This window comes from Lynx canadensis, chromosome D1, assembly GCF_007474595.2.
Source record: "Lynx canadensis isolate LIC74 chromosome D1, mLynCan4.pri.v2, whole genome shotgun sequence".
In the NCBI taxonomy this organism is placed as follows: domain Eukaryota; kingdom Metazoa; phylum Chordata; class Mammalia; order Carnivora; family Felidae; genus Lynx; species Lynx canadensis.
Genome location: NC_044312.2, coordinates 38,602,774 through 38,746,952, shown reverse-complemented (window position 1 = coordinate 38,746,952; position 144,179 = coordinate 38,602,774). Strand labels below are relative to the sequence as shown.

The window sequence follows — 144,179 nt, the reverse complement described above, 5'->3', positions numbered from 1 at the left end:
TCTTAATCCCACCCACTGCTTTGCTTGAAAAGTTGGAGGTGCCCCTCTTAGGAACTGAATAAGGAGTCTCCGGAAGCCATGAAGCCCCCCCACCCCGGTGTGTGGGGGGGCTGTTAAGGGGGCTGCATTTCTCTGAGACTCTTTAATGGCACCATCTGGCCCTGGCACCTGAGAAACTGGATGCACCCTCTGCTGTGGTTTCTTCTCCCTGCCCTTTAAAGCACAGAAGCCCCACGACGTGCTGCGGCCCTGGTAATGGCTCCACCTCTCTTGGCGGTCATGCATTTGAAGCGTCACTTGCCACTGGGGCCGCCGTGAACGTTCGATTCAGTTGCAGGTGCTGCAGAAAGCACCTGCAGTTTGCCAGCGTCAGTTGCGGGAGGAGGATGGAGGCTGTGGACCAGGACGTGCGCTCTCTTCACCCCCGAGCAGGAAAGGAGAAAGAGGAAGGTGATGGAGATTTGCTTGTGGGGTGTGGCCCAGTTGGAGGCCTGTGGGACCAATGCCGAATGGAAGAATGAAGGTCTGTCTTGCCACAGGCATTGTTGTTATGACTCCACAGATCCCTCTGTCTTCAGGAGAGGTGTCATGAATTCCCATGTCCTTCTTATCCTAGGAAGGCTCAGCAGAACATCTCAGACTCGCCTCCCCAGAGGAGGGTCCGTCATGCCTCCCTAGACACATCTCAATCCAGGAGGGGCTATCATGATTCCCTGGTTTTGGCTCTGAAGGTCCATCACTTCCTGCCCAGAACCCAAAGCAATGAGCTATCAGAAAGGGCCTCCAGCTAGTCTTTTCCACGTGGGAAGGGCCGAGGACCCCACATTAGTTACTCCCAAAGAACAGCAAATGTAAGTACGTGGGGGGAGGTGGGGAAAGCAAGCGAAAATCCTATTCTGGAAATAAGAAGCAGCGTGACTTCAAAAGACCTTCCCGGCTCTGTAGCCCAGCCAGGGCTGAACGGGGTCAAAGTGGAGATGAAGAAGTTGATGAAAATCGGCGCTCTGGGCTATAAAGTATCAAGCAGAGAAATTAAGCGGTGGGCTGGGGCTGCCTTCTCTTCTAGACTGATTACCCAGAGATTGCCAAGGGCACCATGCCCTCTGCCACTGACTCATTTCTGCTTGGGAACAGAGGGTTGAACTGCCAGGGAGGCACTGGAAGTATGTAGGAAAGTTCTGGTGATTTTGTGAAGGAGACTGCGCTCTCTCCAGAGATGATGAAACAGATTCTGCCCCCACCCCATGGTATGAATACATCATAGCAGCAAAAACTAGGATAAACTGCCAAATAAAAGAGCCCTGTGTTCTGTTGTACATAAACTACCATTACGGCTCTGCAGAGAAACAGTAGTACAAGCCAGGGATGACATTTTCAAATGAGGAGGAAGAGATTGAGCAGAGGGATTGACTGAAGAGTAAGGGACAGTGAAACTGCTCCGTTCCCAACACCTGTGAGGGGGGACAAAGCTCTCAGCAGGTGAGGCAGGGGAGGAGGAAGGCTGGCTTCGGAGGGCTCTGTGCTCTCTGGCTTCGGAGGGCTCTGGTGGGTTACATTCTCTGTGTTTCAAGAGAAGACAAAGGCTTTCTCAGCTGTGGCACAGAACTCACATTTATCGTTTAAAATAAAAATTCTAGCCCTATATTTGTGTGAAGCTCGTGGGGCGTGAAACGTTTTTATAGGTAATTTTAGGAAGCCATAAAACATGGCTGTGTGTGGGTTACAGTGACGGCTCATACACCGTAGCACGTTCTAACTACTCGGCTGTAATGAACTCTTCTGGGTTTTTTTGTTTTTTTTTTTTTAAACTGGTTTCCCCTGTCTCTTAAAACTCCAGCCTATTAAAAACTTAGTGTCATTGTGAAGCTTGAGAAAGCAGCCTATGCTGTCCTTCTTTGAAATGAACATGAAATGTGAACTCCTTTGGTAGCACATATACTGAAACAGACGTGAAGGAAGGGAATCTCTCGTATGTTTCCAGACCCACACATAACTGGCTGCCTTGTCTAGTCGTTCTTGTTTCTTTTCTTCTTTTCGTTTTTCTTGTTTATCGTTTGTTTGGTTTTGGTTGTTCTAGGAGCTGAGGCCCCAGTGACAACAGATCCAGGGACTGTCCTCGAAGAGCCCACGGGCTGGTGTTCCAGGGCCAGGCAGAGCCCGCCTTCCTTGATAAGGGTGAGCATGGGCCCAGGTGGGTAAGTGGACGTGTCAGTAGGCGACTTCAGGATACGGAGCAAGACAGCGAAGAGCCTGAGAACTGCCACTCAAAATACAAGTTGGTACACAAAAAATACATGAGCAGGAGCCTGAGCACAGGGAAGGGAAGGTGTATAACCAGAGCTGGCCAGCAATGAAATGGCCACTCGGTGCTGGGGAAATGCAGATACCACACGGGGCCACCACGGTCCGGTCCGTGGGCTTGCCCCTGGTGCTGGCCTTGGTCTCAGTCACCTTCATTATCCCACTTCCCATCCTCACCAGCGACCACAGAGCAGGGGTTAATAAGTAACAGTTGGATTAAACAAGCATTCATGAAGGAATGTCCTCGCTGGGTGGGAAGTTGAACTAGAAGAATTCCAAGATTCCTTTCTACTCCGCGATTTTATGATTCTATAGAGAGCCTGAATTGTGACAGATGAGTGGATCAGACCATGCCTGCTTGGGGCTGGGTTTATTTGTCCCCATGTTCTATCTCCCCATATAAATCAGCTTACCCGTTTTTTCCAAATGTAGTAATCAGTTACCAATCAATGTGTACGCATTATCTCATCGCCTTTCACAACAGGCCTAGGAGGTAGTGTTTGGGTTTCTGTTGCTGCAGAACAAAGCAGCCCATCACTTCATGGTTTAAAACAACAGTTTATTATTACCTGTCATAGTCCGCGGTTTGGGCTCAGTGGGGCCGTTCTTTGGGGGGCCTCTCGGGGTTGCAGTTATATGTTGGCTGGGGCGCAGGCATCTGAAGGCCCAATGGGGCCTGACATCCAAGGTGGCTCACTCCATCGGCTGGCAGGTGATGCTGGCTGTCAGCTGGGGCTGTTAAGGAGATACCTTTGCCAGAACCTCTCCAAGTGTTTGGGTTTCTGACAGCATGCCGACTGGGCTCCAATAGGGATGCTACAAGAAACCCAGATGAAGTGACTTGGTCTCCTGTAATCCAGCCTCGGAGGTCCCAGAATCTTGTTGCCACAACATTCTATGGTCAAGTAAGTCACTGAGGTCAGCCTGGATGCAAGGGGATGGGAATTAGGCTCCATCTGTTGATGGAGGAGTGTCAAGGTCATTTTAGAAGAGCAGCTGGGATGAGAAATACTACCGGAGGCATTCAAGGAAAATACCATCTGTCATAAGTATGTACTATTAATGTCCCATTCTACAGATGAGGACATTTTGCAATGATTCGCTAGGTCATAAGGTTAGCTTGCTCATTTAAGGGCAACCAAATCCGCACTCCCTCTGATTTCTTAACCACTATTGCTTCATTTAAGACAGAGTTCTAAAACTTTAATAATGAAAGACTTATCCCTTTTGGGGTGCTTGGGTGGCTCAGTGAGTTAAGCATCTGACTTCGGCTCAGGTCATGATCTCAAGGTTCATGGATTCGAGCCCAGCATCGGGCTCTGTGATGACAGCTCAGAGCCTGGACCCTGCTTCAGATTCTGTGTCTCCCTCCCTCTATGCCCCTCCCCAGCTCATACTCTGTCTCTCTGTCTCTCTCAAAAGTAAATAAAAACATTTAAAAAAATTTTTTAAAGAGTTATCCCTTTCAAGGATGCAGTATTATTTTCAAGAATATAAAAACGTAAATTCTAGCAAAATGTATAAACTTGAAAGGCAAGTTCCAGTAGGATCGGGGATGTCATGTTTGACAAGTATTATTAAAGAAAGAAGTCCCATTTGTTTCCCATCCAAATACTAACCAGGCCCGGCCCTGCTTAGCTTCCAAGATCCGGCACATTCGGGGTGGTATGGCCGTAGACAGAAGTCACGTTTGTTAAGCTGCTTCAGTGACCCAGGTACTTACACGCTGCATATAAACTCATTTAATCTTTCCCATCATCTGTTTCCCCCAGATGGAAAAAGAAGTTTCCAGAGGTTAAAGAGCTTGCCCAAAGTCACATAGCCACTGAGTGATAGAGGCAGGATGGAAACACAGGTGTGTCTCAGGCCACTTTCCATGCAGCTCCGTGTTGCAGGTCAGGCCCCCAGGAATTCTGATTCCTGAGATGAGACCAGCATGATGGAAGGTAACTGATGAGTGCTCAGGGAGCACCCCTGAAAGAGGACACAGTGTCCAGCAGAGGAAGAGGTGGGCTGTGGCCGTCATACCAAAGGACTCAGCAGGCCCTTGGAGAGCTTTGAAGCTGGAAGAGCTCTCCAGAGTTGTCCCGAATAGAGGGCAAGGCGTGGGGGCTTTATTACCACCCCTTCCCCCACAGCAGGGATCACAGTAAATGGTTGCCCAATAAACAACTGCATCAAGCGATCAATCCGGATTGAACTGTATAAGGAAGCGGCACCACAGAGGGGAGGACCGGCTGACGGGTAAGGGGCTGAGCCCCGGACCAGGACAGTCTTTCCTGTTGGACACTAGGACATTCAGGCCCTGCCTTCCGGATAATCCTCAAGAGGAGCAGCCAGATCGCTAAGCCCAAACGAAGCACTAAGATGAACACTGCAAGTCCTTTCAACGAAGCTGCCCAAGGAGCCTTCAGCACAGGCTGGTACATTTTTAATGTTGCTGAGTTCAGGCATGGCCCCAAATGGAATCAGCTTACAGTATTGAATTTATTTATTGTAACAGTCCACGTCGTGACCACACACCCAGTGAGAAGTTCCTAAAAGTAAATAATTCAGAGGCTGTTTACTCCTAGAGGCTGCTGCTGGTGGTGGGAGCTCGTTAGGTGACAAGATAGTAAGAGCCACTCACAATGGCGGTCATCCTCAAACGGTAGCGGCCAGACAGGGTGGAATGGTATAAAGGAAGCACACATTTCCCAGACGCACCCTTCGTCTCTGCGGCTGATCTAGCCTCACTTTCCATCTCTTTGGAGAAGGGGAAGAAGGAGAAGGAGGGAAAATTAGAAGTCAACAGGGAAGAGGAAAATATGAGGCGGCTGAAGGGAGATAGGGCTGACTTATTGAATATGTTATCTCTCTTGACCCTTCTTGCGACCCTCTGAACTCATTACTCTGATTGCCAGCTTTCAGATGAGGACATTGAGATTCAAAAGGACTAATTGAGATCCGGTCGGTGTGGGAGAAACAGGGGAGAGAAGAAGGAAAAGGGGGTGAAGGGAGGAGGGAAGGGGGGAGACTAGACTTGGGCCCATTTAGCAAAAAGGGGAGACAATTTTTAAGATGTTGCCAAAACACCGTCATGCTGCTAGAAAACCACGCTTCCTCCCCTTAGCACTCAAACTGAGAATCCAAGAAGGAAATACGGCCCTGAACCCTCCAGTCTTCATTCCAGCTTCTTTTCCTCCTTTCTAAATATCTCCAGCTCCTGCTTGAGGTGCCCAAAGACCTCTGGAGGACTGTCTTTCCAGAGACTGATGACAGAAATCATCTTTGGCCTCATTTTGAATAGAATTTTCAACAATGAAATTAACACTCAACTGAGCATTTGCCGCACATGAGACACTTTCAAATAGGTTATTTCATTTACTCTTCACAAAAACCCCGCCAAGATAAAGGATTGTGGTTTCTATTTTTTGTGGAAGATGAATCTGAAGCTCAGAGAGGTTGAAGAGCCGATCCAAGATGGCACGGCCAGTATCAGAACCAGGATTCTAAGCCAGGTTAGAGCCTGTGTGTTTTTCACTTGTTCCTCCTGCTTCAAGGTTACTGGGGGCTCCTTGAGCCCCACGTGGATGACCCTGGTCTTGCTTTTGGTTGATCCAAACATTCAGCATCCGTCAAGGATCACAAGTGTGCCAGGGATCAGTTACCCAGTCCTGGGCATTTTATTTTTATTTATTTAATTCAACCTTTTTGCGTGTGACTCTTGGTACCCATATAGTATACAGGCCTCCCTCAAATAAGCAAAACTTCCCGACTGTACTGAGTCATCTGGCAAGACGAAGTGAGCCACAGCCAATGCAAACAGAGGAGGAGCACAGGCAGGGAAAGGGTGGGGGTGGGAGGAGAATTCGGTCACATATGGAGCTGTGACTTCAAGCACCTCATTTTCGCCTCCCGCAAAATAACCAACACCCCCATGTGAATATTCTCCCCAAGGAGTCACTCAGTCGGTACTTTTGGTCTGTGGTCCCTTAGTGGCCCCACAGCCAGCACCTACTGCCCTCTGCCTTTGGCAATCATCCTGGGTCTGGGACTGGCTCTAGCTTGCGTGGACGCCTGTGGATGCTGCCAACGGGTCCCCAAGGTGGGGCAGGGGTGTGACCACCCCTGAGGCTCTGCCCTTCTGCAGAGCGGATGGGAGAGACCAGGTCCTTCCAGGTCTTGGCAGGGTGCTGACACTGGCAGGAGCATTGTGGGGGGCTGACAAGCCAGAGCCGGAAGGGAGAGGACCATTCTGGGGGCACAGCCAGCAGAAGGCACCACCTCTCAGATCTAAATGAGGAGGCAGGGGGGGTGGTCTATGAGGGGGGACCTCCAAAGCAGTGACACTGTGACCCTAAGTGCTACTAAGCAACCAAGGAAGCAGGGCAGGTAAAAGGGAGGTGGGTGAAGGAGGGAGTGAGGGTGTTATTTGCTGGGGCACATGGAAGGCCTGGACGCAAGTACACACCAGCCACAGTTCTGGAGACGGAAAGGGGACAACGTCGAAATGGCATTCGTTCTCAGCCCTGGGTGGCGGAAAGGAAAAAAATGCACATGTATAAATTCGTATGTGTACATATTCATGTGTGTGTGCGTGTGTGTACGTAATTTCTCTGAAACAGTGCTGGGTTTGAGACCCTCTGCCATTCACCAACTCTGGGACCTCACACAAGGTGCAGAACCCGAAAGAACTAATTCCTGGGGTCAAGGCTGTCAGGGAGGAGACAAGGGCGCCCACACTCAAAGCGCAGGAAATGTTCTCTTCCCTTGCACTCCCCCGGAGCGATGAGGAAGGCTGCTTTGTTTTCTTCCCAGGCTGGGGACCTGGAAGAACGGTGGTGAGGCTCCTGGCCGGCTTTGGAGTCCTCGAAGGGGAGGGAGCCCCGGGCGTGGCGGGGCAGCCTCGGCCCCGGGAAGGCGGGCGACAAAGGGGCTTTGTTCCTGGGAGGGCAGGCCGGGGCGGGCGCCGACTTCGCCGCTGGCCTGGGAATGGGCGGGTTTGCTCCGCCCGAGGGGAAGTTCTCCATCCCGGGCCCACAGTGGCCAATCTCCAACAATAGTTTGGTTGAAAATCAGGAATGCAGGAAAATGCCAGAGACTGTTTATTTTCCCCTGGGGTAGTTGGGGGAGAAAGCCACTCCTTCTCTTGGGCTGGACCGAGTCTGTCCACCCCCCACCCCCCAACCTCTGCGTGTGGCTGCACCAAGTTCCGAAGTCATCGGGGAGGCGGCCAGGTGACAGCACTGTCCCTTCCTCCGGGCGACCGCGCGCCTTTCCGAGGCCGCTCGGCCTGTTTCCTCCTGGGCAAAAGGACAGGCCGATGCTTAGGACACAAGGCCCAAACCGGGATGAAACCCCCTTCCCTATCCCAATCCAGTACCGGGAGACTGAGCGGAGACTCAGTTCTGAAAGCTGGCGGTCCTGCAGCCGTCACTGGGTAACTGACTTAGACATTTCGTGCCCAGCTGCAGGGAAAGCCGGCGCCGCCTCTGACACCCCCTGGGCCCTCGAGGGCAGCGGCGGAGCGGACTCTCGGGGAGGAGGGCGGCGGGGCGCCCGTCTCCGCTCGGGGCTGTCGGCCGCCTGGGCGGGGGGTCCGGAGGCGCCGCGGCGAGAACCGTTCTCCACCAGGGTCGCCGTGGGCCCCGCGGCCTCCAGCTGGCGCTCCCTGCGACTGCAGCCGGCCCAGTCCGACGGCGGCGGCACAAGGTGGGGTGGGGTCCTGTCGGCGCAGGGCCCTGCGTGTCCGAGGGCGGCGGCCCCACCAATCTCCCGACACCCACCCGCTCCCTGCATCCCTGGTGACGGCCGCCGCCGCGGGGAAGGTGGGCCCAAGGGAAAGGGCTGAGACGAGTCGGACAGCCAGGGGGCTCGCTGGCGGGACCTCCGTCCTTCCTTCCTGCGCGGGGTCTTCCCCGGCCTCCGGCTGCGAAGGAAGGAGGCCTTAGACTCCCAGGAAAGGGCACTCTCATCCACCCAATTCCGCACTGTCGCCTGGGCCTCCCTGTAGCCGCCGAGGGTCCCGCTGGGGCTCGAGCCCATCCCGCGAAGGGCGGAGCACGCGGGAGGCCAGCGCTCGGCTCCGGGGTCTGGGCCCCGGCCCGCCCCAGGGTGACCCTACCCGGCCAGCGTTGGCGGCTCCAGCAGAGCTGGGCGCCCCCGACCGCCAACGGCCTCACCTGGTGACCCGACTGGTAAGGACCGGGAGGCGCTGACCCGGCTGAGGGTCACTCATGACCTTACACCGAGAAGGAGCTGCGGAGGGTCCACACCTGTTAATCCGCCTATGCAGTGTCTCTCCCTGGAGGCGAGCTCCAAGGGAGGCCCGAACAAGCGAAGTTGCTGGAAGACCGTGAACTCAGAGCAGGGGAGTTAGGTGAATCAAAGGTACACTTGCATCAGGCTCGGACAGTCTGTTAACCCACCTCAGTGGGGCCCGTAGGGCCCGCCCTTCCCTAACCCGTGTGCCCTTTGTTGTGTGTATGTGACGCGCCGCATCTGAGAGGTGCTAACAAGTGCATCGGGTTTCAGCTGAGTCCGGCAGGTATTTGCTCCCATTATCCCTGCGCTCTTCCTCTGTGCGCTGATTTCATAGGTTTGCCAGCAGGGGGCAGTCTTATCCCAAGTTCCCTCCCTAACGGGTGAGGCGGGACTAGGTGACTTCCTTCACAGCCATCGCGGTCACCTTGCAGGAAGGCTTCCGGGGAGGGTCTCCTGCGCCTCTTGTCTCTGGCAGAGCCAGTGCGAGTCCGGTTGATTGTACCTGTATTCGTCCTCTTGAGAGCTGTTTGCATTTTAAGGAGCCACAAAGTCTCCACACAGAAAGAAAGCGGGCCAAGGAGGGCAGGGCGTATGGAATCCCTCAGATTCCAAGTCAGGTCGCATGGGAAAGCGCCTACTCTGTGCACACCGTCTGGGCGGAAGAAGCCCTGGCTGGGGAGCTGTTACATCCAGCTGGAGTTCCCCCCTCCCTCCCTGTGAATTTCCTCTTACCAAAGTGCATCTTCTTTCTAGCACTTACCACTGTACGATTCAGTGCTTGAATAGTCACTTTAACCATTCAACACATATTTATAGAGTGCCCACTCTGTGCCAGTTAATGGTTCCTTGCTGAGCTGGCAGTCAGACAATAGACAATACATATAATAGCAAAATCGTTTCTGTTGGAAGGGGGCCGGTTATACGGGGCTTGGCAGTTTATGACTTTGGCCTTCACGTGAAAGAAATGGGGAGCCACTCCTGGGGTTTTGAGCAGCAGGTGGACATTTGCTTTTCACAAGGTTCACCTTGGTTGCTGTGTTGAGAATAGACGGTGGGAGATAATGAAGCAAAATGGAGGCCACAGTAATGAGCCAGGTGAGAAGCGTGTTCTCTCAGGCCAGTGGGGGGTGCTGGAGGTGGAGAGAAGTGGTCGCATGGTGGGTGTGCATTTCAAACTAGAGTAAAAAAGATTCTTGGGGCTCCTGGGGGGCTCAGCCAGTTGAACGTCCAACTCTTGATTTTTCAGCTCCCTTTATGATCCCAGGGTCGTGGGATCGAGCCCCATGACAGGCTCCGCACTGAGTGTGGAGCCTGCTTGGGATTCTCTCTTGAGCTTCCTCTGCCCCTCTCCACCGCTCACTTTCTCTCTCTCTCTCTCTAAAATAAAGTTGTTGTTTTTTTTTTTTAAGTCTTAAAAAAAAAAGAGATTCTTGTCCGATTGTGGACATAGAGCCGCCACCGACCGAGACTGGAAGACTGTGGAGAAAGGCAAAGAAAAGCTTAAGTTTGGGACATTTCAAGTTTGAGGTGTCTACTAGAAGAACTATTGGAGAGGTTGTCTGGAGAGGGCCGGGCTGGAGATAGAAGTGTGGGGCTGTCAGGGGACATAGAGGTGGCACTGAAAGGCATGAGTTTGGAAAGATCCAGAAAGAGTGAGTAGGATGTAGGCGTGTAAGCACTGCGCCTGGGGCTGCCAATAGGCACGCCGCGGCCGTTCCCTTTGCTCGGTTGTAGTTCCCGTGATCCTCTCTTCTTCACGGCTCCATCGGTACCTGCTCACAGAACATCTGATTCTTACATGTAAGATCCACCTAAACGTGCTTCCTACTTTATAAGATTGTTGTCAGGAAGAGTTAGATGAGGTAATGAAAGTGAAAATGCCTTACGAAATAGTAGGCACTTAGTAGACACTTTTTAAATGTCAGCTTGATTATCTCATTCTTATTTACAACTCAGGTTTTTAAAAAAAAATTTTTTTTTTTTTACATTTATTTTTGAGACAGAGAGAGACAGAGCATGAACGGGGGAGGGTCACAGAGAGAGGGAGACACAGAATCTGAAACAGGCTCCAGGCTCTGAGCTGTCAGCCCAGAGCCCGATGTGGGGCTTGAACTCACGGACCGCGAGATCGTGACCTGGGCCGAAGTCGGCCGCTCAACCGACTGAGCCACCCAGGCGCCCCACAACTCAGGTTTTATGAACTTCACGGTCTGTGTTACTTGGTGGTATCTTCGCAGTTCCTAATAGGTGCAGGGAAAACACTGTTATTCTCAGTTTTATAGATGAGGAAAGTTGGCTTGGTGAGGTAAAAGAACTTCCTGAAGGCGGACACATAATAGTAACACCAGTGGCTAATTATGTGGCGGGCACTGTTTAACTCTTTTGCGTATATCTTACAACGGTGCTCTGAGGTGGGTATTATTCCCCTTGTTTACAAATGAGGAACCCGAAGCGTAGAAAGGGTGGTTAACTCAGCCAAGGTCACATGCTGAGTGGGTGGCAGAGCCTGGGTCATGAAGCACACACCTCCTGACCCTGAAGTGAATGTTCTTTTCCCCACCTTGCGGCTCCCTTTCCTCCACATCCTAGCCTCCTGCCAGGGCTGAGCCTCACCACAGGCAAAGTGAGTGGCTACCTCCCGGCTTTGAAGTTAGCAAAATTCTCTCTGCTTACACTTCTCTCCTACCAGGCCCACTGCGGAATCTGAACGTTCAGTCGCTCCTTGGGAACTTTCTAGAGCAAGAGAGGTCGAAGCATTTGGGTTCAGGGCTCCCTCTCTCTGGAATGTCCTTTCCCGGGCTCTCTTCATGGGGAGCATTTCCTGTGTGTTTCTCCAAATTCCGGTGAACCCCTATGTGCTTTTCCAAACCCAACGCATATGTCTCTTCCACTGTGAGGTCTTGCCTGCTTGCTGCCGACAGAGTTAGTCACGACTTAGTTCACGTGACGCTTTGTTCATACCTCTGTTGCAGCAAGTGTCACAACGAACGGACAGTTTCCTGTGGATTTGACTGATGCCACTCTAAGATGATGATTTCCTCTAGGGAAGACCTATTTTTTGTGCGTCTTTGTATTGACGTGGTGTTTACTTCGTGAACACAGAAGGGAATGAATGACCCATCAACAATCACTATCACAAAGCAATTTTACGCATATTACATACTGTTTTAGAGATAAGGAAACAGGCCCAAAGCAGTGACCGGCCCAAAGTCCCTCAGCTAATCAAATGTTGGAGGGTGAGCTCCAGAGGGATGATGATGTTACGTTGTGCCTCACGAAGTCTCCGACAGCGAGGGAAGCCCAAAGACTTCATGCTGCTGTTAACCTGCTTTTTCCACTGCCGTCCAAGGTCACTGAACTCTCCCCCAAATGATCCTGCAGGGGGCAACAGAGGCCAAGGAAAGGTGCGGTGTCCTGGAAGGGGCCCCTGTTTGGGGGTGTGTGTGTGAGGCAGGCAGAGCCCCCCTCCCGCTCCCCAGGGCGAGGTGACCTGAGGAAATCCAGGCAGGGGAGAGCATCTGATGCCCCGATCCTTTGTAACCCAGAGAGAAATTGTTTAGACTCATGAAATTGACATGAAGAAAAAAAAAAAACAATTAAAAGGACATCAAAAGGCGAAATGGAACTTTATCTCTGGATGGAAAAGCCGCATGACCTGTCCCCAGTGACAGAGGTGGAAAGTGGCAGAGAAGAGGGTTGGACTCCGAACCCACCGGCATTTGTCATCTCCAGAGCAAGCTTCTGCCTGATGGCTGAGCACAGAGAAGCCAGGTGTGGGTACAGGCACATTAGATGGGCCCCGCAGGGTGTTTGGTCATGGACGGAGGGCCAGAATTTATAGCCTGTGGGGCTCTGTCCCTAACTCTGCCCTCAGAAACATTTTTACCCAGGCTCACTAAAAAAGCGGAGGAAACCTCATCAAGTTTGCCGAGGGAAAGAACCTCTGAGCACGTGCAAGTGCCCACGTGGGAGAGCAGGGAATTGCACAAGTCCAAGGGGCACGGGCCAGGGGGAAATGGGACAAGGTGACATTTCACCCTTGCGTTCAAAATAACCGGGCACAGGGGCGCCTGGGTGGCTCAGTCGGTTGAGCGTCCGACTGACTTCGGCTCAGGTCACGATCTCTGGGTCTGTGAGTTTGAGCCCCGCGTTGGGCTCTGTGCTGACAGCTCGGAGCCTGCTTCAGATTCCGTGTCTCCCTCTCTCTCTGCCCCTCCCCCCACTCACACTCTGTCTCTCTCTCTGTCAAAAATAAATAAAAAATTAAAAAGAAAAAATAATCGGGCACAGACAGCGTGGAAGACACATGGCTTTAGCAGCCGTGGATGTGGAGAAGAACAGGGCTGGGGCCTTGTGATAACAATTCATGTTTGTGCAGTGCCTGTAAGGCGTTTCCACCGCCTCTTTACTCCTCGTGACACATTTTGAGGTGCTAATGGGGAAACTGAGGCGGGGAGAATCCTGCCTAATTAAGTGGCAGAGCGACAGTGTGAATTGTCCTTGTCTAACTCTCAGGTAACTTCTCTGTCTTTGCTCCGCATCTCTCACCAGACTGTGGGTTCTTTTTTTTTTTTTTTCTTAAGTTTATTTTAAGAGAGAGAGAGTGTGCACACGCACGCAAGTGGGGGAGGGGCAGAGAGAGGGAGAGACTCCCAAGCAGGATCTACACCGTCCGACCCCACAAACTGAGATCGTGACCTGAGCCGAAACCAAGAGTCGGACCCTGAACCCGCTGAGCCACCCAGGTGCCCCTGGATGTTCTGCCTGTTCCTTTTTCAGAACCTCTGTCCCCTCCTGTCCAGCCACCTGCCCAGTAAGGGGGATTATCGATCTCTTTTGGGGGATCCTGTACAGCCTCCACATTTGATCTCATCCTCTTTTCCTCCCAATAATCTGATATACACCACATGAGTACAGTTGCCAGATTCAGCCCAAACCAAAACCACAATGCTCAGTTAAGTTTGAATTTTAGAAAAGCAGTGAACACTTTGTATTGTATGGGACATACTCGCATTAAAAATATTTGTGTTGTTTCCCTGAAATTCAAATTTTTAAAAAATTTTTTTAGTGTTTATTTATTTCTGAGACAGAAACAGAGCATGAGTGGGGGAGGGACAGAGAGAGAAGGAAACACAGAATCAGAAGCAGGCTCCAGGCTCTGTGCTGTCAGCACAGAGCCCGACGCGGGGCTCGAACTCACAAACCGTGAGATCATGACCTGAGCCAAAGTCAGTCGCTCAACTGACTGAGCCATCCAGGCGCCCCCTGAAATTCAAATTTAACTGGGCATCTGTATTTGATCTGCCAACCCTACGTGCGAGTGATAGTTCTGAAACACCATTTCCATCCTTCTGAAAACATCCCATTTTTCCTTTGCCCATCGGGTTAGGATCCACAAACTCAAGTTCCTACAGGACCTGGGGGAGGGTAACAGAAATGTATGAATCCGGTGATCAGCAGGAGGAATGGGGCCTGGCGCGAAATTGAAAATTGGAGAGCAAATTTTCCCCCACCCCAGACATTCAAATTCAGATTTTGAAAATCTATAAGAAATCCCTAGTAAAGCAAAAAGCAAACACACACACACACACACACACACACACACCCACAGCTGTCGGAGTCTGGCACCCCAATCGCGAAGCCAGGATAATCCAAACCAGTTGGCCTGGCGGTGGGGGCCCCTGACTGAACGTTCTGTGCCCCTCTCCCATCTCCCTTCCAGCACCAGCTAGAGCTCACTCATCATGGCCCACCTCACCCCTGGCCGTGTCTCCCGTGCCGATCCTGCTGGCCACTCAGGCCCACCCAGGTCTTTCCCTTTCCATGGTCAAAGTGCACCTCTCTGCCCCAGGACATCTCTAGTGGTCACCTCACTTCCTCTCCAACAGCCCAAAGAGAAGACAGGAAGTGACTTGGAGAGGCCCTGCCACGTGCCATGTCCTTTATACACCGATCTTCGCTTATTTCAGGCCCCGAACTCCGTGGTGAGGTGATGAATCACTCGGAGGGTGGCGCCCTGTGGCTGACACCTTCGGATTCCACACTAAGTTTTAGTTCCAGGACGTGCTCAGTATATACTTGCCAATGGGGCCAAGAGTGTGCAAGCTCATGAACTCAGTCATTGCAGACTGCAAGCCAAACCCTACACCAGTGTTTCCCCCGCCCCCACATTTCCTTACCACCTCCCATGTCCTCTCCCAGTTCTGGTTGTAAACATTTTTCAAATCTGGGGCTTCAGCACATGTTTAAGCTTTGGCTGAAAAATCCATTTTTTTCAGGGCTGACGAGGACCTGAAGTTGAAAGATGTCTGTTCTTTTTCTGGCCTCGGTCCTGCTGGGTAGTTTTGCCTTATTAGAAAAATTAGCCGTAGCACCTTCAAAGGCCTCCTCTTGTGCGCGTTGAACTGAGCCAGACTTGGGAGTTTTGAAAGACAGGCCATTTAATCTTGGCAAAGCCACACCTTTTGTTTCTAAATGTGTGTGTCGGGGGCGAGGGGTCGGGGGCGGGTGGGGCGCAAGAACGTGGAACACTCAGGGCAAAGGACCAGTTGGCCCCAGACCTGATCCATGTCTGATGGGAAAGGAAAGAATCCTGGAGATGTGCAATTTAGACCATAAACTGGGAGGCAAGAAAAGGGACAATCACCAGCCGGGCAGCCTTTCAGTCTTGCTAACTCCAAGGATTTTGCCCAAATCCTCTGTCTCTCAGGACTGCTTATCTCCGTGCTACATTCTGGCTGAGAGGCCAGCACGGGGCTGTGCAGCCTTCACAGTGCTCCCCCTGTAGCTCTCCAGTGGCCTCCAGGAGCTGCCCCGCCAGAGAGCGACCTTTCTGGAAGCCCCATTGCCATTTGAATTCTGCTATTACTCTTTTCTTTAAAAACAGAATCTCTTGGGGCGCCTGGGTGGCTCAGTCGGTTAGGCGGCCGACTTCGGCTCAGGTCAGTCATGATCTCGCGGTCCGTGAGTTCTAGCCCCGCGTTGGGCTCTGTGCTGACAGCTCAGAGCCTGGAGCCTGCTTCATATTCTGTGTCTCCCTCTCTCTGACCCTCCCCTGTTCATGCTCTGTCTCTCCCTGTCTCAAAAATAAATAAACGTTAAAAAAATTAAAAAAACCAAAACAAAACAGAATCCCTCTCTTTCAATGGGAAAAGGTGTCACTACAAATGCTATGTCTCTGTTTATAATTAGGCTCCAGGCTTCTCTCCATGGGGAAAAATAAAAGCTGTTTTAAAAAGCATTGGATGAACTAGAAGTTCTTTATTAGACATCAACTTCAAGAGACTGTACTTGGCCCCTTGCACAGGAGTCAGAGCGGAATTTCCCAATCAGAAATCAGGGACAGAAAGAAAAGGAGAGCAGGACACATGGGTGAGTTTTCTTGGATTAATGGTTTTTCCTTCAATAATCTGTTTATTGTCTTGGGGGAAGGAGGCTGCATGAGCTTGTGTGCCGGGTACTGTGCTGAGATCCTGGGGTGGTGGGGGGGGGGGCAGGAATGATGGAACACAGTCCCCCGGCTCTCCCCACCTGACACGGAAGAGAAGGGCCCCGGCACCCTGCACCAAGAGAAGCAGCATAGTGTGGTGACCACAGTCCTAGCTCTGCAGTTTGTGCCCTGGCCCTGCTGCTTCTGGGCTGTGTGGCACTGGGCAAGTTACTTAGCATCTCCGTGCCTCACGTTTTGTATCTAAAGCAGAGTCAATTATAAAACCTGCATTATAGGGTCCCTGCGGTTATTTGATGGGTTTAGAAAGCTAAGGGACTTCAGCGCATTGCTCAGCGCTTGTGTTTATCAGTCTTAGGTGTGGAGGAAGTGTGTGGGAGCTCTGAGGAAGGTGCAGCTGACTGCGGCCTGCCTGCAGCCCCCGGAGCCTTCAAAGAAAAGGGGACGTTTGATTTGCACCTGAAAAGCGAGTAGGAGTTGGGGAGACAGAGGTGGTGGGAGGGAGCCCAGTTGGAGCCTGGGGTCAGAGGCAGGAGAGAAGGTGGGGGCTGTAAGAAGGAGCGGAGGCCAGTGTGGCTGCAGTCAAGGCCCTGTATTGGGCTTAAGGAGGGGGGAAGGGCCCAAGGAAGAATGTGGAGAGGCGGGACCAGGCAAAAAGGCCTGGAGTTCTGGGAAATAGGTCATTCATTCACTCGTTCATTCATGTAAACCGCTTTGACCACATCAGGTGTACTGGAAGTGTTCAATCAACATTAGCATCATAATTACTCCTATTATCTTCAAGTCCTTTACAGGCATTATCTCACTGAATTCTCAAAACATCCCTGGGAAGGAAGTTCTATTATCCTCATTCTAGAAGACCGAGAAGGAAGATGAGGTTGTGGAATCTGCCCAAGGTCACAGAACCAGTTGGGGCGGAGCCGGTAGGTGGCAGACCTGGGCTTTGAATCTGGGTCTGAGTCCCGGGAGGGCGCCTGGGTGGCTCAGTCAGGTCAGCATCCAACTTGGGCTCAGGTCGAACTTGGAGAGTTCGAGCCCCGCATTGGGCTTGCTGCTGTCGGGCGGGGCGGCTTCGGATCCTCTGTCCCTTCTCTCTCTGCCCCTCCCCCGCGCTCTCTCTCTCAAAAAGAAATAAACATTTAAATCTGGATCTGAGGCCAGAGCCTAAGGACTCCCTTCACAGTGACTTGGTGCTTTCTCACAGTGTTTAAGGCTGCCGCCTTACAAGGGTGCTTCTCATTTGCCTTGGTTAAATGGGATTGTGTATGAATAATACCACACCGTTTACTTTGCAAAGAATTAAATTGAAGGAATCCAATAAAGCAGTCCAACAGGGACCTTGGGTGGAGAAATGCACCTTTAGTCTGGGGTGTATTTCAGGCAGCCTGGGCAGGGAAAGTCTTGGGCTGTATCTCCAAGGCCATCCGAATCCCTGGTGCCCTCGCCACAAAAATCACCATGGCAACCCCAGTTAGCATTTCTTTGCAGACTGCTTGGCAGGGCTGAGTGGTACCTGACACCCTCTCTGTCACTTTACTTTGAACAAGGGCTTGGCTCCCTCACAGGTCAGTGCAGGCCAGGTTGTACATGTCCCTAGGCTGTGGACAAGAGCCCAAACATCTTCCAACTGGACCAGGGCCTGTGGTACCTTCTCTCCACCTATTTATTGATGGCCGGCCAGACATTCGTCCTGGGCCAATCCCACCAATCCTGTCCCCTTCTTTTGGGAGACACTCACTGGTCAAAAATAGTCAGTGGGTCCCCATGGGTCCTCAGCACCTCCTGGCAGTTGTTGGGGAGGGAAGAATGGGCTCCAGTGGAGGGGCAGACAATGGGCGCCAGGAGCACCCCTCCTCCCCAAACACGTCCCTGTTCCCTGTGCACTGGTGTCTTCAATCCAGGAGTTTAAGAAATCAACGTGGATCCTGGGGCGTATTTACCTGGGACCAGCGGCCCCCCATTAGCATCCCAGTGGAGAGGAGCTGATCTGCGGAACGTCCCCTCCTCCAACAACCCTTCCCTGCCCCACAATTCACCCTTATTCCCCCTGTCTTTCCCTTTACAACACTTACTGCGATTTGTAGTTCTATTGTTTTGTGGATTGCAAAGTCCCCGTGGGCGGGAGCATATGTATTTATCCCCTGTTGTGTGGCTCCCACTGAGAACAGGTGGGGCACGAGGCCTTTCTGCCTGCGTCTCTGGGAGTCCCTTTGCTACCTCCTAACCTGGCACAGTGCCTTCTCCTCGTCCTGGCCTCCAGGCTGGCTTTCAGGTCACCTTCATCCCTCACTCTTCATCCTAAGCCATCCCATCCAGGAGCAGAGCTTCGGCTCACCTACGTGACATTTTTGTGTGTCTTAAAGGCACCCCAGATCCCCAGGGACCAAGGCAAAAGGCACATGGTCTCTTCCCTATGACTTGGCCCCCTCCCGTGTTCTCTAAGTGGCTCCAGCAGGTGGCGACTTGGGCCAGGCAAGAACCTGGGAGTCGTCCTGACACCTTCTTACTGTTTTCGCCTGTCCCCCCATCTGTGTGCTTGTGGCTACTCCTCACGTGTCCTGGAATCCATCTACTCTCACCCTCTGTGCAGTGCCCACCCCAGTGGGTGCCACCTGCACCTCTTACTGCTCTGCCTGCCTCCTTAAACCAGCCTTCACACTTCTATTCTGGGCCCCTCCGTTCTCTGTGCCCCCTCCAGAATGTTCTTGAAATGCAAATCCCATCATGTCCCAATCCTTCCTCCCTCCTCCACACACAGTTTTAAACTCTGCTGTAGCTTTTGTTGCTCTTAGAATAAAAGCCAACAGCGCAGGCCACAGTGGATGCACTCGGAAGACGCACTCTGCGGGGGGGGGGGGGGGGTCTCTTGCCGACCCTCTCCCCAGTCTGGCCTTTGTTTGTGTTTGGGGGTGGGGTGGGGCGGGCAACCTTACTCTGCAGATCCTCTTCCTCTTTTATTTTTTTAATGCTTATTTTTTTATTTTTGAGAGAGCACGAGCAGGGGAGGGGAAGGGGGGGACAGAGCATCCAAGGCAGGCTCAGTGCAGACATTTTAATGTTTATTTTTTATTTTTGAGAGAGCACGAGCGGGGGAGGGGAAGGGGGGGAGACAGGAGATCCGAGGCAGGCTCAGTGCTGACAGCAGTGACCCAACACGGGGCTCGAACTCAAGAACCATGAGATCATGACCTGAGCCGGAGTCAGATGCTCAACCGACTGAGCCACCCAGGCGCCCCAAGGGTGCTCTTCCTAAACAGTGTCCCTTCAAATGCTGCAGCCTGGTTACCCCTCCTGGCCTCCGTAAGGGGAGCGGACATCCTTGCCATGGCAGGTGCTGGGCGGGTAGTTGTGTCTGCCCCTTGCCCTCTCTCCCGGGCTGGCCTGCCCACCAGGGAAGCCCAGGCCACAGTTTCGCTGTGTGCTTCCTTTTAGAGTGGAGTTGAATAGCAATCTGTAAGTTTCCCTAAACTCCCCAAGACATGTATAAATTCCTCAGAGTGGTCTCTTGTGAAGGGAGCTGGGACTCGAGCCCAGTTCTTTCTAAAGAAAGAACTCTTCTCTCTCGGCTCTTTCATAGCCAGTAGCGGGGCTGGAGGAAGGGTCACCGAGAGGATTGGGGTCACCTCTGTTGCCAGTCCCGAATACATGGGGCATCATTCCACTTTGGAATACGGGGGCCCTTTACCTTCTCCTGAATCCTTTTGGGGGCCACAGGCAGAATTGGTAGAAAGAGTTACAGAATCCTGTATTATGTAGCAGGGTTCAGTGGAAGGAGTTGGTTAGAATCTACTATTCTGAGATGAGAAGGGGCATATTCCTTTCGGAAAAGTCAGGCCAGTACAGCTCTGAGCAGCTAGAGGCCCCACGAGAGCCCAGGAAGTAGGCTGTACCAGCTATCTCGCCTCCATCACCACCGTGCCTGGTGCCCGCAGTCAGGGTGGAGGGGCTTCTGAAGCCCACAACCTCCCCCTCCCCTGCTCACCTCCCAGCCTCCCAGGCAGCTCCTGGACCCCATCTGGTTTCCTAATCCAATACTGAACACAGAGAGAGTATAGGCAGTCAAGGTGCATTTAAGGGCATGTAACTCTGTGGATAATGTGGTCTAAGGAGACTTGCTCCCAAAAGCTACATGGTTCTCTAAAGCAGGACTTCGAGGGATAGTGCTGAATGCATAAAAATTTGTGTGCAGAGCTCATAGAAAGGGAAACCGTCTGAGCCCTTACCTTCCAGTCTAATCCAGTAAATCTGAGTGTTTCCAGGAATGTTTATTTTTAAGGAACTTTCCTGTAGATTTTGATGCTCCGAGGGAAGGTTTGAGAACCACGATTTAGACTGCAATCTAGCATAGTCCATTTAATTTTTTTTTTTTTTAAATTTCCACCCAAGTTAGTTAGCATATGGTACAACAATGATTTCAGGAGTAGATTCCTTAGTGGCCCTTACCCCTTTAGCCCATCCCCCCTCCCACACCCCCTCCAGTAACCCTCTGTTTATTCTGCATATTTAAGAGTCTCTTATGTTTTGTCGCCCTCCCTGTTTTTATATTATTTTTGCTTCCCTTCCCTTATGTTCATCTGTTGTGTATCTTAAAGTCCTCGTATGAGTGAAGTCATGAGATTCGTCTTCCTCTAATTTCGCTCCAGTTCCATCCACGTGGTTGCAAATGGCAAGATTTCATTCTTTTTGACTGCCGAGTGATACTCCATTGTGCATATATACCACATCTTCTTTATCCATTCATCCACCGAAGCAGAGTCCGTTTAATTTTTAGATTCCCCCTGTGTCTTATTTTCATGGGTGTATTTCATTCTTACCACAAAGTTACAGGGAGCAGAGTGATGACAGAAGACACAATGTAGCTCATGCACCAGCCTGGTAAGTACACATATATAGATATAAAAATGTGTATACAGATATAAAAATGTAGAGAAATCTAGAATGACTTCAATGTGCACTGGTGCTCTGCTCAGAAGCGGGCATGGGCGCTTGTCTTCTTTTCCTAAGGGTCCCGTGAGATGGGTGTGTGTTTCCCTGTTCACCTTCCCAGCAGTTCTGAGATCCCACCGTGAGGACGCCGTCTTAGAAGCGGCTGGGAATTCTTTTTCGTTTCTGCCTAATCTTTCTTCTCTGCATTCTGCCTGCAGGTCAGTGTGGTAAATCAGGGCTGCAATTTTTTCCACTGTTAGAAAGATATCTCTTCAAGTGGGATGTGTTCTAATTCTGCCTGCTGGTTCTCAAAATGGGCCGGGCATTGGAATCACCAGGAGAGATTTCAAAACCAGTTGACCTGGACGCAACTCAAACTAATTCCATCAAAGTCTCAGGGTGGGGGATCGTTTTCAGATATCAGTATTTTTAAAGTCCCCAGGGTTGAGAACTATTAATTTGGCCTACACTCCACCTGAGAGAGCAATAAAAGTATAGCAGGAACCTTCAAAGTTATTTTTTAAATTTTTTAATGTTTTTTATTTTGAAAGTGAGAAAGAGAGAGAGAGCACAAGCAGGGGAGGGAGGGAGGGAGAGAGAGAGAGAGAGAGAGAAGAGAGAGGGAATCCCAAACAGGCTCCATGCTGTCAGCATAGAGCCCGACATGGGGCTCGATCCCGTGACCCTGGGATCATGACCTGAGCCGAGATCAAGAGTCAGATGCTTAACTGACTGAGCCAACCAGGCGCCCCAGAACTGTAAAGTTCTTATAACCCAACCATTTTCCTTCTAGGTCTGACTATGTGGCCCCCGGTTACTTGAGATTTTAAAAATGGAGGCCTGTACTCGCTCAGTCAGAATTGCTGCGGTTGGTTCCCTGAATCTGGATTTTTAAAAAGCTCCTCAGTGATTCTTATCCTCTGAAGTTTGGATACTTCGGCCCTGACCTCACCAGGCCAGGTGTGGGTACAGTCATGCTTAAGGGCCCCAAGTATAGAGGGTGAAGACCTAAGAACAAGCTTAGTAGGAATGTGATATATCAACCTTGTGAAGATGGACATCCTGAGGACAGGGCTGACAAAGGGCTGATTGGTAAGTTCCTAACTGCATTGACTCTGGAGATACAAATGAAAATCCCTAAGACTATTCTCCAGGCTATCCTTCATAAACTGCGATCTGAGCAAGAAATTTCCCAGTGCAGATTCTGTATGGGGTGTAGTACTGACCGCATCCAGCACGTACACGACACCAGCTACCTGTTGCCACGACAATGCTGTCTAACATTCAAGCAGAGAACCTCAGTAGGAATAATGAGGTATGCTCATGTGTCTGGGTCGCCTGGGTGATTATGCTTATCTGCACTGAGCTCGGTGAGCTTTCAGTCAGGTGGAGGTCAGCTAATGACTACTGATCTTGGGTGAGCTTCTCTACCCAAGGCCTTGGCCAGAGTGGATCAACTCAACTCGTTGCAGGTGTCCTATCCTCCGGCAGGCTGGCCCCAGGCACGGCAGGATTCCGAGAGAGGGCAGACGCATGCGAGGTTTCTTAGAACCTAGGTCTGCAACTTATACAATGTCACTTCTGCCATACTGTGGGCCACACCAAGTCACAAGACGAACCAAGAAAAGTAGGCTCTACCCCTTGATGAGAGAAGTTGTTAAAGTCACATTTCAAAGGTTGTGGCTGCTGGAAGGACACTAATTGTTGCATTTATGCAAACAATCTACCTGAACTTTAGGTAATGCACAGCCAGAAGGCACGAAGTTCCCTTCTGACGGCTCTCGGGTTGGTCCCGGGCATCAGAAGGGTCTTGCGTGGGAAGGGAAGGCCTTGCATGTCCGCAGTATGGCTTCCAGGATCTCATTCCGGTACAGTGAGGGTGTGCCATACATCGCCGTCGGGGATGTGCGAAAATATTCAGGAAATTATTCAAGACACTCAGGACACCTCCCAAAGACGGCATCCCAGCTACCTGCTTCCACAAGGCCCTGAAATTCTAGTCAGGCTCTGGTTGTCAAGGAGATGCTGTGGTTTCAAAGCGGGACATGTCCATTCCCGCGCTCAAGACCTATTGAAAATGGCTTTCATCCATTTTCATCCATGAATAAGTACAGGTATTTTAGCCTAACCCTTAAGACCCTGCACAGTCTGAGCAAATTACACTTTCCAAATTCATCTTCTAATGCAAAGTGCCACACCCATGGCCCGAGGATGGCGCTCGGGGGCTTGCTCCCTCTGGCTTCTCTACCTAAATGTGCCCTTCTGCAGTCTGCAAATCCAAATCGTAGCAATTCTACAAGCGCCCGTTAGACCTTCACTCAGACCACCAAGCAGAATGTGATACTTTCCTCTTTATTTGGCGTAGAAGAAACAGAAGAGCAACTCAAGCTAGACAAACCTGAGGGTGGTTCTACCATCCACCTGTTTGACCTTTGACAAGTCACTTCATTTTGCTCAGCCTATTTTTTTTAACTCTTTAAACTGGAGGATGGGGCGCCTGGGTGGCGCAGTCGGTTAAGCGTCCGACTTCAGCCAGGTCACAATCTCGCGGTCCGTGAGTTCGAGCCCCGCGTCAGGCTCTGGGCTGATGGCTCGGAGCCTGGAGCCTGTTTCCGATTCTGTGACTCCCTCTCTCTCTGCCCCTCCCCCGTTCATGCTCTCTCTCTGTCCCAAAAATAAATAAAAAACGTTGAAAAAAAAATTTAAATAAACTGGAGGAAATACCCACTTGCAGATTATAATAAAATGTCTTCAAAGTTCCTAACACTGAGAGAAGGTTCTTGGTAAATGATAGCTATTTTTATGACCCCGGGCTACAAACGATTACTTTATTCTTTTCTATGTTGTCTGATGTCGCTATATTACCTTCTTCCTACCCATACTTCCCCTTTCTTAAGGACAGGGGCTATGTCCTTCTTAATACTGTGATCTGCAGTTTACAGTTGAGGAAACAGAGAAACCACAGCATTAAGTTACTTGTTCAAGGCCAGATAGCTAGCAATGGTGGCACTGAGATTTGAATTTATTCTAGGACGTGTTTTCTAAACTCCTATCTCTCACTGCCTTGTCAATGTGCTGGTCAGTACTGGTTATACACGCCTCGTGCAAAGGCGGTTGGCTCTGGCATCCTGCCACGAGCACTCACTCGGAGCATCCCCAGGGCCAGAAGCCAGAAGCCAGAAGGCAGCTGTCCACGGCCCATCGAACATTCTCCCCCATCGAACCTGGCCAGTGCCTCCAACCTGGCCGGAGGCCTACAACTGGCCTCAGCAGCAAGGCGGGAGGGAGTTAGCAAGAGGCCACCGTGACTGTGCAATGGTATACAAGAGGCGTGCACTAATGCATCTGACCAAGTGAAGGAGAGAATTAATGGGTGGTGGAAAGTTGTGTAACCAGGGCCGTTTTCCGAAATTCCCCCTTGAAACGAAGATGACGGCTTTGTTAATGTTTATTTTAGGAGCAGGCTGATGCCAAACAGGGAGCATGAAGAAGTCTAGCCTCAACTTCCTTTGAAAGAGTTCTATGGAAAGGTTTGGCTCACCTGTGTTTTGACACAGGTCAAGGATGTGAGATTAGGGAGAAGAGACATTTTCTGCCACTGACTTCTCTTCTCCATCCATAGTGAGAAAGTTAGGTGCATTAGAAACTATGACTTTGAATTGGTAACTTCCACCCAATAGTAGAGTGCTCCTAAGAATAAAAATGCAATACATTAAAAAAAATTTTTTTTAATTAATTTATTTAGAGAGAGAGAGCAGGGGAGGGGCAGAGAGAGAGGGGGAGAAAGAACCCCAAGCAGGCTCCACACTGTCAGCGTGAAACCTGATGTGGGGCTTGAACTCATGAACCGTGATATCATGACCTGAGCCGAAACCAAGAGTCTGGACGCTTGACCAGCTGAGCCGCCCAGGCACCCCGGAAATGCAATACATTCTTAAATTTTCCTGAGTCTTCTTTAGGATCAGGCTTGTTCTCTTGGGAAAAATTTTTAGCTTTTAAATCTACAGCTACTGATTTGATATAATTGGTCTGGGAACCTTTCCCCTGGGGACTGTCTTTTAAATAGAAGTGCCCCTACAGGACTGGAAGAAAAAACAAACAAAAAACCCCCTATTTTTTAAAACTCAAAAAAGTTGCAAGTTACCCAGAGAGGAAAATTTTCTAACTTCTTGTTTGGACTAGCCTTTCATTTTTTAGTAAAATATCATGCTGATGGTACTTACATCATCAAGTAAGAAGCATAGGTTGAATAAAGGTGGGGAAGTTTAGTATAAAAAGTGATATTAGAAAGACGACTTCAGGTCCTCAGTGTGACTCTTCTAGGTGCCAACTCTTAGGCAGACAAAGCTCTCTAAGGCTCAACTTCCTCGTCTGCAAAACGGACACAGTGGCTCTTTTCAAAGTTACCATGAGACATAAATGAGATCGTGTATGTGAAACGACCAAGCATACACGTAAACATCGACTTTGATTTCACTTTAAAAAATGGTTCAGGGTTGTTAACAAATTCTCAGGGAACCAGTGTTCAAAAGGGGGATTTTGAGTTGAGGGAGGCCGTGGGGAAGGGCCAGGCTGCTGGCTGAGTTGGCCGGATGTGCCCTCCCCTAATTCTCCCCCCGGACGTTGCATATTATTGAAAGAGACAGACTCTCATCAGCAAGGAGGTGGTTTCTGCCGATCCTCCCTTACAGCTGGACAGGCGGCACAAAGGGAAAGCGCTCGCCTTTGATAGGAATTTTTATGTAATCAGCATAAATCAAAATTAGGACTTGGCTTAGAAAACCCTACATGAAAGACTTTACACATCCTCTGTAGCTTTCCGAAAGCCTATCTTACATTTCTACTTGGGACTTTACCATCACTTCCCATTACACATAACCTCCCTTTCCCCATCTGTTCGTATCTGTTTCAATTAGCCACAACACTGCTTTCAGGCTTTCTCATTTAGCTGCTCAAACTCACCACTGTATGTATATTTCGAATACATGGCTACATTTTACCTAATTCTCAAATACCCACGTCAAGGAGGTATTACTCCCCTCAGACTGTGGTGTGGAAATCATGGACCACAGAGATTAAATTACTTCTAGGGTCACAAAGCTTAACACTGGAATACAAAGAGAAAGTTTCGAAGCCAGGCTCTGACCCCAGGTTCAATGCTCCATTCCCATTCTACATTACTGTTTTGGCTCACAAGAGACAATGGTGAAATTAATTTGCCTCTTGCAGTGATCACAACTGACATTTTATGCTTTTGGGGGGGTGGGCACGGAGGGGGAGGCAGAGGATCTGAAGCAGGCTCCGCACTGACAGCAATGAGCCTGATGTGGGGCTTGAACTCACGAACTGGGAGATCGTGACCTGAGCGGAAATCAGACGCTCAACTGAATGAGCCACCCAGGTGCCCCTCACAAATGACATTTTATTTTTTATTTATTTATTATATTTTTTTTTTTAAATTTTTTTTTTCAACGTTTTTATTTATTTTTGGGACAGACAGAGACAGAGCATGAACGGGGGAGGGGCAGAGAGAGAGGGAGACACAGAATGGGAAACAGGCTCCAGGCTCCGAGCCATCAGCCCAGAGCCTGACGCGGGGCTCGAACTCACGGACCGTGAGATCGTGACCTGGCTGAAGTCGGACGCTTAACCGACTGCGCCACCCAGGCGCCCCACAAATGACATTTAAAAAGGTAACAGGATTTATATATTTTGCACAACTTAACGCTATTGCAATATTCCATTAATACAGTATCAAGTGATAATTTAATAAGAACTGTCACCAGAAATCTTTGGGTCAAGAATTCTGGGAAAAAACGACTTACTGTTGTGATGTCTTTCCGAACGCATGTCTCAATAATTGAGCAGAAACAAACCTACGCAAGAATGCTACTCCGATAAAAATGTAAATACATAAAAGCAAATAATCAGGGATCAGTTTTGCCAATTTTATTGAACCAATAAAATTCCTACTAATAACAATGAAATAAATTTCTGCAAGTATAAATGTGATACAGTTTAACAAAACCCATTGTTCTGTACCTATAAATAGATTTTCAAAATGTCATAAAAAGTGCAGTTATGAATTGTTAACATGTTAATACACAGTTCCTTTATTTCAAATGTGTTTGTCTTGACTCACTAACAGTTCCTTCTGCATCTGTTCAAATAATATTACCCATCCCTCCAAAAAAAAAAAAAAGCCATTAAAGCACTAGAATATTACACATAAACTGATCCATTCAGGTCAGCTTTAGTCAGAATTGTAAAATCAGCAACATAAGAAAAATAAAACCTACTTATACATACAAAAAGCTTTCATGGGTTCTATAATCTCCTTAACTGCTGACTCTGTGGAGGGCATAATAGTTGAAAAGGCTTATATGGTTAACTACCTTAGACTACTACATCTAGAGCAGGGTCTGGTTTGCCAGAACAAGTTTAAAGTGGCTGTTTATCAAGTTTGCTATCTTCAGAATTGAAACTATAAATATAAGACCGCCATTGGACGCTGAAAACTGCGTGAATCCTAAATTGCATCAATGATCTATTTGATAAAAGCTTATTCTAATTGAAAACCTTATATAGTAAGAGACTGATATATATAGCAGTCTTAAAGATCATGTCATCTGCCTCACATTAGTCCAAAGTCACGTGCTTCGTAAAAAAAAAAAAAAATTACAGTAACAAAGCACAGGACTACAAAGGCAAAACATCACAGCTTCTGATTACACTGAATAAAAAGTACCAAGGAACGCAAAAGATAATTCTGTATTAATACTGATGAATTAAAGAACTATAATAGACGTTTCACAGCATGCTACATATATCGCTCACAACTTAAGGATAAAATGATGTCTAAAATTGAAAGTCAAGAAGTTGGCAATCTGATTTCATGTGCAATTCAGCTACAAAGTCTTAATATATACATTCATTATGTAGCTGCCCTGCAGAATCAGGATTTAAAAAAAAAAAAAAAGATTTCAAGTTCAAATCCTATTTCATAAGCTAAAGGATACATCCAGTTCTTCCATGACCAGGAAAGTTATTTTCAGGTTCGAAGGAGCTAATCCAAGAAGCAAGGCCATGTTCCGAGTTGACCTGACAAGGTTCTTTTTTACCTTGCTCAAACTGTGCATGTGGATGGGACTATTCTATTAGCATGGAGATGATGCCGAACTGGCTTGATTTGCTTCCTGTGTCTGTCTTATTTTGAGTTGAAAAGAGTACATATGACGAGAAAGAGGAAGGGAAAAATCGTATTTTCTTTCCAGAAAAGATATGCGGATGCAAAGAAAATATGTGCACGAGATAGAGAGTTTGGATCACTTGCCTTGATGAACAAGGGTACCGGTGAACTCTTACCTTTTATTTTAGAGAACCAGTGAAATTCAGAAAGGAGAAAATAGTCTCTCAATGTTACAAAGGAAACGACTTGGCTACCCAACTGATAGGTTTCCTTCATCCTACCTTTGGGTCCTTCCTTATAAGATTTGGAAGTCAGTGGAAAATCTGTAAAGACTGATTAAGAAAGATATCTGCTAAATGTCATAGTGCATACACTTAGCTAATCAGAATTCATGAACAATACTTTAGCATTACATACCAGAGATTCTCTCTCCCTTTGATAATCTTTCTGTGGAAATTATACATTCATTTCTAAGAGGGTAAGCTGAGGGGTGCAAGAAAATAGACTGTTTTAGCAAAATTTATATACCAAAAATTATATTTATCGTACTTAGACTCACTAATGTTTGATGTTGTCCTAGAAGCTAGAAGTAAAATGGGGTGTTTGTTCTAAAGGCTATTTTATAGTATGCATATCGTTACCTCAAAGATTTCCACAAGCACTGAAAAAAATCAGATATTCCTTCTTCCCCCACCCCGGTATTTTTATTTTGTTAGTTCTGTACTTCATGGTGGTGCAGCCAGAATTAATTTAAACTAGAATGAACCCTTCACGACATACGATTTTGCGAGAACCATCCCTTCGGTCTCCATTATTAAGTGTCACTTCTCAATGAGGCATCGATTCACTCCTGGGAACCTTAAAGGCATTTACGAGACCCTGCCGTCAGGTTGGGTTGTTCACGAATGGAACGTAAGCATTCAAATGCCACCACAGATTGTATTAATCTACACTTCCAAACAGGGTGGTTCATCACCGGGTCAGCCAGCCATCTGTAGATGAACATGCCCCGTGTTAGAAACCGGACAGTCGTCAGCCATGAACAGGGTGCACACTGGCTGGAGAGGAAGAACTGTGTTGTTGCTTCTTCTGTGCACTTGTTCCTTAAGGACAGTCTGGATATACCCGAACTGCAGCCAGGGGAATAAAGACTACAAAGTCAGTGCATTCCCTTTTCACCCCATAGTACTTTTCTCCCCCGTGGAGAACACAAGGTAGGAATGGGGGCTAGAAGCCTAGTCTAATCCAGGAAAGCTTGTTCAAAAACCCTTATGTACCCAATTGTGTGGTATTTTATCTATGTTATATATCAAATGGGCTTCTGCGATCCAATGGGACCACCTCAACACTCTTTATCATACGTCCTTCTCTTAGAAGCGTGTTTCAAGGCCCAAGTAACGACACCCATGGATATGCCAGAAATTGCCTGTTTCCCCGAGGGGTTACACATCAGTCTGGATTGCTAGAGAATTGTTCATTTACATTCAAATAACTTGGACTAACACCAGTATTTATTACCTAATATAGATCCAGGTTAGGGTGGTAACTCAATCAATCACTTTACAGTCCTGCTAAATGCTAAATTCTGCATGGTAGAAATAGTTCCATTTCTGTATCATGTATAAATATAAAGACTTCTACTTTGATAGAAGGCAAAAATCTTCTACGATTTATTAAAATATGGAAGTAGCATTACTGAACAACAGAGAGTGAATCCATGAAAAGGTTGGATACTCTGAATTTATAGGCTCTTTGGGGATGAGGTAGAGGCAGCCGGGAAAGGGTATTCGAGTATGGGATGGACAGGATTACACTCGGTGCTGCATAATATCTGCTAGGGTGTCTATGGAGAAGGTTAGCTGACATGTCGCTGGATGACTGGGGGGATGTAGAGGAGCGGGGACAAAGTCCTATTCTTAACGAGTGGAGAAAAAGGAACTCAGAAAAGTAAATGCTGGTGACTATCAGCAGGTGGCTGGTGATGTTTGGTTTGGATTGTGAAGAGGCCTTCAGACCAAGATGGGCTGAGGGAAGGGGAAGATGGCGAGCATGTAGAGGTTGAGGCACTTGGGGGAAGAAAGCAGGCAGGAAAGGGTGGACTGAATGCAGATAGGAACTCCCACCTGGGAATGTTCCTTAATATCAGGCGCACGATGCTGAGGATGGCCACACTCGAACGTGCCACGCGTTCACTGAAAACCTTCTCCTTCCTCACAGGGCTCTGCCTCCACCTCTAGGATCCGTTTCACCCCAGCGATGTTTGTTCTACTTCTCACCTGAGCAGACACTACTAACTAAGCCAAATCAGCGTGGACGTAGGCTCCACACACAGGGGGGCGTTGCAGTTCTGTGGACTGAGAGGGATACATTCATGTTACAGTACTGCTCTGAGGAAAGACGACGTCATTTGATTCTCTGTCTCCGGAGGGGTACGATAGGGAAACAGATTAAAATGACGGCCACCGAGAATAGGTTCTGATTATACAAATTAGGTGACTTAACACTCGCTCCGAACTGTGGGGCCCCATGTCTTTCAGGGTGCTGTTGCATTATACTACTAAGAAAATTTCATATACTATTTATACAACGTTACTGTTGCATACTTTTTACTCCATGCAAGACCGTCTATTTGCATAAAAGAAGAAAAAGTCCATTAGGTAAAGAGAAGAGTTTAAGGTCTTGCTTTCCAGAGGGATGATTTAGAATTGTCTTCAAAACACAACACAAAACGAAAACCTCATTTTACTATCACAGTGCAAATCATTCTTATAACATGCACTGAAATTAATTTTTGTCCCCGATGAACCGGATTTACGAGTTTAAAAGAATCTTACCTTCACACATGCATGCACTCTGCACTAAAGTGGTGAACTACTTTTAAGTATAGATCTTTGATTGTTTGCTGATCATTTTATTTTGCTGCGGCCTAAGCATCTAGGATTTTGGATTAAAAAAAACAAAACAAAACTCTGTAAGGTGGAAAAGGAAAAAGCTGCTGTAGAATAATGTGATTTAGTTTTTAGAAGAATTTAAAATCCTTAGGGGACTTCCTAACAATTAAAATAGGGGCTCTGGTTCAAATATGATTTTAATATAAAGCTTCCAATGAGTTTTCTGTTTGAAAACAGCCCTGTGTTGCTCTGCCATTGTTTGGGTTTAAAGCCATAACTAAAAGCCAAGGCCATGGCCCAGATTCCACATTAGCCATCTTTTATTGTAAAAGTACCCCGGATGGGACAAAGATTCTTCCTGAGACTGAGACAACCTACTTGGTTCAAAAAGGTAAAGAAGGTAACGAGTGGTCTCATCTCAGCAAGCCTCGTTTCCTCTGATTACCAAGGATCCATCTGAGGAGACCGAAGCTGAAGGATCCAGGGGGCCAGCTGCCTGGCCAACCCCACAGTCAAGGGATCGGTTTACAGATCAGATTGACGTTCAGGCGGGAGAGTCTTTATTTAGGTATTTCCTAAGGTGATCTGAGAAATTAAGAATTACAAGGGAAGCCGGGAAGTAAATAGACATCAACCAGGCAGATTATCAGTGGCTTGTTAGACTAATTTCAACGTAATAAGCAACGAAGTTAGAGAATTCACAGTCACATGTGCTGTTTTTCCAAGTACACTTGCACATTTAAGTTTGGCACAATGTGAGCCCCAAGGTGGAGGTTAGCGTATCGTATAATCATATCGTTACACTAATTGAACCAGATATCTCTTTGAAAAATATCACATTTTAATATAAAAAGCTATACTATAAATTACTACATAGTAAATTCAATACTCTGAAAAAATACCACCCTGGAAAACCGCATCAGAATTTCAAGTCTGCATTAGAGAAAGTTCACAGCAACCTTGCTGTAAAATGGTACTCATGTTGTGCGTGCTGCGTCTCAGTAGGTGCCCCAGCACCTTCGGAAGTCAATTTTTCTAGGCTGGTTCACTGAGGTTCATAAATACATTGTTTTGTTTTTGTTTATAGTTCCAAGTCAATTTACGTTCCTGATTACTGATGAGTAGAGCAATGCTGAGCTAAAAAGAAACTCTGCTAGAAAAGAGATCTAGTAAAGGCACTAATATTTCCAAAACCCAAACTCCAACTACTTCCATTTCTGGGGTAAAAAAAAAAAAAAAAAAAAAAGACAAAAACTAAGTGGCCATTTTCGTTACTTACACCTTGTTTCCCCTTTTGGTCTAAAGCTCATAATGGTTTTTCTGTGAGAATTTCTCCTTCTTTTCCATTTTATAAAGATCCTTTTTTATCCTGTAATACAGGTCACCTGCACAATAATACAGGGTTATTAACTGAAAGGATTGTAGTTAAAAAACAAAACAAAATAAAAAACCGTCAAGAATAAAAGATATCCTCAACTCGAAAGTTCTAAGGTTAGGGAAGTCAAATATGCATTGATGTTATCATCCGTGTTTTATCATTTTCCTAAATACTTTAATTGCAGTTAACAGACGTTTCTACATGATGTGATGCCGAATGAAGTCAACATATGGCATATGCAATAAACAGAAGAGATCTGGCATGAATTCTCTGAATGATACCTTTAAATAAACCACCCTGTCTTAAAAAATATTAGTAATTTTTTCCTCACGTGGAAGATTTCAAATGAGATCCTGGAATCTAAAAATGCAGAACCACCTTGTGTTAGTAGGTTTACAGTCATCTTTCTATTTTCTTATCTGGGACAAACTCTAAAAGAAAGCAACCTAATGTATTGTACCAGAAAAGGATAGTGAACGGAAGGGGAAAATGACTTAACAAAACCCAAGATTCTTTCATGAGAGAAAAAGTCCTATACAACAAATAAGTCAGTCTTCTATGAAATCTTTGTGGGAACTCTAATGGAGAATTTTGACTCTATTATTTACCATGAGAAAATGGAGTTGTTTTTAAAAAATTAGCAGATTTGTGAAAATTCAAGTCACCCTTAGTTAACCAAAAAGCGTTTAAGCAGTGTGGTCGTGTCCTACTGGATAGTTGTAAGCATCTCTTAGGCACTTCACTGGTTCATTAACACAATACAAATTAAAGCTAGAAACACATAATGTTGTGCTCTGTAAGGATAGTCTAATCAGGCAACACAAACCGATGCAAAAATGTGACTTTTTGGATGCTTCTTCCTCCCCTAAGACTTGATAGCTTTTTTAAACCAGTTGTCCAAAGAGATTTTTTTTTTTTTCTGGGGAAGGGGGTGCTTTGGCATTAGGAAAACAATATTGTTCAACCCCAGTAAGGCAAAAGCCTTGTGCAATAAAGAAATTTGAACAAAATTTCTTTATGGCTCTGTTTACAAGGACACTTCTGCAATGACATAATGGGGGGAAAGTTCAGCTGAGTATTTTTTCCCGACATATTGCACTTTTTTTGTTGTTGTTGTTGCTGTTCAATCACATTAATGCATAGAAACACAATTGTTACCTCTGAATATTCAACTCCTCAGCCTATTAGAAGAAAAATCATGGGAAAGAAGTTCTAAAAGCTACCAGGAAAACATACAAGTATATTAACCTTCCTCTGCTTACTGCGATATAGAAAACACTATGAGAAAAGAAAACGTGCAAAGAAACTTTTTTGGTCAGTCTTGTGTGGGTACAGGCTTGCGTGTGCCAACTGAATGAGTGGTGAGCAGCTCTGTGAGCGCTGATGACTTACATGACTGAGGAGGACTGTTAGTGATAGAAAGGATTGTGCATAATTCTGCTTTTAATATATACATCTGATATGGAAAACGGAAACTTCTGTTTCAGAAGAGAAAGAAAAGAGCTGAATTTGGCATTTCAGTAGCATGCTATAGAATTCATCATGATTAATTTCACATTAAATTATGGACAATGGCTGTATCACATTTCACGTTATCGCCAATAGCAGTAAAAAAAAAAAAAAAAAAAAAACCCAAAAAACAAAAACAAACAAACAAACAAAAACCACAAACAGTGCCTGACAAATAATCTCCTGGGGACACAGATACGTGTCCTGTGAGCAGCTTAGTTCAACAGCGCATGCTTCTCCTCCACCAGATTTAGGACACAACGTTAAAAGTTTAGAATGGCCAGAAGAGGTCATTCTTTGCTGAATTCCAATATCTGAAAAACAATCACTTGAGCAGATTGTAAGCGCTTTTCCTTATTCCAAAAAAAAAATAATAATAAAAAAAAAAGAAAGAAGGAAATAAAAGAATACACATACATACAAACCCAAAAGCGCTGAAGTTAAGCATTAATAAACCAGGTTCGTGATTTATGATCAGTATCCAAAACTCCAACTATAAAACAATGCAAAGTAGTGCTCCCCAGTATTATTTTTGCAATTGTTAGTAATGTTAAGCATCAAGAAAAATAAAACACATCATTGCACATTACAGCCGCCAAAGAGAACGGCTAAACTTTGACACTAGAGAATTGAATAACTTTTGATGCCCATCACAAACAGCTTCTGATGTATGTTCTTGTGTGAAAAGGTCTTTACACACATATGACGTTTTCGCTGGGTGATGCTTCAGGTCAAATGCCGAGTTATGGCACGAAGGGCATAAAGAAGTTCAGCTTGCATCCGTGCTTCCATTAAAAGCAAATTTACGTGAACCTAGAAACGACAACGTTAGCAACTTAGTGACCATTACAAACAACTGGAAAAACTTCCTTTTTTTTTTTTTTTTTTTTAACAGACATTCACAAGGGTTTGTCCTGTGTACACAGACCCACGTACAAACACACATGCCTCGGCATATCTACGCGTGTAAATGATGGAACGCTCATAACAAAACCGTGTCTATAAAAGAGAAAGGGATCTTGTGAGTGGCAAAAATGACCTCTAAAAGTCTTGAAAGTACCAAGCATTATGTCAGAATGTGCACGATGTGTATAAAGCCAATCAATCTTCTGGATTACGAAATCACACACTTTTCAATTTTTTAATAAATTGCAACTTTCTCTTCTTCCAGTTGTATGTGGCTAAAAATCAGCTCTACATCTCTCAGAGCCTATGTTCAGTCCTCGGAAAGCTTTTAAGAACATTTCTTCCTGTATACTTGGAAAGGTACGGAAGTGAAAACCTGAAGCTTACAGCAGTTTGCAATTACTGTCTGGTCCTTGTTAGATATGTGTATCTTCCCTGGAGTCTTTCGGATACAAGCCCCTAAGTGTTGGGGGAGACACACATTAGCTGATAGACTAAAATTAATACCAATGTATTTTTCAAAATAGACTACAAAGAAATGTGTTTTGATATTGCATTTATTTTGATAATGTTCTACGGGTTAGGGATAGTCTCTTGACGAATAAAGGGAATTTCTAGATACAACCCAGTAAAGTAATGCAAACATATAAATAGGGCATATAGATCTGTCAAGAAGAGATGCAGGCAGTAAAATGGGTTATTTATCGTATGTGTGACTGGCCCAAAGACTTCATAAAATCCGTCAGGTATGGAGGCCATAACATTTTCTGTCAAGGCCACAGAGTTAATTAGTGAATGTTAGGACCCTAAATGGATTTTCTTACCCTCAAAAGCTGGGAACCTGCGGTGTAAATGGAAGATTCTTGGACTTACAGGTCAAAACGATCTAGGATTTAAGGCCAGTTCTTCTACTACAACGTTGGTAAAGATCCTTAACATTTATTAGATCTTACATAATGATTCCTATGTATTTCATCCAAAGAAATATTCTTTTTTTTTTAAATTTTTTTTAACGCTTATTTATTATTGAGAGACAGAGCATGAGCATGGGAGGGGCAGAGAGAGAGGGAGACACAGAATCTGAAGCAGGTTCCAGGCTCTGAGCTGTCAGCACAGAGTCTAACGTGGGGCTCGAACTTGTAAACCGTGAGATCATGACCTGAGCTGAAGTCGGACTTAACTGACTGAGCCACCCAGGCGCCCCGAAAGAAATATTCTTACATAAGGGTATATATATTTGGCTCAAAGGTCCTGCATTATATTGTCAAAATACAAAATTACCAAACTGGAATGAGAGACTATCGTACAAATAGGTTAACTCTAATGGCTAGTTCATCTCTAAATGGATATACCTTCTGGGCACGGCACAACCACACCTAACACATCTCAGTAGGGTTGATTTTTGTTAGTTGCTGGACTGGTAGACATTTTCCTAAATGGACTTCAAAAATACCAATATTCAGATCCAGTCTTGCAACGGCTGATTCTACGCTTTTGCCGTACTTACCACACCGGAGAAAACACACAACAAAAATTTAGTTAATCTTCAGTAAACCTGAATTTGAAAACATTGTTCAAGGGACAGCCAGATGACGCCGCTTCCTCTTCTTTAATGGCGCTGATTTATTAACACTTTCACGTGCAATTTTTCACAGTCCTTCCTAATGTTAGTGGACACGTGTCTAAGGCACACAGAACGTGCAGTCATGCAACGCACCTTTTCTGAGTGCTTGAACTGACGCCAGTAACTATCATACATGCGCTTGGTAGTTCTCTCAGGATAGCAGGTCACTGTCTTAATGTAAACCTTCAGGCTTCGTTCAAGTAGTTGATTAACTTCTCCGTAATCATAGTCATCATACCTACGAGCAGGAGGACAACAGTTTTATAATGACAAAATCAAACTTCTGGTTTCTCGATTTGCCTCAAGAGAGGTTTATGGTCTAGCGGTTAAATGCCAACAGCTCATCAACTAACTGTTCTAACAGATATTCACTGAGTGCCTCTTATGTGCCGTGCGCTTTGCGTGTCCTCTTCTAGGTACTGGTGATACACTGATGAACAGACTGAACAAAAAAAATCCTTGGTCTCATGGAACTGAAATCCTGTTGGAGAGAAAAGAGGGGAAAAAAAAAAAAGACAAGCACATAATATGTCAGGTGGTGCTAACCACTTCGGAGAGAAAAGGAAATTGGAGCCTGTGGTAGGAGGAGCTGCTGATTTTAGGTAGGGTGGCTGACATCTGAGCAAAGGCTAGGAGGAACAGGGCACATGTAAAGCCCCAAGGCAGGAGCCGGGGTTCCAAGGAGGAGGGAGTTAATCCACTGTGTCAGATGCCGCCGGCTGATCGGATCAGATAGGAGCTGAGCACCGAGCACTGGGAGCAGCCGTCCAGAGATCACCGGGAACCTCACCAAAAGTGGTTTCTCTGGTGTAGTACCTTAGTGCATTCAATGGGGAATGGGGGATGAGAAGATGGTGACAGATGTGCGGCGCCTGGGAGCAGGAAAAGGATGCAGCAGCCAGAAGGAAAAGTAGGATGAAGAAAGGATTTTGTTTTTAAAGATCAGAGAAGGAACAGCATTGTTTACATACTAACGGGAACGATCCAATAAACAGGGTAAAGTTGATTTTGCAGGAGAGAGAAGGAAGAATTTTTACTTTTTTTTTTTTTTTAATGTTTATTTGTTTCTGAGAGAGAGAGAGAGAGAGACAGAGTGTGAGCGGGGGAGCAGAGAGAGAGGGAGACACAGAATCCGAAGCAGGCTCCAGGCTCTGAGCTGTCAGCATAGAGCCCAACGTAGGGCTCGAACCCACGAACCGCGAGATCATGACCTGAGCTGAAGTCAGACGCTCAACTGTCTGAGCCACCCAGGCACCCCGAAGTTTTACTTTTAATTACAGTTGACAACCAACTGTATTGGTTATAGGTGTATGACACAGTGATTCAACATTAATGTATTTTACAAAATGCTCACCACAAAGGTAGTTACCATCTGCCACCATACAAAGTTATTACAATCTTACTGACTGGATTCCTTGTGCTGAACATTACATCATCATGACTTATTTTATAACTTTAAGTTTTACCTCTTGATTCCCTTCACCAATTCTGGCCTTCCCTCCACACACACACACACACACACACACACACACACCCGCCCCCCTCCCACCATCAGTTTGTTCTCTTTAACTGTCCGTTTCTGTTTCTTTGCTTTGTTTTTTAGATTCCACATATAAGTGAAATCATATGGTATTTGTCTCTCTCTGACTTATTTCACTTAGCATCATACCCTCTAAGTCTATCCCTGTTGTCACAAATGGCAAGATCTGATTATTTTTTATAGCCGAGTAATATTCCATTGCATGAATATACCACATCTCCTTTATCCTAGAATAGGGATCCTAAATGAGAGGAGATGAGATTTTGTGCCCAAGTGCACAGGGGGACAGTTCATCCATAATACGAGGGAGGAGACAGCAGAGTAAAGGGACACAGAGGCAGACGGGAGGGTAAAGGCAGTAGTAGGAGGTTGTGGGATTTCTCTTCTATGTTTTCAGTTCATTTTTAACCCCAAAATATGCTCAGTTAAACATAAGTATTCAAAGATTTTTATCTGAGCTTTTTTGGGTAGTATCCAACAGGTAAATATAATCACCATAACATGTTATTTAGTGTCTTGAATACAATTTATCATAATTGAATTAAATTGTTAGTATTTATTTTTCTTAATTAGGTAGATATAATGTGTGTGTTTCAAAATGTGATGGTTCTGTGATAATTTATTGTCTGGACTGGTAAATGAGCAAAGAGCACAGTTATTATTTACCATCACAATAGTGTCTTCTAGGTGGAATGCTTTACTCTTAGATGTTTCAGGAAAATTTCTGTAAATTAAAACTACAGAAGATACTTTGCTCAACAAATTGCATTCTAATTCCATTCCATAAAGGTTTTCTGATACTGTATCAGAAAGGATACAGTAGAGTCAAGTTGAATGTATTCATGATGGCGAATCTTCTCTTTTTGCAAATCTATCTCCATAAACGCCTTCAAAACCCAGCTCAAAAAGGCACATTCTCCCAAAAAAGCTTTCCTGATTAGACCATTCAATCTCATTTGCTCATGTACTCACTGTTCTCTCAATGCCAGTTTTCTAAAGTTAGAGGCCATTAATTTATATTGACTGATGGTTTCATTTCAGTGTTCTCCTGTGATCTTTATGAGGACACAATCTATCCTACTTTTATTTAGACCCTAATTGCTATTCTTTTAAAAATAAACAAACAAACCAACATTTATGACAGTGAGCTAAAGGGACATAATAGATGGTTTTTTAACTCCCTGATTCTTACAGGAAGGATTCTTAAAATGAGTCTGAGCCCATCCTATCCCCCGATGATTACTGATTTTTTTCCCTCCTCAATAAATTCTTATTATTGTATTTACAGGTACATGCTAAGATTCCCCACAGTTAAACAAAGAAAAATGTTCTTCTCTAAAATGGAAGGAATTTTTAAAAATCAGAAGTCCACAGGTAATATTCTCTCCCTAGTACTATATAGCGTTGAAGAAGACAGAAGCGAGGATCAGGCCAGAATTTTCATTTAGAAATGTTCCAAACTGTCTTGACAACGAACATACCTGATTCCAAACATACAGTGAACATAGTTGAATAAAGCTCTGCGCAGCATGGTGGTATCAACGTCCTCATGGGTGGCCATAGTGTTATAGGTGAGATTGTAGACCATGCGAAACTTCTCATCAAGAAGGTGTCCAATGTCAGAATAAAGTCTGTTCACCAGGGAGAACCCATGATTTTCCCAGGTATAGTCCTAAAAGGAGAAGTTGCATCCAGTTGCAAAATGGTCACTCTCCATTTACACTGTGTATTTTTATTAAATATAATTACTGAAGCAAGTACGTGAACGTATTCCAACTCTAATTCTAAGTTGATAGCTCTACGAAGAACCTTTCACATCGGTCTGTAGATGAGAGTGCCTCCTCAGTGGGGACCACGGTTTGACATGTTGGGATGAACTCTGGCCACCTCCTGTAGTCAGGTAGGATGCAAACGACACCCTTATCTGGAAGAACACCTTCCAGAATGCTGGAATATTCCTACGTGACCAAAGCTGCTCAGTGACACAATCAACAGATCACGTGGACAAGTGCCAAGGAGTCTGTCTTAATTCAAACTTACACTCTTGTTAGGAGCCATATCACTATGGTGGCTCCGTTTTGTAGGGGTGGGAGTAGGGTGGTGCTTGAGCCCAGAGCTACCGGTGGGTGGGTGATCTTATTACCAAATGCCATTTTATTATAAATGGAACTTTAATCGCTTGATTTCCTCCCTGCTCCTCTCCAAGAAAAAAAAAATGGTATGAACATTATACAATTACCATGTAATAATGCAAGTAACTGAACAAGACAGATTCCTTTTGCTTTCTTAGAGGCGGAAACATAGAAATAATAAAATAATAAGCTGTCTACTGGGAGATCAAATTAGACTAGGCTAAAAACAAGGTTACGTAAAAGGATTTACAGACTCTATGAAAATGACCATTAATTTCTTTAGAAGTCAATGGATTTACATTTCAACATTTCACAGTTAGAGGACAGTATTTATTCTCTAGTTCCTCTGAACGAAAGGCATCTTCTACCTGAGCTCGGAATGTTGGCAAATGCTCTTCTCCACGTCTGGCAAAGTCCTCATACCCAAAACCAGGGTCTTCAATGTATCGGGAGACATCAGATGTTATAATCATGTCATCTTCAAAATCTAAGGGCAACAATGAACATTCTAGTATAAAGGAAACTGTATACAGATCAATGCAACTGTTCCATTTCCCTCCACCTTTTAGCTTTTCCATGGATTTCTGAAGTGACAATATTGACTTTACGGCTTAAGTTTTGGATACAATTTCATTACCAAAACAGAGGCAATCAGCATATAAGTGTGGTTGTCTGGGCGAGAAAATGACTACACTGAAATATCTAAGCAGCAGTGGCAAAGGATCAATACACTAGTTTCACTAGCGCATATAAATGGAGTATAAAGCTTAAACGTTATTTGAACTCAACGCGGGATGAAGAGGGAAAGAGAGGAGGTGAAGGGAAAAGACCACTTCAGTGGAGCTTAAAGTTAAGGTAGATTTTGTTAAAATTTGATGGTGTTTCATCTGGATGTGTTCGTGGTAAAAATTAGTGCAGTGTAGTTCATGATTAGCTCACCAGCCGGCATTTATGGAGAGGGCCTGGGAAGGGAACTCAGCAGGGAGGAAAGTGGCCTTTTTGGGTATCACTGTTATAATTCTTAGTTGACTTGGGTGCTAAAATAGGAAGATTCAGTTTGGGAAAATTCACTGAGTTTTACACCTAACGTATGTGTGCTTTCCTGTGCATGTGGAGATAAAAAAAAAAGCTTGTATGCGTCATAGGAAGTAAACAATGTGTTGATGAGATTGTGATTAAAATATTATAAATGTGGCATTCAGGAAAAGATAGACTACAAGAATCTTTAAGACAGCTGGCTTCTGCATACTTGATAAGAGTAAAAATTTACCACTGAAAAATTTTATTTCATTTTTTAAAGTTTATTTATTTTGAGACAGAGAGAGAGAGAGAGAGAGAAAGACGCAAGAGAGAATCCCAAGCAAGCTCCACACTATAAGCATGGAGCCTGATGTGGGGCTCGAACTCACAAACCAGGAGATCATGACCTGAGCCATGTCATGACCTGAGCCTTGACTCCAAAGTCAAGAGTTAGATGCCCAACCAACCAAGTGCTACCCAGGAGCCCACCACTGAAAAAATTTTAAACGCTCAGTGCATGTTAATTTGGTGTAAAAACAATTCTCTTCTAACTCACTTTTTTTTTTAGGTTAGTCTGTCTTCATACTTTTTTCCGATTTCAACCACTGAAAGGGAATGAGCTACCTTTACTTACTACCTTCTACTCTAGAAAGTGAACATGCTCTTTTCAAAATAAGAGAAAAAATACTCCTTCCATGCAAAGACCAATGTTTTCTTATTAAGTTATTTTAATCAGTATCAAATAAATCTAATACTTAATAAGTAATTAATAAACAAATATTAAATAGCTCCTAAAACAATTTGATGGCATAAAAAAACTAATTCTTAACCAGACAGTCTTGAGAAGCTTAAATAAACAAGGGCAATTGTAGTAATGCATCCAGAAGATGTGGTCAATTAGTACTGCCTTCATTATCTTTAATCTCTGTTCTTTTGTGAAAATCCTAGCAATAATTATTCTTTCCTTACAAGGTTTAACCTTTCCTTAGGTCACTGCCATGGCCTAATGGGTGCTTGATAATGTCAGGAGAGATCAAGCATCCAGGCTACCCAACTTTGGAAATATTAAAATTCTTACCTAACTTCTTTATTATACCAAATGAGAAGAGGCTGGCATTTGTTGAGGGCTTACTATATACAAGGTACTATGCTACGTACTTAGTATCTATTTTTTTGTTTGTTTGTTTCATTAATGCAAAAAGAAGTACCTCCTTAAGAAAAAAGTAAACTAAGTGTCAGTTACACCACTGTCAGTGAGAAATACCATGCGGATTCATTTAGGAGGATGTGGAAAACTTGGAAACCCTGGACTATGTAATCTGATCTGAAGCTTTCAAGTGACTTTCCGTTTTCTAAAGCAAAATCTCAGACTTATCCCTCGCCCAACCCACAACCACTGCACTGTCTCCTCCTGTTGCACAACTCTCAAAATGGCATTTTCGATCCTTTATCTCTTAACATTTACGATTGACGTTAGGCTTTCCTTAATTCAGTCCATCACAGACTAATCAATAGAAACGAGGCAAAAAATTAAAAATTTGCAGCGATCACTGCAGTGCTAGGCAAACGAGAAGTTTTGTGGGTTGTGAAGTAAAATCAAACCAAGAACAGTGAGTGATAACTAAAGTGTGTAAAACAGTTTCTCTCCTGACGTGATCCTTCCACCCACACTGCACAACCAGTTGGGTTTCATTTGGCAAATACCGATACTGGAGTTGACCATTACACAACTGGTTCATTTGATGGTGATGTTAGTTTTTGTTTTGCTCATATGCATTTTCAAAGTTGTCGTATGCCTTTCAACGTTTTTATTTTTTTTCAACGTTTTTTTTTTTTTTTTATTTTATTTTTGGGACAGAGAGAGACAGAGCATGAACGGGGGAGGGGCAGAGAGAGAAGGAGACACAGAATCGGAAACAGGTTCCAGGCTCTGAGCCATCAGCCCAGAGCCCGACGCGGGTCTCGAACTCACAGACTGCGAGATCGTGACCTGGCTGAAGTCGGACGCTTAACCGACTGCGCCACCCAGGCGCCCCTCAACGTTTTTAAATAAACAATGAGTAACTAAACAAATAAGATAGAATTTATCCTACGAATAATATCCCTTTATTCATTTTAAAATTAGGAGTTAGGGTGCCAGGGTTGCTCAGTCAGTTAAGCATCTGACTCTTGACTTCAGCTCAGGTCATGATCTCACGGTTGGTGGGTTCAAGCCCTGCATCAGGCTCTGCATTGACAGTGCGAAGCCCGCTTGGAGTTCTCTCTCTCTCTCTGCGTCTCTCCCTCTCTGCCCTTCCCCTACTTGCTCTCTCTCTTTCTCTCTCACTCTCACTCTCAAAATAAATAAACTTAAAACAATAAAAAATTTAAAAAAATAAATAAAATTAAGAGTCAATCAAAACCTGTTTGCCGATTTCATCCACGGAAAGAAATGTACAAAGGTCTCTCAAACTACAAATGCTTTTTCTCTAAATTTATTTCGAGAAGTTAAAATTAGTACTCTGATCAACAAATCTAAAACTCCAATTTTAACTCTATCTAAAACAAATATTTCAGTCTAGACTCAAAGGAAATAGTATGTTGCACACAGGCTGGATTCATCTGCCCCTAACAGAACACAGAAAACACTCTATTACAGTAGTGGGATGGCTTTCTAACTTGAGAAACAAAAAAAGAATAAAAGCTAGTTAACTCGGTTACCAAGCTATAGAATACCACCTCTGTAGAACATTTTAAACATTTTCTTCAAAAGGCTTGAAAAGCTATTCTTAGAATCTCCACATGGAATCTGGAATGCTTTATCACACTGGTCAAACCAAGAAATTCATTACAGAAAAAATATAAATTTCTATTTCCATTTTACAACATGGTTAAGGTTATAAAAATGACTTCATAAGCCATTGTACAGAGTCCTTTTGCTGTTACCTTTGTGGGACTAGCAAATGTGGTATTGGGGATGGTTAAGAGTAAACAACAAAATGATTTCTTCCCTGAACGATTTACAAATGATACAGCCTCTCTTGTCAAAACTAGAACATAATTTCTGGCTAGGATTTAAGACTTGCTAGCAAAAATTCACTGCAGAAGGCAGAAGTCCCTGCTCAAGGGTCCAAGAAGGCAGAGGCTGGGGTCCAGAATGTATTTTCAATATTAAAAACAAAACCGACTAAAAGAAATAAAATATTTTTATCCTTCAAGCTCTAGTGATGTTAGAGAAGCTCTTAAAAGTTAATGTCTGGGGGCCCATGGGTGGCTCAGTTGGTTAGGCAACCGACTGCGGCTCAGGTCATGATCTCACAGTTCGTGAGTTCGAGCCCTGCATCGGGCTCTGTGCTGACAGCTCAGAGCCTCGAGCCTACTTCAGATTCTGTGGCTCCCCTCTCTCTACCCCTCCCCTGCTCACGCTCTGTATCTCCCTGTCTCTCAATAATAAATAAACGTTAAAAAATTAAAAAAAAAGTTAATGTCTGAAAGCAAATAGATATTACTAACCTTAATAAAAATGTTTACATTTTAAAATATTGGTTTACCTAGAAGGTTCACCCTAAGCTTATAATTTTCCTTTGTCCCATGTATTCTCTCTGGATGGTTTTTATAAATAACTCTTTTGATTTTAACTCCCAATTACATGCCTATAAACTTCCAAAATTTCATCTTGAGTTTAAAACCCTCTCCTGGGGGCACCTGGGTGGCTCAGTCAGTTAAGCATCTGACTCTTGATTTCGCTCAGGTCATGATCTCATGGTTTGTGGGTTCAAGCCCTGCCTTAGGCTCTGTGCTGACAGTGGGAGCCTGCTTGGGATTCTCTATCTCTCCCCCACTTGTGTGCACGCACACGCTCTATCAAAATAAATAAACTTAAAAAATTAAAAAAAACAAACACAAATCAAACCCTTTCCTGACCCTCAGACTATCTGCCAGCCCCTTCCTACTCAGGTGTGGTTTGCAGACTGGCAGCACTGACAGGACTTGGGGGAATTTTAGAAATGTGGCCTCTCAGGTCCTAGCCCAGACTGACTGAATCAAAATCGGCATTTCAACAAGATTCCCCCAGGGACTCACATGCAGTGAAAGTCTAAGAAGCAGTGTACTAGACATCTCCAGACCTCTTAGCTCAAAATGTCCCAAATATGGCAGACTGCATGCTTCTGAAGGTTAGAAAGGTCATCACGATAAGGCCTCTGTTTACCTAACCAGCTTATGTGATGACATTACCTACATCATCACCTCTGCCCTAACAACACGGAACCACTTGTTCCTGTGCCCGGCATCCTGTTTCCTTACCATCATGCCTTGGCTCAGTTGACTGTTTGCCACCAACCCCCTTGCACTCAAGTCTCTTAGAGCCAAATGGCTGGAGGAAGTCTTGTAGGGCCCCTTCTGTGCACGTTCCTCTCCCACCAACAGTGGATTCAGGGCCCTCTTCTAGGCTCCTATACTGTTCACATTCTGCTACATATTGAAATTGTTTCTCTCCCATCAGCACTGGGAGCTCCCAAAGGGTAGGAGTTGTGTCCTATTTAGCCTGAAAGCCTTAGCTCCCACTACAGTGCCAAGACCAACTAGGGAACTCAAGGCATGTTTGTAGAATGGATATTAAGCTAATACCTAAAACACCATGTTTCTTTACTTGGGATTTCCTGCCGCTTAGAAGCTCTGAGAAACTAGAACTTAATATACTCAATTTGGTGGATAAAATCTATCATAAAAAAGATCGTCAGGGGAGATGATAAAAGGGGTTTTTGTTCTTTCTGGCAAAACTTCTGAGAACTACTGGTCAGTGCTATGTTTAACAAGCAAGTTATGTTTAACAAACAAGTTATGGCCAAATCAGTTACCCTTGGAATTTATGAGACTGGGCTTAAGACTAAAAATTTTTTAAATCAATGGAACTCTATTTTTAAAATGTGATGTAGATTGATGACTTTGAAGGGTTTCGGCTTTCTACCGAGTCAATGCTATTTTAATAACATTTACTATGTGGTATTCAACATCTTTTTTAGTCATAACTGAAAAGTCTCCTAATTCAATGTCTCTGAGAGTATTAGAAAAAAAAGTACATTTTTAAGACTAGAGCAAAGAAGCCTAGCTTTTAATACAGAATGAATTCCTCCTTTTAAAAGAGAATGAATTCCTCCAAATCCCATACAAGAAAATGACCTAAATAATACATTTTTATTAAATTCTGAAGATTTCTCCAAAGAAATCTTGCAAACGCAAGTACAATGTAATTTTAGAACTAATGTGGAAAAGTAACAGTGCGAGAACAATCCTCCCACATGCTCCCCACGCGCACACAAAAAAGGCAGAGATGTATTATAAGAATGTTATCTATTGAAACGGGATTTCACTTATCACTTGAAAACATCACAAAAGTAGAATGAATCAGGTATCTCTTAACTTTCTAAGCAACTGTTCTGCTTTGAATAACATTTTCTGCAGGACAGAGCGCGTCCTGCGAAGCTGCAAGTTCCTGTCAGCTGGACCTGGGGTGCACTGAAAGACGCACGAACCTAACGGGAGAGCACCAGCATTCGGGCAAGGTGGAGGAGGAGGCCTACATAAGAGGAACATGGTGGTCGCAGAGTCGCTTCTACATGTCTATATGAAAAATACCGAAGGTGGTCTGTCAGGGATACAGGAGGTCAAGGGCAAAGACAGTGGGGGCTTGGGCAGAAGCACACCTGAATGAGGAAATGAATGAAAAGTATCTCCAGAGACCACAAAAAGACTTTCTTTCTTCTCCTTCTCAAAGCGAGTGGTCATTTCTTCCTGAGATGCCTCTTCATCTTCCCTTTCTTCATGAAGCCTTTTCATTCTTTCCATTAAGGCCTCTAGCTCGCTTAGAGAATCTACAATCTGGAGCCAGGAAAGATCATGTTGGGTGTTATTAAGAATTATTCTAGTACATGTCTCTGTCTCCCAATGTCACCTTATTATGTACAGTGGCACGGGCACAGTTTAGGCGGGTTTTAACTCCAAAGGGAATCAAATGACAGATTTCAGACATTTTCAGAAGTATGACGTTTCTGCTTCAGTTGCAAACACAGAAAATTGATAAGTATAGATATATTTAATCTAGAATTCTAGCATTTGGTATATATTATAGTTTATTTTAAAAAATGAGGCAGCCTTATGATTTGCAATAACATCTATTTGCTTTAAAAGCCTCTTAAGACAATTCAGAACTTCGTGTACAGGTTGCATTTTTACAGTAAGAAAAACTGTACAAAAATATTTCAAGTATATGATATCCTGTAGAGTCCGACCATGATTTCTTTCTAGATATTTTTAACATTGGGAAATTTAAAGGCAAAATAGTAAAGAAAAACAAAGTTCAGAAAACTGACCCCGAAGTTGCTGCCTGTAAGGGATGCGTTCTCTATGCTGTTGTCATTAGCGAGATCGCAAACACAGAAATTGTTGACTGATATTAGCCTGAATCCGTTGGAGATTTCTGGATCTCTCTCTGGATTGATGCCACTACCAAAAACAAAGCTTGCCAAAGCATGATAATGTGCCAGTAGGACCACAGCATGTACCAGTTCGGGCAGAGACCAATTATTTTCTCCAGTTTTGACAAGTTTCTGAAACGAGAAAAGCAAATCAGAGTAAAAATGAAAATCACAGAATGCTACAAAGCAATTTTGGAAAGCATGAAAAATCCGCCAGTTTTATGCCCATTTATAGTCATCAAACATAAAACTCCCTTTTGAAAATGTTTCACATAATAAAGATATGGCTTTGGCCAAACAATATTGCATTAAACTGTCAAACCTAACAATATAATTCTGTGGCAGATTCTTCTAAATCCCTTATACGCTCAATGGAACTTCTGCTTCCAAAGCACTTTTACATGTTACGTGGTTTTCATAAGATATTTCAGAGAATCAAAGAACACGGAAGCTAGAAGGGACTTTAGAGATGATCTTGCAAAACCATTCATTTTAAGGTTTTTAGGTAAAGACTTTTACCTTAAAAGTCACACAAAAAAACCCAATTCGGTAAGGCAACTTTGTTAGTCGTCTTTTAGAGATCTTTCCTGATGGAGAAAGAGCCTATGGCAGATGATAGAAACCATACCTCACCTTTGAATAAGAACTTCAAAAGTTTCAGAGCACTGTTTCGTATGTTATTTTACTTCATCCTCCAGCTGAATGATGGAATCACAAGTGAAGCCATTAAAAACAGTGATGTTTCCATCCCCATTTTCTCCGAGAGCCAATTCCATCTGGTAATCCACTGGGGATTCTTTCCCATCAGTGTTCTTGCTCTCTTGCTTGGGGTACATGTCTGTGTCCTGCTGCTCCCCACGAACCTAAACTTTTATTTAATTTTGCTCACTTCACAGCCAACCCCCCACCAAAACCTCTTTTGCTTTACTCTCCATTAACCACACACACACACACACACACACACTCACACACACACGCTCACTCACACACACACTCACACACATGAAATTTAATATATTACCAAAGGCTCAGGAAAAAGGAAAAATTAATCACAACCTACCATCCTAATATAGTTTTTATGTATTTTATTTTATTTTTATAAGCATAATTATGTCATCAGAGGATACCTCTATTTTGGGGGGCCTCACATTTTGACATGTTCAATTTTCACGAGGCTCCATGGTCTTACTTAACATTAAGCGTGGGCCATCTATCGCATGGCAGTGGAAATATGGAACTACTTCTCCATCTTCGAATACCCTGTCAGATCCTCAAATTGCTTCTATTTTTTTGTGTACCTGTTATTATAAATAGCATCTTCATGCTACAGCTGTGTTCATATTCTAGAAACAACTCCCAATAGGACTTTTAGGGCAATTATGATGTGAAGACTTTTGCTAATGCTGCCAAAGAGACTTCCAAAAGGATTGGTAGAATTTACAATGCCTTTGTCAGTCTTCTCCAAGAGTATTAAACCTGAGAGGACAGACAGCCAACACTCATCACCTCGAAATTCGCATCTCACATTCATTTCTGTATCTTTAGTTCATTAGAACCTGCTTTTTGAAGCAAGCTCCAGAAGCTACTTTCACTAAGGGCACATATGACCTCCAACAGGGCAGATCTATTTCTTTTTTAGCACGTATCCTATTTGATCTCTGTAGAATTTATGTTTTCCTTACTTCCTCCCTTGAAATTAACCTCCCTTGCCTTTAGCACTCCCACTAATTTGTTTTGCACCCTGTCTACCCTGCGATGCATGTCTCCCCATCTCCCTCCCAGCCCCCTTCTTCTTCTGCTTGCCTCTGAAATGCTCTCTTCTACCCATGATCTCCTTTCCTTGTGCAGTATCTCCCCAGAAGGATCGGCCATTCATTCAACTTGATCTTCGCTTATCTGTAAATAACTGTCTGATTTTATTTCTAATCTATCCTTTATCTTGAGTCACAGACCTGTGTTTCCTCCGGTAACTGGACATCACTAAACGGATGTCACAATCTTCCATTCTCAGGGCTGCGTGTATGCCGTCCCGCTCATGTCACTGCCTCTTGCCCGGTCAGGAAGGTAGAAACCTTACTGATTCTCCTGTCTCACCCAGCCCCTCCACCCTCACATTCTATGAGTCAGCAAGCCCTGCTTTTTCTCATGCAGACTGCTTACATACAGTCTGATCGCTCCTCTTTATCTCTCCAGGGCTTAAAAAAAGTCATCTCTCAAGTGGACTGCGGCAATGGCTTTATGACTGGCTCCCCTGTGTCTAGCCTGTACCATTTGTGATTTGTCTTCTGCACCACCACATACACTCATATTACAACTCAGCTCAAGAACCTTTAATGGTTCTTCATTCTTTATCCTAGGGATTCCCTAGGATCAACATCTTTTGATCACATATACTTCTGACAGTGCCAGTTGGAGGGGCCCAACCCCTGAGAGCACGTACATTTATGTATAAATTAAGACATACTAAAAAAAAAATACTCATAAAGTACATTTTATATAGTTAGTTATAAAAATATACTGTACTACTAATATTGTAAAATATACAAGTAGAGAAACTGATTAAGGAGAGAATACATGTGCACCCATGCGTGCATATACACGATTTGCTAACATTTTGAAGAACTGCCTTGTGTACCCCGGAGGTGACATAACATGACTCTGGAGAACACAGCTTTCTAAGGATAGGACATAAATTCTTTAGTACAGTATCTGCCGTGTCAAAACAACATGCTGTCAATTCTTCCCATCTCTTGCCCCCACCTCACATTACCTGCCCTTGATTCAGTCACCCAAAGCTATTGGCTACTTTCCCAACATAAAATGTTTCCACTGTCTGTCTGGAATACCTTCTGCTACCTGAAAATTCCCACTTACTCTTCAAGACCTGTCTCAAATGTTACCTCTTTCATGCAATTTCCTGGTCCCATTCTTTTTATTCATACCTTCATACACTACGGTGCGGTGATCATCGTCATTACTACCTCTCTTTCTTTCTTCCCCTAGATTCCAAGCATGGGTAAGGGCAGGGTCTCCCTTTTTAGACCCACCAAACCACAGGGCACCAAGTTATTAACATATGGCATAAAAATAATGATTACTTCTTCTATCTAAGTTACACATTATCAAATCAGAACATAAACTTCAGGACAGCATTATGTTTTCACGTGTTCTCAGACAGATATTCAAAAGCTACGAGTATAAAGAATAACCAAAGCTCTGCTTGGTTTAACTGGGGGAAATAATTAACAAAAATGTAGTCTAATAAGAGTATCAAAAAAACCAAGAACATTTATATACATTAGAAGCAGAGATTTTAAATACCTAAGACTTCTCTGATAGTAATTTCGATGACAGCTGCTAGGTACTGAATAGTTACCAAATGCCAAGCACAGTGCCGGGATATTGCATAATGGCCTCACTGAAGCTCCTTTCTGCTACCAAGTGCTCTAGTCAATTGCAACTCTGTTTCTCCTCTAAGCTGGCGGGTCCACGGAGCATTTCAGTGTTCACACCACTTGGCAAATCACTTTGTATTTGCAAAACTGTATCTTGCAAATCTCAAAATTATGAAATGTTAAGAACCAGAAAAGGGTTTAGAACTCATTTAATCCAGGCCCCTCATTTTACAGATGGGGGAACTGAGGCCCACAGAAGTGAATTCACTAAAGGTCACAAACATGTGAGAACCCAGGTATCCTAAACTGCCAGTTTATTTTCTTTGTTCCACCTCCTGCCTGAAAACAGAAATCACCTTTTCTCTTGGCCACTCACTAAAGTACCCATAGAGCTAATTACTGATTACCTAAGGAGGCATATTCATCTGCACCTAAATTACAGACTTTCTACGTTTATCTCTTCTACATACTGATATACTATGTTTAAATTTCTAATATGCAAGTATTTAAAACTAAGTCTTAAGCAAAAACAAAAACAAAAAACCAAACAAACAAAAAAACCCAAAACAAAAAAGCTCTTAGTTAGAATCATTAGTAAACCTTCTTACAACCCAGCACTTGGTACCTGAATGTGCTCTTTCGTGATGAGCCAGGGTCGGTGTGCTAGCAGCTTATTTATTTCATTAAGATTCTTCAGTCTTTGTGGTACGTATTCCAAGCCATTCAACCACTCAGCAATCCCTCCTGTCTTTAAAAATTCATCCACATGCATGTTTATTAAGTAAGAACACTGATGTCTAGCTGCAGCCTAAAACACAAAAAGAGTTCGGTGACAGAACCATCATGGTAAAAGTCTTAGTCTACTATTTCTAAACAAATCATTTATTTGGCATTTAATAATTTTAACACCAGTAAATTCTTTTCTTACAGATTCCTCTTCCTTCTGAAACTTCTATCACAATACTGCCATAGATTCCTGACTCCATACACGTGGCTGGTATCTGTATAAGCAAACACTTGTTACATGAAGGCAATTCCTTCCTCATCCAGAAGCTGGCACAGATCAACCTAGAATCCACTTTCTAGCTGTGTCAAGAAAATACATGTCCGTTTCATTATGGTAAGTGATATAAACTATATTCTACCTGAGACACAGTAAAAGCTCACTAACTTGTATTCTCCCCACTCAAGAAGGCAGGCTAATTTGGCCGTCTCTCTTACCCCGGCAAGATAACTGTGATTTCAGAATTATCTGTGCACATCAGCCCTACTGAGATAAGACTAAAGCCGGCGGACACTGTTCCTTCCTATGCAGTCAAAACCGCCAACCTGGGAAATCCATGCAAAGCAGACTTTTCACAGCTCTCTTCCCCAGGACTGCCTCTCAGCGAAATAGCACTGTTTGCTCGTTCTGTTTTCTGTATCTTGTTTATCTCTTAGTTTGTGATCATTCTAAGTCTGCCTTCGGCCTGTCGTCAACACTGTAAGCCGGAATTACAGTCTCGGGCGTGTTCATCAGTCGACAGAACACAGAACGCTGCCCTTCTCTTGTTTAAAACCGCAGGGAGTGCATAAACAGGATCATCACGTTAAACTAGCCTGCTAACTCCCCAGCTGTTCTCCTACACTCTCAACACATGGCACTTGGGCCATGTCCCTCCTCTTTTTCTCCACTAACAGTCCAACTGTAACACTGTTTCTTTCTATCCTTCTCGCTCCTGCTGCCTACCATCCCGATTTATAATTCTCTCCCCACCCCCAGCGAAACATTAACTAGTTTGTACCAAGTACGATACTTGGCAGTGTTATCATCCATTTAAGAATTCTCTTATCCAGAGTCTCCACTGGTGCTGAAACTTTCCTCTTCTTTGGCCAAATTAGTGATGCACTTCACGTATTAAACGGCTAAACAAGAGGTCACAACCAACCTGTTTCATATTCATAATAAAAACAAGGTGCCAGTAGCAAACCCCAAACTTGTGGGATATTAGGGCTATCGCTTTGGACCCTAGACGCATCATTAACAAGAGAAGAGACTGACACACTTAAATGAGAAATACACAGTGCCTTAAGGAATCTGAAAGCAGTCAAAATGTATCCAAGAGACGGCGTCCGAAAAGCCACGGGCTTCTTCAATTCTTAGTTCTACAAAACGATACGCAGCTCTACACACACGAACACACACACACTAGAAGGGCGGAGAAGGAGCGCGCGAGGACAACGTCCCGCGAATCAGGAGACGGGGAACCCAGCGCACCATTATTGCGATGTAGTGCCGGTGCGGCAGAGGAAGGGGGCCGTCCATGCGCAGCATGTAGAACTGGCTCCGCAGGAAAGACTCCAGGTACTGAGCGTGCAAACTCATGACCTGTGTGATGTTGTCCAGACGACCGGATGTAGAGTATTCTTCCACGAGAAAGTTAGTACGTTCATCCACTGTGTTTGCTTGGACAACCTAAACAGTCAAGAAACGCACAAAATGATTACCGAGAACTAACGTATCTTTCGTTGACCGAAATTATGCCACCATCGAAGCAAATGAATGTTCTTTTCATATGAACAGACACTGAAATTACGCAGTTGCTCAGGCTAGAAACAGAAAAAAAAAAAAAAAAAAAAAAAAAAAAAGCACCACTCTTTCTTGGCTCTGGGACCACCATTTATTAGACAACAAATGTCGAGTTATCAAACACTATACACACAGCTACGAGTCTGGAGAAAAGAAGCTTCCATCTGCTGCACCAGGCACATAAGGCAAAATTTTCAGGGCCCACTTGCCTGGCCGTTATTACACCAATTCGTGGTGAGGCGAAAGCAGTGGCGTTTGATTCATGTATTTACAATTTTATCGCAACGGCCCACGAAGATACTTAATCACATAATCTTAAGGCAAATATTTTCGGTCTGATCTTTTGCTTGTTTTCGTTCAACATTAAATAAAAAGCTTTCTGAAGTTCTTTTAGGGACAAAGGAAAATGTGATAATTTGTAGAAAGTGTTCATTGAAAAACTTAGTAAGGACACTAGAATACGGTCATTCGTATTTTCAGCCTATTGTATTAATGACTACAAACAAGGTTAGTTATTAAAATGGACGTCCTCCATCCCAGGGAATCAAAAGAACTTTCTCAAGAATAGATGAGTCCATATAGCTTTATACACAATGACAGCTTGGGCATCACACCAAGAATTGGCTCTGAAGGTGCTAAGAGCTTATCAGCACCTTGTAGAAGAGAGCTGGCTCTGTGGGAATTAATGGACATGAGATGAATATTTCTCTGATTGGTTCATTACTTACTGAAACTTTAGAATTAGAATTCCAGACTTAAGAATACATTCCCCACTTTAGATTCAGAATGCAATTCGAGCTCATGCATCGAGTTAACAGCACAGCCTGGTCTAGAATCCAGATTTTCTGAAGTCCAGGCTAATGGTCTTTCTAAAGACCCATACTGCTATCAGAAACTCTGTTTACTCTTTAAGGCTGGCTTCACAGTCTCTTCTGAAAAAATAAGTACAAATTACACAAAGGCACTATTGACTGAGGAAAATGTAATCCCAAAGGAAATACAATGTTTGAAAAGTGCGAACTGTGAGGAAATGTTAATTACAATGGTGTAAAAAAGCAATTTCAGTTCAGCTAGTTAAAAAGCCACATACACTTTCATTTGCCCATTTCCCCACATTTTGTCAACTACAGGGACCAAGTGATGTGAACAGCAGTAAGATCTAGGTCAACCACGTGTCATTAAAAAGAGATTTGTTGGTTTGGTTTTGTTTTCCCCAGCAGTTTCTTTTGTTTAACTGATGCGGAAGACATTAATAGATGCAAGAGGTCCCGAAAACAGTGGTGGCTTCTGCAAACCAGATGACCTTCAGATACACAGCGTGAACACAGCTGTTTCTGGAAGTCTTTATGTATATGAGGCAATCACTCCGCCAAGAGTGGCCCCTACCCTGTCTGAGGAAAATGGGCATCGGCACAGCTGTCTTTCTAATGACTGGTCACTACCAAGATCAGCTAGAGATGCCGAGTTCTCCAAACATTACTGTTAACTTTCCTTTAACCTTTCCATTCAAACGGTAAGGTCACTAAAAAAGCAAAATGAAGATGAAGAAAAACTGACACTGGCCATGACCTGGTAGACATTCTTCAAATTCTATTCTTCCCTTCTGTTCAGAAAATGCCCCGCAGATAAGAGCTGCTCTGTAAACAATCTTTTTTGACTACTTTAAGAACAGTATAGGAATGACGCTGATGCTCTAAGATGAATGTCTTTGCAGTAAATAGTCAATCAGCATATACAATCATATTCAGTAAGTTAATAACTCCTTCAAGCAGAGAAAAACTCCTCAATCAGTGGTTCTTAAACTTTTCTTAGCTCAAGTTTCTATCTGAGAGGCACCTAGGAATCTAGGAAGTCCTGCACATTGCTATGATCTTTCATAGAGATGTATATCCACAAAACAGGCACAAATCTTCTATTGGTTATAATTTCCTTTGCATTATGTTTTACAACCTCTCTTTCTTGCATTTACCATCTTGACTCCCCACCTTCACCAAAGGTACAGATTATACAGATTATATTGACATTCCGCCCAGAGACTTAGAACCAAAACAAAAGAGTAATTGCTAATGATGTAACAGCATGTTTTGTTTAATAGGTTTAGTTGGGAAACTCATATTTTCATTTCAAAATATTTATTTTCTTAACATTTATATAGCCTATATTCACCATGAAATGGTGGCTATTTAAAAACCCAAAAACCTTCAAGTTAATATTAAACTTAATTAAAAAAAAACTTCATTACTGTTAGCAGCTTTGTTCAGAAAAGTTATATTTGAAATCAAATAGGGCAGTATTTAATTTTTCTAACTGCATAGGACAACTAACTCTAAAATAAAAAGGCAGATTCTTATACACATAAACTTGTAAGTGACATTCAAAAGAAAATATCTCTGTGGTTCTCTGACATATAAATAAGAAACAAGAGCAAAACACAGGTTTACTTCCATATTAAAAATGGAGAGGGGAGCCTGGGTGACTCATTCGGTTGAGCGTCCACCTCTTAATCTTGGCTCAGGTCATGATCTCACAGTTAGTGAGATCAAGCCTCATGTTGGGCTCTGTGCTGACAGTGTGGAGCCTGCTTAGGATTCTCTCTATCTGCCCCTCCCCTCCCTGCAAAATAAATAAACTTAAAAAAATATTTAAAAAAATGGAAATATTCTTTGATATAATGAAGTTGCTTTTTTGTGAGTCACACTTAATGTATTTTAACACAGATAAACTTACTTCCTTCTCTGGAATAAAGGCACTTGGTCCTCTTGTCAAGGGTTGAGACACTCTGATTCTTTTATCCTGTTTTTAAAAGAAAAGTTTTATGTATTAATGATGACTTTCTAAGGAAAGTTAAATTGGTACAGATTTATTGCTGAGGTACTCAACCAAATTGAATAAATAAATAGAATTATATAAAATCAAAATAAAGTTTAAATCTCAGATCCCAGAAAATCCAGCAATCGCACTACTGGGTATTTACCCAGAGAATACAAGAACACTAATTCAAAGGGATGCATGCATCCCTATGTTTATAGCACCATTACTTACAATAGCCAAGATATGGAAGCAGCCCCAGTGTCCATCCATTGATGGATGGACAAAAAAGAAGTGAGATATTTCACTGTGTGTATGTATATATATGTATACATACACACAGTGGAATATCATTCAGCCATAAAAAAGAACGAAGTCTTGGGGCACCAGGGTGGCTCAGTCGGTTCAGCGTCCGACTTCGGCTCAGGTCATGATCTCGTGGTTAGTGAGTTTGAGCCCCGAGTCGGGCTCTGTGCTGACAGCTCAGAGCCTAGAGCCTGCTTCGGATTCTGTGTCTCCCTCTCTCTCTGCCCCACCCCTGCTTGTGCTCTGTCTCTGTCTTTCAAAAAATGAATAAACATTAAAAAAAAATTAAAAAAAAAAAAGAACGAAGTCTTGCCATTTGCAACAACATGAATGTACCTAGAGAGTATAAATAAATCAATTAGAGAAAGACAAATAGCATATGATTTCACTCATATGTGGAATTTAAGAAACAAAACAAACATACAAGGGGGAAAAAATAAGAGAGAGACAAAACAAGAAACACTCTTAACTGCAGAGGACAAACGGATGGTTGCCAGAGGGGAGGGGGGAGGGGGATGGGTGAAACAGGTGACTAAGGAGTGCACTTGAGACAAGCTCCGGGTGATGTAACGGAAGTGCTGAATCGCTACAGTGTATACCTGAAGCTAATAGGAAAACCGTATTTAACTAACTGGAATCAAAATAAAACTTAAAAACAAAAACAGATAATGGGGCAAGCTCCTATCCCAGCGCGGGATACACAGTGGCTTCTGAAATTTCATTTCCCTTGGTCATATTCTGTAGCACCAGAGATTTTTAGCCCATTTTTGACATAACTGAAAACGGTCGGTCTCCCTAATAAAATCGTATCTGATATTATACTAGCGGACTGTTACACCTCAATCTGAGCTACAACGAAAGGTGGAATTCAGAGGATTGCTTGCGACTCCTCAGAGCAATGACCTGACCTGTGGGGGTTTTTCCTGAATAAGGCAGGAATAAACATGCCCAAGATAAAGTTGTGAAGCTTTAAGAAAAAATGTGAAACATGGAGAAGTGGAGGTTCACTTAATCCAAGAAATGGAGAGCATAGTGATGCTTAGTGCAACTCTTGCTACACTGAGAAGGAACTGGTAGACCGCCAATGGCGTGTCTGAGGGTTAGAGTTTTTCAAGTTAGAAAATTTTTGTTAAAAAATTTTTAATTAAAAATATATTTGGTATCCCTATTTAAGTGTGATATCCACAAAGCCAGAAATATTTCAATCAGGTAATTATAACTTCTCTGCAGGCATGTTGAAGAGCAGAAATGGTCAGAGGGAGGCTCTCAAGTCTTTGAAGTCCTTCTTAGCCAGAAGGAGAGAGAGGAGAGCCACTTAATTTTCTATAATAAAAGCAATATTCTAAAGTTCTAAAAAAGAAGCCCTATGAAACCGTAACACAAAACTAGGGACTATGCTTACCCCACACACAAAAATTGTCTCAATATGGATTAAAGACTTGAATGGAGGGGTGCCCACTCTTGATTTTGACTCAGGTCATGATCCCAGGGTCGGGGGATTGGGCTCAGCATTGGGCTCCCTCTTCTCTGCCCCTCCCCCACCTGCATGAGCGTTCTCTCTCTCTCAAAAATGAAATAATAAACTTTAAAAAAATTAAAAATAGAACTACCATATGATCTAGCCATCCTACTGCTAGGAACTTATCTGAAGAAAATGAAAACACTAATTTGGAAACATATAAATACACCTCTATGTTTATTGCAGCATTATTTACAATAATCAAGATATGGAAATAATCTAAGTATTCATGAATGGATGAATGGATAAAGATGTAGTATACTGTATATGACAATGGAATACCTTTTAGCCATAAAAAAGAAAGGAATCTTTCCATCTGTGGCAACACGAATAGACCTTGAGGACATCATGCCAAATGACGGAAGTTAGACAAAGGTAAATACTGTGTGATTTCACTACATGTGGAATCTAAATGATAAAACAAATGAACACACAAAACCAAACCAAATTCCTAGACAGAGAAAACCGATGGCTGACTCCCAGAGGGGAGAAGGGTGGAGAGGTGGGCAAAGTGGTGAGGAAGACAAAGAGGCACCAACTTCCAGTTATAAAACAAGTAAGTCACGGGGATCGATGTGCAAGCACGGCGACTACGGTCAATAATATTGCATAGCAAATTTGAAAGTTGCTAAGAAAGTAATTCTTAAAAAGTTCTCATCACAAGACCAAAAAATGTGGAACTCTGCATGGTGACAGACGGTAACTCGACTTTTGCAATGTAGGTGAGCGTCGGATCATTACGTTGTACACCTGAAACTAACACAATGTATGTCAATGTCACGGTTGACAAAGATTATAAAGACTGCGTGGGAAATCAAACATGAGAACAGAGGTCTACTGGAAACGAGTGTACTAAGTTTCAGATGCCACCAAGTCCTCCTCAGGAAACCTGTAAACTGAGGAAGCCACTCTAAACTAGTAGTAGGCAGTATCTAGTTCACGTGACCTCGTCTCCTGGCCACAGCAGACTAGACAAATCAACACAGAGGCTCATCTGCAGCCTACGGGTGCCTTGATGTAAAAGTTCTGCCCAAACAGGAATTGAGGGTACTCAGCTGGACCACTAAGATCTAGAGTTGCTAGACTTGTATGAAAGGAATGCACTGTGACAGAGAGAAGAGCAACAAAATAGCACTCAGAAGCAGAGAGAACACAAGAAGGAAGCATTAGAGGAGGCAACAATAGTACCTGCTTCCAAGGAGAACAGCACTGGAGTTTCTATGGAGTTACTAGAGGAAGTCAAGTCTAACCATGGGCTCTCCTGTGTCTTTTTCTCCCTTCCTCCTGCCCCTTTCTCCCTCCATGAGGTAGCCAGAATCTTTTTTATTCCTTACAATCAGAAAGCCTACCAAACACAAAATAGCTAATCAAATCCCTTACTTCAATCACAGTTACAAAACAAACTGACAAAAGTAGGCGGCCAGGCATTTAATGAGTTTTTGAGAACCTAATCAGATACTGCGTCAGACTCGGGGCATACAGAGGAAGTGAAACAGAAAGGGTCCCTGCCCTCATGAGCCTGGCACACAATCCCCATCAATTTTCGGAATCGTATCAGAATAAATACATTGAATGATGATCACCTAAACCTGCTCAAGTTTCAGAAAGGCATCTAGGCTGTATTTATCAAGTAATGATAAGCATATCGCAGCCTACTGGTCAAATACACTAGAGGACTCCACGTAAAAAGGAGTGATTTAGAATTTCTAATATTGGTATTTCCGGTCTACATCAACCACAATCTAGTTTTACCCAGAAAAATAATTTAAAAGAAAATAACAGCTTTCTTCCCTCTGCTAGCCTCTGTAAGTTATAGCAAACAAAATTTCAAATATTCTCTTTATAGTACAGCCTAATGCAGTCATACATGAAAAGTAATTTCCTTGATGACTAATCATTTCAAATGAAAAAAGCAGTTAAGAGACTGTGAGGACCAATCACAGGTGTGAGGAGGAAAATGCCAATGGGGAGATGAGTGGAGGTTTTTATGTCCTTTAGAAATAATAAATAAAATTCAAAGAAAATAAGGGAAGGAAAAATAAACTAAAAGTGTACAAAGGGACTGTGGGAGACAAAGAATGATTTACTACTAATATGACTGGTTTCTAAAAATCACTATGTAATTCAGTTAATAAATCAGGTCATGATTTCAGGGTTCGTAGGACTGAGCCCCACAACTGGCTCTGCGCTCACAAGGCAGAGCCTGCTTGGGATTCTCTCCCCCCACTCTGCCCCTCCCCTCCTCACGCTCTCCCTCTTTGTGTGTCAGAAATAAAGAAACTTTATATAACAACAACAACAAGCATCCAGGACTGATTTCCTACCTCATTCATACTCCGATTAACTTTTCTGAAGTCCCTAGACCTGTGTTGCCTTGTAAGGTAGCCATCAGCCACATGTGACTACATCTAGATTAATTAAAGCTAAATAAAGTTAAAAGTACAGTTCCTCAGACACACTAGTCACACTTCACACACTCACCAGCCACATGCGCCCATGGCTACTGCAAAGGACAGTGCAGACATTCCCGTGTGCCAAGGCAGAAGGTTCTGCCAGACACCACCGCTCTAGACTCTTCATTTACTTTTTTAAAATCACATCTTAGGCATTTTTAATGCCTTTTTGACACGAGAAATGATTTCTCTGCTGAGCTATCAGTTTGATGATCACACCTCCTCAATCCCATAACCAAGCATCTTAACGTAATTGCAGAAATGCTCTCAAATTAAGAGTGAATCCAGAGAAGGACAATTCAGGAAAAACACACAAAATCGGCCAGTTCCAAGAATTGTTATCTCCGTTTCTGTTCGTGTTACAGATCGTCTCCAGAAAAATAAAAACTGTTTCTCCCTTTCAAAAAATTATGCTAAGAAACACGTAAGACCTACCCTCGGGACAAGTCAGGTAGTACGGTACAGTATTGTTAACTGTTAAGTACAATGTTATACAATAGATGTCTAGGACTTTTTCTCTTGCACAACTGAAATTTTATACCCACTGAACAACAACTCTGCTTTTCCCTCCCCCCCCCCCCAGCCCTTGGCAACCACCACTTTTGTGGTTTTCACACAAACGTGCTCTTCAGATCCCAGCTGAGATGCTCCTTACACAATGGCCAGTTTTCTTGCCTCCTTGCATGATTCAGATGTGTCTCCTGTGCAATTCTACCCCTGGTTGCTTCCATAACGCCGGACCACCTGATCTACCTAGTCTTTGACCATTTTTACACTTTTCCTAGACATCCTCTGCCTTTGTTTCATGAATAGTCGTTCTCTCAAGTGAGTATTTTCTTCCAGGGCTTCCATCTTCCTTACATAAAACCACATTTACTGAATGGTGTGACAGTCACTGTCCTGGGGAGAGGAGGGCGGAGAGAAAAGGGCAGGTGAATGAAAACGAGCAAGCCATGCAATGGACTCCTTGTATCTGGCTCTTCTCTGCCCTTCAGTCTGGCTTTGGGGCGTTCTGATTGGCCTGTGACATCACCTGTTTGTACTCTCTGCACCTTAAAACCAAGCTTAAAACTAACCTTCTATCCCAGAGCCACTGTCCCGTCTCACCTTCCTGTCTGAGTTATGAAATCACTGCAATGCACCAGTAGCCCTGGTTCCAATTCAGAGTTCTCTTTGACTCTGCATCCTACGAGTCTGTGTTCAAACACTCGACAAATCCTGTAACTGCCTTTTCCCAACTAAAGCTTTAAGTCATCCTCTCCACAGATCCTCCCCAGCCACAGGAGTTGAGAAATACTTTCCTCTCACAAATAAGAATAATTTTCACTTGGAGGTCTTAGCTTTCCCTCTTTTCGGGAGGCTTTGAGAACATAACACACACAAAAATGCAAAGCACCTGGGGGGCTCAGCCGGTTAAGCATCTGACTCTTGATTTCAGGTCAGGTCATGATCTCACACTTCATGAGTTCGGGCCCCAGGTCCAGCCTGGCGTCGAGCCCCACACTGACACTACCAGCATGGAGCCTGCTTGGGATCTTCTCTCTCAAAAATAAACATTTAAAAAAAAAATGCAAAGCACAATACAAAATAAGGTCTTAGTTTTATTTTTCTTCTGCCAATTTTCCCTAATGCAAAACAAAACAAAACACCCAAACTAGAAGAGCTATATTTTCTCAACAGATGCTGCTCTAATTCAAGAATTCAAGGGTTGTTCTAGAAGTGAAAGTCACCTGCAGCTGCATTAGTTTTGAGAAGAATAGTGCCATATTTTCCTCTTTCCAAGTATAAAACTAATATCTTATTCTGCAGAAACAAATGGTTTTGTTCGTACTAGCGACTCTTGCACAATGGCCTTGTTTTATTCCTACAAACATCTAAAATCCCAGGGCGCCGGTCTGGCTCAGTTGGTGGAGCATGTGACTCTTGATCTTCGGGGTTGTGGGTTCAAGCCCCACGTTGGGTTTAGAAAAATAAAAAAATGTAGAGACATCTAAAATCCCAAAATTAGGCCTTAAGGTTTTTGAAGCTACACTGTCCATTACAGTAGCCACTAGTCACAATGTGGCAATTGAAATTTAAGTTAACATTAAATAAAGTTAAAAATTCGGTGCCTTAATTACACTTGTCATGTCTGATGGTGTGCAATAGTCACATGTTGCTAATGAGTGTCATGCTGTATACAATGCCAATCTAGACTTTTCGAATCATCACCAAAGGGTCTATGGTACAGCATTGCTCCGTAACATCAATCAGTCCTGACTTTAGCAACTGGGATGTTGCAAAAACACAGAATGGTTACAATTTCAGGGATGAATATAAGCATAATAAACATGTATCACGTATTACAGTCACTTTATGGAAATCAAATCAAAGTTAATTTGCATATTAAAACTGGAAAACCAACAAATTAACTGTAATGGCAGAAAAGCCGGAAGATCCCATTCTTTGGAGTCTTAATTTGATGACAATGTTCAAATTACTAATGAAAAAGAAGAAAGTCTCTAAAATGTTGACTTTAGTGTTAAAAAATCAAAGGGTATAGAAAATTTCAAGAAACTTTAGACAACAGTAAATGTAATTGTGCTTTGTTTTCAAATGTCTTCGCAGTCACAGGATTTGTTTACATTTTTTTTCCCACAAAACTCTGTAATTTCAATCAAGAAAAAAAATAGTTATAGGAATTGATATTCTGTCAGTTCTATGTGTTTTAAGATTGTTTTACAAGGGTTTTAAGGTCAAGAATGCTACCATAAGGAAAGTTTCTTTTTTTCAGATATGTCATTATCGCTGAAAGAAATTGTGCTTGAAATTCATCAGCAGAGATTATGCTTATTAAGTAATAATCTGCTAGAAAACACTGAAAGGATGAAGATTAATTATATTTAGAAAGTTGCTTCTTTTGACATGCAACAGCCAAGCAGTTTTCCAGATAACTTTATATAAATTAATCCCAATAGGAAATTAAGATACTTGGAAGTTAGGAATTGTTAAAATTATGAGTTTTTAGAGGTAATCAACAAATTACTTGGCTCTAAAAAGCTGACTGCTCAGCGGAATTAATTTCTGCACTTCCTGCTCCTAAATACTTTTAATTAAATTTAATTTTTACCCATCTCACCAGTTTACAATGGAAAAGCAAAACACATACACATTCTATTTATTAAAATGTAAAAACCGCTTATGAATTTATCTCTATAGGACAGAAAAATACTGAGTAATATGTACAATTAATTTTTTACATAGAGACACTTACAAGAAGAGGTTTTTTTTTTCTTTTTATATCTTCAACATATAAAAATTATGGCAAGAACACCTGGGTGGTTCAGTCGATTAAGCGACTGACTCTTGATCTTGGCTCAGGTCATGATCTCACAGTCTGTGAGATCGAGCCCCACATCAGGCTCACACTGACAGCCAGAGTCTGCTAGGGATTCTGTCTCCCTCTCTCTCTGCCCTCCCTTGTTCTCTCTCTCTCTCTCTCTCAAAATAAATAAATAAACTTAATAAAAATTTTTAAAAATGATGGCAAAACAGAGATTTGACTCTACGGAGCATACTAATCCCACAGTTTTAAAAGATATCCTGAGAAGACAGTTTTATAGCTTCAACATTCTTTTTTTTTTTTAACACATGACGGTGACAAAACATCTGACATATGAAACACATGCCCCAAAGAGAGTTTTTAAGTGTGACTATAAGAAAGCCAACTGCAATTATCAACACGAATAGTACATTTCGGTTGTTGAATCTCCTTTTTTTACAGACGTTTCACTTTGGCACAAACCACTGCAAAAAGGGCAGAGATGGACAGGTGGCTCTATGCTATGAAATAATGCTGATGCCATTTTTTTATTCCTTGGCAGACAATTTCAGGAATAATGGCTGGCTTTATAAAAATTGATGACATTACATATTTCAGAGGAAAAGGGCAAATGGAGAGGAACAGAGATATAAACTCTCTCTATCCATACCTTAATGAGAAAAGAACAGGCTTCACGATGAACTACAATAGAGGTAATTTTACGGTAAATTCACATTTAAATTTCTGTAATGATCTGGAATATACCTTATGTTCCCACCACCCCAAAATGGCCTAAAAGACAATTTAACAAAATTGTGACTTCTCCTACACTAGATTATAATACGTATTAGCCTACCTGATATTATAATAATGGAGATCTAAGGTTATTTTGCGAGAAAAGATATGGAAGCAGAAATGGCAATTGGACTCAGGGGGAAATCTCACCAACATCTCTCCTATTCCTTAGAGTGAAGGGTGGTGCAAAGAACCAACGGGCCTCAGAAGCCGAGCCAGGCATCGGAGGGTGTGGCAGAAATGCACTGACACTCCAAAGAACACTTCAAATTCCCCTTCACAGGGAGGGGATCCTGCCTCATTCTCAGGGCCTGGGCCCAGGAGTGGACTCCTTTGAACTGATCTAGTAAAAGAAAGCCTATCGAGTCCTTCCTACGACAGTAGCTCCAACCCTAGGTAGAATCACAGGAAGAACAATGCAAAGACCTTGTTGACTGTGAACTTCAGCATTAACAACACACACTGATGAAAATTTTAACTTGCAATCTCATAACACTTCCACCAAAAGCAATGCACTCATCAAGTGTATTTGTTCCAGTGATGTCTTTACCTCCTCATTCCCTTACTAGGCTGCCCAGTCCAGGTGGGCTCAGAAAGTGCTTTGTTCATCTTTGAGGATTTCATCTTAATACAGTATACAGTGTGAGGGAAACGTCTCGTCCATTTCTGGAAGTTTTATGTAATTGTCATTTAAATTTTTTTTTTTTTTAACATTTATTGATTTTTGAGACAGAGAGAAACAGAGCATGAACGGGGGAGGGTCAGAGAGAGGGAGACACAGAATCTGAAACAGGCTCCAGGCTCTGAGCTGTCAGCACAGAGCCCGACGCGGGGCTCGAACCCACGGACCGTGAGATCATGACCTGAGCCGAAATCGGCCGCTTAACCGACTGAGCCACCCAGGCGCCCCTGTAATTGTCATTTAAATAATAGTATTTATCTATTTCATTTTTCAAAAAAGGAGCTCCAAGAAATAATGAGACATCATGATTAAGCAACTCTCATTAAAAAAATTAAAAACCTTGGTGTGCCAAAGTAGTAGGAACCATCTGGGAAATTTGTTTTACCAACTGTGGGCCTAAAGATAGACAAACTCACCTATGGAGAAGTATTATTTATCACTAGCAGGAATCAGTAATCATAGTTGTTGCGGTAGGTGTATCTAAGTACGCAAAGATGAATACGTCTCATCCCACCAATAATTAAACATGTATATCCATAGAGCAAAGGGTAGCTACTGAGTTAAATTTGCACTGCAGAATAGCTGAATTTCTAAATGAAAAATTTCTAAATGACTTTCTAAATGTTGGCTAGTGCAAAATCTCTTAAATTTTACTCATTAGAACACACGGTGAACACCTGTGCAAAGTGCAGGCAAGTACTTCCATTTTCATACTGACTACGGGATAGCAAACTTGCAAAAACGAAAGGACCACTAGCACCCTGTACAGCCACAGAGTGGCACAAATTTACAAAGGTGGAAACATTAAAAACAAATCGGAAGCTAGGATAGTCTTTAAACAGCACAAGTAATATCATACTGCTAGCTAGGTAACCCTTCAGACTGGAGTCAATCTAAAATCGTGTTCATGTCCAAGGTCACCCGAGAGGCGAGCAGCAAAGAACACACCCCCCTTTCTACGCTCCATGTAATGCCACAGAGTAGCATGAATCCATCAAGTTAGATTCACCTATAAATTGAAAGTTGGTAGTTCTAATACGGCAAGTCTTTTCTGTATTCTGTGGAATTCAGATATATTTGAGCCAGCATTCCCCAAGACTCTGTCTTCCCTTTTTTATGTCTATTGAAATTCTCCCCATTCCTTGAGGTGCTAAGATCCAGCTTCAATACTGTCTCTTTTGGGCTCCCCTCCCCCCATTCCTGCCAATTCCCAAGCTCTGCTATGAATTTAAAGCTATTCTTCTTAAGAGTCACAATTTTGTTTCTCTTACAGCTATTAATGTGTATCATTATCTTATTACTCCTCTCAAACAATAAATAAGCACCTTAAAGAGCATGATCGATTTCTGATGCAATATCTGTAGTATTGCGTAACACAGCAACATGAAAATAATAGCCACTCGTATATTTGTTGCACTGAACTTAGGAGACAGGAGTCTGGTTCAGGCTCTTCCATCCTTTTACTCTTCTTTCAGCATGGCAAGAGCATCCTATGGACTTGAGGTCATTCTCTGTATTCTTATTGAGAAACAAGAAGTTAAACTAATAAACACAGTCCTGGATATCAATCCATTACCTTCCTCGTACCCTCCGAGTTCCCTATGTGACACTTTTTCCCACTTGTTTATTTTTTTATATTGATAGAACAAGCAATATCTGCAATTTCCTATAATCTGTAGTATTTTCTAGAAATCAGTAATAATGTTATAACACGCTGTGACACTAATCTTGAGCCACAAAGGCTCCTATATAAGTTTTTTGGCATTGAGCACTTTTTTTAAGAGATGCAGAAGTGCTGACTATGCTATTAAAATTTTGGGCTAAAGCCCAAGAAAATGAGGAGAGAGAGGCGCCTGGGTGGCTCAATCAGTTGAGCGTCCAACTCTTGATTTAGGCTCAGGTCATGATCCCAGAGTCATGGGATTGAGCTCTGTGTGGAGCCTGCTTGAGATCCTCTCTCTCAAAAAAAAAAAAAAAAAGAAGAGAGAACTATTACTCTTTGTATCTGAGATAATGCAAATCTGTAATAACTACCTAACTCAATACTTCCCTATTAACATACAGACAATATACTTTTCTACCACCAATTATAGGATCTCTCCCTAAGTTCCCCAAAAGTATTAACAAGAGCCTTACATCCCTATAAACAGTTTTTAAAGTTTTGTATTCTGTAATAATAAAAACTCTCCTTGATTTTACAAAGATTTACTATTAAAATTATGTACTCGTTAGATTCAAAGAAATTAAAATTGTGAGTTTTAGAAAGTAAGACTCCTATTAGAGACAAATACAGTTACATAATATTCTGATGATAATCAGTATATGGTCGATAGTACAAGTCTTTTGGAGAAACAAAAAAAGTGCTGTGAATGTAGTTCCCTTGGTATATAGGGAAACACAGTCTTTTTCTTTTTAAATGTTCACTTACTGATTTGAGAGAGAGAGATAGCAAGCAAGCAGGGGAGGGGCAGAGAGAGAAGGAGAGAGAATCCCGAGCGGGTTCTATGCTGTCAGCACCGAGTCGAACGCTGGGCTCAATCCCACAAACCATGAGATCATGACCTGAGTTGAAACTAAGAGTCAGATGCTTAATCCACTGAGCCGCCCAGGCGCCCCAATGGAAACACAGTTTTAAATCAAACTTCTATAACTCAGCATCTACTGACTAGGTTGTAAGAAAATCAAAAGGCCTTTATGTCACCCTACTGGAACACAAAACGCCAGGCCAGTTTCCAGATCCTTCAAGCCACAGTGATTAACAAAATACAGATCCCTTGCTTAGCTTAGAGGACGCAAAGGAAGAAAACATTAAATACAGTTGATTTCTAGAGATTCGCAAAATGTAAGCATTTTCACCACTTGAAAACCAATACTTCTTTACACACTGAGTATTCAAAAATAACAAGAACTCATGCTCTTCTTTGAATGGAGAAAATACCTTTCACATAGCCTTCCAGGAACACAACAGCTGAGCCAATTAAAGTATGCTTGATTTTACGTTGAATTATACTCAACCTCAGTTTTAGTGAAATTTAAAAAGAAAAATGGAAGTTTTTGCATGGCTTTGAAAAGAACTGTTGTGTTTTAATTTTTGCCCGGAATAGAAAAATCTGATCTGTAAATTCTCATTAAGTTCATTTCTGTTCTAAGTTGTCAAAGTCTATAAACAGAGGACTACAAAATTGTGCTTTAATATTCACAAGGGAAGCTTAGCACCTATCGTAATTACAATGAAAACCATTAATGGTTATGCCCATTTAAATGGATGGTTCACAAACTTCCTGATGTCAGGACATCTTTATGTTAAAATTATTGACCCCAGATGTAAGTAACATCTCTCAATAATCACCGTTTAAGGAATTAAACCAACGAACATTTCAAAAATTTATTTGTTTACATTTAAAAGTAAAAAAACCCATTACATGTTAACACAAATGAGTTTTTTGGAAACTATAAACAACAACAACAAATTACCGAGAAGAGAAGCATTATTTTACATTTGTGCAAATATCTGGCTTAATTAAAAAGAACTGGAGTCTTGTGGTACCTGGGTGGCTCAGTCAGTTCAGCGTCCGACTTTGGCCCAGGTCATGATCTCACAGTCCGTGAGTTCGAGCCCCGCATCGGGCTCTGTGCTGACAGCTCGGAGCCTGGAGCCTGCTTTGGATTCTGTGTCTCCCTCTCTCTCTGCACCTCCCTCGTTCATGCTGACTCTCTCTCACAAATAAATAAGTGTTAAAAAATAAAAAAAAAAAAGAAAAAGAGCTGGAGTCTTATATTTCCTTCTTCACTCAAAATGTTGTTATCTGGTGCAGTGATTATACACCATGAGTAAAATCTGGCCTCATAAAGGTGTAGCTGTGAAAAGCAGGCATATTTTAAAAGCCTTTTCACATAATTTTGCACATTCTTTGGTACTACACTAAAACCAGACAAACGATAGTTTTTAAAAGTTTGTTGCACTGTGGCATCTGAAGCCTTATCAATAAACTCTTTACTCCGTCACATTAAAAGCCATTGGTTTATCTTGTACTTTGAATCGATCATTTACCCACTTGTGCTTCTGTAATGTTAACCACTGGTCATTTAGAAAGTATTGGTTCCCTGAGCTTTGCGGGTTTTTAAAATATTGACACATTTAACATAAAATTAAAAATAAGATTTGTTACTACCACCACTGATCACATCAGAGTCATCCGCAAGTACTGAGAAGTGGTCAAAGCTCATGGTAAAGGACACCAGTCTTCTAAAATTCTTTTCTCGTGAAAGCGCAAATTTTATCATTGGCAATAAATCCTTTCAGTTGTTCGCCTTAAAGCAGCAGGCTCACTGTGTTCATTTTTGTGAAAATGTCTGCTAAATACCCAAGTCTGAAACGATGGTTATCAGTCATCCTTTCACGAAAAATGGTGTTCCATAAAATGAACAGTTTGACTCACAACTCAGTCACACTTGCTTTGCCTTGAGACAACCACCATGTTTGGCGAGCAGAAGAGCTTTGCCCATATTCTCTATTCTGAAACAGACTCAAAAAGGTAAGTATTCAATGGTCGAGATTTAATAAAATGTATAATCTCTACTGTCTCATCAACATCAAGATTATTCTTCAGTGAAATTGACTTGTTTACTGTGAATACAGGGCGGTGAGGAAAACAGGGGTTACCATTACCGTGTGATGCCTCTGCTCTGACTTGAGCTAAGGTCTAGAGATCCACAGACTGCACTTTGGGAAACACTGATTGAAATAAATGTTTCCAATACGCTCTTGTCCCTCTTTTAATTATGTATCCTTATAAATGGTTTCAGTCATCCGCAAAAGGATTGCTACATTTAACCTTCATATTAAGACAAAGTATTAAGAAACTCTTAAGAACAATTATGATGGTTTGTTTTTCTCATTACTACATGGTCACAGAACTTCTATGGAAGCACTCATTTTCTTATTTGTAAAATAAACATTCAATTACAAATGACCAAGCAAACCCTGTGGAAGAAGCACAATTTGGGAGTGGGAGGCTACCTGTACCATATAGTAAAATATATTTCTATAAGTAAGAGTTGTGTTGACATATGAACACATGCACAAACCGATAAACTTTCTTAATTATGACTCGAAATCCAGAAACAATAAAAAAAAAAAAACCCTGGTATTCAACCACACATGCACACACACATATGCATGTGCGCATACACACACACACAATTTGCACGCTACAAAAATACCGTAAGCAAAATCAGATGGTAAATACTTGCAACTTAACACAGATAATAGTTAATTCTCTAATTTTATAGTGAGCTCCTAAAAATCAAGAGGAAAAAACCAAAACCAAATCAAAAAACTAGATAAAGAATGGGCATTAAGAGAAGAAATTACTCATAAAAGAGAAGAGCAAATATATTTCTTATATCAGATTGGCAAAAATCCAAGTTAGGCAACATATTATTTATTGACAACACTGTAAGGGAACAGACACTCTCAAAACTTGTGGGAATGCCAAAATTAAAGAACTCTCATGGACAGGAATTTGACAACTCCTGGAAAAATTATATATGCATTTATCCTTTGACCCAGCAAGGTCACTTCTAAGAATCTATCCCATTGATACAGCCATAAAAAAGGATTAGGAAAATGTCTATGTACAAAAAGTAACTTGAACCTGAATCTAATCAAGCTTTGAGTCCAAACTTCAAGTTAACAGGAAACAGAGGGTTAGAGGCACACTTAAAAGACAACATGAGGAAACGCAGAAAAATATCCAGATTATGAAATATTCTGTAGGACAACTAGCCAACTGTTTAAAGCCCTGAGAAACAACAACAGCAGCAAAAGAGGAGAGACTATTCTTAAGTGAGACTTCCAAGACGTAGCTTTGGTGGACCTAATTCAGAAAAGGTCAACCCGAAAGACAGAAGCAATGGGAGGAAATTGAGTACGGTGAAATATTACATGGTATTAAGCAATTACTGCCAATTTTGTTAGGTGTGGTGTTTACCACTGTAGTTATACAGGAATGCATTCGCGTATTTTAGAAATGCATACTAACGAAGCAAGGGTAAAAGAAAACGGGTTTACGGGGCGCCTGGGTGGCTCAGTTGGTTAAGTGTCCGACTTCAGCCAGGTCACGATCTCGCGGTCCGTGAGTTCGAGCCCCGCGTCGGGCTCTGTGCTGACAGCTCGGAGCCTGGAGCCTGTTTCAGATTCTGTGTCTCCCTCTCTCTTTCTGCCCCTCCCCTGCTCATGCTCTGTCTCTCCTTGTCTCAAAAATAAATGTTAAAAAAAAATTAAAAAAAATAAAATGGGTTTTGAGATCGAATTTAAATTACTTCAGCAACAATGACAATAGCAGATCGAAGAAGTAAAAGTGGCAAAGTCTTAACCAATACTGAATTTGGCGATGGCTTTTGGAGGTTCAGTGTGCTGTTTTCTGCTTTTGTACAGCTAGACATGTTTATGGTAATTTTTTTAATGGTGCCTATCAGTGCACCTGCCACATAACAGGCACTTATTACATGGCAATTATTAAAATAAAGTTGTGGTAACTTATAATACGACTTAAAGAAGAAAAAATGTGTTACGTGTGTTTAAACCTTACTAAGATTAAAGTGAAACACTGCGACTTTTATAAAGAACTATTAATTTGTTCAAAAGATGTTTTGTTTTTAAAAGGCTGTTATTTGGAAGGGCTTGGGCTGAGTACTGGGAGTATGAAGATAAAGCGTAAGTGCTGACCTCCAGGCAACATCAGGTAAATAAAAATGGATGTACAATTACAATAGACGTTAGGAGCTATAGCGGAGATGACCAAAGGAGGAATACTTAGCTCTGCCTGCAAAGCGGATCAAAAAAGCTTTCCCAATGGGATACATCTCTAGGAAGGGACAGAAGTGTTTCAGGCCACCTAGAAAATAGATGGGTATATGTGGGTACAACATCCCAGGTAAAAGGAATAGAAAATGTAAAGCTGTGGCACAGCTGGGGAACTACATGCTGTTCTACATTATCCCTGAGGGATTCTCTGAGGGAATAAGGCTAGAGACACAATAAGGCAAGAGTCATATCCTGAATGCCATACCAAAGAGTTTAGGACTTCATATAAATAACAGACAATATTAAACAGATTCTATTTCTCTTTTAAGAAAACATTTCTGACATCGACTAGAAAATGGACTGGTGTGGGGGAGGCTGGAGAACAGAACACGTGTTAGAGGGCTACTATGATTTCTAGGAGAGAAGGCTTAGGTTAACTAAGCCGTAAGGATTAAGAAAAGGCATTTTGGGGAGAGCTACTTAGGAGACAGAATAAATGGAATGGATTGGCTGACTGGATACGAGAGGAGGTAGTGAGAGAAGTCTAGGCTGCCTCACAGAATGCTGAATTGGAAGCGTGGATAGATGGATAACGGTGACACCAACAGATAAAAAAGAAAAAGAGAAGGAGGCATCTCGGATTTAGGTGGACTCTCACGATCCTGAGATAGAAGTTTACAAGGTAGGTATACAGAAGGATATGCATTTCGTGGAGATGAGACTGCTGGCAAGAGTGAAGTGTTTGATTATTTTCATCCACATTTAAAGACCCACACTTCCAGGGTGCCTGGGTGGCACAGTCGGTTGAGCATCGGACACTTGATTTGGGTTCAGGTCATGATCCCAGGGTCTTGAGATCAAGCCCCAGATCGGGCTCTGTGGTGAGGGTGGAGTCTGCTTAAGATTCTCTCTCCCTCTGCCCCTCTCCCCCTGCTCATGTGCCCTCTGTCTCTAAAATAAAAAAATTAAAAACAAAACAAAACAAAACTTTGAAGGCATGCACTTCCTACCATTCAGGACACTCTAACATTTAATAGCAACCTCACACTAGGTTATCTTACTACCAGCTCACAAAGTCTCTTTTCGGGATGAATATGTGTTCCATTTCCACCACCACTATCCCATTTTATTTTTTTATTTATTTATTTTTTTTTTAAATTTTTTTTCAACGTTTTTTATTTATTTTTGGGAAAGAGAGAGACAGAGCATGAATGGGGGAGGAGCAGAGAGAGAGGGAGACACAGAATCGGAAACAGGCTCCAGGCTCTGAGCCATCAGCCCAGAGCCCGACGCGGGGCTCGAACTCATGGACCGCGAGATCGTGACCTGGCTGAAGTCGGACGCTCAACCGACTGCGCCACCCAGGCGCCCACTATCCCATTTTAATACATCATTATATCCCCAGCTATGGGGGTGCGGTGGGGGGAGTAAGGGGACAGTAGAAAGAAGAAGGTAAAGTTTTCAACCTTCTGCCCCTTGCATAGCTTTCCAGTATGTGTTTTCCAAGTGTTCTGACACGAGCACTTCATGTCAGCTACCCTGGTGTGCTGACTCCCAAAAACTCTTTGGCATATTTCTGTTTTAAAAATTTTTTTTTAATTTAAAAATTTATTCATTTTTGAGAGACAGAACATGAGTGGGGGAGGGACAGAGAGAGAAGGAGACACAGAATCCGAGGCAGACTCCAGGCTCTGAGCTGTCAGCACAGAGCCCGACACGGGGCTCGAACTCACAGACTGCAAGATCATGGCCCCTGAACTGAAGGCGGATGCTCAACTGACTGAGCCACCCAGGTGCCCTGCATATTCCTGTGCCTTTTGTTCCTTTGTCCTTGAACGTCTAGGTGGAATGCCACATTCCTTCTTCATATTAAAAAAATTCTTTTAAGGTTTATTTATTTTTGAGAGAGAGAGAAAGAGCATAAGTGGAGGAGGAAAAGAGAGAGAAGGGAACAGAGGATCCCAAGCTGGCTCGGGGCTGACAGTAGACAGCCCAATGCAGGGCCCGAACTCACGAACCGTGAGATCATGGCCTGAGCCGAAGTCATATGCCTAACCAACTGAGCCACCCAGGCGCCCCCTTCATATTTTTAGAAGTTCATTTATTTATTTTGAGAGACAGAGAGAGTACAAACAGGGAAAGGTCAGAGAGAGAGAGAAAGAATCCCAAGCAGGCTCTGCACTGTCAGTGGGGGATGATCCCATGAACTGTGAGATCACGACCCGAGCCAAAACCAAGAGTTGACGCTTAACTGACTGAGCCACAGAGGTGCCCCTCTTCTTCGTATTTATTAAAGTGTTGCCAACTCCTCTCACAAGACCTCACTCAGTTCCTACATTCTCTACATTGAGTCATTCAAACCGATCCTCTTCTGGGTTCTCACTTAAATGACACCTGATCATACCTTTAAATGGATTTTCCCTGTTTCACTAACATAATTCTAAAAGAAGTGTTCTAGGGGTGCCCAGGTGGTTCAGTTGGTTAAACGTCTGACTACTGACTTCAGCTCAGGTCATGATCTCACATTTGTGGGATCGAGCCCCATGTTGGGCTCTGCACTGACAGTGCAGACAGATTCTCTCTCTCTTTCTCTCTCTGCCCTCCACTTGTGTGCTCTTTCTCTCTCAAAATAAATAAAATAAACTTAAAAAAAACTAAAAAAATAAAAGAAGGGTTCCATCTTACTTGATAATAAATTTAAACGTTTTGCTCAATAAATGTTGACTGGTCATATAACATCTCTATATATTACTAAGACTGTTATATATTTAATGATATTAAGTAGCTACTTTTGGACAACAACCATCTTAAGCAATTATTATCATCATAGACTCATGCTACTTCTAACACATACACACAACACACACACACACACACACACACACACACACACACTTAACGCTGAATAGAATTATTCCACATCCAAATATTTTGAATTTGTTTTGGCAACAAAATTCTCAGTGTAGTTTTGATTGAAAGAGCTGTAATTATGTTACAATTAAATTCTCTGAAAGTTATCTTCTAATTATCAAAGACTTTCTCCAATTTGTTATTCTTCTGATATCTCCTCCCATTTTCCAGATTAGCTTGTATACAGATGCTATTCATGCACCCTTCTCTTCTTTATCCTTCTATGTAACTAATTTAACTTAAAAACTAAGGACAGCCTCTTCTTAAGGCTTGAGTGTTTGTAGACTAAATCCCTAGTATTTTAGTTAACTCAAAATAAAGATGATTCATATGATCTAAGCTTTACTAATTTTTTTTTTTATAGTTATTTTTGGGACAGAGAGAGACAGAGCATGGACGGGGGAGGGGCAGAGAGAGAGGGAGACACAGAATCGGAAACAGGCTCCAGGCTCTGGGCCATCAGCCCAGAGCCCGACGCGGGGCTCGAACTCACGGACCGCGAGATCGTGACCTGGCTGAAGTCGGACGCTCAACCGACTGCACCACCCAGGGGCCCCATAAGCTTTACTAATTTTTAAGCACTAAAAAGACATAGACTAGGAACCAGAATATTGCACTGGACATTCCAAGTTAAAAACACACATTCAAATCAACCAACCAATCAATCAGTATGCACTACCTGAATTCTTCACTGTTCAATAGCTTACATAATTAATTGCTCTTTCAAGACTATAAAAAGTAGAAAAGCTACCTAAAGGAATTTACAACTAGTTGGTGCAATTAGATATAGGTACCTCAAACAATAATAAACAGAATACTATGTAACTAAATGCTACAGGCAAAATGATATAATGAAAAAGGTACCAACAACCTGAGTTCTCTTCCCTTCTTAAGCACTGAGAGACCTTGATCAGTTTCCAGGGCATCAATTTTCTCATTTGAAAAATGAAAGAGATGATCTCTAAGGGCCTTTTTGTATTCACATTCTCTGGTTCTACAGAATGCTGTGAGCAACCCTAAATGCCGAAACAGAGTTTTCAGAAGCAAAATAACCAAAATGCTTTCAAATTACCTTCTCATTGTCTTTATTAGTTTAAAACAAACATTATATTTTAGATAGCCATTTTACTTAATCTATTAATAAGCTGATAAACTCAGATTTTGAATTTTTGGTAAAATGTTATAAAACATTTTATAGAAATATAAATAGAAAATAACCCATTATAGATATACTATATAATTTACATATTTTTATAATGGAAGACTTTCACTTTAAACATATCTAAAAACCTTTTTAGTGTTCTACACTCTATGTTCTGTATAAATGATCCAGTTAAGAAAACATACTATACTCTAAAAAAAAACTTAAAATAAAACAAAATCTATTTCTTATAAAGATCCATGCTGCTTTATAAGATTAAAAATCTTTATAATCTAGTATTGTAAATGATCTTTCAAAGTCCTCACAATGATGTATGGTCTTGTTCTCAGATATTTCTATTTAAAAATGTATTGTAGGGGCGCCTGGGTGGCTCAGAAGGTTCAGCACCCAACTTCGGCTCAGGTCATGATCTCACGGTTCGTGAGTTCAAGCCTCGCATCAGGCCCTCTGCCGTCAGCACACTGCCTACTTCATATCCTCTGTCCCCCTCTCTCTCTGCCCCTCCCTCATGCACATGCACACACACACACACACACACACACTCTCTCTCTCTCTCTCACACACACACACACATACACACACACACACAAATAAACATTTCAAAAAATAAATAATGTAGAATTTTAGCTTCACCATTAAGGATGACTCAGGGAGTCCATTTTCCATAACATTTTTTAGGGAATTCACATAATCTTAACCAGTCTTCAAATTCAGCTATTTCTTCACTAGAATGCAATTTCCCCAAATACATTTTCTTCTCTTCTAAAAGAAGAGTCATATGATCATCAGTATGTCAAACAGATACACAACTATCAGAGTGTATCGGTTGGCTACTAGGTCAAGGTGCCTCCCTCAAATGGCTGGCAGGTGCTAGCTACTGGCTGGGGTGTCATGCTTCTCCTCCACATGGGCTGCTTTGGCCTCCTTCCAGTATGGCAGCTGGGTTCCAAATAGCAGCGTCCAAATGGCAAAGGCTGAAGCTATAGCTCTTCCCCATGAGTTTTTATTGATAGCCCTTCAAAGCCAAGTTTTACTTTCTAAAGCAAAGACTTTTAGTCTTCTTAGTTGCACCCCAGACTATCTTTGCTCCAAGATCGGTGTATTAGAGTGGGAACAATTCAGTTCCTTCAGCACAAGTGGTACCAAGACCTAAAGACTAAGTTCACAAAGTACATTTCTAAGCCAATAGAACTAGTCCAGTGATAATTTTTAGAGGATTTAAAGACTAATCAAATGCTGGGGCACCTGGCTGGCTCAGTAGGTTAAGTGTCCAACTTCAGCTCAGGTCATGATCTTGCGGCTCATGGCTCATGAGTTCAAGCCCTGTGTCAGGCTCCATGCTGACAGCTCAGGGCCTGAAGCTTGCTTTGGATTCTCTCTCCCTCTCTCTCTGCCCTTCCCCCTGCTTGTGCTCCGTCTCTCTCTCTCTCTCTCTCTCTCTCTCTCTCAAAAATAAACATTTAAAACTAAAGACGAATCAAATGGTGATTTTAAATTATGATCAAGAGCAGAAGTGAACTTAGCCAAAGTTAAATCACTGTTGCCCATAATGTGATTAAAATTATTTTTAATAACAGTCTGATTAGACATGTGATTATTTAACCAGCAAGATTTAGTTGGTAAATATTTTTACATACTTTAACACACTAAACAGGCTCTTGCATTTCAGATAGCCAATAATTTCTTTTGTATTTTGTTAACGTTATTACTTGATCTTAGAGAAAAGCATGGAAGTTTCAAATAAGAATGTTACATGGAACTGAGGGCATGGTTTAAGTTCCTTCAGAAGTACTGAAGTCACATTTATTTCTATAGTGGCAAAACACAAAATACAGATTCTTCAGTCTTGAATGGTAATACTCTACAACATTATAAGGCTTTGGTGTCCTTCTCCACAAAAGCTAACAAACTCTTTTCCCCAGAAAATGTGTTTTGTCTAATTTGGAGAACAATAGTGCTTTGCTTATTACAAAAAGATAAACCAGTGTTTCAAAAAATACACATTTCCCCAGAGAAAAAGAAAAGTAATACATTATAACGGTAACACGGTAGCATCCAAGCAGCAGGTAAATATTTAATCTCTTCAAGCCTCAATTTATTCTTTCATAAAGTAAGGATTGTATCTCAACTTTGTGAGATTGTTATGAAAATGGAATGAGATAAGGTATGAAGAAAAAGCCCAGTACTGGGTCAGGAATATAGTGGGCATAAAATGAAAAGCAGCCCTATATTCAAATTTTAGATAGAATTTCTGATACGATTTACTAATTTCCCTTCATTCTGGATTATGTTTTCCTAAGACCTTCCTGCATTAAGAAATGCATTAGCTTATTGTTAGTACTATATCCTCCCACCCCATTTTTGAGTTACAAAGCAGTGGAAAGAGGATGATGGGAAATCGGATGGAAAGCTCTAACACCAGATGAGTATGGGTGGAACTCATAACACTGGTTATGAGCACTGAGGAAAAGGGCAGATGTTCGAGGTACGTGTGTTTCCGGTATTCCTAGGTAGGTCAGATCAGATGGGTGTACTTTTCTGAATTTACCTCGTGTTTCTCACAGATGAAACTGCACAAAACAAATACAAAATTCACCGTTATGCTCAAATCCTTCCCTAACCCATCAATTGGAACAGATTTGCAGAAGCGTTCTAGAAGAACTGACAGCATGTTGCATTCCAACACTATATCACTTAAACACAAGTCTTATTGGGGCACTTGGGTAGCTCAGTCAGTTAAGCGGCTGACTGTTGGTTTTAGTTCAGGTCATGATCTCACAGTTCCTCAGTTCAAGCCCCGCAAGGGATTCTCTCTTCCTCTCCCTCTGCCCCTTCCCCCCTACCCACACCCCCCTCTCAAAAGTAAACTAAAAAAAAAAAAAAAACAAAAACAAGGAAGACTAAAGAAATTTATTATCATCATCCCACTATCCCAGACTCAAGACTCTTTAACACATCGAAGTTAAATTGTTTCATGTAAAAAAAGTTAACTTTACAAAGTTCACAGGCAAGATGAAGGGAATGAGAGGAACTCAAATGTGGAAAATTTGCCTTTAAATATGTCATATAGTTTATTATAAATAATACTCTATAAAAATACTTATCTTCCTTACATCAAAGATTTGGTCCTATTTTTTTAAAAGAACAAAACCAGTTAATTTAGGCAATTTATAATTAGATTAGCATTATTTGAAAACCAAACTCACAGGAAAAGATGACCAATTGTATCAAGAATATTGAGATGCCCTGACACCAGTAGAGTAAAAAAATACGATATATATCTCAGATAATAACCAATTACTTCTTGGCGTATAATAAAGTATGTTTATAAAACAACAGGGACAATCAAGTGACAAATCAAGTCTGTAAATTCTAAGGTTGTAATCAAGCAAACCAGCAAAATTTCTATCAACCAAAAGGTATCTTACCTATTTATCAAAAATATAACTTACTCATAGAAATACTAGCCTTTAGAAATGAAGACCAGTAGACCATTCCCTCTATGCTAGATAAAATAAAATCTAAATTATCTTACTATTTTTCTGCTTTCAAAGTCTCTGAAGAAGAAACCAAAACTATCACCTCTCTTCATAAGAACTACATGTAGCAATTCTCAATCAAGAAATGCAAATATATTGAAGTATACTAGAGTTTATAGACTTACGAAAAGAAATGAAATAAAATCATCAGGGCACTTAGATGAAAACTCGTTGGCAATTAGTAATAAAAATGCTGAGTTAGTTCATTTCTATACGCTTTTCTTTTCGGATACTGAGAATTTCCATCTAGGTTGAGGGAAAGCAAACGTACAAGAAAATAGTTGAGGGCATGGTTGTCATAGTTTTAAGCAAGTTACCTGGTGTACCTGGTAACTTCATCCCATGAAATGGGGCTAATAATAGTACCTACCTGAAAGGGTAGTATGGCATGAACTCTAAAATTAAGGCTCAATATCATGTGCTGCCTTGACATCTAATAAAACGAGGAGGATCTCAAATAGCCTAACTACAAAGTCCTATCCTTACACTGTTCACCATGGATAAGGTCCCCAGGCCAAACAACTCTCCTCACCAATGGACCAGGTACAATTCCTGCTTATTCCCGAGTAGAAGGTTTCAGTTCCCTATCAGCCAATGGAATTACTCAAATAAGCCAATCACAGATTCCCACAGGAGCCAGGGGGTATGTTAACCTCTTGATATGACAAAAGCCTTTTTCCCCACAGACCGTGGTCATTCACTCCTGAACGCAACTGCCATGTGGCTCTGTGTGACGTATAGTGTTTTCTTCCCTTGGACTGTGAGTATACATAACAAACTGCTCATCTCATCTGTCCAATGTTTTGTGTGTCTGGCCATCGCCATGACCCAGAGTTGGGAATCTCTCCCTCACCTAAGGGGTAAATAGCAAGCTATTAAACAGGTAGTGAGAAAAATTATATGAGTGAATGAATGAATACCTGTAAACTGCTTAAAACAGTGCCATATTACCAACTATATATTTGCTGTTATTGGAATTAGGCAACACTGAGTTCTCAGAGCACCATGTAACTAGTCAAAATGTTTAAACATTATCAAACAAGTTAAAGGAGAGATTTATAGCATAGACTGGATTTACAAAACTACTAATTGGCTCACAGTAGTCCTTTAACTCAATATTTTGCTCAACAAATGACCCAGACAATTAAGAACGGAAAACGGAATTGGAAAATACGGCCACTTAAGTGAGAAACCCTCATTAACAAAATAATTGGTTATAGATACTCCTTACTGAGTGATGATCACTTTCAAAAATTAAAATTTAGATTAAAAAAAATCATTAAAAATAGTCACCAAGATCACATCACTCTGCCTTGAAAATTTTTAAAAAGTATTTAATATTTAACTATCCTTTTCCACACATTGTATTTAGATGATCAACATTTTATTCACGCCTTCGCAATTGCTAAAGACAAGTAATAATCGATGAATATCTATAAAACGCCAAAATAATATGTTTTCCTTCTTTCATATATATATATGAATATATATATATTTTTTTACCTTCTTTCATAGTTATCTAGAAAATATATTTCTCTCCAACCACACAGCAAGCTCTCTGAAACCTAGGTTATACTATGCATACCCTCTTATTCTTCAAAAATGCTGGAATATAATTATTAATTAACTAAATTATTTCATAAAGTAACCACCTATTCCTATCTTCAGGTCCTAATAAGTAACACCTCTAGATTAATAGATGGTGTTCAAATTAAATAATTGATAAATTCCTGGAATTTATACAGTAAGTCTTATCTACCACATGGTATAAAGGTAAAACAATACAACTATAGCTATCTTTTGAATTCAAAATTAAAGAGAAAAACTAATTTTCTGTTTAAATATTAGTAAGGACATCAGGTTCCTCAAGAGAAATCCTGGAATAACTAATATGATAAACGGAGAGCTACAATACCTTCATTCCTTTCCAGATTGTGTACATCTATGCCTACATATCTGAGTCCTTATTAACCACCTACACACACATCATTATTCCCTTGGCAATTTACCCACAGCTACTATGGATATCTATTAAATCTATGAGCTTTTGTTTTTGTCTCAATGGGCCTTTAATTTACCATCTCATTTGGATTTACTCTCGGCACTATCCTGCCATTAAATTATTTGTTCAACTTATTATTTCAAAATAGTAATAGCTCTTAAAATTTTGTGAAATACGTGTTTACTGTTAAAACAAACAAAAGACAATGAAGGGAAGTAAAAGATAAAAAAAGAATTTCCAGTAATCCCATCACAGAGGAATTGATACTATTAATTTTGGAGTCTAACTCTTCTGTATCTCTTTACCTTTTTGAAAATGAAAATGAAAAATAAATAAATAAATATGAAAAACTTCACATCCTGGAAAAAAAAAAAAGTCTTTTCCACTCAACAACCTGTTATAGACATCAGTTCACTTCAATACATAGATCTAATCCTAAGAGCTGCCCAGTATTCCACTGCATTTATGTCGCATGTTTGTTTCATGAATTCCCTTGTTAAAAGTAACCTTAGACTATTAAGCATTTAATGATGATACTTTAAAGGTAAGACATGATTCAACTGGAAATTAACCCTATACTGAGATAAGGCTTAGTCAAGAAGGAAATATAGAAAAGACGAAAGATTACAAATGATAATGTGGTCTCATTCGTTAGCCCCTAGGATACAGTACTCTCACTGACCTTTACTGAAAGCTCGGTGGCCCAACCAAAGTTTTGCCTCTTAAGTGGGTATAGATGCAAGAAGGAACAAGGAAGGCAGGCAGGTTGCCAGGACAGTCTTTTAAACAGAACTGATCCAGAGACTCATAATTATAGGAAGCAGTTAGGGGGGAAACATAAGCATAAAGTGTTGATTTGTAATCTTGTCATTGCTTCCAGTGTTCCCCAGAGAACTCTATTTCAATATAATGAAGAACAACCCATAACTCAGTATTTTTATTCTTCATGAGAATAAAATTACAACTAAAGCTAGGCAACCCCCCCCCCTTTCTTTTTTCACAGACAGGGGTCCCGATCCTAAACATACATCTGAGCTTCTCAAGTTTTCCATTAATCTGAAGATAATGATTATCACTCATTAATTAAGAGAAGGAATTGTGTAGCATTTTGAAATGCTCAGATAAAAAGTGTTATGTAAAAAAAGAGATATGCTAGCTTAATCAGACATGCAATAACTGACAGGAAATATTCTCATACCTCACTTTCGCTGCACTGCTATTTTAGACCATGAAAATGCCTCTCTAAATTTCCTTTTTTATGAGGCTCAAAGTCAAAAGCTGACTGCCCATTGCCATGGAGACAGTTCTATTTAAGGTACTATATTAGTCCTTTCCTCACAGAAGGATAGAAAAGTGGTCAATACAAACGCATCACTCTCCATGGGTTAGAATCAAGTAATTACATATGCTTCTGGGGCAGCTAACACATAAGGGAATTTGGGAGTGGGGGGCAATTTAGTACAATCCATTATTTTTCTTCAGTTAGATCAACACAGGTTAGATTTTACTACTCAGCTAGAGACAATAAGAGAAAAATTCCCATGACCTCGAAATTATATGCAACCAAATAAGAAAATAAAATTATTCATATTCACTATCCTGGACAGAACTGCAACTAGCCAAAACACTGTTTCCTTTCAACGAGCAATTTTTTATCCTTTTGATTTATATAGAGCCCACATATAATAAATAGTGCTTAAGTTTCCTTTGTGTTACTTTTCAGACTTCCTGATTCAGCTTTCTGACACCCTGTGTGTAACTGAACAGTAAGCTACCAGTTTACAGGTAAAAAAGAATATCCGTAGTTTACATGCATATTTAAATTTGCCTAAAAGACTCAAACAATACACAAACAAATAAACAAAAAAACCCCATCTTTCGATCCTAAACCTGTCTTCAGGACAAATAGTGTCACTTCTCCTTCTGTTTAAGAAAAACAAAATGTCCAGTATAATCTTCTCCACAAAAGCTTAAAACATCAATCTTCTGTGAAATAAAAATAATCTAAGATGGTGAGGCCCAGCAAAGCCTATCAATGCTGGTGCTAAAACACTTATTTCTATGTAAACAAGCAATTCCAAAAGATATTTTCATTTGATTTCAGTCATAAAATAGCTTCCAAAACCCAACTCTCTTTTTTTCCTGAAGCTAAACTTCAGAATCCAGCAACAATAGAATATGACATTAGATTTCTTCAGGTGAGAGCATATTGTACCAGATGGTCTCAAATCTGCAACTATATTTTTTAAACAGGCAAAGGAATCCTTCTGATTCTGGAGCTGGTCCTACTTTTACTACCTATAAAGAGTAGGGATTTAGTATTGATTTAATCTGAAACAATTTCCTCTTTTCACCGTATTTCTCAATTAATAATACATACTGAAAATAAAAGGGACACACACAATTCTGATTTGTATAAGCATTAGGTTAATGACCATAGACCAGAGGTTCGCAATCCTTAAGAGTACATCAGGATCACGGGGAGGGATTGCTAAACCACAGATGGACAGACCTCACCTCCAACGTTCCTGATTCAGCAGCTCTGGAGTGGGCTCCAAAATAGTGCATTTCTAGCAATCTCCCAGGTGATGCTGATGCTGCTGGTTCCAGGACCACGCTTCAAGAACCATTGTCCTAGACATTAAACAAGCTTACTAACTTACGGACTTGTTATTCTGTTAATAAATGACTTCAACCCAAGTGAACCATTTTAAATAAAACAATAGCTTCAGTCTGGGGGTGGAAGGGGAGAATCAATCCTAGCAATTTGGAAAGGATATTACTTCAATCAAAACCAAATTAATTCCTAAAACTTGCTATCCAGTGGTTAGGTCACTGCTGGGGTTGCAATGACATTCAGGAAAACACACCCTTGCCCATCAGAAAATGGCTTGTGTCTCCCGTGAATCAACTAACTGGTCTTGAAAAGCAACTATCTGCTATAAACTTGTGCAAAGGTACTTAGTTAGTATTTGAATGTAAATTTCTTTTAGCAACAATTGTAAACCAATTATGCATTACATATGTTCCAGAAAAGGTATGTAGCAAGTTTCTGTGAGTCCAGTCTAGCCTTCCCACGGACTTCCATTTTCATTTTAGAAATCCTTTATCTTGAATTGACCGATCTACAACTGGCAGCACACTGCATTTTGGTTTTCAAGTGTTCCACGGCTCTGTAAAATAATCATCCAGAAACACTAAAAGGCATTAAAATGACTATAACGATCGAATAAAAAGAAACGGACTTTTACAGTCACAATATCCTCCTCTACTATTTTATGGTCATGAAATGCATACCTGTTACTGACAAAGTGAGGGACAAGCCAGAAGTATGAGAGGACAAACTACTTCATTTTTTCACATCAGAGTACCTTTCATAAATGGGAACACAGTGGTTTATTAAAAGCTACAATTGTTGAATGAAGTCACGACAGGTTCAAATTTTAGTGGCCCTCGGCAACAAAAGATGCAACACCTGCCAGTGCTTTGATGGCAGGATTCTGAGTTTCTTACTCAGTTTTTAAAAAATTCAACTGCTGCTATAAATATCTGCAGTGAAATGGAGTTATCATCAAGGTACTCGTTAGTTATCAATTCTTTCCATTTGCCGTTGTGACAAATATGTTCTCTGCAATAGCTTTAATAAAGGCCATTCGTAAAGGAAACAAAAAGGCACTGATGTACTTACCTTTAAAAGCTTACCATCAATTAAAAGTAAAATATTTTCCATTAATGGCTGCTTTTACATCACAGGATTAGTTTTTTACTTTTTTATTAAAAAAATTTTTTTTAATGTTTTTATTTATTCTTGAAGGAGAGAGACAGACAGAGCATGAGTGGGGGAGGAGCAGAGAGAGAGGGAGACACAGAATTCGAAGCAGGCTCCAGGCTCTAAGCTATCAGCACAGAGCCCGATGCGGGGCTCGAACACACAAACTGAGATCATGACCTGAGCCGAAGCTGGACGCTCAACTGACTGAGCCACCCAAGAGCCCCAGACAGGATTTGTTTTTTTAAAAAAACAAGTGCATCAGTCCTAAAATGTATATGGAACCACAAAAGATTCCAAACAGCCAAAGCTATCTTGAGAAAAAAAGCAAAGATCACTCCCTGACATCATACATTACAAAGCTATAGTAATCAAAATAGTACAGTACTGGCAAACAAACAAACAAACAAAAACAGATACATAGGTCAACAGAACAGAATAGAGGACCCAGAAATAAAGCCAAGCATATATGGTCAATTAATTTAAGACAAAGGAGGCAAGAACATTCAACAGGGAAGGGCAATCTCTTCAATAATTTGTTGGGAAAATTGGATGGTCACATACAAAAGAATGAAACTGATCACCATCTTAACCCATATACAAAAGTTAGCTCAAAATGAAGACTTGAATGTAAAATGAGAAACATGTAATTCCTAGAAGAAAACAAGGGTGGTAAGCTCCTGGACATCATTCTTGGTGTTTTTGTGTTTGTTTGTTTGTTTATCTGACTCCAAAGGCAAAGGGAACAAGAGCAAAAATGGTACTACATCAAACTAAAAAGCTTCTGCACAGCAAGGAAACCATCAATAAAATAAAAAAGCAACTACCAAATGGGAGAAAATATTTGCAAATCATATATCTGAGAAGGAGTTAATATTGAAAACATATAAAGAACTCATACGATGACAAAAAAAAAAAACACCAAAAAATCCAAATTAAAAAATGGGCAGAGGATCTAAATAGACATTTTTCCAAAGACATCCAGATGGCCAATACGCACATGAAAAGATGCTAAACATCACTAATCATCAGGGAAATGCAAATCAAAACCGCAATGAGATATCTCACACCTGTCAGAATGGCTATTATCAAAAGGACAAAGAATAACAAGTGTCAGTGAGGATGTGAAGAAAAGGGAGGCTTTGTATCCTACTGGTGGGAATGTAAAGTGGTAACAGCCACTATGGATGAAAAAGTATGGAGGCTCCTCAATTAAAAATAGAACTACCATACGATTCAGCAATTCCACTTCTGGGTATTTATCATAAGAGAACAAAAAGACTAATCTAAAAAGATATATACACCTCTATGTTCACTGCAGCATTATTTACAACAGCCAAGATATGGAAACAACCTAAACGCCCATCAACGGATGAATGGACAAAGATGTGATATATACACACAATGGAATACCACTCAGCCATGGGGCGGGGGGGGGGGGGGGGGAGAAATCTTGTCATTTACAACAACAAGGATAGACCTTGATGGTATTATGCTATGTGAAATAAGTCAGACAGGGAAAGACAAACACTGTATGGTTTCACTTACCTGTGAAAATCTAAAAAAATAAAGGAATGCACAGGACAAAATCAAACTCATCGATACCAAGAATGGATTGGTGGAAAGGGGAGAAATAGAGGGAAGGAAAGATATAGAGGGGTGGGCAAAATTGGTGAAGGGGATCAAGAGGCACAAATTTCCAGGTATAAAATAAATAAGTAGTGGGGATGTAATATACAGCATGGTGACTACAGTCAACAACATCGTATAGCAAAATTGAAAGTTTCAAAGAAAGTAAATCTTAAAGGTTCTCATCACAAGAGAAAAACTTTGAAACTCCGTATGGTGCTGGGTGGTAACTAGACATATTGTGGTCATCATTTTGCAATGCATATAAACATCTAATAATTATGCTGTATACCTGAAACTAACATAATGTACGTCAATTATACTTAAAACCAAGTGCATCAGATTAGTGGTTACTTCATAACATAAAATAGTCAACCATATCAATATTTGGGTTAGGCACATTTATTTCTCCCATGTATAACCATAACAATATGCAATCATAACAAGGGTTGGTCAAAAGAACTCCCTATCAGATCTCGTTTGAAGCACACAATATTAACATGCATAGCTGTCGATCTTCATTTCAATGAAAATTCTGGACTGAACAGGGTCTAAATCTTGTACTTTGTACCATCTGCGTCATTGCTTTGGATATCATTAGATCTCAACCACGGAAAAACATCATATACTCATGCTTTTACGAATGTTCAACCCTGATAAACGGTGCCACATTTTACTCACTGACTAAATGCTCAGTGTGAAATTTTCAAAGCTCACTGTCCTAACAAGTATTCTGGATAATTAATGGTTTTCCATTTTTATAAAGTATTGACAGCCATCACGTCTGCTCGCCGGAGGTGGGGTTTGTCTCCACTGCATCACCCTCCCCTCACACACACTGCCCACATCAACGCTCATACATCTCTGCATTCAGGTACTACCCCTGTTGGGTCTGGAGTGTGTGTTTTTTTCCTTTACCAGATGACACATTTCTTGACTGCCACTGTGATAATGTTGGTGGAGGAAGGTAGTTAGGGAATTAGGACTTTAATGGAATAAGACAAGGAGTTCAACAGTTTAAAACTTACTACAGAAAAAGTACTAAGCTTCTTGCCTTGCCTAGCTGCAGTCCTAAGAAATATCTATGGAACTATCATATGCCCACTCCACCCAAGACCTCAAAGACAATATGAATGACACAGCTCTGCAGTCCTAACTGGGGACTCTGACCAGCACAAAATACATTCGGACTCTTAAGAAGCTAGTTTTGCACTATGGCCTATCAATCCAAACCATTCGTATAAATTAGGTTTTGCAAAACTCTCAAAAAAGTAACCATAATTACAATGTAAAGCTCTGTAATACATACTGGTTCTGCTACTGAAAATCAAACAAGGTGTGAAAAGGTGTTACTTCCAAAGAGGTGAAAAAGCACTCTGTGTTTATAAGTGCTCAATGGCCTGACACGTGGGCTTTCTAGGGTGTTTAGTAACTACAGATTTTTAGAAGTTTTACTTTGGATCCGTCCTAACTTATCCAGGTACTAAATAGACAGGTCATTCCAATTAGATGTTTTTGGGACAGAGAGAGACAGAGCATGAACGGGGGAGGGGCAGAGAGAGAGGGAGACACAGAATCGGAAACAGGCTCCAGGCTCTGAGCCATCAGCCCAGAGCCCGACGTGGGGCTCAAACTCACGGACCACAAGATCGTGACCTGGCTGAAGTCGGACGCTTAACCAACTGCGCCACCCAGGCGCCCCATCAATTAGATGTTTTTATAAATGCAGTGTTTATTACAGAGTGGCATTTGATTAGTTTTTTTATACAGTTAGAATGACACAGACATTTTTTTTAAATAGGTACTATTACCTATTACATATTACCTATGTTAGTATGAGCTGGCACACCTCAGAAGATGCCAAATTCCTTGCGCCGTCTTTTACACCTGGAGGTCAGCAAACTAGCCTGCGGGCTAAACCCAGCCTGCTGTCTCTTTTTGTACTGCCTGGGTTTTACATTTTTAAACAATTGAAAAAAAAAACCCACAAAAGAATATTCATGACATGTGAAAATAATATAAAGTTAAAACTGCAGTGTCCATAAACAAAGTTTTATTGGTACAAAACCATCCATTCTGTAATGGGTTATCTACTGCTCTCGCAACACCGGGACAGAGCTGAGTAGTTGTCACACAGACAACTACTTTAGGCCTTATTTTAGGCTCGCAAACCTAAACTGTTTACTAGCTAGTCCTTTACAGAAAAAAAAAAATCTGCCAAACACTGTTCTATACCATCTGTCAAATGACGAGCATACTCTTGAAGTTCTCTTTATGAGATCCAGATGTATGCTGCAACTCATGACACTGCTTAGGCAAGAGCCCTGATGTCCTTGCTGTCGGTGCGTTCAGTACCTAAGAGGTAGGAGCTGAATTAATAAATATAACAGACATTCATATAGTATGCAAGTGGTTTATAAATGCTAACAGCCTTTACATTCCTTGACTGCTTAAGAGTATGAAGGCCATGAAGGGGTAATAACATTGAGATGTAGAATAAGCATAAAAGGGCAATGTATATACTTTTGCCAAAAGAGAGAATTGTTTCTACATTCTTATTTACCTAAACATGTACTGTCCCTCACTCTAAGGGCACTAAATACTAAGTAGTTCTCTTGCATAAAAGAACACTTGCAAATTCATGCTAATCTTGGGTGTTCAACCATGCACTTTGCCTCAAGAATATTAAAACCTAGACCTTGTAGTTATCTTAATAGTTACATAATACAAAACAGTATCTTAGAAGATTATTAACTATATAGGTCATACTGTATTTCAAAAACTAAGACTACAACAAATATTCTTTACCCCACCTGAGAATTCACTAATTTCAACTAATACACAAAAATGTTTATGTAAAATAAAAGAATTTGAATATTACTTGGGGTTTAGTGCTAAGGTACCATTAGCTTAGGTGATTTTTGTTTTAATTCTCTGTTGGTGAAGTAAATTGGCTGGGTTTGTGTTCTTTATCATTTTATACCCCAAAAAATAAGATATGCAAGTTAAATTCCTAACTTCATATAAAAAGGAAACTCGCTGAGGAATTAATATTGATTTTCTTGGGGCACCTGGGTTGTTCAGTTGGTTAAGTGCCCAACTCTTGGTTTTGGCTCAGGTCATGATCTCACCGTTTGTGGGTTTGAGACCCACGTCTGGCTCTGTGCTGACAGTGCGGAGCCTGCTTGGGATTCTCTCTCTCCCTCTCTCTACCTCTCCCCTGCTCATGCTCTCTCTCTCAAAATAAATAAACTTTAAAAAAATAATAAAAATAAAATAAAATTGATTTTCATTTATATTACCTTAAAGACAAAATGGGTAGTAAAAAATATGCCACCCAGCTTAAAATGCACCAAGCTGGGGCAGAGCCTTAGTAAACACCAAGCACCCAAGGATAAGCCAGCCTGATGCTGGGCCCTTGGTTATCCCAACACCTGATTATCACCCAATTTTTATCCCCTTCTTTTCAACTGTTACGTGAATATTGGATAGAGCTGCATTAACAGAATTTTCTATTGGATAGAGATGCATTAACAGAATTAGACACAATAACCAAACATATTCCCAGAATGAACATACTAAAAACTATTTTTTTGTCAAAATCGCTTACCCTTTTTTTAGTGTTAAGCATACCAAAGTTAGGGAAGCCTCCAGTGAAGCAGTTACTTAGATTTTGGAGTGTATTTTCCCTTGGAAACAATGTTCCACCTAGTGGCTAGGTTTCCAAGATAATCAGTAAATGCCTATTGAGTATACCGGTAATATTCATAGTGCTTAACTAGGAATCTTTTTGTGTTGCTATGGAAAACTCTCGAGAGTTCTAATTTACGAATAGCAGAACTGCCATCTTCCCACAAACTCTTCTCCCTAACATACACCTTTGGTAAGACTGGAAACTCTTCTGTAAGTCTTCTGTGGACATAGAACACAGAATGCAGGTGGGGAAGCCAGTGGAAGGACAGCAGTCCCAGGGGCTCTCTGTTTCCTTTTACCATCATTTTTGCCTTACCACAGAAAGCCAAAATGAATGGTGGAAATGAGCATTCACATGATCTCTTATCTTCATAAATAACTCTTTTTTACCCAAAGAGATTACCGAAAGCTGAGAACATTTCTTAGGGGTCCTATTCAAAAGACAAAACACTTAAAATATTTTTAGACAGTGCCCCTTGTCAGATATTTCAACAGTACTGAGTGAATCGATGTTACTGAACTAATGAATGACTTGATTGGCTAACGAAATAGGTCACAGTTTGCTGGAAAATTAGGAAAAATGTATCCTGGGATTAGGAAGACTGGTAAGATAATTAACAACAGATTTATAGAGAGAAGAGAGCTAACTAGATAGGGCAAAACTGTGAATGAGAACTTCAATTTATTTCTCAATCAATTTAATCTTTTAGAGAAATTTGCATTTCTAATGTAAAAATAAACTAGTAGAAAATATCTGAATTTGAAATCACTCTTATTAATCTCTTAAGTAATCAAGTCCTGTTAAGTTTCATTAATTTTATGTCTTGTACGAGTCATTCACATAAAGAAAACGTGGAATGTAAGGAAATACAGTGCTTATACCTGTATAATGAGCCAGGCTTTGGAGTTAGACCTGTTTTGGTACTATGATCTTAATCGAGTAACTAAAGCTCTCTGAGCCCTAATCTCTTCATCCATAAAATGTGAGTAATAATTCTTTATAGGTTCATTGTGATGATTAAATAGGATACATATGCAGGGTTTCAATATTTAGCACAGTCTCTGGCACATAGGCGGTATTCAAAAGAAGCTAGTATCGTTATTGATTTTATAAAATGCATTTCAAAACTAAGAGTCACAATCTCAGATAATTACAATAATCTTCCACAAAATCCAGCTCTAGTTAGCCATGAGGTTAATTTCAGTCTTCTCAATATTCAGCCTCTAGCTACTAGAAAGAGAGATTTCATTTCTTCAGGTGACTAGTTTCATCTTTGCGTTAAGGGAGAGGTAAAAATAAAATGTTATCTAGAAATGAGAACATATGCCTCCATTACAAGTTGCTATTAATTAGGAAAAAAAGTAAGTCTTACTCAAATATGTATTTTATACCTTAAGAAATCTCTGATGCAAGAAAGAATATGGCCCTAAATCAGCCATTTTTATACTTGGTCATACTTATGTATATTTGGCATGTTCAATATATTCTTCATGAAATGTAAGGTAGAATGCCTGTTACTCCTTATTAGAAGCTTTGAGCAACAAAATGTAGACCCACCATTAAATATCCGATAATATTGAGGTGCCCCTCAGGAGGCAGTCAATAACCTGGCCCACGGACCAGCAAGTGACTCACTTTTGGGTGGATCTGAAAAGTGAAGGCTAACTAAGGGGCAGTCCAGGCCTAGGACCAATTCTCTGGTTCAGTTACCAAGGGAGTGCGTGCTGGCCAAGAAGATCACAGCTGGCTTGGGAGATTTCCAAAATAGAGGACTTGGGGGAAGTAGAAGAGGAAAAGCCTCAGCCAGGATATGTGGAAAGAACCTTAGGAGGTGGCCTACAAAGAATCTTGTAAGTTTGAAGGTATGTCCTAAGTACTCCAAAACTGCCATCCCTTACAAAACACTAGCACATTCCAGGAGACAGAACAGGTGTCCATATGAAAGCAATGGACATTTTATGTTTCTCAGAAGGACCAATAGCTAACATCAGTGTCCTGACCCTCTTAGTGAACTGACGTGTGTGCTCCCTATCAGAACTCCCTACAGGGGTGCCTGGGTGGCTCAGTCGGTTAACTGTCCAACTTCGGCTCAGGTCGTGATCTCACACTCCATGAGTTCGAGCCCCGCGTCGGGCTCTGTGCTGACGGCTCAGAGCCTGGAGCCTGCTGCTGGAGCCTGCTTCAGATTCTGTGTCTCCCTCTCTCTCTGCCCCTCCCCTGCTCATGCTCTGTCTCTCTCTGTCTCAAAAATAAATAAAAACATTAAAAAGAAAAGAAAAAAAAAACCTCTTACAAAAAGTAGATACTTCATTGAAACATTTCCGTGGTTGCAAAGATGATTTTATCACTAAAATCATCTTTGTTCTGAACTTCTCAATGTGTTCCTCATAAATAGAACAAAATACGACCACAAAGAACAGATATATCAGACAAATATCAAACATCTCTTGGAAAAAGAGAAAAGTCTTCATTTTATCAGATTGTATGTATCCAATATAGGTACACCGCCGGTAGTTATAAGAATAATAGATCTTTAAATCAAAATTCTACTTTGCTAAAAATAAACTTCCTATTAACCAGATCCCAAAGAACAGGCAACCTAGTAGCAGAAAGATCTATGTAAATTGTTCATCATAATTTAACGTGTGAAGTGTGATAAATGGACAGCATGGCAGTCTTGAGATAGAAGGAAAACGGTTTAAAGATTAGGAAACGCTTTTGAGACGTCCTAAGTGTTTTGAAGAAGAATTTCCAAAGACAAGCAGGAATTCTACATGTTAACTATAGATTTTGATGGTATGGGATATGTATTTTTAAACAGTTTATACCACATCTACTTCTTTGTTTAATGTAACTGTGGGACACAGGACTACACATTTTGGCTTTGCTGTGTATTTACTATATATGGTGAATCAAACCTCCTCCCCCATTCCCACCCCCCCAGTGATATCTAAGGACAGTTCAGATACTGGTAGTCATTTATAGGTGTCATCAGATCTAATCAGATAAATAGATCCTTATGCGGGTGCCTTGGGGACCACATTGAACAGATTGTCTGCCATAGCTTGTGTGGACAGGGTAACTGCACCCCCTACACACAAAATAGAAAATGCGCTGTATCTTTGGGGATTGCAGTATTTAGGAACTCCTACATTCAGGGTCGTCCTATCTTCTGTCTACAGTGGTGGTTTTCGTTTCTTTATTCTACCCATGCTTGTTATCAGCAGCCTGCACTGATACTTTTCTGATTCTTTCTTGTCTCTTCTTTGGTTGCTTCTCCCACATGTCTCAGCTTTCAAGAAAAAAAGGCTAACCCGGCTACTCAGAGCCTTTCTTTCCTTTTCAGCCCCAAACAAACCAATTAGAGCACAATGGACATAATCTTTGGATCTGACCATTCTTCAGTTATTGTGTAGAACTTAGGAGAATATTCCTTCAGAGCCAGAGATGTGTGTTTTCCCCCTCCCTGGTTTCTACCAGATGCTCACAAAAAGTAAAGATCACTTCTAGTCAGCCTCAGTCTCACTATGGTAGTAGAGAAGCTTTTAGAATGTCACTGAAAAGGTGCCAGGCAGCATATGTAAGTCATCCCCACACAAAATAGAGGTGATGAGATGGCCTTATCCACATTTTCTGTCAGTGGTATTAGCCTCTTATTTTCCCCCATAGACTCCTGAGAATTACATTTATATGTACCATACATTTATATGAACTCTGACTCAGCAGTTCTCAAATGTTTTGGTCTCAGAATTCCTTCACTCTTAAAAATTACTGAGAATGCCGAACAGCTTTTGTTGATGTGTGGGTTATAACTGTCAATATTTACTGTATTAGAAGTTAAAACTGAGAAAATGTTAAATGTTAGTTCCCTTAAAATAATAAAACCATTACATGTTAACATAAGGCACGTATTTTTACGAAAATAACTTTATTTTCCAAAACAAAAAAACAGCGAGCAGAGTGACATTTACGTTTGTGCAAATCTCTTTAGTGTCTGTTTAATATAAGACAGCTGAATTTCATGGCTGATTCTGCATGCAATCTGTTGCGATGTTTTGACTGAAGTATGTGAGGAAAATCTGGCCTGACACAGATAAGAAGTTGAGAAATGAAAGAGTTAACTGTGAGTCATCTTCTTTGATAGCACACCAAAACTCCACAAGCAGAGCTCCTTGTTAGTTACAATGTGGGATCTGAAACCCTATCAGTAAACTGAACTTTCTATACCCTCATATAGGAAAATCCATTCGTCTAGCTTGCACTTTTAATGGCTCTATTACCCAGGCATGATGTTGATAAATATTTGCTCCAAAATACGAAAAGCGATCCTGAAAATTCAGGAACACCTGACAACATTCATTGCTAGTAATAAAAAGAATGGTCAGACGGAGAGTTTGTGGGGACCTACAGGCACTCACAGAGGCGGAGGCTGGAAGTGAGGACACTCCCTGGCAGCTTCAATACTGCAGGGGACAATTAGAATACAGTTTTATTATAGAAGCAGTTCTAAGAATTAAATGGACTTTTTATGACAGAGGTCATGGCACTTAAATTTTCTGTTTGTGAGAAACAGCTGACATCATGTGAAAGCACTCTAAAAACTGTGAAAGTCTAGGCAAACTGAAGTTACAACCCAATAGTTTCAAAAGGGAAAAAAAGGGAGAAGGGAGAAGATGAAAAGGCTAAGACACCTTTACTCCCGTAACTCTTCTCCTAAATTAGAATTATTAAACATTCTTTGCTTAACCCAGCTGGATTTTCCCCAGCTTGTATTAAATATGATCATCTCTGACTCGTAGTCTTTTCAAACTAAATGCTAATTCCCCTCATCTGCTGAAGTGCCCAAAAGGCAATTTCATTTTATTTAATTATTGGAAAAAATGAAAGCAGCGCTCACTGGCTCGCTCTGTTTAAGAGGGGGTGGGGTAGGTACAAATAGAAATATGCAAATCAAAAATCGGTATGTTGCAGAGTATCTTTACTTCTCATTTATAGACAATAATTAAAAAGGACGGAAAAGTGAAGACTAACCAAGTCACTCAGTATGTATTGAAATAGATTGCCATGACTCACAAAGAACTACAGTCTTCTGGGAACATAAATAGGCTCATGTTTTTCTTAGATTTATAGTTGTACTTTATGGTTTACAAAGTACTCGAACGCACATTACCTCTCCTGAGCTATGCAGCAACCCCTAAGTCAAGTAGAGATTATCTACATTTTGCAGAGGAAGCTAGCCTTCCAGGAATTTAATTTGCCCCACATTACAAGACCTACCTATGAGTACATCTTGTGGCTTCCAGCATCACTACTTTAGCAGTTATGTTTTGGCAGTTTACTTATTGGGTGGTGGGGAGGTGGGAGAAAGCAGCAGAATCCCTTTGACAAATGAACTTTCAATTGAACTATGAAACATATAAACATACAAAACAATGGATTTTAATATGCTTCAGCTATAAAGTAACAACTAGTGATAACAATACCTTTGCATTCTCACAAGTAAGAGTATGAACAGATATGTGCAGGGAGGATTTTTTTTTTTTTGAAGGCCAAAGCCTTGGTAATCAATGACAATCTTTCCTATCAATATCATATTAACAAAAAAGTTCAAATACGTGCACAAAGGTAGCGGAACAAGTTTTAATTCAAGGCCTGCACAAGAATAATCCTGTAACAAAAGATAACTTTGATAACAACTTGTTAAAATTTGGGAACACATATTTTTGGGTAGCTGTATTTTTTAAAAAAAATTTTTTTTTTTCAACGTTTATTTATTTTTGGGACAGAGAGAGACAGAGCATGAACGGGGGAGGGGCAGAGAGAGAGGGAGACACAGAATCAGAAACAGGCTCCAGGCTCTGAGCCATCAGCCCAGAGCCTGACGCGGGGCTCGAACTCCCGGACCGCGAGATCGTGACCTGGCTGAAGTCGGACGCTTAACCGACTGCGCCACCCAGGCGCCCCATGGGTAGCTGTATTTTTAAGTTCTAACTTAAAAATAATTTTAAAGGTACTGAAAAATGTAATCCAACTCATGCATTTATGAACACTGACGCCTCTTAGGGCTCCCTGAAAAGCAGTGTGAAAACCACTGCATAATGGTTTGCTGTCATAAATTCACTGCTTAATCTCCACCTAGTTCAGTTAAGATAAAATAAAAACTGTTATTTTTTTATCAAAAATATATATGCAAGAAACCAGATTAACCGAGGTAGACTATAGCTACTAAATCAGCCAAAGCAATTATATTCTATTGGTTGGACCTGAAAAAATTGCTATTAATTGACAATTTTAATTATAAAAGTGGTTCATATGGTTCCATCTAATAGTCCCCATTTTATTTTGTCTTCTCACTTAAAAACCCACCAAAAGCTGTCAAAATAAGTGGTTATATAAACAAAGCAGAAAAATGTAATAACCAATAAAGATCTATCACTAGAACTACCTAAACACATGAAGAATTTTCAAATGTTAAATCTTCCAACTTACATGCAGTTTTACTCACCTCAGTAGCACTAGCTGCTCAATACTCAAAAAAAATTGTCATATGCCCCCTTTTATTCATCAGAAAATGAGTGGACTGACAGTTACCTACCTTAATGCAGTTTGGTACTTCGCTTTAAAATTTATCTAGGCGTCACTGGAATTTCTTCAAGTAAAATGTATGACACTTCAAAACTCATTAACTTTCCCAAAGTAAGTAGAAGCAATTCCTCTTTTATTAGAAGCTTTATTGAATTGTTTCACTGATAACAGAGCAAGTTCGACTTTATATAGAGTTATAGATGGGAGGATAGTTTTTTGTTTGCTCATTTGTTCTCCTATCTGGGAAATATATTGTTGTTCCTGACCTAAGATACCAAATTAGGTATATTCAATATTTTAAAAAGTGTTTCTACTTTTGATGGCCCTGAATCCAAATTGTAAAGGCACTTCTAATTATAAATGTTGACTCTCATACAACATACAGCTCAATTTTCAGACATCGGGTTAAATAAACCAAGTTACTCCATTTGAAGAATCCAGTTCCTTTTGAAGTTCCCCCCAAACTCAACACATTGCAACAGATTAAGCTACATGAAGATATAGCTTCATGCCACATAAAAGGTGACTCTTTCCCCATCATTAATGAGGATTATAACAGCAAAGAGTAATATACCCGAGCTTCATTCCTCATTATGGACTACGCTGAACTAAAATTCAGCATGCTGTGACTCACTTGGTTAGTACTGAACACTTTATTAAGTAGAAAACACAAGATCAATTCAAAGAATTGCATTTTGAGAGTTACAGATGAATTTTAAAGTCATATACTTTCTAGCAAAAAGAAAATCATCTCTTTATTAGAAATAAACTCTTCCAAGCTATTTTTAGAATGACAAAGAATTTAAAATGCTGAGCACTTGATCTCTTTTAAGAGCACTGAAGAATAGCACTCTTTAAAAGCTACAAATGTTGCCAAGTCATGTCATAACTGGCTCAAACAATCCCATTTCCATCTAAAGTTATTTCATGCTACTGCATGAATCAATATTAAATACCTTGGAGTTACTAAAAACTGGAATACTGGCAGAGGTACATAGCAATTATAAAATATGAAAATGGTGAATATCCATTTTCCATATACCTCTTTCTTTTAATAATGACTAGAAATGAGGATGTTCTTTCTAGGTAAATAGAAATAGTTTCTCAAAAGCTAAGAGGAAAATATAAAGAATGCTAGCAAAGTGTGATGGATCCATAACCATGGTTCTCCTAAAAGAAAAACTAGATTTTGAAGCCTAATATCACCTCCAAACAAATTTATTAGCCTACCAAATTGCCAGAGGCATTAAAAAAAAGTCAAAGTCAGTATAGTTCCTTATTCAGTCAAAAAAAAACAACTGTTATTTTAACCAGGCTTGTGTTTAAGCAAATGTGTCTCAACAATTTGTTTCGTGTTAAAAACATAACTAACCACTTTTGAAGTTAGCAAATAATAATTTTTTTAAAGCTAGGTTCCAATGACATCTAACCCTGAAGTGAAAGAGTTAACATTCAACTAAGCTGATCTGCACTTCTGATCCATTACATTTCTCACAAGCTGCCCTACAATGAGCTGAGCAAGTATCAACTGTAATTCGATCCCAGAGTTTATGGAAAAAAATAACTGCACATACTCAACATGCACATTTAATAAAAATCTGTTTCAAGAGAAACATATCCAATAAACACAATTTAAGGCATATTTAACTGTTCGATTAACTTCAAATCTAAAATCTCTTTGCTTTCTTCATGATCTCAAATAAAATAGTGGGGGGGGGGGGGAAGCAGCAGCCCTACTGCAGGGAAAAGAGGCTTGAAAAACAACTTTGATTGGCACTTGGCCTGACCCACAGAGGAAGAAAAACAGTTTTTGGACAAAGAGCGCAAATATTTGAGCTTGCTTACTTACATGCTTTCTTTATATTTTTAATATATAAATAACAATCCCAATTGAACTGTATTTGGGGAAATTGACTAAAAACGGTGCCGTATTCATCCTAGTCTTTCAGTCCCGATGTATTTGCACAGCTCAGCAATTTTAATTCATTTGTACTGGACAAACAGAAGCACCCCAACTAACGTTTCCACTTGATGAAATGTAATAATAGAGTCTGGAGAAAAATAAACTGATCATAATATTACCCAGTGGGGGCTGTTAAAGTCTGATTAAAAGCTTTTCTCGTTCTAAAGCGACATCTTTTCACTCCCCTCCCCCACCCCTCAACGGAGTGATTAAGCCAAGTAAACTAAACAATTCTGGAGTAAACTTTCTATCAGTCACTCTGGAGCAATAAACTGATTGTACTTCTGATTTTTCTGGACCTACAAGGGGCGGCGGGGGGGGGGGGTGCTGCTAAGGAGTGATAACCTACGTCCACCTCCGTCTCCTCCTCCCCCAACCCCAAAGGAACTGTAAGGTCGAACAGCATTTCCCATGGGCATAAAGTTCAAGCTGCTTTACCAGTTCCTTTCAACACTGAACTACAGACACAAGACTACCGTCAAAAGAATGTAAAAAGGGGGGGTATTAAGGGAGAGCAGGCAAGGAAGGCAGAAGCGACCGAATAAACAAAAACAACCCCCGCCGAGAGTTAGCCACAGCAAAGACGCAGCCAGGTTCCTCAAGCCCAGACCAGGCTGTTCAGATTTCACACCGACCTCCATCAACAGCACCGGGAGGAGGATCGAACCGCTCCCCCCCTCCCTCCGCCCGCGGAGCAGGCCGGAGGTGGCAAGGCAGGGAGGTGAGCCGAAAAAGACTACCGGCAGCAAAAAGAAAATCGGAAGAAAAAAAAAAAAATCCCCAACCCCTCGGGACTAGCATCTGTCCCGGCGGAGATAAAAAGCAGCAGTGCAAACCTCCACCCTCAACCCACGCCCCCTTCTTCGGTCTCGGCGTGGGGAAGGTGCCCCGGGATGGCTTTGAGCCTCGCCCCAACAGTGCGCCCCCGGGCCGAGCTGCCCGAGCCCCGCCGGCAGGAAGCGCCCCTCTCGGGCTGGACCCCAGGCCGAGCCCGTACCTTCCGCAGCACTTTCCGGCAGTTGGTACAGAGCAGGTAGTTGGCGGCGGCCGACGGGCTGCTGCCGCCCCGGTTCATCTTGGCTGCGGGCGCCGAGGGCGAAGACGGACGGCGGGCCGGGGCTGGGTATCACTGCGGCCGCCCGCGCCGCTGCGGGGCCGGGGCCGGACCGTCCCCCTGCCGCCGGCCGCGCTTCAGCCTCAGCCTCCCCCGGGCGAGATGTCGGGATGGCAGGCGCCGGCCCGAGAGTGAACGGCGCTGACCGAGGCGACCACCGCGGCGGCTGCCGAAGCGCCGGCGGAGACGGCGGCGGCTGCTCCTCACCGGCCCGTTGTTCCTCCCGCCCCCATCCTCCAGACCCCCGCCCCCGCCAGGCTAGGACGAGCAGCCGCCACCGCTGCCGCCGCCTCCGCCGCCGCCGCAGCGCCTCAGTGCGGCCCCGCCCCCGCCTCCCCACCACCTTCACCACCTCCACGCTCCGGTACCGCCCCCTCCCGCCATTCGGACAGCCCCGGCCACGCCCCTGGGCCGCTAGCCCGCAGCCAATGAGCAACTAGAGCCCGGTTGGGAGCTGCGCCGGCCAATCAGAGACGCCGAGGACGCCTTGAATCTCCGGGCAAGTTAAGTTTATCTCCGAGGCTTGGAACTGAAGAGAGATGGCGGGTTAGTTAGGTAGTGGGGTGGGTGGGAATACAGCTTGTGCGGTCCGCCAATAGGAGGAAGAGGGTGTGTCGGATGCAAATTATCCCTGGAGGCCCAGCCCCTCCCCCGAAGACTGGCCACGCCCCCTTCTCTAGGTCCCTGCAAAAATGGTAAGGAGAGTGAGATAAATAGCTGGGAGCTAGAGCCTCACTAGAGGGTCTAAAACTGAGCTAAATATTTCCTGGTTTCTTGAGAGATGTTGGGGACGGGAGAGGGGCGGTCGCTAAAACGTTCACATTGTCAGGACAGTTAGTAGGCTTTCTCCCAGCCAAAATCTTAGCTTAGCTGTGAAGAAGACTGCAGTCACGTAGCACTTGGCACCCAGGGATCTCAAAGAACTTTATGCATCATTTATCTTGAGCCTTGTTTTGCAAAAGACCAACTACCTAAGGCTTGGGCTGGGGGTAGAGGTAGATGTTTGAGCTAGATTTACACCATTAATCGAGGTAGGGGGAGAAAGACACAAAGCCTCCGGTTTAGCGGTTTCCTCCTCCCTCTGAAGCACCTTCTCGCAGTCCTCTCAGCAATGAAAGTTCCTTTATTCGTCCAGCACGAAAAGGCCAAAGAAACAGGGTTATCCTTTCACCTAACAGCCCTTTCTGGGGCAGTTGATCAGAAACATGCAGAGCATAGAGCCTTGGCTTGGAAGGAAGGTTTGGAAGGAAGAACAAATCGTCTGTAAACTATTGGGCTGGACTTGCCTCTTCCAAAGCTAAAAATGGTGAGTCAGGATTTTGGCGTCCACGCTCTAGGGAGAGAAGCCACATGTAAATGGGGAAAGCTCTGGCTGGCAGAGCGAGGGGGAACAGGCGAAGGGGGAGCCAGGTCTCTTGAGGAGGCCAGCAACGCGCGTGCGGGTCGAATGCGGGTTCCCGACGCAAGACGCCCGGAAACCTGCTCCCCAGTGAGAACAAAGGCAGGCGCCAAGCGAGAACCTGATTGGTGCCGGGTCCTCACGGGTGTCCTCTGGGCCCCGGAGACAACTTGCTTCACCCACTGGCGCGGAGCTCCGTGCTCACTGGAGCCCAGGCTCCCCACCCGGCCTTGGCCGTGACCACACAGGACTGTGCGTTATGACATCACCTGTTTTCGCTCTTTAGAACATGATCTGTAGTCTCAGCTTCTCCTTTTTTAGAGGTCTCTAGTGTACCGGGATTTGGGAAGGCCTGCAGTCCGCAGAATGAATCTGGAGATGATGTAAAAGAACGGTTTCACTGGTTTGCATTTCTTTCTTTTCTTCCTTTTCTTTTTAATTAAAAAACACACGGACACACACACACACACACACGCACAGAGCCTGGTTTCCTTAGGGATTCAGAGTGGTGTTGTAATGCAAAATCAGAAAGGTACACTTGGAGGAGCTAGCAAGTTTAGCATATCAAAGCTATTAGACCAAATTGTGTGGTTAAAACTGTCAATCTTATTTTTTCAACAGCTGCCTCCTCTGCCCCTTTTAGAGACCAACACACATAAACCAAGTCTACACAAGGAACAAAGGAAGTGGAAATCTGCCAGTGTCAGGTTGAAATACATTAAAATTGACTGGAAAACCCCTGAAGGGCCTGAGTTATGCGGTTGGGTAAATGTGTTGATCCACTTAACTAGTAATAGCTAAAGGTCACTTGATGCTGTTGTAGACATGTATAGCCTAGAATAGCAATGGTGTGGGGAAGGTGCTTGACAATCAGAAAAAACTGTAAAAGCAAGAACATTAAGGAGAGAAATTACCATAGGCTCGTCAATGCAGAGAACCAAGAAATCCAGGGAGAAAGTTAGCAAGGCACAGTTTTCCTAGGAACTGAAACACATATGTGTCCCTGTTTAGTGGTAAATTTCTTGGGCTATATTCCTGGCTGGTTCTCCCTTGTAAAGCAGATTTTATGTGAATGCATTTTAAAGGATAGGAGATATTGAAGGCTGAAGTGAATTTTTGTGGAGAGATTGAATTTTTCTCAAATAGTACTTTAGATTCAAATTGTTTTCCATCGTATTCTTATAACCGTTCCTTTTACTTAGTAGTTAAAATCCTTTCACAATGGTTCTTTAAACTCCTCAGTAACTAAATTCCCCAGAAAAGATGGCCAAGAGAGTGGAGCCTACACAATTACACCCTCTGACAAAGATTGCTAAAGGGAGGTTTTAAAGGAATAGCTTGACCGATACATAGATTCATGTACGTGACCAAATAATGGTGGTCTCCACCAAACTCCTCCAAACTTTTATAACATTAATTGTCCATAGGGCCATTTATTTGGCATTTAACCATGTACTGCATTGGGACATTTCTTACATGGAACCCTTATGTATGAGTCTATGTTTCACCCCTGAAATCTTCAATCCGGCAACTCCTCAGCACACAACCCCCACCCTTTCTTCTAGTCCTCACCTCCCACACTCTCATCATACTTGTTCTTTTCTGTTCTCATGTTAACATTCGACTTCTGGATCCTTCCTTGCTCTTCCATTCCTTACGTGGTCTCCCTTCCTTTTCTAGTCAGCCTGGTTATTATAAAGAGAATGCGACTCAGGCTAATTGACTTGTGAATCCTGGATCACACTTTTAAGAGGGAAGAAAACAAAAGTCACTTCTTCAGATTTCGCACAGAACAAGGAGAAACTCCCTTTTGTTGTGTGGTATGTATGGAATAAAAAAAAACCCTCAGAAAAGTTAAGATATTGGTGAAAATTACCAACACTGGGAAGTACTTTTCAACTTTTTATTATAAAATTAGGATAATACTTTATTAAATGTTTTACATTGTTCTTTCTTTTTTTTCTTTCTTTCTTTTTCTTTTTTTTAGTTTATTTATTTATTTTGAGGGAGTGCACAGGATGGGGAGGGAGAGAGAGAGAGAGAGCGAGAATCCCAGGCAGGCTCTGCACCATCAGCACAGAGCTGGAACCCAGAAACCACAAGATCATGACCTGAGCCGAAACCAAGAGTCGGACGCATAACCCCCTGAGCCACCCAGGCACCCTTGTTTTACATTGTTTTTTAAAATAACTTTTGCCTGTTTTGAAATACTCTTTTAAGATGTGATTTTTTTTTTCCATTTAGTGCTTAAAATCACATGGTTTGAATGTTCCATAACTTATTTAACCATTACTCCATTATTGAACATGGAGGCTGTTTCCAGTTTTTCATGGTTATAAATAATGCTGTGATAAGCTTCCTCATACATACGTTTCTGGCAGTCCCTCTGATTCCTGGAAATGGAATTTCTAACAGAAAGGATGTGAATATGTTTTAAGGGTCCTGTTAACGATTTGCTAAAATATTTTGTGGGAAGGTTCAACCAATTTGCACTCCTCTTATAGTGAATGAGAACACAGGGGAAAGAATATTTGAAAAGCACAAATCCGAACCGTCATTCTCCAACATAAGGCCCATAAATAGTCCACTTACCTCTATCTCTAATGCTTTCCACGCCCTTCTGCCTGGCGATTTTCATCGCCTGTTGAAAGATCTCCTGGTAGAGTCAAGCACTTGTCAAAGTGTCCACGCGCTCACCCTCATATCTCTTCTTTAGCACCCATCTCCGCATTGAGGTGTTTGGCTTAAATTTTATTTTCTCATTAGACTGTGAACACCTTCAGGGTAAGGATGAAGTTACGTTTACATTATTCTCAATTCCTAGCTCAACCCAAAGAGAAGTGCTTCAAAAATCTTGGGCAAAAATAATGAGTTTTCACTGTTACTTTCCTAAATACACCACACACTCTTCCAGGGCACCTTGTGAATCTCTAATAACAGCTTAGCATTTTATAAAAGGGCCTCCATAAATCTCTGTGAATTGAATGGTTGACAAAATTATTGCTATGGAACAGATAGACCAGATTCATGTCCTGAACTGTCACCAATTCCTTCTCTGACATTGAACATAATGGTTGTTATGGCCAGGGCTTGCTATCTCTTTTTATAAATTGGAAGTTCTAGCCACAAACCAAGAGCATAGGAAGAGTTGGGGGCAACTTTTTATGTTCAGAAATTTTGAAACAAGTTACCCTGTAAATAACATGCTGTGATTTTTGGATGTGAAATTGTTTACTTCTCTAGATATTCTCCTACTGACCTAAGAACTGGGCCCCTTTATAGTTCCTAAATAAGGATTCAATTGAAAAAATCAATTACTAAAGATGTTTTTAAAATTCCATTTCGTGAGACAATAGGTCATTTTCTAACATTTTGCCTCCTCAGACTTCTGTTTCCTTCTCCCTGGGGGCATCCAAAGCATTTGGATAGCCGAAAGTGCTGCATTATTTACAAATTTGCAAATACTGTAATTTGTTTCCTGCACAAAGGAATTTGCACTTCACACAATTGTAAATTGATTGCTCCCTTTGAGCTGTTAATTAGATTTCTGCTATTTTTTCCTTGGGCCCAAGACCAATACTACCCCAGAGGAGAAATTAAGAGGATCTGATCCAAAAAGTCCACTGCTTTAGTGCCCGTATCCATCCCACACCCTGAAACACCCACCTCCACCAAGAGAATTCTTACCAAAGCTCATTTTTCAAAAAACAAATATTCCGCCAAGATCCAAATTTCTGTCAGTCCTCCCTTGTCATTTCCCATTTCGGAGTTTCCTGCATTTAACCCCCTTTGGAGCAGACTGCCAGGGAGAGGCCTACTGATGTGGGGTTTGTTGTTGTGTGTTTGGCCTGCACAATGTTAGCGAGCGCAGTGCTTTAAAAACAAAATTTTTTTTTTTGAATTAGTTTAAAATTTTTACAGTTCAGGAGATTTTACACCAAAAATCTAGATTTCTAGTTTCTCTTGAAGAATGGTCAGATATGGTCACACTAGGCTTATATTGCCTCATGGCAACCGTTTCCTGGAGGCCGGTATCTGCTATTCGAGTTTGGACATGTGCTCTCTACTTTATTTACCAAGGTCTCTGTCACTCCCTAGGGATTACATTTTGCCACTTAATTTACATTATCTTATTGACATTTGTAGGGACTTGCCACCTCAATAGACCTTCTGCAGCATCTAAATCACTGATCCGCTGGTTGTCATTCTTAACTTTATCACAGGATATGAATCACAAATAAAGTGGCCATCTCTAAGGGACAGCAAAAGTTGAGGGCAGGATCCGATGCAGGGAGTATTATGATGTACAGCCTTGACTCTCTCTCTCTCTCTCTCTCTCTCTCTCTCACACACACACACACACACACACACACACACTCTCAATCACCCATCACCACCAAGAAAATTCTTTTCAAAGCTCATTTTTCAAAGAACAAATATTCCACTAAGATCCAAACGTGTGTGTGTGTGTGTGTATGTGTGTGTACAGTGAGATTATATATAAATCTCACAAGGTGGAGAACAGTCGTCAAAGAAGGTATTACTATATCCTTTAGGCTGCTAACCCCACTCCTTATTCTAATTCTGCCCACATACCCATTCTAATTGTAACTTTAGGGGAAAGGAACCACAGGAATTGTGGCAATGGTACGTCATTGAAAGTATTTCCTTGATGGGCAGTATCATGCAGAAACTCAAAGCCCTGACCCTGGAGCCAAGCTTGGATTTGAGTCCTGGCTTTGCCCCTCACCAGACATATGACCTTGGGCACAAATTGTTTAATTTCTCTGTACTTCAGTTTCTCAAGCATAAGATGAAGTAATAATGCTACTTCTCTTAACAGGTGATTTTAAAGATTGAACGAGATAATACACTAACTATAGTGCTTAACAAAGTGCCTAGAACATCGTAAGCCCTTAAAAAATGTTTGCTGCTGGATCCACAGTACAAAGGATGTTATATTCTCTGCAAACTGTGACCTTACTTTAGTTACGTAACCATTCTTTGTACAAATTTTTGTTCTGAAAATGAGGGTATCAATATTAGCTTAATCATAGAGTTGTTTTAAGGATTAAATGAGCTATATGTGAAACACTTTAAAACAATGCCTAACATATAAGAAATGCTATGTAAGGGTTTACTATTATTACATACTGTGGTCAGATTTTTTTTTTTTTAGTAGAGATATTTAATTTTTTAGGTACTTCTCAAAAGTAAGATGATGTGGGTAAAGATAACAATAGACAAAAAGTCAGGAGGCCTAGGGTTTAGTTCAGTAGTGCTTGGAACTATGTGGTATGGTTAGGCCTCAGTTTCCCCATCTGTTAAATGTGGAGAGGTGATTAAGTAGGGCTGGGGCCAAATCCAGGTGGGGAGACTGAAGCTTATATAATAAGAATCTTTTTTATGAAATGAATATAAAATTATAGATCCAAAATTAGTTATGAAAGTGAACAGCTACTTAAAATCAGTAACAAAATTACAACAAATTTTTAGGGTGAAATACCATAAATATCACAAAATCCAATAACTTTATCAATTAACTATCTGATACCACCCTTTCTTACTTTTTTTCCTACATTTTGGGGGCTGATTTCCTCTTCATATGACAATGGTTTTTGCAATATTATCTTCTCAGGGAGGATAGAAAGATAATTTATCTTTTCCCTAGCTTACATTGCCAGTGCTGAATGCCCTAAGACAGATATGCATCAGGAAACAGCCTCTAATCCTACATCTTTGTGACATGATGCCAGTTAATTAGCTCACTGGGCACTGGAACTATTCCTAGAATCCCTCCTTACACTGGAACAACTCAAAAGAACAACTACCCCCTGAAACAACTGTGATCCACATATAGTGGATATAACCCAGTATACCCGGGCTAAGGGTATCTCCATCTCAACTGCTCCTTAGCCAGATCAACAAAAATACCCATGGCTGCCCCAGTTCCTCCAGCACAAGGGGGAAGTTTGAGGGAAGTAAATCAGGCTGCAGAGACTATAATCTTTACCAATAATGGTTAAAATAGCTTACTTTGGGGGCACCTGGATGGCTCAGTCCGCTGAATGTCTGACTCTTGATTTTGGCTCAGGTCATGATCTCGTGGTTCGTGAGATCAAGCCCCACTTAGGGCTCTGCACTGACGGTGTGGAGCCTGCTTGGGATTCTCTCCCTCTACCTCTTTCTCTCCCTCTTTCTGCCCCTTCCCTGCTTGCGCTCTCTCTTTCTCTCAAAATAAATAAATAAACTTAAAAAACCCTTATTTTTGATATTTAATTAGAAATATAACAATGTGCACACATTGCTTGGACCTCTCCCAGGGCCTTGGACTCTAAGGCATAAACTTTATTTTATTCGTGGTTAACTCATGTTGGAGTACAGAGGAGACCTTTTCAAGCTCTAAAATTCTGTGGATCTGCTTTATCTTAGGATTTCCATGAGAATCTAGTGTAAGAAGGATAAAGGAGAAGCAGGAGAAGTTCTTCAAGTAGGCAGAGAGAAAGTAAAAGTTCTATTCTTAAAAATTGCCAGAGTTGTGCTGGTTTATACTTTGTTCACTCAGGGATTATTTCTCCATGTTAACCTGTTTGTCTCCTTGATATTCCAAAATTGTGGTCCCAAATTCTCAATGTCCTTCTTTCAGAGATGAGAAAACTCTGACAGAGGACTATTTTATATATTTTAAAGCAAGATGATTGTAAAATATGCTGTCTAAAAGGGAAAGTAGATGGATAAAACAGAAAAATCTACATGACAGTAAGGAAGTTTGGGAGTAGGATCTAATTCATAGAGAGGAAGTATGATCTATAGACTCAGAAGTCTTAAATGCCATGGTAGTCTGTTGTGAGGGATTTGTAGGAGTCAACATGCAGGACAGAGGTGAGACTGAAGGGGCCCTTAGAAAGGAATAGTCTACACTTCAACTTTCAGGCCCTCTGAAGGTGGCTATGATACATAAAGACTTGGAGCATCTTTAGGGGCCAGTCTTATTGATCTGAGTAATTCAAGTGCTTGGAACCTAAGAGGTGTTCAAAAAAGCTTGTTGGATGAACTGATGGGATGTATTAGAGTTCGCTAACTAGGAAGCAACTGAGCATGTTACTTTTACCAACAAAAGTTCTCAAGTTATCTTAAAATTGTAAAAATATTTTCATGCAACGGTAAAATGTTCCTTGTTAACAAGAGAAGAAACATTCAACATTTGTGTGAATGGTAACAACAAAAACAGCAATTTCAACCCAAAATGTTGGCTTGAGGTGATGCATTCCTGCATGATCTATAAGCCTGAAATCACAACAGCAATGTGTGAGGTTCTAGAAGTCTGCAAGTTTGGATAGTGTGCTCTGAAATATGTACTGTCCAGATATTCCCTTAGTCACTTACTTATTTACAGGGACTTTACCAAGTGGTAAGTCCTGGTGAGAAAAATAACAAAAGACATGTTTATACCGTAATAGTGAGACAGAGGTATAATTTCTGCATTGGTATAAAAAGAATAGAAAATGGAGACTAGAGGGTAAAAAGGATTATTAGTAGAGAGCTCAGAAAGACCTTTGACCATTTATGCCTGTAACTGGATATCTCATAGTGGTGGAGACATATGATGCAGAATTTTTGCTGTGTCTCAACGCAATTTATAATGTCAACAGGAAGGTAGGACTAATCCTTATAAATATTAGAGAACAATGCAGACCAGTATATGATGCAATCACCTCTGAATTCCATGTTCATTACTTAATTCATTCTTGCATTCATGCGTTCATTCACTCAGCATGTTTGTGGAATACCTACCACGTGCCAGGAACTTGGCCAGTTGCGGAAACAAGGCGATAAACGGAGAGTCAGGGTCAAACAGAGCTTATAAGCAGAAGATAGACCTCAAACAAGTAATAGTACTGTGTAGTGAGTATTTTAGTAGGGAAAACACAGGAAGAGAATATACAGCAGGGGACACTGACCCGGGAGGTTTAAGCCTCCCCAGGGAAGTGAAATGTACACCCAAGCAGTGGGCTGTCCCTAGTTTCTGACAATGACTTCCATGTCTTCCATCCAGTAGGTCCTTTCCATTTGCAATGCTCGATGCTCTAATTCCCCCTTTTAATAGGGTTCATGTTCCAGTTATGAAACTCCTAGGCATCCTGTTACATTACAGCAGATACACTTTCACACTGGGAGCGATCTCTCCTTTCTTTTTGCAGAGACATTATCCCTATTAAAAATTCACCAGAATTTGAACCTCCTTTTCCCGATTAAAGACTATCACTTAACATTGTTTCACACATAACATTTCCCACTTAGTCCACCATTTTTCTGAGTCCCGCTTGTGTATGTGCAAATTCTATGCATGCCCCCTTCTAATAAGTACGTCTGTGTCATCTCTCCTAAGATGTCTCGTTTTTGAAGATAATCCTCACATCTCTCATCCACATTCTGCAATCCCCATAACACCCATGTGAATGATAATAGTGAGAGCAATAGAAACCATTACTATCACCTACCGAGTGCTTATTATGTGCCAGGCATGTTGCAATAACCTATGCAGGTTTATCTTGCCTAAATCATCTTGCCTAAATATTTATTTATCTTAAATAATATTGTAAATATTATCTTGCCTAGATATTTACAAAACCCCTGTGAAGTGGTTCTTATTACATCCACTTAACAAGTGATTCACAGGGACTGGCAATTTTGTCAAAGTCACACAGATATTGCAAGACAGAGCTGTGATTTGAATCCATATTTGCTTGATGCCAGAGTTTAATAGTCTTAATGCAATCATGTCTTGGCATTGTACAATCGGTCATTATTGTAAATATTCTTTGAACCAATTCTCTGTATTAGGTTACCAAATGGTGAGGTCAGCTGACTTAGATCTCCCAACCCTCACCAAATATAGTTTGGGCGCTTCTGTTGATTGAATTCCTATTGCAATAAATGCCATGGGAGTGGGCCAAGGGGTATCTATGATCCCCATTCTAATATTTTATTGTCTACCGGCATGATACTCTAAAATAAAACAATTGAGTGACCCTGGAAAATGAGAAATACTTTTGTTGGCGCTCTAAGTTGAAATTCCGAATACTTTGATACAGAAGTCTGCAGATTCCTCGGCATTTGGTCAGTTATGGCGATAGAGTGGTAGATGTAATGGAGATAAAGGTGATAAAGTTGAGGGCAAGGGAGAGGAAAGAAGATGGCGCTGTCATGCTCCCATGCCACTCCGAAAATAGTCTAGGTCTGTTGTGATTAGTTAAGATTAGCTCCACTCAGAAGGAAGATGGATAAACTGGTTTCCCGTAATCTGCCAGCAAACTAGAGATACTTTTCTCAGCCTATCCCATCCATATCTTTCTTTTTCCACTGGGGCCTCATTCTAAATAGTCATGCTCTTATGCCATGCCTTTGCCCCTCTTCTCAGATGAGTGGACCAAAGGGTAGACACTTGGTTTGAAGGCAACCGTTCTGTAACCCAGCCAGCCATCTGTATAGACTAGCTTAAAATGATAACCAGGGCCAATCAGATGCCTCTCTTGGAGATTTGGCAATGGGAAGCTAAGATGTTAAGCCAGTTGGCAGCAGTCAGATTGTAAGAGGATGCCGTGAACCATATGCAAGCTCAAACTTTGAAGGATCAGAACAGATAGAGAGTGAATGTTGAGGCAGCCATAGTAACACACGGAAAGAAAGCAAAGGCACTAAGACACTCGTAGTTAGAGATGCCTTCAGTGCTGATGCGTTTCCTGTTCAGTCCTTGCTGCATATTCTTGTAATAATTCCCTTCCCCCATCTGATCTCCTCCCGCCACCAATTTTATGGAGTAACTTGAATGCACCTTTGTTTCTTTCCAGCAAAAAAGACGGACTGAAACAGTCTTCCTTCGTTTCCATGTCAAGCACTTACAAATATGACATATTACTTTTAGTTCTCATTAGTAAATGGATGTGAAAGTCAGACAGCCCAGAAGAAAGAACTAGAACTCACTGGGCCAGAAAACCCCAGGTTAGTTTTTGCACATAAAAAATTCTTACAGCCCACGTTTCATGAAGAAAGTCTGCTCTGCATGAACCTCAAACTTTTTAGAAACTTTTTGTGTTCCTAGTTGCACAATGGATATCAGTAATCTATTACCCAAACTGCTTTTCCCCTTCAGGTTAAATGCCAGAGTGATTCCAAAGTGCCCATGCCAGCAACTGCCTGTGAAGAAAACTTTGGGAGACAAAAAGTTTTCTCCCTGCTCACTCTTTATTCTTCATTCAGACCTAATGCCTGCTGGCCCGGTTTAATGATTTTCTAGGGTTTTTGAACCAAAAAGATTTTTTAAAAAAGTAAAACCAAACAGAAATCAAAGTTCAATTTCCTCAAATTTCTTTAGTTCCAAGAACTAAGTAGTCGAGAAAAAGATAAAGTGAGTGAGCGTGACTTTGTGTCAGCCTGCAGGTTAAAGATCACTTTGGTGGTCTTCATGGGGGTCCAGAGGGGACCAGGCATATACGAAGAGGTCATTTTGGTTTGGAAATATAAACACATAGAAGTGTTTTAATTTGATTCAACTTGCCAGATGTGGAATGTTCCTAACTAACTGAGCTGTTTCTGTAGAGCCAATCACTAGCCTTAGTAGATCTGGGCTTTTCTTGGTTTCCATTCCTGTGCCTCATATGCCTTGCCTGTGTGGGAGACACTGCTCCTTTCTCTTTCTAAGGTCTCTCTCTTTCTCTCTCTCTTGCCACTACTCCTTTGTGTTTCTAAGGCCTCTCTCTCTCTCTCTTTTACATTGGGCTCATTCTGAGCTCAGCAAGCCTTGAACTGTTCTCTATCTCCTAGGTAAATAGTTCTTAGGCTAGGCTAAGCCCTATGAGGGAGGTACTTCACCTCATCAATGAGGATCATCATTGCAGGTGTGCCTTGCCACACCTTTGAAAACTTTATGCATGGGGAAGAGAAGGAAATGGCTCTTCCCCTCGGCCATAAGGGAAGGGTTGTGGTTGTGTTGGACTTGCTATTGATGACATCACTCTGCCGTTATTTCCGTGTGTCTGAGACTTGTCACTTTGCATTTCCTATGTCTCTGAGAAAGCCTGAACCTCCAGAGATTCACACATCTATGGGGAGCTAGAATGTCGAGGAATGGAAGCAAATGAAAAACCTTCATATAATTCTATACATATACATCTTTATAAATGTAAATATAAAGATACAAATTTAGCAGTGACCTGAAATATGTTGCCTAAGAGCTCTGTAAGGGCAACGCATGAAAAAATGCTCAACATCTCTCATCATCAGGCAAATACAAATCAAAACCACAATGAGATACCACTCACACCAGTCAGGATGATTAAAAATAACAACTCAGACAACAACAGATGTTGGCGAGGATGCGGAGGAAGAGGAACTTTTTGCACTGCTGGGGAGAGTGCAAACTGGTGCAGCCACTCTGGAAAACAGTATGGAGGTTCCTCAAAAAATTAAAAATAGAACTACCCTATGACCCAGCAAGTACACTACTAGGTATTTGTCCAAGGGATACAGGTGTGCTGTTTTGAAGGGGCACATGCATCCCAGTGTTTATAGCAGCGCTATCGACAATAGCCAACATGGAAGGAGCCCAAATGTCCATCAACTGATGAATGGATAAAGAAGATGTGGTATATATATACAATGGAATATTCCTCGGCAATCAAAAAGAATGAAATCTTGCCATTTGCAGCAACGTGGATGGAGCTAGAGGGTATTATGCTAAGTGAAATAAGTCAGGCGGAGAAAGACAAATACATGACTTCACTCATATGTGGAATTTAAGATACAATACAGATGAACAGAACGGAAGGGAAGCAAAAATAATGTAAAAAAGGGAGGGGGACAGAACGTGAAAGACTCTTAAATACAGAGAATAAATGGTTACTGGAGCGGTTGTAGCTGGAGGAATGGGTTAAATAGGCAAGGAACATTCAGGAGAACACTTGTTGGAATCAACACTGGGTGTTATATGTAGGGGATGAATCACTGGATTCTACTCCTGAAATCATTATTGCACTACATGCTAACTAACTTGGATGTAAATTTAAAAAATTAAAAAATTTAAAAAAAGAGCTCTGTAAGGGCAAAATTGAAAACTTTTTGTTCTATCGCGATATTGTATATTCTAGTCACTGTTCATGTTTCTTCAAATTTCGTTTTTAAGTATTGAACTTTAGAGGGTGTTTGAGGGTTAAATAAAAAATATATGCCAAGTGCATCGAACAGCGTTCCTCCTATCATGAGCACTCGACAGATGTTCGCTGTTGTTATTTTTAAAGGTTTCATACAACAATCGTACTTTTTTCTAAGAGGCATTGAAGTTTACTTGAATTTTAATGTTCTGGGTTCCCTCATACATTTGCCACGGTTTGTTTTGATTTAAAAGGGCCTCAAGTGCTTGATGACATGCAAGGTTTATCATTAAGCATCTTTATTGCACTCGTGTTTGCAAAGAACATTTTTGCTTTCCATTAGCCTATCCAATCGCATTCCAAGATAGAGAACTCCCTGTCAGAGATAACGTCGAATAATGAAGAACATAAGTGCTTGGAGAAATGAGGTGACGACAATGTATTCCTCATTCTAACCTCTCTCTGGGTGCAGAAGGATGATCTTCTCTGGAACTTGGGCTTGTACATGTATACACGTGAGTGTGCGCGCACACACACGTGTGTGTATGTACCTTTATGTGTCTTGTGCTCAATGCATTATTTTTGCTAAACTAGAGATAGCCAGTCAGGATTATTACTTAAGGTTTTAACTGAAGGATGGCGGTTTGCCAGCTCAGGAAAAGGAAATATTATATCCATTTAAAAGCTAGAATTCTGAGATAGAGTGGCTTGGAATACTTTAAGAGTTTTGCCTACTAGCCAATAGCTGAGGATCCCCAGTTTTAGTCTGCGGGAGGCAATTACCTTTTGTGACATGAACAAAATCATGAAAGATAATATACCTGATGGATTCTGTATGACTCAAGCAAGGGCTTAACCATATTCATAGGTCTGTTTTTGTTTTTTTTTAAACATAGGTCTGGGCTGTGAGGGTACTCTGAGTGGTGTAATGGGCAAGATAAATATAAAGCATGGACCAAACCATCGGTTTTGTCTTTGCCTTTTACAATTGCCCTCTGTTTATAGGAGCCTATTTGTGAGTCTGCCTTGGTCATCAGGCAAAATATCTTATTTCCTGGTTGCTTACAAAACCAAGGACCCAGGCTACAGGATATTTATACTGTCGTCTATCAAAGCGTTCACTGGGAGAGGAGATAAGAAAGTCTTCTGCCAAAAATACTGTGGCTTGCACATTACGGGTGCACGTAAGAAAGGTCACTGCATTACCAGGTCAAAAGCAAATGATTTTGTTCTCTTGAGCAAACGACACAACTCACTTAATTTCACCTTCTTCGGATGTGACGAACGTGATTTTTGCTTTTTCGCTATGGTTCTTAGGCTATTGCGCAGTCACGTCTCAGGTAAAAAAGGGCTGAAGTGAAGGCTGAGTTAGATCCTCCTGATAACGTCAGGAAGAGTGTTTCCCCTTTTCCGAAGAACTGTGGAGTATATTTAGCCAGACAAGGATGAGGCTGTAGGTGTGGAGGGCAGCAAAAATGGATGAGATTGTTCTAGGTAGGAAAGCAAAGAAGGGAAGGAGATGCTTGGGTGTGTTGGTGCGATAGTTTCCGTAGACCTGGTGTTACCCAAAGTAGCTTCAGGATGAAAGCCAGTAGTCCGTTCCACTAGACAGGACAGGAAGCTGAGGTCAGTGGAGGCTCTAGCCCCAACTGTCAGCTCCTGAGCCAGGTCAGCACCACCTCGACTCTGTTGTCTCTGCCCTGTGTCTTCAGGGCTACAGCAACATCATTCTACCTGTATTCTGAGTGAGATCAGGTGAATTGCCCAGAGCCCATGGATCCCAGCGACGTGTTAGCTACACTGACTTTGTGTCACTACTGCTTCTGGGGCTCCAGGAGTAGATTGAACAAGATTCCATGATTTCAAAGCCTTTAGTGTCTCTTGCCTTTGGCCCAGTCCCTTATCTGACCTACTTCCAATTTTTCACGTTCCAGTCTCCTGTTCCTTATATGAATCAGCGTCTTCTCCACATTGGCAGCCATATTCTCTGCTCCATTCTAACTATAAACAGCTAAGAGGCCTTTGCTCTCTTGTTCACATTTTCCTCAAAAGTCACCCAAAACATCCTGGAAGCAAAGTAGAAGTGTTTAAAAGCATTTTGCAATGAAAAACCAAGGGATGACTTATCTAAACATGGCCTATTTACCCCTTGATATATAGTTCTTGCTCCTGCCAGAGGGAAGTTATGGGTGGGATTATGCCCAGACACACTTTGGCTTTTCTGTGTTTAGTGCTGTCCATGCTGTCAACTATTGTTTAAGCAAATGAAGGCATGTGTCCTTGGGGAATGGTAACGGAGGCTTTGGTGACATTCACTTGACTGGAAACTTGCAGGTTACCTCTGTTCCTGTCCACGAATAGAATCTCAACCCTAGCCATGTTTGTCCAAATAAAAAGATCATTTTCACTGTGAGCTCCATGGGGAGAAAACATCTCTGTCTATTCATCCGTGTATCCTAGGAGGAGAGAATGGAGTCTGTCCCAGTCTTGGTGCTCAATAACTCTGTTCATACAAATTCCTACTTGATGAAGTTATACTCCAGCAATATAGTTCAACAAATAGCGCAATATCAAATGGGTACAGCAGATGTGCCAATCAAAATACACAGAATTAATGGTCATTGTGTCCATCGTGGGGCTTTGAATGGACATGAGCTGAGCACTGTAAATGTGTCTCAGAGTACAGAGTTAGGAACAGAGTGGACATACAATAGATCTTAAGGAATATCTCAAAATGAAGAGTAGTTGATAAAAGGAAAATTTATCTTTTAAATTATGTAAAGGTGAAATTGATAGAGTTCCCTGACACCAAGTGTTTTCTTAGGATCTTAATATTTTGTTATTCCAAACAAAGGGGAGGGGATTTAGACTAGGTAAAATCCCTTCCTAATCTAAAAAGTTATGAAATTCTGATCATAAATGATCAAAACTTATACAAAATAAATAAAACTGAGGAGTTTTCTCTCTTTTTGGAATGGACTTAGCCCTAGAACAAAGGCTCTTAACCTTGCTGTACAGCCTTGTGTCTTTGAACTCCCTAAAACTGTGTGCAAACATTTTGTATGTGTGCATTGTTTTCCCCCTGAGGAACGAGGACCAATAGTTTTCAGTAGGTTTCCAGAAAGGCTTGAGACCCCAAAAGCCTTATAAGCCACTAGATTCATATAATGTTTTAGATCATCTGCTTATGAGCCTTGTCAGAACGCTTTCCAGCGGTCAGGCACTATGCTAAACATTTTGTATGTATTACCTAATTTGACCCTAACTTCGCAATACGGTTGCTCTTCTGAGAAGAAGTTCACTTTCTCAGAGTCTGACAGCCAACAAGTGGGGAAGCTGGGGTACCAACCCAGGCTGAACCAGGATGCCACGCTTTGGTTTATCGCATAGAGCTACCTTTGCTTTCAATAAACAGAGCAATTACCAAAAAGCAGAGCCCTTTCGTCCTTAACCATCACTTCCCCTTTAAATCATCTTTTATATCTGGATAGCAACTGCTTTCTAAGCATCTACAAGCTTCTCCACATGTGAGCAGCATACCTCTATGGAACCTTCTGAAGTCTTCTAAACACAGAGGCAACCCTCTCCAGACTGCTCCCTTGTTTTTTTTCCATTGTACAGCAAGGCTGCAGTAAACATCATTTTGTCTTAATTGTCTACTCTAGACTCAAGTCTGGCCACATGGCACAAATGGACAACCCATACATTTGGAGTGACTCCAAGGAATCCATCCCAAGCACTGAATGGTCCTGGCACTGTTCCAAAGTTTTACTAGCCTTTCCACAAATTGTGATTCCAGACACGTTTATACCTTGGTCCCCAGGATAATGGAAGCCACAAAAGAAACAAATTAAAATGTCAGCCCAGCTGGGCCCACAGTGTGGGCCAGCAATGACAATGGAACCCCTTGCCTCTTAGATCACCTAAGTGTAGCACATCTGTGCTTCCTGTAAAAGGGGATAACAAAATAATCCCGAGTCTTTCCTAGATGTTCCTTAACTCAGGATAAGTACAGCGTGCTACTTAAGAGCAGCTAAGATTTCAATAGGCAACAGGAAACAATTTTTTAAACCAGGTGAAAAGCAGAGAACAGAATTCTGGTAAGCTTTGTAAATTCAGCCACCACTGCTATCATGCGGGACCCAACGAACTTGAAATATATGATCAAGGCTAGAGAGACAAGTAAAATAGCATTGTTATTCTCTGCCTGAGGTTTGTTATTCTCAAACCTTCTCACTTACGGCAGGTTCTGAAGGACGCGGAGCAGGCCATGTTACTACAGACAAAGAAAGAATGTCTACAGCGAAGGGGACACCTGAGAGGTCGCACGCTTAGTGGGATCATGGTAGAAGTTCAAAACATCAACCTGAGAAAAATCAGTGAAACTGAGGACTAAAGTCGGAAGTATGGGTGACGCAAGGAATTAAAGGGTTTGCGAATCAAGACATTGCTTATCTCCTCCCTTTCTCCTTTTTTATTCTTTATAGACACAGTGGCTGATAGGAGCTGCTCATCTCATTGAAATTAAGCCGTTGTTTTCTGTGCTCTGAAGGTGGGGGATTGCAATATCCGCGATGTGACGTCCGTGAGTCTTTGCTAGGTTTGGAACTGATGGCCCCAAGCCAGTGGGTAGCGTTTCTTCTTCCCATACTCCAGGGAAACACTGAGATTCCTTCAGCAAAAATAACTTTTCTGCCAATCTGTATCACCGCTCAGAGAGGCAGCAGGTCACGTTAACCAAGAAAACTGATATTTAGTGGTGAAGAAGCTTGATTAAACTTTCGCTTTATCTTTTTAGATTTTGATGTGATAATATGGATATAGGTGATTTCCTCATGCTACTGGTCACCTGTTTTGCAATTGTTTTTGTTCCTGTTTGCCTGCTCCATGAGATTATTGGCTTCATGAGGACAGTTCTCCTCATCATTATATCCTCAATATTATAAACATTTTTTGAAGAGGCGAATAAAGAAAGTCAGTGTTACAGGGGCGCCTGGAGAGGCTCAGTCGGTTAAGCGTCGGACTCTTGGTTTCCTCTCAGGGCACGATCTCATGGTTTCATGAGTTCGAGCTCTGCGTCTGGCTCTGGGTTGACAACTCAGAGCCTGCTTGAGATTCTCTCTCTCCCTCTCTCTCTGCCCCTCCCCCACTCATGCTGTTGCTGTCTCTCTCAAAATAAATAAATAAACTTTAAAATAAATAAATTAAAAAAAAAAGTCAATATACAAAAGTCCTCTGGTCTAGTGAATTCTCACCAGGTTAGTAACATGTGCGTTGAATTGCTTGGGAGTTTTTAATAACCAGTGGTGGTCAACCAAATGTATATTTTGTGCACATCAACTATTGAACGCAATTACACATTTTATGGTAGGAACAAAGAAAGATTTGGGCCGTGGTGGCTAACTGTGGTTTTTGTCTCCCTGCTCTTATTTTTCTGTTGGGTAACTCTTTTTTTTATTTTTTAAAAAAACATTTTTTTTTTAATGTTTATTTCTGAGACAGAGAGAGAGCATGAGTGGGGGAGGGGCAGAGAGCGAGGGAGACACGGAATCCGAAGCAGGCTCCAGGCTCCCAGCTGTCAGCGCAGAGCCGGATGTGGGGCTCGAACTCACAAACCATGAGATCGTGACCTGAGCCGAAGTCAGTTGCTCAACCGACTGAGCCACCCAGGTGCCCCTCTGTTGGGTAACTCTTATGCTGTCTTGGTCTGAGAAATCATCCTCTCCTTCACTCTCAGCCCTGTCCCCGTCCTTCTCCCTCAATTGCCCTGGGCCCAACATTGGCAGGTGATACTCTGTTCCACCAGAGAACTGCCTTCCTGGGGCCATGGGTTTTGTTCAGCCACCATCCCAGCTGGACCTGTCACAGGAGTGTGGAGCAGGAGGATGTCCTTCCCTTGCGTTGGGACAAGTGAGCTGGAGCTGTGGGGGACTTTGCACTGAAGCCAGCACAGGGGCAGTGGTGGTGGGAAGAAAAGAGGGGCGCCTAGTGACACCGTTGGAGGCAATAAATCACCCACGACTTAATTTTTTTCTGTCATTTGTCACAAACATAACTCTTACTGGTCCAGAGACTTAGTCGCGTCACTTAAAAGAAAGAGATGGCTTAGATGGCTCCTAGAGTAGAGAGAGAGCAATTTGGTACATCTTGGTCTTGTTAGGAAATTCATCATTTTATTGGACTGAGATCTCTGCCTTTGGTATAATGTTCAAGCTCCTGGAACGACAGATGACTCAGAACGCAGGTAATCTCTCTTCTAGTTGAGAGCTCCAGATGGAGAGAGCTATTCTGACTCATTTGTTCATTCAGTAAATATTTATTGAGCACCTACTAAACGCAGGCACATCTTTTCTCCACGCTTTATGTTTAGGCCATTTCTTGAACTGTTTCTCATATCATGTGGGTTTTGGACCAATACTGGTGTTCCTTTCTTAGGAGGGCTCCACTGTGGCAAAGGATCCCCCTTAAAATACGGCGTTTGGAGCAGAGAATAGTAACACCCATTCATTCGTGTTCCACATTCTTTAAGTGCCAGCCATGTGCCAGGCATAAATGGAACAGGGATAAATGAGACGCAATTCTGTGCTCAGAGGACTCACTGACAGGAAGGAGACAGCTGTCCTGCAAATAATCTAGAACAGCACAAGGAGCTGCAGCAGAGCCCAAACGAGGCAGAGGCCAGTTCTCCTTGAGAGGGGAATCCTGGAAATGTTCCTCACACAGCAGAAGAGTGTGGATTTCTTTCTTCCTTTCTTTTTCTTTCTTTCTTTCAAGTTTATTTATTTTTGAGACAGCGTGAGCGGGGGAGGGGCAGAGAGAGAGGAGGACAGAGGATCCGAAGCAGGCTCGAACCCAGGAAACCAGGAGATCATGACCTGAGCCAAAGTCAGGCACTCAACTGATTGAGCCACCCAAGAGTGTGGCTTTCTGACAGGCAGATGGAGCCGGAGAGGGTATTCCAAGGGAAGTCAGTGGCCTGAGCAAAGGTAGAGAGGGGTCAAATAGCCTAGTGAGTCTGAGGATCTGCAAGGGCTTCGAGAGGGCAGGAGTCTGGGATGTAAGATGGTGATGCAGAAGAGGTAGGGCCCGAAAAGTAGGCAGGGTTAAGCCTTGAATGCCATACCCAGAAGCTTGTTTTGTTCGTTTGTTTGTTTTTCCTACAAGGTGGCAGGGAGTCTCTAAAGTTTTGAAAAGAAGGGGGGAAGCATGATTGGGTTCACACTGCAGAAAGACACTTTGAAGGTGTGCGGCCTAGGGGCTGGACCGCTAGGAACCCGAGGCGGGAAGACCGGCTCGGCGGGACTAGACCATCTGAGTGATCTGGGAAGAAGAGGGTGTTGCATAGGCTGTGCTGCGGAACTTGCCTTCTCAAAGTGGATCAGAAGACCAGTAATGTCAGCATCGTCTGGAGGAAATGCAGGATCTCGGGCCCCACCCCAGACCTCCTGAATCAGAATCTGCAGGTTAACAGGATCCCTGAGGCCATTCATAGGCACTAAAGTTTAAGAAACACTGGCCTGGGTACGTGGGATCCAGTGGCGAAGACACAGGACAGCCAATGCCCCTGCCCTCATGGAGTGCACACTGTAGCAGGGGAGGCAGATTTTCAACAATAATTCCCTGGCTAACGTTGAAAGAGGCCTGGAGAAAGTGCTAGCAAGGGACGCATTGGGAGCTGGAAGAATGTACAATAGAGGGGTCGGGCCTGGGCTGCGGTTCTGGGAGGGTTCCCTGAGCAAGTTCAAGCAATGTGCCATAGTGAACCGGGAGAAGCAGGTGGAAAACCTGTGGGTGAGGCGGGGCAAGGGTGGGGTGGGGAGGAGTCTCCTGTGCAGAGCCCAGCACTTTTTCTTGGCTTCTTCGGAGGAACCGAAAAAGCTGGAACAGCGTGTGAACGAAAAGAACCCTGTCAAGTGGGACTGGAGGTGAGGCGGGCATCGAGTCAGACTTCTAAGTCTTGCAAAGGATTCTGATTTTGGTTATCAGCTTAAGAAACAGGAGGAGAAAGCCCAGGGCAGTATCAGGAAAGTTGTACGTAAGAGAAGAGTTTATAGCTTTCCCCGGTGGTCCTGACCACAACCCATTCTTTAGTGGAGCTTATTACTTGAGGCTTTTTCGCTTCTGACCCCGTTTAAGAAAGTCCTACAGAGCTCATACTCTGTGTTGGGCTCTATGGTAGGCAAAGGAGGGATATTAAAAATACTTAAGGTGTGATCCCTGCCCTTAAGGTTATTACGGTTTAATAATGACATTTTGTTTCGTTAAAGAAGCTTGTTAGTCAAACCAAGAAGAACTTCCAGTTCATCGTTCCCTATGTCTTCTCACATAGGCTGCTTCTGAGCCAGTTCTCTCTCCTCCTGTTTTTATGTATTTGGTTTTTTAATACAAATTTTTACATTTTTCTTGGTTTCAGGCCATCCTCCCAGGCTGCTAGATCTTTTCGAATCTTGCTTTTTAAGTCGTCAATTTACTAGCGCTCTCTCCCAACTTTATGCCATATGCAGATCTGATAAACATGTCTTCTTTTTGCTAATTTGAGATCCTACTTTTAAAATTGGGTGACAGGTCTCAGAGGGACCTTAAGCCCCCTAGCATGGCAGTATTTAGAGATTCCGTTCTGGGTGATTATTGATTGATTAATCAATGCATGTTGGAGACCATATGGTACTGTTATCCTGGGAAGTGTCTCCCTGTCTTGTAGCCTGAGATAAGTGCAGTACTGATGGGAACCCAGGGTCCCTGTGAATCCCCACGTCACAGTACTTGTGACATTGTATTTTGCTTTTGCTGCCTACCTGACTGTCCGTATGGGGCGGCTGTTTTTCTCATCAGGGGATTCCGCACACCGAGCACAGGTGCATTACATGTGGTGGACACTCAGTACACATTTGTTCAGGAACTTAGCCTGCATGATTTTTCAGAGGCTTGAAGAAATTGTACAGAACATCCCGGATATTTGAGACATTTCCAGGACAGAAATGTAAAGTTTAGTCCTTCAGACGTTTCCCAGGTCTCCATGATGATTGAGTAACGCGGGCTCACGTTCATTCCCCAGAGTTGGCGCCACAGCCTCATGCGCTTTGCTCTCCAGAGACGTTTTCTGATATTTTGTGAAAGTTTTTGTTCTCTGGAGTTTCTTCTACAGAGCCTGCAAGTGATGCAGTGAGACCAGGAGAAAAGAAATGTGCAACTCCTTCTTTGTATCACCGATCCCCAGTTTCATCCACAGAGTACATCAAAAGGGCTGGATTTTGCCCCCAGGACTCTAATTAACAAACATACCAAATGTAATAAAAGCCCCGGTTTTATTTGGCAAAGCTCAGGAACAACAGCAAAAGTCCTTCTTTTTGATGTTAAGCTTCTAGATGTATTTGTAGTTTTTCGTCTTATCCCCGCATATTTCACATGTTTTTTTTTTTCTTTAATGAGACTGTGGGTACCACAGGCACTCATTCTTGAAATCTGCTTTCCTGAATCCCTCATCGCCTTGGTTTGTTTCCTTATTGCATCTGAATTTTTGTCCGTTTGGCAAAAATACGCAGTGACGTTTTTGGGGACTTTTTTACATCCTACATCCCAGGTCTGCGATACGGACTTCATGGGCCTCGTGCTCTTTAATCCTCATCTATGAGAAGTACATCCATGACTGTCCTTGACTGATAAAAAGAAGAAGAAGAAAAAAAGAAACAGATGGGGGAGGTTAAATTATCCGCACGTTTACATTGGTTTCTGTCCCTCCTCTCAGTCTGCTGATGTGTTGTGGAGCTGAGCTTTGAATGAGGCCTGATTCCGGGGCCTGAATTCTCAACCTAGCCCACGTGATTTTGCATAAGGCCGGAAGACCTAGGATGCCATGCAGAAGTGTCCTTTGAGGTCATCTCGCTCAGAGCATGATGTATGTTCCGTGATCTGGTTTGCTCTGTCACCTTCTAGGCAAAATGAATCTTCCAAGAGAGAGTGGGAGTCAGGGAGGGGAAGTTGATGGATTAAGAGGAAGGGGTGATCCAGCTCCGGGGATCCCAGGAGAGAGCTGTCATGCCTGGGGTTTTGGAACAAGATGGATTCCGTACACATTTCTTAACCTACGTGAATGTGTTTCTTCCTCAAAAAAATATTTGTTTAAGTGAGGTCAGGATCTAATTTTAATTTCAAGTGCCACCAACTAGCTATGTGGCCGTAGGATTCTTTTTTTTTTTTTTTTTTCTTGAACATTTACTGAGAGCTAACTGTGCTTTTTGTAAGATACACATTTCCGGCAAGGGACGGTAGGAGCAAAGGTATAGTGTGTTCACTCAACAGAGAGGAGAGGATCGGCTGTGAAGACTGCCTGGGGTCCCTCTGGAGAGTTCATGAGACCAAGATTCTGGCTTTCAATGTGAAAAATGATTTGTTGGCTTGAAATAACACAGAAAGACAAGAATCAGTATGTTTGTACTTCCACAGGCAGTGAAAACACGGACATCTGAGCAGTGTCAGCAGTTTCAGACAGAGCGTTTTGCTGCAATTGAGAGTGACCTGTGAATACGTCAGTCGCACACAGGAGTCATGAAACATGAGGACCGAGAGGGACACGCAGCCCCACAATGTCCCCAAAGGGGGAAAAGGTAACTATTGAGAGAACGACAGAAACATGTAAAGTACCTGAGATCAGCTACGTAAATTGCGATGTGTAAGTCACAGTACTATGTTTTGGGGCTGCAGTCACAAAGGTCAAGACAGAAAATAAACACCTACAATTCCATGAGGCATCGGTGCCCCTCACTCCCTCATTCCCTCCTCCAACATTTTAGCCTCCAAAGTCGTTGCGGAGGGATTTTTGTCCCACTTTAAAATGAAGCTGAGTGAGGGCGAATTGTTTTTGTCTAAGCAAACCAGATGTGGTGGGCTCCAAGGAGTAACTCCTTGGGTTTTGCTCTGCGTATGTACAAATTACTTAGGGAGGCTGAAATATTCCAAATGTGTCTTAAAAGTTGAAGAGCAACTTAGAAGTTTGGAGCAACGAACAAGATGAAAGCCAAGCAAATGGTGGTTCATCAGCCCAGCCGGAGATCAACAAGAGAAATCCAGGGTCTCCTCAGGGACGAGGAGGAGCCCGGCTTTCCAAGGCAGAAATGCCTCTGCCATCTAAGCTACTGAGCTGGGTAAGGAGCCTGCGATTTCTGCTCTGTCAAAGTCATTCCATTGGAACTTAAAATAAGCCTGCAACTAGAGAATCCTACCTCTTATAGAAGCCTTATGTAACGTATGCAAATGTGCATCTGAATTATTAGCCTTCTATTTTTTCCCCTGAAAGCTTCACTTAATAAGTAAAAGCTTGTGAAAGCCTAGAGATTTCTAAAATAAATGTGTATCTAAGAACATCCCTAAAGAAAACCTGAAGAATGCTGTCTTGAGAGCTCACAAGAGGTTTAGAAGAAAAGACCCTGTACTGAGAATGAGATGTGCTGGATCCTGGCACTGGGTTAGCCATTTACTTTGGACCGACCCTTGCAAGCCACTTAAGTCCCCCTGGGCTACAGATGCTGCGTCCGAATAAGAAACATTCAGAAAGGAGAGTCAGAAAGCCTGGGTGTGAATCCCAGCTCTGTCATTTTCGATTATGTGGCTGGCAAACAATGTAATATTGGGCCGGGGGGGGGGGGGGAACGACTTGTTTCCTCACCTATAACATGGAGGAAGTAATATACTCAGTTCATGGCATTGTCGTGAGGGGCAAATGAGAAGGAGCATAGAAAGTGCTTCGCAAACTGTAAAGGGCAATACATAGCTCAGCTGGCCTTTGCCATTCACCTCCCCCGTTTATCAATGCCTCATAGAATACCGTGAGAATAAATGAGAGCTGGGAAGGCATTTATTGCAGAAAGTCCGAAGTGCTACTTCACAATTCACAGTAGCAAGTAAGAACATACTTCAATTCTGTTGATAAAGGCGAACATAAGCTAATCGGCAAGCCAGCCTCATCTGGGAGGTGTATAAAACATCCACCACCGACACTCAAAGAAGAAAGGTATTCTAGACGGGGTTGCGGTTGGGTGGCTTGGAGGAGAGTGCCACACAAAAGCTTTTGCCACATTATGAGGTGGGGGTGGGGGGAGGCACACAAAGAGGCGTAAAATGATTGAAACTATCACCCACAAAGGAGAGCATTCCATTTGAGCTACAATCTGATTTCGCTGTTGATTACAATGTCCCCTTCACAAGAATCTGAAGTCGGGATCCAGGGCTCCGCAGCAGTTTTCCACCCAGCAACAGGATGACGTCAGCGGCCAGGAGAGCGGCCAATCAGCAGGCAGAATGAATCAGAGCGTGCTGGGATTTTGCTCAACGGTTTCCTAGCAAAGCAAACTCAGCTCTGAAGTGCAGAGGCTATTTGCACTTCCTCTGCACTTGAAGCTGAGACTGAATGGCTCCTTAGCTGAAAGGGTACCAATGGGTGTGCAAGCAGTTAAGATTATTTGCATCCAAACAGTGGGTCCTGTGGGTAATAAGAGTCATATCTATGCAAGTGGTTTTTGGTTTTTTTTGCCTCAAAAGTGTCAACGTTAATAAATACTTTAAATGCTTGATTTATATGTTGTGCCTTATAACTGTTGGAAACCTGTTTAGTTGCATGCACTATGTGCTGCTGGGCAGCTCTTGGCACATGAACTATATACAAAGTTCAATACTGTACCTTATAGAGTTTGAACTTGCATCTGAAGGTTCAAGCCTTCTCTCTAATGACGAGCAGTCTGGAAGCCAACAGCTGTTTCATTTCTGGGTCAAAGGCTCCAGTTCTCTAATTTCACTGAAATGTGTTTTGTGTATGCTTTAAAAATAAGTCTAAGTGGGAAGGTTATGATGTGACTTGTAGATATCGCTTCACGGTGAGGGAGGGTAGACCTCTGTAGTTGTTCTAAGAACATGATGTTACCGCCTGCCATTTTGTCAGGTTTTCTGACCTTAGCAGACAGTGCCTGCAGTACCGGAAAAGGGCTCAAATGGTTAACCCCACCTAACTGGCATCCCAGGCTATTACACTTCCCAGCAGGTTTCTCACCTATCTGGCCTGCACCCAGAGACCACAGGAAGTCTGTCTCTGCTGAGAGTGGGGAAAACACATCTTTCCAGAAGAGGAAAAGATGTAACAAAGAGGGAGTGATTTTCCATCGTGTCTTCCTGCAGAGTGGTTGGTAGAGCTGAGGAAGGCACACTGACCACCAGGTAGTAGCCCAGACCTGCCTCTCCCCTGACCCCTTGCTTCGCGGCCGAATGCCCCATTTTCCTTGTGCCTGAAATGAAAACAGAGTTTCCGAAAGCCAGCTAATTTGGGCTTAGTGACAGGCCGTTCTGAAATACTGAGGAGACTGAATTTGGGAATATACTTTGGAAGGAAGCAGACTTAGTATGTTCAAACGTTGATAACATGCTGGAGCAGGGCGTTCAGGCTCCCCCGTTTTGCATCCGGCTCCGCAACCTACCTACTACCTAGGCTCCCGGTGCCTTGGGCTAAACCTCCATTCCCCAGGTGCAACCCCGGGGGCACTGCTTAGCTCCGAGGATGGCTGTGAAGATAAAGATAAGCAACCTCTCCTCCCGCGCAGGCAAAACACTGTGTAGCCGCTCAATAATTCATAGACCCTTCACTCCCTTTACACTGGAAATAAACAACTTGTTGGCAAATAGAAATCCCAGAGGGACCCGCTTTCACAAACACCGAAGGGTTTGTAATTAGCATGTAAAAGGATTGCTTCCAAGCCTTGAAAGCAGGCTGTCCTTTACAGGCTCTTAGGCGGACTCAAGAAGCCTTGTTTACACTCCTGCATTAATTTGCTCAGCAAATCCTTACTGCTAGGGCAAAATTAAATTTTGTTCACACTCTGTTTGAATGACCCCAAGCTCCAAATGAAGGTGCTTTAGTGTGATCTAAGTTTTACCTTTCTGGGGGAGCTTGGAGGGAATGCAGTGAGCCTTTGAATGCTTCTCTAAAGTCCTGGCACTCTTTACAAGAAAGGTGTAGCCGTGAGGTATCTGAAGCTATCCTGTTCTTAGTCTTCCACTTCTTCGTCTGAACATCCCTCAAGGGGACGTGCTCCCTGGTGCCGGGAGGAGTTGAGAAAGGCTTTCTGCAGACTGGTCAGACTGGGAGTCCAAGGGGATGTGAAAGCCCCAGGGCAGGTTAGAGGTCAGAGCTGCTGCCCAGGGGAGGAAATAGGAGGAAGTGGGGGGAGAGCATTTCCTGGGCGAGACCAAATCAGCTATTTTAGACTCTGGTTTCTCATTAGTCAGCAGTCAAGAAAACTACAGAGTGGTAATATTCTATTATTTCCACCAGGCATTTCCTCTGAAAAATGCATTTGCTATGGAAGATGAAATGTTGTCGATTCTCTGTTCATCCAAGGCTTATTGTACCAGGGAGAAGGAATTGAGAAGCTGCTATCTTCCCACTTTACGACCAGATAAACTGATAGCTTGTGGGCAAGCTCGGGAACTGTGAAAGGCCACACCTGAGGCAAAATGCAGAGGCTGGCTGGGGAAACACTGCAGGAGGGTGAGATCCCCTCACACTGCCTCCCTTAATCCAATCACTTCAAATCCAAGTGGATTTACCTTGACTGGAGTCAAGATTGCCTGTTTTTGAGGACTTGACCTCCACATATAGGTCCTCACGGAACTTTACATGTATTTAGGCAAGGGAAGCCAAAGTATTCCAAGAGAGGCACTTGTACCCCAATGTTTACAGCAGCACTTTCAACAATGGCCAAATTATGGAAAGAACCTAAATGTCCATCAACTGATGAATGGAGAAAGAGATTGTGGTTTATAGACACAATGGAATACTACGTGGCAATGAGAAAGAATGAAATCTGGCCTTTTGTAGCAACGTGGATAGAACTGGAGAGTGTTATGCTAAGTGAAATAAGTCGTACAGAGAAAGACAGACACCATATGTTTTCACTCTTATGTGGATCCTGAGAAACTTAACAGAAGACCATGGAGGAGGGAAAGGGGGAAAAAAAAGTTAGAGAGGGAGAGAGCCAAGCCGTAAGAGACACTTAAAAACTGAAAGTAAACTGAGGGTTCATGGGGGTGGGGGTGGGAGGGAGGGGAAAGTGGGTGATGAGCATTGAGGAGGACACCTGTTGGGATGAGCACTGGGTGTTGTATGGAAACCAATTTGACGATAAATTTCATATTAAAAAAAAAAAAAAGTATTCCAAGAGAATGCTGTTTTGTTTCAAGACAACTTGATACGGTGTCATGGGTTGAGTTGAATTTTGGCCTCCCCGCCCCACCCTCCCCACTGAGAATAAAAAAAAAAAAAAAAAGAGAGAGAGAGAGATATTGAAGTCCTAAGTACCTCAGAATGTGAACTTCTTTGACGATAGATTTGCTGCAGATGTTATTAGTTAAGATGGAGTGGTACTGGAGTAGTGCGGGTCCCCCTCACCAAGTGTAATTGGGGCCTTATAAGAAGGTGACAGCGTGGAGACAGACACAAAGAAGGAGAATGCCATGTGAAGAGAATTGGAATGATGCAGCCACAGGCCAAGGAACGCCAAAGACTGGCAGCAAACCACCAGAAGCTAGGAGGACGCGAGGAAGGTTTCCCCCAGAAGGCTCAGGGGAGACACGGTCCCGCTGGCACCTTGATTTCAGATGTTAGCCTCCAAGCCTGTAAGGCCCTACACTTCTGTTGTTTTAAGCAGCCACCTAATTTGTGGTGTTTTGTTACAAGCAGCCCGAGCTAACCAGTAGGTATGGCGATAACCACAATTACCAGTGTCGCTTCAGCTCCGGTGAGGTTGGCAGTTGCGTGATCTTGGGCAGGTTACTTGACCTCTCTGGTAGGAAGTTCTATCTGTGAAATAGGGGTAACGTAGGTGACTCCAAAGAGTCCAAAAATCCTTTCAGACTATGCAGTTATCTCCCCATATTTCAGTTTTTCTTCCTCCCATCTAGCTCTTGAATCCTTCCCCATCTTTCCATCTGCTCTTGCCTTCGTGGTTCAGGGCCCAGTTATTTCTTGCCCGGGAAATGGCAAAACCGTTCTCCCCTTCAACTATGTATGATACAAAGGGCCCGAGGGATCTTGGGAGACACAGAACTGATAACATCAGCCCCCTATGTACCCCATCTACGGCCTGATGCTGCCCACAGAATACTGTTGGAACTTTTTGGCCTGGCATGAGGCTTTTCATGTCAGAACCAAGCCTCACCCTTCAGGCCTGCCTCCCACCACCCCCTGCCAAGTTCCCCTCATCCCCACGCTTTATGTATTCTAGCCACACTGCTGTCTCCTAACCAAGCCTTGAACTTCCCTCTTCTAAAATCCAATAGCCATCTATTCCCCCAGAGAATTCCCCCTACCCTTTTATTTCCCATAAGACCATGAACAATTTGAAGGCAGGAACTGCGGGTTTTTCACTGTTATTTTTTTCTCCACCACATCACCTAGCACTTTCCTTAGTATAGGGTTTCAGAGCTTGATAAGTATGAATTGAAGCAAGGAATCTTTTATTCTTCCCAACTCATTTCGAAGTTTTTGTGGTTGTCGTTGGTGTTTTTACCTACGTGAAAACCTGAGTTAGGAGCTCCCTTGCAGTCCCCATTGCACAGCCACAAGGTTATTACAGCCGACCCCCTTCGCCCCAGTTTCTCTTTCCACAGTTTCAGTTATCTGTGGTCACACCGCCCTCTGGAAGCAGATGATCCTGCCGACCTATTGCCGACGGTAGCCTAATGCTATGTCACGGAGCCTACGTCACTCACTTCCACTCCTCCCTAGGCATCTTATCATCTCACATCATCTCAAAACATTCTATTTTATTATTAGTTATTGTTGTTCATCTCTTACTGCATCTAATTTATAAATTAAGCTTTATGACAGGTATGTATGTACAGGAAAAAACATAGCGTATATAGGTTTTGTTACCATCCGTGTTTCAGGCATCCACTGGGGGGGTCGCAGATCGCATCCTTTGCCCCTAAGGGGGGACTACCGTATATCAGTTCTCTATGAATCCTCTTGTACCATACATGGTGCTTTGCACACAAATACTAAATAAATGACTGTGGAGTAAATGGACAGACAAGTAATGGACATATTATTTACTATGAGTGTTTGTGTGCATTTTTTATTTAGCGTGAAACCGTCTGCCGAAGTAGAAAAGCTTCACCCTCATTCAATGGACTTTTCTTATCTTGGCTGATTGTGACCCCAGCAGTTCAGTTCAGTTGGTCAGTACGTGTGCCGATGGTTGGCTTCCTATACAGTCCTGCCCTTATTTGGGGTTAGGCACAGTTAGCTCCCAAGCCCCAGATGGCACCAAGGAAGTTCTGTGGGGCAGGGCCTCCCCCTCGGTTACGGGGGACAGAGTGAAAGAGCGCGAGGGCTTGGCACAAACTCACCATGAGAGCGGTTGGGGCTGGATGGTAACTAGAAATGAGCTGCTTGCAGCGCGTGCCTGACCTTTGGTACGCGTCTCTGCTTCGGTACCCCCCCCTTCCCTCTTCTCTATGGTTAAGTTTGGCCACACAAGGCCCGGGGTGGGTGTGGAGGGAGTGAAGCCTCCTGGGAAGTGACTCACACACTCTTCTCCAGGTTGGTCTTTATAGCCAAGGGGTCTCAGTGCACGGCGTCAGCTGCCAGGCTTAGTTGTACCCCCAGGTTAGGAGAGTCATCCTCTGAATTGTGATGATAGATAGATAGATAGATATGAAATGAAATGAATATGTATGATATCTATCTATCCATCCATCTATAATTAAAATGAATTGTAATAACTCTGCAAGGTAGATATTATTATCCCCATTTCCCAGATGTGGACACTGAGGCAATATGTTCAGGTCACACAGCTAGCACGTGGCAAAGGCATAAATTAAAGTCAGGTCTGTTTGACTTCACAGACTTAGCTCTTTCCCTGTCCATTGTAGTCTATCAGATCAATAAATTAATTAAGTAACTAAACAGTATTTATTAAACACCTACCGTATGCCAGTTCCAGTTGAGGTTCTAACGGTGATGTGGCAAACAAGATAGATCAAGTCCCTCACAAGACAGGTAAAGGATAGAGCCCCCGAGACAGCCCCTAACGACCTTCACCTTCTGGTGTATACGTCCCGTGTGATCAGTTGAGTGGGAACGACCCAGTGACTCGCTTCTAACTAATAGAATATGGCAAAGGTGAACGGATGTCATTTCTGAGAATGACAAAATTACAAAAATACATTTTAAAGGGCTTTGAAGTATTTTATGCATATGGGATTCAGTGAGATGCACGTTACTTAAGTAACATTACTACATTAAGTTATGTTAAGTTCTGTTAACTAGCAATTAGCCTTAGAGACAAAGCTTGGATTAAAAAAATATTTTGTAAAAAGAAGAACTCCAACGGTTGATACAGCATGTGTTTAACTTCCTGGAGCCAAAAGACCAACAGATTTTATACCTTCTGCCCAATTTTGTTTAATGTCCCTGTCCAGGTCATTCCAAGTCCTCAATTCATACAGTGGGCCCATTTTGATGTTCTCCAATAACCCAGACTCCTGAAAGCTGGATGTATTAAAAGCCTGACCTTGACTTTTATGGGCACTAAAAAGCAACATTAAGGCTTTCAGGGAGCATTTTTGCATTTTCTCAAGCTATAAAGAAATATGAGATGAGAAATTTCTTCAATTAGACCAGGCCGGAACAAGAGTTTAAAAATTAAACATTTATGAATAATAAATATACAAAAGAAGTATAACCTCACTAGAAATTAAAAAAAAAAGTACAAAGGCAACGATGAGATATAATTTTTCACCTTTCAAATTGGAAAATCTGATTCTTGGTCCATATGGGATTCAGTAAAATGCATTCTCAAGCAGCTTCTGTAGGATAAAATATTGGAACAGCCTTTCAAGTGAAACAGTTGCCCACATGTGTCAAGATTCTTTCCTTTTTAAAATTTTTTTGGAATATTTATTTATTTTTGAGAGAGAGTAAGAGAGAGACAGAACGTGAACAGGGGAGGGGCAGAGAGAGAGAGGGAGACCGCAAATCCAAAGCAGACTCCAGGCTCCGAGCTGTCAGCACAGATTCTGATGCGGGGTTAGATCTCACGGACTGTGAGGTCATGCCCCGAGTCGAAGTCAGACACTTAACTGACCGAGCCACCCAGGTGCCCCCACGTGTCAAGATTCTTAACCATATTCCATCCTTTTGACCCAGTAACACAATAGTACGGTAGCCCCTCAACTGCAGCTCGTACATCATACATATTGAGTATTTGTGGAATTAACTAATTAATGAAGTCTGATACAATCCTAATAGAGCCTAAAAAGAAATACTGTTGAAAAAAATGTATAAAGATGTTTATGGAAGCATTAATTTTATTTATTTTATTTTATTTTATTTTATTTTATTTTATTTTATTTTATTTTTTACAGAGAGAGAGAGCATGCAGAGAAGAGGGCCAGAGGCAGAGAGAGAGAGAGAGAGAGAGAAAGAAAGAACCCTAAGTGGGCTCCACGCTCAGCACAGAGCCTGATGTGGAGATCGACCCCGTGACCCTGGGATCATGACCTGAGCTGAAATCAAGAGTCGGATGCTCAACCAACTGAGCCACCCAGCACCCCTGGAAGCATTTATTTCAGTGAGGGAAATGGTGACAAACCGAATGGCTAAAATAGTGATTTGATTAAATAAATTATAGAATACACATTTGGTGGCATATATTTCTGCCCCTATGATGAGATTTTAGAAGAAATTTTTGTAAAAAAGTACAACACAGACAAAGATTGAGACACTGAACTGAATATACCATGATCCTCAATCTGCCTATCTAGAACGCAAATACATACACTGGAAAGAATAATTGACATGAAATACTCCAAAATGCAAATAGTGGTTGTCTAAGTGACTTGTTTCTCTCTTTATCTGTTCTATATTTAACATTTTTTCTACAGTGACCTTGATTTACATTACAGTTAGGAAAATAACAATACAAATATGTTAACAATAATTTTTCAAATCTAAGCCTACAAAATTTGGACTGCTAAACTATGGCTATGCATCGAACCAAAAGTTTACAGTAAAACAAGCAAACTAACACTTTTGGCTTCCCCAAACGTTTAGAATCATGCTAGTTTTCCTCCTTTGGTTGCTTGTAACCAGGTAAATCAGTTTGGATAAGCATACCATGTGGAACAATGGTAATGAGCATATTCTGTAGAACTAGGCTTTGTTCGTTTATACCCAGGCTGTTTATACTCAGCTGTTTATATTTGACAGCTGAGTGACCTTTGGCAAATTATTTAACCTCTTGGAGTCTGTTTCCTCATCTGTAAAAGGTAAATATTAATAGTATCAATCTCATAGGAAGGTTGCATGTATTGAATGAAAATAACATATAGAGAGCACCTAGGAGCGACCAGGTAGTTCAGTCGGTTAAGCGTCCGACTTCGGCTCAGGTCACGATCTCACGGTTCGTGGGTTCGAGCCCCGCATCAGGCTCTCTGCTGGCAGCACGGAACCTGCTTTGGATCCTCCGTCTTCTTCTCTCTGCCTCTCTCAGTCGCTCTCTCTCAAAAATGAATAAACATTAAAAAAATAGAAAATACGTATATATATATATATAAAGCACTCGGAACCACGCCTGGCACATGGTGAGTGGCACTCATGTTTACTATTGTCATATGATTTCTAACCAAGTGGAGTTCTTTTTATTGTCAAAGATCTGGAATCTAAACTCTCTCCCTTCTCTCCACAAACCAAAAGGAGCATCTTGACAGTAAGACTTTGGCATTACTTGGATATCCATGTATTCATGATTTATAGAAGAAATGACAAAGATGATGAATTGAAAGCATTTAGATGAGCTGAACCTTAAATGTCGTGGCCTTTTAAAGCAAGCACTTGGGAAGGTACTTTATTACGGGCACTTGGAGTTCTCTTGCCTTTGAATTGTCCAAAATAGTATGAAGCTCTCCATTCACAGAGGAGTTCTCTCAACATTAATGGATAAATAGAAAAAGCTTGGGAGTTTCAGCCTCTGGGAAATAGAAGGATTTTTGAACACTGAGTGGACATTTGAGGTCTAGATCCTGTTCTCCAGGAAGTCTCTCTTGGTTTGCTCAGCAAGACTAATTCCTCTGTCCATTAAAGTCCCTGAGCCCTTTTTCTAGAGCCCCTTGGTTCTATCTTACATCATGATTGTTGTGTGTGTATCAACATAGATCTTAAATTTCATGTTTATTTTTCAGCTACACCTAGCATAGTAGAACCTCAAGTTTTTTTGAACAAATTAAATAATAAATCACACAGATACTTAGAGCTGGGACAAGACCTTAAGGATGCCACGTTAGGGCCAAAGACCAGGAGGTATGGAGAGAAGAACCATAATTTGTAGTCAAGGAGACCTCGGGTTTTAATCAAGCTTTAACACTCATAAGCTGTACGATCTTGGGAACTTTCTAACCTTTCTGATAACCACTGTCCTTATCTGTAATCATGAGGATAATGATACCTATCTCACAGAACTGATGATCGGGTATAGAAATATAACTAACTTGTGAGTGGTTGTCACTCAGTAACACAAGTAAAAAATGTTGCTCAAAGCCACGGAGCTTGGCAGCTGCTGAAGGCACTGCACTGTAGTCTCTGGTTTCTCTTTCTTTGATCAACTTTTAGGTTTGCCCAAATACTGTGGCTGTATTTGAGGATCTCTTATAGGAGGAGAGTGAGGAGAGGAAGTAAGATTTGTTGACAGTCAGCTACGTACTGGACAACACCACCCAGAGACTTACCTACAGCTTTTCAAGCCACTCTTGATGGCAGAGCCCATGGGTGGAAAAGCCAAGTGAGCCGACTTTCCATTCTTATGTTTCACGCACTCTTGAGTGTTTCTTGAAATCTTGCTCACTTTGTGCCCCTTTATTCAGACCCCAAGATATCTGGAGATAGCAGATCCGATCACTGGACGAAAAGCTCTAGGAAATAAGAGTAACATTCACCTATGTGGGATGATTGGAACTCCTGGATACTTGAAACTCCCTCCATTATGAAGTTTTCAGAGATCAAGGGCTAAAATGGCTTATGGTCTTTCTGTGAATCCTGCACATGTTTCAAGGAGCACAATGACCTATAGCTAGATCATGTACCACCACCAACTTCCTGGAAAGTGGAGCAACTCAGCCCTATGACTGGCCCATCAGTAGCTTTTAAAAATTATAGACAACCACCGCCTCCACAAAGCAAGAGTTTTCAAGCAAGAATAACGATGCATCCCAGATGTAATCTAACTCTTTTGATCTCTTGTTTCACAAAACAGTGTAACCCAACAAGTGGATTTTCTGTTTGGGATGAAAGAAACATTAGTGGGGACCTACGATGTATCAACACTGTTCGGCACTCCACCACGGTATCCTATTTTTTCTTCACAGAGTCAAACAAAATAACATCATTCCCATGATACCGCAACTATAGAGCAGTTTATTTACTAGCAAGAAGCCACACGCAATGCAGATCTTAAGTAGGAAGGAATCAAACTTTTTTGTTATTGAAACCTGCAGGGTCAGTGTTCTTTTGGCAACACTGTACATCTCGTATTCAGTTATTTTCAGAGTGATTAAAAAAAAAATAAATTGTTTACTTGCTTATTTTATTCAACAGACATTTGTTGAACAAGGAGTGTGTTCAAGACATAGAGTAGTCAGTAGAGACAGACACACATTTGAAAGACGGTCCTTTTTTTCCTCAGGGAGTTCACTCTACAGCACCTTATTTTAAGGACTGTTGGAATCCGTCTCTAAGGTCAACTGATTCCATTAGGATCTGGTTACAAAAGGGATGATATTGAATAAATCACACCAAATCTCCGTAGAAATATCTATGTTGAAATACTGAGAATTTTTAAAATGCAATTTATAAGCTAATCACTGACTCAGTGTGCAGAGAATGGAACCATTGTGAGTAGTTTGAAGTGTTAGGTACGTGGGGTGTGGCAATCTTGCCAAGAGGTTAAGCTGTCCCTGCAGGTGACATTGTGAACCCCGAGTTAACAATGGCTGCTCTTCTAATTACATGACCTTTGGAGAAAGGAACTGCTGGAGTCATGTTTTTCTAAACGCAGCAATGGAACTTGTTGAAATTCGTGGAGAAAATGTTGGTAACGTCTATCGAAAGAGGCATGCAAAGTTTTGGCCGGGAAGTCTGGTGTCAGGGATATTGTACCTCATAGAAGACCAGCAAAATGCAAACTGTGGGTTACGTGGTTTACTCTTGTTGGCCTTGAGATGCTTGCCCCAAAGCTCATGGTGGCCTAACACAGTGGTGGGTAGAAAGTATGTTTTGGAGACATACCTATCTCTGGGTTCACATTCCAGCTTTCTCATTAATTTATGCTCTTGTGCTCATCTAGGTTATTTAGATCTCATGAGCCATGGTTTCCTCAAATGTAGTAATAGTCCTGACTTCCTAGCATTGTTGTGAGGATAAAATGAAGTGTTTTCTGGTAAACACTTAGCAGAGTTCCCAAGAAGAAATAATAAATCGTAGTCATTTTAAATAAATGTTAGTTATTAATGGGGAAGGAAAGTTGGTTTAGGAATAATCAAGAGTTGAAATATTTGCAATACTTTCTTGTCTTGTGCTAACAATGGATTAATATATATAATATATAATATTATATATATTATAAAAATTATGATATATATGTACATATATATATATCTCCTGAGTCTTTCCTTTTTTAAAATTATTTTATTTTGTTTATTTGAGAGAGAGAGAGAGAGAGAGAGAGAGAGAGAGAATTGCAAGCAGGCTCCATGCACAGTGTGGAGCCCAACACAGGGCTCAGTCCTACGACCCCAGGATCATGACCTGCACAGAAATCAAAACAGTAGGTTGCTCAACTGACTGAACCACCCAGGTGCCCCTGTGTCTTTCCTTCTAAACAATTCTGGAAATTGTTCCTATAGAATGTGAGCTCCACGAGGACAAGGACTTTGTCTAAGCACCTCTCTATCTCCCGTACCTAGAACTGTATTTGGCCCATAGCTAACAGTCAATAAATATTTGTTGAATGAATGAATTCGCTCAATCAGTCACTCATCCTGTAGTGTTTACTGTTAAGTTCTGTGAGCATTTGGAGAGACGCAAAGACAAGTAGCACAGGTTTCTCTCCCGAGTATATTGTACTGAACTAGGGGAGAGAAATGTATACACAGGAAGCAGCACTGCAAGTTGAATAAAGTGACTCTAAGCTTGGAAATGAGAAGAGGAAGAGGGATATGGGAGCATAAGAGAAATGCTGCCGGGGGGAGCAGTATTTGGACTGAGCTTAAATCGATATGGGGCATTTTGAAAAATAGAGGTAACGGGCGTGGGGAGAGAAAGTAGGGAATGGAGGTGGTATTTCTGGGAATGAAACATCACAAAGTCTCGGAGGCAGGAAAGCACCAGGTATGTTTGGGGACAAGGGGAAGTACAATTTTAGTAAAAAATAGACTTGAAGGGAACTTAAGGACAGGCGCTATGTTTCTGGAACACTTTGCACGGAGCCCAGAAGCCCATCCAAGGTTCAGTAAACAAGCTGTGAGTCACGGCAATGGAGGGTGGGAAATGAGCAGCCAGAAGGCCCAGGGAGAAGATTTTTAGCCACAGGAAGGAGAAGACTCGGCTTTGGAATTCGCTACAGACAAGGATGAAGCATGGGATTGATTAGAGTGTTGTTTCCAAACCTACCCACCAGCTCTGTCTGGGAGGATTTCACCAGATTCTAGGAAATTAGAAATTTGGAACCTTGCGTTTATTGGCTCGGGACTTTGACTCTAAATACAGGATGTTGGTGTTTCCATTACACGAGTCCCTTTATTAGGAGGAGTGCACAGTCCTGAAGAACATGTGTGTAACACAGAGTTGCATCTGGCAGGTGGCATTCAGCCCCATCCATACCTCCAAATTTTGGCTGTTAGAACTGATGGAAATCCTGTCTCACTTGTGCACACCAAAGAATGCACAGAACTGAGCTGCAGCATACAAACTTCGGATCTCTTTCAGTGTCTGAAATTTCTACCATAAGATCAACTTCCAGACGATCCCCTCCTGCCTGGATTAGGGGAAGGCAATAGTAACAGTTAATCTTTATTGACCAGACACTGCATCATCTCATTTTTTTTTTTTAAAGGTTATATATTTTTAAGGAGTCTCCACACCCAACGCGGGGCTTGAACTTACAACCCTGAGATCAAGAGTCGCACGCGCGCTACCCACTGAACCAGCCAGGCACCCCTGCATTATCTCACTTAATTGAATCTTCAAAACAACCCAATGAGGTGACTTTTATTACCCCCACCATTATCTACTTGAGAAAATAAAGTTCTACGAGGTGTAGATTACTGAAGTAGTGAAACACAGAGCTTGGGCTCAAAGCCAGATCTGTTTGCTAAGTTAATTGCGTTTCGATACAATCATAGAAAACTTTTTTTTTTTTAAAGATCAAAGAAAACTTGGCTTGATAGGCACAAAGAATTGAGGGAAAATGCAAAACTTCCTAGAATTTAGGGAGAGTCTCAGAATGCATAAGGGGCAGAGATCCAAAGTTAGCAAGTGGCGTGGAGAGAATTACAAACCTGACCAGCTCCACAGTCAGGTGAGCTAGCTCCCTCCCCCCCACAGTCGGGTGGAGGTGGCGGCTTTGGAGGTGGTAGCTTCATGGCCTCCCTGACAAAGGGCAGGTATTTTAAATAAAATCCACACTGTGCATCGGTCCCTCGTCCGTGGCCACAGGGGCAAGTGTGGTCAGGCCTTCCTGAGTCCAAGCAAGCAGTGCTAGAATCCTGGGCGGCCACCTTGTGCAGGACTCTGTTCTCATTCTAGTTAATCATTAAGCCTGGAGATTTGCAGTGACAGGAGCCTGAGCCCGGTGCAGGACACCAGAGCTTACACTTGCCACACCCAGCCTGGTACACTTCCCGCAGTCGGTTTTGCACACCAGCTCCGATCCGCAGGCACCTCTGGAGCTGAGGGGAGGGAAGCAAGCTGTTCCCGTGGATTCCGAGGCTCCCAGGCAACAGGAAACCCAGAAGGAAACTGAGAAGGCAAAATGGACTTCATTCCAAGATTTCCCCCTCTGGAATAAAGTCAGTATTGTTGAGTCGGGTGGAGGCAAAACCCTCCACTCTGACAAAGGGAAATACACCCGTACCGTTCTATGTTGTGAAGTGGAAATTCAAGCTGGCCTCCAAACTCTTCCTGAGGGTCCGGTGGTATCTGCTTCACAAACCCTGGGCTCTTCCTAATGTAAATTTCCCCCCAGAGACTGTGTCTCCATTTGGCCTGAGAGCTGGAGCGCGTAGAAGCAGAAGGGGCCCCCAGACAGTGAAAGTGAAACGTGAGGGTGGAAGGGAAGTGGCTCAGCAGACCCTGCTCAGCCAACACTTGCATTTGGGGCAAAAGCAAAACAAAGTAAAACGGAAAGCGGATCTCGGACCAATCTGCCAGCTGAGAGATGCCTCACTAGGATAAACAATTGGATAAGCGCTCAGACTCTGAGGTGCATCCAGGAATGGCAATCTGTTCATCATTCCCCTGTCTAAAATGGCTTCCCTTTGCTCTTAGGAGGGAGATGAGTATCTCTGAAGTGCCTACAAGGCCCGCAATCTGGGCCTGTCCTCTCTGTCGTTGGGCTGTAGCCACACTGGCTCTATCTCAGTTCCGGGAACGTGCCAGCACCAAGCTCCATGTTACACCCAGCCTTAGTTTCGCGCGTGCCGTCCTCCCTTCCTGCACGGTTATTGTCTGCCCCATCCTGACCCCGCCCCACCAAAACAAAACAAAACAAAACAAAACAAAAAACACAATAAAACAAATCTCCCCTTTGCTCTGAAAGAGAATGTTAGCTCCTTGAGTGCAGGGACCGTGTCGTTCTTTTTTCACACTCCATCCCCATGCCTAGAATAGTGCCTGGCATGTAGTCAGTGCTCAATAAATATTTGAATGAATGAATGGAGCCAGATTGTGTCAAGTAGTCACAGTTTCATCGCATAGTATTGTTCTGTTGGACAAACAGTATAAACACAAAGGCTGGTTATATAGCATACTTCCACGATATATTGCAAACTAGGTGCCAATCAATAAACAATTTGCACCTACAGGGTGCCAAGTGCCATGTTGAGTGCTTTCAACTTGACAGTTGAACAATTCTCTGAGTGCAGAAAAAGCTTCTGAGAACAGCCTTAATGGGGGGTGCTGGTGGGGAGGCGAATCTAAGGAAAGTGCCTGTATCTTCTCCGCACATGAGAGTGGAATTGAAACGGTCCGTGTGACATTTTTAACTCAGGCACTGAACTAGCTCATGTACATAGAATATCTTTGAGTCGACATTCATTCGGTTAACTGTTTGTTGGGAAATTACTAGATTCTCTTGTGAAAGAGTAGTAAGTGAGACAAGTCTGGAGGAACTGAGAGTCTGATCGCCAGAACCACCGAAGCTCAGGCTGCAATAAACTCTGTGTTTCTGGCTTCCATGGGCCCCCAGTGCTGCCGGGCGGCCTGTCCCTTCTGGGGGCAGAGCATCCCCTTTCATTCGCCTCAGTGTCTTTCCCAAATCTTCACCCTTCTCGTTAACCCTCCACTCGCTGACTCCATTTTCCCCATCTTCCACCCATGGCCTCAGCTCCTACTTGAAGAAACGTGAGGCCGGAAGGCCCGAAATGCCTCAGCGACCTCTGTATCCCTACAGATTTATCCTCATTTTTTTTTCCAATTTTACTTTCTTCTAATTTCGGAAGATTCAGAGACTGAAGTTTTAGAGACCGAAAGCAATTTCTCTCATTCCAGGGTCCTTCCAGACGTTAGGCCCTGATCAGTTAGTGGGGCATGAAATCAACTTGGTGGGTTGTGACCAGCAATGGGTCAAGAAATAAACCCGAGCAGAAGCGAGAATCTCAGGGTATGTAACATGCAGTAAGGACGTATATTGTCTCCTAAACTTTCTTTTACATCTATGATTGGGTGTATATCTTTGTGTGTGTACTGAGTCTTGAGTGAGATGCATTTTTTATAGTGTGTTGTGCTTAGTAAGAGCATTATCCTATTCAAGGCCATGGTCCCCACATTTTTATGTTTCTACAGCCCTCCCATTTCTTCCGCCATTTTCTATTTTTTCTACATAGCCAACCTCTTACTTTCCAGTGACTTATTTTTTTAAGGATTTTATTTTTAATTGATCTCCACATCCAACATGGGGCTTGAACCCACAACCTGGGGATCGAGAGCCACAGGCTCCACCCACTGAGCCAGCCAGGTGCCCCACTTTCTTGTGATTCTTAACCTTTATCTTGTAATGCCTTCTAATTTCTCCAGCTTAAAATTGTGCCTTTCTTTGACCTAAAGTTCCTTTATCTTTCTCTTCTTGGTCAAGAAACACAACCTAAACTCACTCCCTTTTCTTCCAAACCCCACACCATTGAAACTGCTTTTGAAGAGCTTTTAAATGCTCTTTACATTGCTAGCAGAATGAATAGTATTTTAGGCTGATACTAGTTGCATTTTTGTGTATTTGTCATTGCTGGCCATTCCCTTGAAACTGTCGACATTGTAGCTTTCTTTCCTGCCATTCTGCCCCCTTTGAGAATTTTTCTTTTTCCTGCTCCTGAAGCTTGAGTGTTCCTCGGGGTGCCAACTCAACTTCTGATCTTTTCCCTTGATATGTTTTTCTGGCTACCTCTCCTTCCCTTCAGTTGATGACTCCCAAATCTATATGTCTCCCAAATCTATATGCCCTGTCTACATGGCACTTGGCACCCTGTAGGTGCAAATTGTTTATTGACTGGCACCTAGTTTGCAATATATTGTGGAAGTATGCTATATAATCTCTCCTCTGAGATTTATTTGTTTGTTATCCAGGTGCCTGCTATGTTTACTTCATTCTCCCACAACATATCCCAGGCTGAGCTCATCATTGCCTCTACGTCTGCCAGCTCCTACTTTTCTTTTGATCAGGCTGTCCCCTGTGTCTGAAATGCTCTTCCCTGCCTTATTCACCTGGCTAACCCTCCTGTGTCTTGGAAAGTCAGCTCAGGTGTCATCTCGTTGAAGAAGCCATGGCGTGCTGAAAGTTCTGTGTCACTCATACATTTCTACACATTTACTACACTGTGTCAATATGATTTGGGTGTCTCTCTTTCTCATTAGACCCTAAGTACTTTAAGGGCAGGGAAGTTTAAATCACTTTTGCATTCCTGGTACCTAACATTATGCATCTGGCACGTTATAAGTGTCCAATAACTACTGTCATAATGGGGAATCAGATATTATCATGTGAATTCACACGGCAAACAGGTCCTCAGGTCATTTTCAATGAAGCAGGTAGAGTCTGATGTGCCCTATCCATTAACTTTGCCGTATTGGCTATATAGTTGTTCTGTCTTTTTTGTTTTAATTAGTTTATCTTATTTTAGAGAGAGAGAGAGAGAGCGCACAAGTGCATGCGTATGAGGGGGTGGAGGGGCAGAGGGAGCGGGAGAGAGAGAATCTTAAGCAGGCTCCACACTCAGCACAGAGCCCCAGTTGGGGCTTGGTCCCACGACCATGAGATCATGACCTGAGCCCAAATCAAAAGTCAGATGCCTTCCAGATGGCTAACAGACACATGAAAAGATGCTCAACATCACTCATCATCAGGGAAACACAAATCAAAACCACAATGAGATGTCACCTCACACCAGTCAGAATGGCCAACATTAACAACTCAGGCAACAACAGATGTTGGTGAGGATGCAGAGAAAGAGGAAGCTTCTTGCACTGCTGGTGGGGATGCCAACTGGTGCAGCCACTCTGGAAAACAGTATGGAAGTTCCTCAAAAAGTTAAAAATAGAACTACCCCACAATCCAACAATTGCACTATTAGGCATTTATCCAAAGGAGGCAGGTGTGCTGCTTCAAAGGGGTACATGCACCCCAATGTGTATAGAGGCACTATCAACAATAGCCAAAGTATGGAAGGAGCCCAAAAGTCCATCAACTGATGAATGAATAAAGAAGATATACATATACAATGGAATATTACTCGGTGATCAAAAAGAATGCAATGTTGCCAT

The 144,179-nt window shown here is 42.3% G+C and overlaps 1 protein-coding gene across 1 annotated transcript; it reads right to left on the bottom strand.

Annotated features, from left to right (window-relative positions):
- Window positions 1–26,854: 26,854 nt before the first annotated feature.
- SESN3 (sestrin 3) lies at window positions 26,855–100,768 on the bottom strand. Its single transcript, XM_030331323.1, has 10 exons — window positions 100,451–100,768; window positions 56,256–56,321; window positions 53,217–53,414; window positions 51,585–51,767; window positions 47,460–47,696; window positions 46,794–46,968; window positions 40,458–40,576; window positions 39,439–39,629; window positions 36,511–36,655; window positions 26,855–34,700 (listed from the first exon to the last, which is right to left on the bottom strand). The coding sequence occupies exons 1-10, from the start codon at window positions 100,526–100,528 to the stop codon at window positions 34,614–34,616; spliced, it is 1,479 nt and encodes a 492-aa protein (XP_030187183.1). The 5' UTR covers window positions 100,529–100,768; the 3' UTR covers window positions 26,855–34,613.
- Window positions 100,769–144,179: the final 43,411 nt, after the last annotated feature.

Bases quoted from the DNA above. Each gene is read 5' to 3' on its own strand.
- SESN3 (XM_030331323.1), bottom strand. From the start codon at position 100,528: ATGAACCGGGGCGGCAGCAGCCCGTCGGCCGCCGCCAACTACCTGCTC. The intron at 53,415-56,255 runs GTAAGTTTATCT...TTGACTGTTTAG, and splicing joins CCTTTATTCCAGAGAAGGAA to GTTGTCCAAGCAAACACAGT. The intron at 40,577-46,793 runs GTGTGCTTCTGC...TGTTGCCCTTAG, and splicing joins TCATTCATTTCCTCATTCAG to ATTTTGAAGATGACATGATT.